General features: G+C 39.9%; 1 protein-coding gene across 2 annotated transcripts; it reads left to right on the top strand.

The window, feature by feature from the left end:
* Positions 1-38,291: 38,291 nt before the first annotated feature.
* LOC113011241 (zinc finger E-box-binding homeobox 1-like) lies at positions 38,292-115,221 on the top strand. 2 transcript variants are annotated; one of them, XM_026150686.1, is made up of 8 exons: positions 38,292-39,712; positions 88,230-88,415; positions 103,546-103,698; positions 104,694-104,896; positions 105,277-105,403; positions 106,699-108,494; positions 110,709-110,886; positions 112,511-115,221. In XM_026150686.1, exons 1-8 carry the CDS (start codon positions 39,655-39,657, stop codon positions 113,215-113,217), a joined length of 3,408 nt encoding a protein of 1,135 aa, XP_026006471.1. In that variant the 5' UTR covers positions 38,292-39,654; the 3' UTR covers positions 113,218-115,221. The 2 variants fall into 2 exon arrangements, with proteins under 2 accessions (XP_026006471.1, XP_026006472.1); XM_026150687.1 differs by lacking the exon at positions 38,292-39,712 and adding an exon at positions 40,421-41,260.
* The last annotated feature ends 28,958 nt before the right edge of the window (positions 115,222-144,179 follow it).

The raw sequence follows: 144,179 nt of genomic DNA, 5'->3' as shown, positions 1-144,179 counted from the left end.
ATATCAATACAATATATTGGTGTAACAAACTAAATACTTGAACATCACACACTAGAATTGGAGCACAAAGTTCTTGGACTAGCTGATGATTTGCATTTTTAAATAATACAAAACTTACCCAGTTACGTGGCTGAGAGGTCAATTTCGGTGAGGCCCACTAAAACAGTACTGACCTAGTTTCCACGCACCTGTCACTAAATGTGGCACACAATTTAAATGGGTAAGTTATATAAAATTCCACCCTGCATGAAGCTGTTACAAGTAGAAAATTAGCCATAGATACAAAAAACGGCTTTGGTCCAAGCTGTAAACAAGTGTATTCCTACTGCTGAGAGTTACTCACTTCTTTGGATATAGCCTCAGGTGCCCGTTAAAAGAATGGCAGTTTTTGGCATACTTTTCAGCCTCAGAGCACAAAAATCAGTTTATGTAAAGTTTACATCTACATCAGTATGAATTCAGCTTAAAGCCTTTTCATTTAGCTTGATATAGTGATTGAACTATAACTAGATTCTAGACCCTCACTTTCACCTTGTCAGTACATTTTTGCTGTTGTTATGATTATTTACATACTCCCACCGTCCATCTGTCACATCACAAGTAAAATAAATTAATGGGACATAAAGGCTTTTAGATGATTGTAAGTAACAGATCAGCAGAGTGAAGCTTTATTTCACATTCAGATGTTAGTGCAGAAATGATCATGGATTACAAATTAGTAAAAGTGTTCAAATGTCTGGAGGTTTAGGTTGACCTTTTATGCAGTTTTGTGCTTTTCTTCCATGTCTTATTGCCATAAACTGTAACATTTGGTGGAATGATGTGATAACTTTATCTGCATAAATTCTGTGCAAGAAAAATTGCAAACTACATTCAAATAAAACTGTTTGTGTGGACAAGATAACAAAAATCTGGTGACAGTTAAGAGAGAAAAGCTCAAGGGGAGAGAGAATACAGGGTTTATGTCATATAATGAAGCTGAATAATCAGCTGTTTTGAATTTGTGTTGTTAAATAAATTTGGAAAGGGATAAAAATCCTCAGGGGCAGTAAGATACCAGAATCCTTGCTTTTCACTTATTTTGGCAGCTTTTGTGTTGCGAGTCAGTCACGAGCGTCTCACCTGTACAGTGAGGAGCTTCTCTGGAGTACATCTCCTATAAAAAATTAAACAGGACTTTTCTGAATAAGCAGACAGTGACTTAAGATGAATTTTTAAATGGATTACGAAGTGCGCCCCAGGGTGGCTGTGGCTACGATGTAGTTTGCCATTACCGGTGTGTGAATGTGAATGGGTGGATGACTGGTTGTGTAAAGCGCTTTGGGGTCCTTAGGGACTAGTAAAGCGCTATACAAATACAGGCCATTTACTATTTTAATGGAAACATACATTTCCAGAAAAATGTTGATATATTTTTTTTCTTTGCTAATTTGAAAAATCTCTTGAGTCCTTGAATCTATATACAGCTGTCATGGTCTCGGTGTCTTAAGAGCTCATTTTGTCAAATGATCTATGTTCTCGCTGTGACCCTGGATTACATAAGCAGAAGAAGATGGATGGATTCATGTTGTGTCACATTTCCTGTTTTATTTTGGTAATGGATATGTAATGTGTTTTGTGTTGAGCTAACTTCCCCCGTCTCATTATACTGTATCTATATTGTCTTCATGTTGTCTCAGTCTCCCCTTGTTTATTGTTGTGTTGTCCCTCTGTGACATATGCATGGTTTGCATATGCAGGACTCTAAAGATATCCCCATGCCTAGATTAGAAGCTGGTGTTTTACACAGACAGTATGATTAATAATGAACAGAAAACAAAACAAATATCAAAAGTACACATACATAAGAAAAGAAGAAATTAATCCCATGAATTCAAATGTGCTTCAGAATAAAAGAATGAAACAACAGTTGAACTCGTTTTTAACCCTGTAAAGCCTGAACCATGAAATAACTACAAAATGGTTCATCTTTTTGACACAGGTATTTTTTTAACTTTAGACCCATAAAAAAAAATTAAATATCAATGTGCATGTATGAGTCTTAATTTAATTTATTTTTTTATTTTTTTTACTTCAGCTGGCATTTTTGTGCAATTTATTGCTTGAAATTTTATTGTGCAATTTCTTCAGATTTCTCAGGGGGAAAATTCACACTAATAATGTGGAAGTCTCAAAAAAGTCATAAAAACTAATGTATTAAATATGATACACTTGGCATTTCAGCATTATGGGAAATATTCATATAAGATACGCTTTAGATCTCTGGAGTAATTTCAGCGATTACTCCAGAGCCAAGAGCCATTAGTGTCATTTGTTTAATCCATACAATTAACCAAAATTCCATAAACTTTAGGGATTTCAGTGTATCATTAACTTTCAGTCCCCAACAACAACTTCCGTTTTCTCTTAAGGGAAAGTAACTTTTCAGCCACTTACACCCACTTTTCAGTGATTTAGTTTCTGAAAAGTGAATAAATGATTTTGCCTGTCTGCCCCCTAGTGGTTGTGAGGAGTCATTTTGCACAGTTGCTTGGAATAAAAGCATTTAAATAATCTAAATACTAAATGTAAGCAAGTAAAGAACCCCTAACTATCCAAAGTACTGCATATATATTAAAATATTATATTATATTTGAAAAGACGGATTACTTCCTGTTTGAAAAACATACACACAACCTGAAAAGACTGCAACTAGAGACAGAGATTAATATGATGTAAAATAAATGGAGACACACATGACACACACATTCATTTTCAAATGCACAAATATCCATATTAAACACAACTAAACACAGACACAGCTTCCTTACTGCAGGGAGGCACCCCACCAATAGACTGGTACCTGCTTATACACACACACACACACACACACACACACACACACACACACACACACACACACACACACACACACACACACACACTTGTTTTTAATGTCCTTTCTCTCAACCTTTCCTTTCTGAATCAGGCCGATCACCCAAACATCAAAGGTTTTCTGCAGTGGGGATTCTTTTTGATTTTTGACTTCCTGTTGCCACATTTATCTTTAAAAATACATTTTTTTTAAACAACCGGAAAGCCCAAACTGATCCAATCACAGATGTGAAACCAGAAGGAATTAACAATATTGATAAACTGGAAATGATAATGAAACTATAAAACAAACAAATAAAATGGTGCTTTTTGCATCATCTGGAAGATTAAACTCATTAAAGAAAAATAAAAGCACTAAATAAAAAAAATCTGTATGCAAACAGTTTATTTGCTGGGGACTATTTTCAGTAGCGGATAAACACACATCTGGGGAGAATTTCCTTGAGCATGATAATGCAGCATGTGGGACTAAATAAAAATAAACAACCTATTTGTTTGTGCTTAGGATAATGTGACTGAGCTGCTCACTGATGTGTTTTAATCAGAGCCTGCGTCTCTGAGTTTAGAGACAACCACACCAGTTTGACGTATGTACCTCAATTATTTCAGTGGCATTTTCACTTTTCAGTGTCAAAATCCGCTCATATGATTATCGCCTCTGACAGAAACAAACCATCCATGCTTGTTCTTAGTGTGTTTGAGATTTAAAGGGTTTTCTGGAGGACGAGCTCATTAGCCAAATGACATTATTAATAACTGATGGACGGATAGCCATGCCATTAGGTAATTTATCTCAGTAAAACATATCTGATGCTTATAATTCCTGCAGCGTTCACAGCTGTTTATTTCATACATATGTACTAAACCTCAATTTTGTCTTTTTTTTTTTGCCATTTTAGTCCTTGCTGTTGCTGCTGCTGCTGCCCAATTTGCCTACTGAGATCAGTAAAGTTTCATCTAATGTTATTTCTCAAACACACACAGCCCTGATGATAGCCATTTAAAATCCTTTTATCATTAAAAAAATCATCAGGCATTCAGATTATATGAGTCAACAATTACCTGAAATATGCACCCCTGCTGCTGGAAGGCACTTGGGTTAATAAAGGCTGATGTTCTTCGTATTGCAGATATGAGGTTTGGATCCATGAGGAGCAATAATGCTGTCTGCGCAGGAACATTATGTGGACTGTTTCCCAACCAGGTTTGATAGGTGGAGCTTTAAAAGACTGGGGTGCACAGGAGACGCCAGAAAATGGGCATAATCTAATAATCTATGCCAACACATGGCTGTCTCCACACACTTGTTACCCTGGAGCTGCAGTCGATAATGCTGAGCCAAAATACCTGAGCTATTTAAAGAATATGCAATAGTCTTCACAGGTTTTAACTATGTGTTATGCACACGTCACATCGCAACTAGCTGCATCTTAAAATTTTGAGGGATTTTTATTTTTTTTCCCTAGAAAACTCTGTTGTATCTATGTCTACAAAACAAACCAAAATGTCAAGTTATGTATCATCCAATACAGTCATTGGTATCAAAGCTACATTAAAGCTAGTAAAGCTAGGTTCATGCTACAGCCGTTAAATCAGTCATTCCTAAAATGTGGGTCACAAAGGTGTTCCAGGTGGTCCGCAGTAATAACAGATGTATAGTACATAGAGAAGTATGTACAGTTGCATATCTATATAAATTTATCTCTTTATATAAAGAGTTAAATAAAAGTGGAAATAGAAGGTTGTTAGTTTGTGATATTATTAATTACTCTGATCGAAATTTGCTGGCTTTTTATTAAAGTTTGTGTCCCAGTGGCCGGTGTGTCACCCTCAGGCCTCAATATTTGGCATATGAGTGGATAGAATTAGCAATTTATAGCCAACAACGAATGTAGGTTAGGTTTTTTGGATAAACCTTTCAAGGAAATACATCACTTTTTCTTGTATTTTAATTAAAGTGAATATTTAGGATTGGCTGGGCCTTGTGGGATTTTCTGGTTTTTAAGGGGCCGCAGCACTCTTGCCGTTGGGAATGACCGCTCTAAATGTTTATAGGAGACTAAACCTACCCCAGCTGATGATGGCAAGGGAGCACATTACACCCAAGATGTTTCTGTTGAGTCTGTTGAAGTCTCAGACATGATAACAACAGCACTTACAGCCAAGTAGCAATTAACTTCTCGCTGGATCACCTGGAGATAAAAGCATGCAGGTCCAGGGAGAACAGGTTAATGCACCAGCCAATCAGATGATTTTAAACCTGAACGTTCTTGCTCCGAGACGACAGTTCTAATCACTGCACCAGTGACACAGGATTGCATGTGTGAAAAGAAAAAAAACCCATTGTGGCATATTTAACCACTGCTGAACTTTCTATGCTAGATTATCTTATGGTAATCATGTGAAATTATTAGATAGTTACTGTAAACTGATTGAATGTTTTTCAGAAGAATCCCAATTAACAATTAAAAGAATTGTATTTCTGTTCCAGCTCCTTATTTGTCTGAAAAGATCAAAGATCATGCACTAAAACAATATATCCTACATAGGCACACAGATGCCCCCCCCCCCACACACACACACACACACACACACACACACACACACACACACACACACACAGGGTCACACCCCAGGCTGGCTTTAACAGGAAAAGCCAATCAATACAACACTTGCATTTTCTTCTCCATCAGCCTTGTGTGCATATGCGTGTGTTTGTGAATGTTTGGGTGTAGACTGAGAGGTCTGGAAATAATTAAGATAAGGGCGGGGGGGGGGGGGGGGGGGGGGGGGGAGGCTGACAGACAAGGATCTCTTTGCTATATTTAGCTGAGTGAGGTATTCAGAGACAAGTCACTTCTTCTGTTGCTGCTGAGGTGATTTTTTTCTCTCTCTACCAACTGTATCAACAACTGTACCTGAAGTGATTCAATAGAGTTTCCATCATCGCACATAAGGAATACAGGTTCCCACAGCCTCCTGCATTAAACAAATGAGCAGATGAGCTCAAACGTTACCCTCTGATACGACCTGAAGAGCTTAAAAAGTATCCCCAAAGTAAAGGTGTGTATTAATAGGGGCATCAGCTCTTTGATAGACAGCCACAGGGCCCTACCAGTCTAACACACATTGTTGTGTGATTAAACGTATTCTCATTTTATTTGTATGTTAAAAACATGGTAACTTGTGGCTTCTTTTGTGTAAGAAAAAGTGCATATATATTCTGAAAACATTTACAACAAAACCAGTGACCAACAGCCTGAAAAAAAGTTCAAGGAGAAAGTTTCAATACTCTCTTGGGTTTTTGCATTTCTGTTTTTGCTTTAATTGTTGCACTTTATGTATTTTTTCTTTATTCATTTGTATTAAAGATCATTTTTGCCTCTCTGCTTTGCATTTGTGTCCTTCCTCCAGCTATTTTTGACAAATCTGTTCTATTTTATTTACTGGAAAGGTTACTTGGCTTAACCACCATGTGTTATGGTAAGCCATAGATAATGTCATAGTGAAAAGCCCAAAAATGTAGCCCTCCTCCTCTGAAACATTTACACTCTACAAAACTGTCAAGTCCTGACTGGACCATTCAGGACTCTTTGTTTAGCATGAATAGAATAGAATAGAATAGAATAGAATTCAACTTTATTGTCATTGCACATGCACAGGTACAGGGCAAAGAAATGCAGTTTGCATCCATCCAGAAGTGCTTTAGTGATATAGATATATTACAATATATATTAGCAATAATATAGATATGTAAGTATATTACAGAAATGGGTCTATTATGGTATGTTATAATGTACACGGTATGAAGTATGTTGTGAATATTCTATAACTATAGGTATGTACAGGCTGTAGTGAGTACAAGCTATGTACAGGATATGAACAGGATATAAATATGAAAAACTATACAGAATATGAACTAAATAACTTTACAGAAATCTGAGATATACAGTTATACAGAAATGGGAACTATGCAAGTTGTAAACAGTTGTAGGATTAAAAATTATCGAATGTACAGAATGATTATTTACACAGAGCTATACAGTAGTGCAGTTAAGATAAGTGAGATATAATTCCTACAGAGGCTATATAAAGTGCTAGTTGTTGTGAGTGGTGGTTCAGTCCATGTTATTATTGTGTGTTTGAGGGTACAGTTGTCCATTGTGGGTGTGTGTATGTTCAGTCCATGTGTTAACGTGGGTCAGATGTCAGGAGGCAGAGTTCAGGAGTGTGACAGCTGTGGGGAAGAAGCTGTTCCGGTACCTGGTGGTCTTAGTCCGGAGGCTCCTGTAGCGCCTCCCAGAGGGCAGGAGGGTGAAGAGTCCATGTGATGGGTGACTGGGGTCTTTGATGATTTTCCCAGCCCTTTTCAGACACCGCTTCCTGTAGATGTCTTTTATGGCAGGAAGTGGTGCTCCGGCGATGCGCTGGGCAATTTTCATGACCCTCTGCAACGCCTTCCGGTCTGAGGCAGAGCAGTTCCCGTACCAAACTGTTATACAGTTGGTCAGGATGCTCTCGATGGTGCAACGATAGAAGTTCACCAGGATGTCTGAGGACAGGTGGTTCTTCCTCAGAGTCCTCAAGAAGAGGAGGCGCTGGTGAGCCTTCTTGACCAGCTTGGAGCAGTTGGTCGTCCAGATGAGATCCTCGGAGATGTGGACTCCCAGGAACTTGAAGCTGCTCACACGCTCCACAGCCGTCCCCTTAATGTGGATGGGTGGATGTGTTCTTATATGATTGTTTTTTGGGGTTTTTTTTAAGAAGACATTTTATAGAGTAGGTAGAGTCTTTCATTATAATAGCCACACTGCTTCAGAAGGTTTAAATTCTCACCTCTAATTAAAAAACATTGATGTTGAACTGCACCGCAGTTGCTGCTGTCAGCCCTGGTGTCTCTTCCTCTCACTCATTTAAACCTTAAAAGAGTAAGCCTGCAGCTGCTACGCTGAACATCAACACAGCTACTGTAAAATGATTTGTGTAGTTCCATCCCAACAGTATTTTACTGAAACTTGGACTAAAATGTTTAGCTCCTACATTCCCAGTCCAGTCTTCCGCCCCCTCCAAGTAGTTTGCTGCAGGCATGCTGAGTTCACTCCTGAGTGTCCCTATAAACTGTAGGGACTCTTTTCTACCTAATTCAGCACAATTCTGGTCTTTTTTAAAAAGAGGTTGCAGGTATTGTAATACATCATTGCTATCAGATATTGTGCACAGCAAAGCATGTCTGAGTCTGTTTTGAGGAGCGGATCAACATGGAAATGGAGCGCCCTAAGGCATCGTAACCGGCACATCGTAAAGACAGACAACTCCGCCTCAGCAGCGTTGAAACTGAATATAAAAGAAACTGAGTGAACAGGGAGAAGATGAAGTAAACAGAAAGAGGTTATGGAAAAGATGGGAAGACAAGAAGACAGGTAGAGCTTGAAGGAAGAAGGGGAAAACAGACAGAGGCAGAAAAAAAAATGCAGACAGGCTGCAGCTCAACACCAAATCCAGGTAGAGTTCATGTGTTTTCCATCTGGGAAGAATTTTAGTGTTTCTACAGTATAAAGAACAATATACAGAAACAATAATAGTTAGATTATGTTTTCAAAATCATTGATTTGCAGACATGAATTTTTACCAGCTAATGAATGAGAAAAAGGTCAGGACCTCTTTCCAAGGCCCATTACAGCCCTATATGGTTTTTTTTAATTGGCTTTGAGAAACTGTTGTCGACACGGCCAGACAGAATTTAATTGCATGATAGGTTGCTGGATACATTTCATTTCATTGTTAGTTCTGATTACTCAACTATATCCCCAAATTAATCTGTAAATTTGCAGCAAATTTGCAAAAAAAAAAAAAAAAAAAAAAAAAAAAAAAAGGCCCACATACCTGTCTTTGCAATAGAGAAAGGTAGTGGAAAAACATTGAAAATAACCGCTGGAAAGAAGGTGAATATAGGAGATTTTCAATTTCCCAGTGAAAACATTAGTTTCCAGCCACACACTCACCTGGGAGCTGCAGGAAATGGGGAACGTTTCACATCAAGGCATGAGCCGAGAGTGGGGAATACAGCACAGGAAACACAAAACTCAACCCCTTCCTGTCCAACTCTGAGTGTGTGTTAGTGTGTGCAAGTAAGGGAGAACAAGATTATATCATAACCATCACATTTCTGGGTCTTTGTGTGAATAAACTGTATGACTACGACATACATTTTAAACACATCTGTGCAAAAACAGAGTTCTTTTCTTTTTTTAATGTTTTCACCAAAAAATAAGAACCAACATGGTTGCACGCTCATATTTCATTCACCATTCACAAGGGCAACAGAGGCAGGTATAACGGGCCATTTAATCTACAGCACACAGCTGCATCTTTCTAATGACCTGGAGAGGGAGCTGTTCTGGTTGCAAAAGCAAACCTGCTTATGTAGAGTTGGATGGAAATACCCCCTTTGGTCCGTTTGAACTATGACCTCAATAAATTCTTTCCTCGGAAGTTCAAGGGTGTTATTTAATAAAATATGTTCATTTTGTAAATGATGGTCCTCATTAGAGTCAAAAAGGTAGATGAATATGGTTGGGCCTACCTTATGATGGAAAAGTTACTGTATGAGGGTGCATCATCCTTCAGTTTCACAGGTGCCTGCTCACACTGAGGCGTAAAAAAGGTACCGTAACACACCCCCAACCCCATACATTCGTTTGCAAACTTTTCTGTCCGCTAATGGGCAAAAATATCCGTTTTTGCAGCTTTATGATTTAATTTTGCGTTATGAAACATTGCAATATTTTATAGGCACTAGTGAAGACTTTTATTGCCAGTTTCTTTAAGTGTATGTTCCCTAATAAATACATGCAATGTAACTGGTGCATTTGGTAATTTTTTCCAACAATTACCATTTACCTCACCTGTTCTTTGGAGTCATCAAAGATTATACATTTCAAACAGGCTTCACGCACCTATAAATGTTCATAAAACCTCTGTGAGTCATCTAATCTTTTACACTGAGTAAGATCATATGGACTCATGAGGTTTCCATCCTAAGACAGCATTGTGCACATGTGCCAGTATGAGAGCTGCAGGTATCACATGCCTGTAGGAAAGAAAAACATAGACATGTGGCTTTAATGTGGAGCAGGCCCGGAGCAGGGACCTCCATGCAGCCTGAGACCTTGAAAACACACCTCAGGATAGAAATCAGCATGGCACACACACATTCCTCCAGCCAGATATTTCAGATATGCATTGTGGTTTGACTTCAGCTCTTACCTGCAAGAGGCTGAGAAATGCAGCCAACAGTGCACAGGTCCTTTAATGATTTCAATATGGTTTCATTCCCACTCTTTGAGTAGATCTGACCAGGGAAAATTGTTTTTGCAGACCTTGTAGGGCAATGAACAGGAATTCAAGCAATAGGAGCAAAATATCTAAAAGTCTACATCAAGATGCGCGATTGTGTGCTAACCCAACACTTTAAAATGAATACAAGGAATTATTTCCATCTGTTCGTCCCGAGGAACACTAGGATGCATGTTTGAAAGAGAAATGTTTGTCTCTGTCCCGAGAGAGATCTGCAGTTTTTCCTTGTCTGATCAAAACAGTAATTTAAGAAGTGACAGGACTCCATGGATGTCTGTGCTGTGAAACATACACAACAGGATTACAAGAGGAAGTTCTCACTTGAATAGAAAAAAAAAAACTTTGATGAGACTGAGATTGTTCTGGATCAAGGATTCAACAAAATGATAACATGACAGCATCACATAGATCTGTTGGCTACACATCAATGATGGGAATCTCCTGTTCTGCTACATTCCGTGGTCGCTCTACTGGACTGAGATCTGGTAACTGTGAAAGCAATTTGAGTACATGGAACTCATCGTCATGTTTAAGGTCATGAAGGACATGATCAGCAGCAGTAATCATGTAGCCTGTGGTCAGCTGGTACTAAGCTCAAAGACTGTGAGAAGATATTTCCCAAGGGAAAAAAAAACAAAAAAACAAAAACAGCCCCAACTCTAATCCCACTGATAGCGAGGAAGGATCCATGCTTTCATGTTGATTACTCCAAATTCTGATCGTACCATCTGAACATTGCAATAGAATTTGAGATATATCAGACAAGGCCATTTCCCCCCCCAACTTTATTTTCTGTTGTCCAATTTTGGTTACCCCATGTGAATCGAGCTCTTAATATCCTGTTCTTACACGATTGACACCCGGTCTTGCGTAGATGTACTCCATCTGTTTCAAGGTTCAACCTATTGTGCATTCAGAGACTCGTGCATAGCTTTTTTGTAATGAGTGGTTACTTAAGTTACTTTTCCTTCCTGATAGCTTAAAGCAGTGTGGCCTTTCTCTTTTGACCTCTAGTATCAACAAAGCATTTTTGCCACTCACTGGATATTTTCTTTTTCTGACATCTTCAAATGCCAGCATATCTGCAGTTTCTGAAATACTCTGACTAGAGCTGAGTTGGTGGATGTGACAGATTGCTTATGGTCAAAGTAAAGTGAGATAATCCAATCCAATCCAATTTTATTTATAAAGCACTTTAAAATACCCAGCACAGGAACAAAGTGCTGTACAGAAAATAAGTTAAAACAATAGAATAACAGAAAACAGCAAAATAAATAAATAAAACACATAAAACAAAATTAAAACAGCCCTATGTTAAAACAAAAACAAGATAAAACGGCATCAAATCACCTAAAAACAACTAAAATAAAAAACCAACATCTCACGTGGTGTCAAAGGCCAGGGTAAAGAGGTGGGTTTTCAAGAGTGACTTAAAAACAGATAAAGAAGTGGCCTGTCTGATCTCTAAAGGAAGCTCGTTCCACAGTTTTGGAGCTGCTACAGCAAAAGCACGATCTCCTCTAAGTTTACGCCCAGTCCTGGGTATCTTCAGGAGCAGCTGATCAGCTGACCTGAGAGAGCGGGTGGGTGTATAAGGCTGTAGCAGCTCAGAGAGATAAGATGGAGCTAGGCCATGGAGAGCTTTAAAAGTAAATAAAAGAATTTTAAAATGAATCCTAAAAGAAATGGGCAGCCAGTGAAGTGAAGCTAAAACAGGGGAAATGTGCTCAAACTTTCGAGTGCCTGTTAAAAGACGAGCTGCAGCATTTTGCACCCTCTGTAGATGACTAATATATAATGCACTGACCCCAATATAAAGTGCATTACAGTAATCCAGCCGAGTGCTAACAAAGGCGTGGATCACTGTCTCAAAGTGCTGCCGTGAAAGAATTGGCTTTATTTTTGCCAGCTGCCTGAGGTGAAAGAAGCTAGATTTTACCACTGCCTTAATTTGATTATCAAACTTCAGATCACAGTCCACTTTGACCCCCAGGTTTGTGACAGTTGGCTTAACATACTGTGCCAGGGAATCTACATACACATTGGGGGTCTCAGTGGAGCTACCAAAAACCATCACCTCTGTCTTTTTATCATTGAATTTTAAAAAGTTAACAGACATCCAAGCCTTAATGTCATCGAGACACTGAAGTAATGGCTGTGTAAGGTATCTGCCTTTTTTCTTTAGAGGGACATAGATCTGACAGTCATCAGCATAAAAGTGGTAAGCAATGCCGTGCTTTCTCAGTACAGAACCAAGAGGAAGCAGATATAAAGAGAAGAGGAGGGGGCCTAGAACTGAGCCCTGTGGGACACCACACAAGAGGGGAGCGGAGGACGACACAGTCACAAGGCTGACACAAAAAGTTCGCCCCGTCAAGTAGGACCTGAACCACTCCAGTGCTGTGCCCCTAATGCCCACCCAGTGCTCCAAACGAGAGAATAAAATGTAATAAAAATTCAGTAAAAGGATGTTAAAAATAAATTGAATCTGCCACACAATAAGTTCATGTTGCACCTCAACATATAACAACTTGTGCATCACTTTGAAGTTAAAATGTTTGTGATGCAGTGCAGCTGATCCATAATCATTAAGTGAGGAGAATATATTATTTATTGGTTTCCTGAACTAATATTTCTAAGTTAGAATTTAATGGAAGACACACTCCTTTATTTCATAGCTAATCAAAATGTAATCAGGTCAGTACGGGCTACAACATCTAAAAGTTTAAGGATAAGCATTAGATTGTTTTGAGTCAGTTAGAGATGGTGCAGCACCTGCATCTGACTGGCAAATGTGGAATATAACAAAAAGACACTGAGAATGGATACAGTTGTTGCTATAAGTACACAACACAAGGTTAGGCATTAATATATTAAGAATTGTGGTCTTCAGCTGAATCTCCATACCATAATTTTAGTTTTGGTGTCCAGGAAACCAAGTGTTGCATACACAGAGAGTTTCTTCTAAAAACCTTAGCTTAAAGGCATGCTACACTTGGAAAATACTAATAAAATGCTCCAGAAGGCTGGAATGACTGAATCATTTTATGACCTGTGTCCCTTCAACAGCAAGGGACAAAGTGCTGCAGCACATTAAAAATCCATATAAATCCATCCAAATATCCAGTGCAGTAGATGCTTTGACCCAGAAATAAGAGACATGGTCTTTTTCTACAGAAAGAAAAGTTTGTCCAATTTACAGCAGGTTTCGTTATATTCAGGGATTAAGTGTGATACAGCAATAAGTGCATGCAGTCAATTACAAAATAATGACCAGAAAAAAGCTTCAAAAAACAAAAAGAACCAAAGTTTGATGAGTGGAAGTTGGCCGTAAGAAGTTTGTTACAAGTTTAGGATGCCATCAAGGAAAGGTCACTGTGACTAAAGGTGAGTGTGCCTCGTATAACGGGAACAACCTACACTTAACTTTTACAGCATGCGCTCTGTCTTACCTCTTAAATTTTTCCTTGAGTCTTCAAAACATCTTCAGTCCAACCTTAATATGCATCTTTGCAGAGCTATAATTAAAAGTTTTCACATTGTAGAGTCTCATTCTTTGTTAGTTATCAAAGAAGCTCCAGTGGTGAAAAGTGCAGCTGCTAATGCCATTTTGCTGGCTGCAAAGACAGTTAATGAGGCACCTGTGCTCCTATAATATCTTAAATATTGACCTGAGAAGGTCACAATCACTCAGATTTGATTCTATGTGGTTAATCTAGCGACACACTGCCCCCTTAGCAGACAGACACTATCAATAGGGCAAATGATTATAATGTGACTGAGATGAACTTTGAACTTATCATTGGTCCAACAGGAATGACTGATTGATATCAGGTGTGGTTAACTGCACAGTGTTTGGGATTGTAGGATTTGATTAAAAGGGCATTTGGGAAGTGTGTGTGTAAGAAGGAGCAGGAAGCTACATGGTGGGACTGTATTCACCTTAGAGGAGGGTGTCGTTCGCAGCTGGTTAGGGCTGCTGTGAATGAAGGCAGATAATGAAGGGGTCAGTGTTCCTGTATTAGGATGGGAGGCTTGTTGCCTTGCTTAGTTGATGTAGGGCTCCGGGTAGTAATGCATATGGGGCGCCGTTTGTAAAGTGAAACATGCTGAAATTAACGGCAACATTTTTCCACAATTAGCTCAAAACCTTACAAAAACATGTTTTTTCAAGTCATTTTTTACATTATTTAGTAAAATATTTGTAACTTTTCATATTTAAAACACAATTTTAAATGTTAAATCTAAATATATTTAAATCTAAATATAATATTGTATTTAAAACTACATGTTAATTGTTAAATCTAAATGTTACAGGAAACTAAATATTTAGCTAACATGCAAATTTACTGTACGGCTCAACGGAAATACCAAAATAAAAGCTTTACAAAAACCTCCAGTGGAAAAGTGTGCCGGTAGTGGTCAGATTGTGTCTGCTCTCCAATGATGGTCACTTCTCACCACCATGAGCTGCTTCACTTCTTGCCTACCAGCACGTCCAGCGATTTAGCTAAAACATCAGAAGATCCGTTTTGTCAGCCATTCAAAGGTTCAGCAGTAGTGCACTCTCAGCAGCTGCAGTCTCCACTTCACTATTGCTGCAGCACATGTCCAGCGGCAAATTGATTGCTAACATGAAATCAATTTGCATGTTAGCTTTAGTTTCCTGTAACATTTAGATTTAAATATAATATTTAGATTTAACATTTAACATTTAGATTTAACATTTAAAATCGTGTTTTAAATATGAAAACGGCGCCCCATAAATGCAAGATACCATCATCAATGCTCCTTACTAGGCCTCGTCTGCTGCTTCCAAAATGCTGTCCTTATGCATTAGCACTCAACACTTTTTTTATGTGGGAATTCATATCTCTGACCATTTTTTAGTAATGCTAGAAAATGCTAAAAACCTGGGGGCGAGGTCTTGCATTTAACCAGGCAGGCAACATGTCCATCCTCCCCAACCGCTATCTAACGTCTCCAGTTTAAAGTGTGACAGTTGTGAAATAAAGTGTGTTGTCATACACAAATTTCTTGTGACAGTGTTTTGTTTTCAGTTCTCTGACAGGTCGCTGATTGTTGCATTATGTTTTTGGTTAAAAAGCCTCCCTACTATTAGTGTCCATCGTCCCTTAGTTTCTCCGCCAGATACTCCCTTTGCTCAGCATGTCCTGTTTAAAAAACAAGCTGGTCGAGACTGGAATTCTTCACCGACTGACGAATGACGCCTTTTTTTTTTCCTGTTAATGTGGTCGATGTTTAAAGCCTATAAGAGATTCAGTTTGATAAAAAAGTTCAACTCTGCTGCTCGAGTCCTCACTAAGACCAAAAAAGTGGACCACATCAGTCCAGTTCTGAGGTCTTTACACTGGCTGCCTGTCCGTCAGAAGATAGTTCTGATGCTGGTCTATAAAGCTCTGAATGGTTTAGGACCAAAATACATCAGTGACCTCCTGACCCAGTATGAACCTTCCAGATCCCTCAGGTCATCTGGATCTGTTTTTTTATCAGTTCCCAGAGTCAGAACCAGACACGGAGAAGCTGCATTCAGCTATTATGCTCCATATATCTGGAACAAACTCCCAGAAAGCCTCAGATCAGCTGAAACACTCAGTTTATTTAAATCCGGGTTGAAGACTCACCTGTTCTCAGCTGCATTTGAATAAAGCACCAAATCCGCACTGTTTTACTTTTAAGCTTGAATTTTGAAACTTACTCTTTTTTTTCCATTTTAAATCATGCTTTTTATTTGTTTCTGTTTTTTAATGTCTCTGTAAAGCACTTTGAATCACCTTGCTGTTGAATTGTGCTACATAAATAAACTTGTCTTGCCTTCAGATACTCTGATTTTTTCACCGTTTTTCCTGTGTTGGTTCAGCTAATGCTAGAATTTTTTTTACATTTGTATTTTTTAATAGCAGCAACCGAGCAGTTAAACTGTTAAATCTACCCTGTAAGACTGTTTCATACAGCTGTGTGAACACATCTTTTCAGGTATCTTGGCCGACTTTTTCACAATATACCCGCCCTATTATTTGCTCATCTCATAGCTGGCTCTATAATAGTAGTAGACAGCTTTGGCAGTCTGTAAAAAATAAGATACGGTTTAGCCAAACCTCCACAGTCTTATCGACCTGACAGCAGGGGAGAAATCCCCAGCATGTGAGAAAGTGTAGTAATCATGAAGTCACCTCCGATTTTATTCTCAAGCTCTTGGAGTTTGACCAATCGTTTCTTCCTCTTTCCAGAAAGTACGGCATCAGGTGAACACATATGTTCAAGTCATCCACTGACCTAACGTAGGTGTAAGGTTTCCTGCTGTTTGAAGCAAACACACACACACACACATTGAAGATTTCTCTCCATCCAGATGGAGATGATTAGTGTTTCTCCAGCCAGCAGGAAGTGAGCCATCATTTCAGGCTGACAGGTACATGGAAGGATCTCGCAGCTCTCTGCTCTGCCGTCCTGTTCGGACATCAGGTCTTTAATTCTTTACAGCATCCTGGCATTGACGCTGATCACATGGGTGATCAGCTGAAGGAGAACGGCTTGCTTTATGGAGTCATTTCTGAGAAGATAGGATGTAGTCCAGCTGAAGTAGCCTTTTTTTAAACACATTTATCTGAGCAGTTCACTCACAATTGCCAAGTTTTACATCCATCCAGATCCCCACATGCCAGTAAAACATAATCTTTTGCTGCTCTGTCAGTGAAGCAGTCAGGGGTTATAGCCTAACTTTTCCACACATTGTTCCATCAGGACAATGGATTTAGTTCACATAACATCATAAATTAAAGCTAGAACATGCCCAAATAGTAAAACTAGAACACTGACACGCATGCAATTGCTGCAGGAAATATAGAGACATACAGAAACTAAATGAACACTGGAAACAGATATCAGACACCTTTTGTACAGATACTTCTTCACACAGATTCACGCTTTGCCTCTCACACTCATGGTACACAGATTCTTACTTTACTCTACATGTTTCCTACAGTATTGCAAACAGATGAATATATTTGGCCTTCAGTGTCATTAAATCCAGCACAGCCAATGAGCACCAGAGGATGAATCTCAATGATTCAGTCATTCATATTTTCTATGTACCTAAACTCCTCCTTTAGATATTTTGTTATATTGATTTTATTAAGCTGTTTTTTACTTTTTGCTTTTGGGTTAATATATATTTTTATGTTATCTTATTATGGAAAATTACTTATTGTAATTACATAAATTATTGTATATGTTAATGTAATCCCTCAGTATCCAAAACCCACACAAACTAAAGTCATTAAAAAGTCTGGGCTTGAGTCTTATTTCGTACTTACTGCTGTGTGGCTCCACTTCTTAGAAAGTCAAAGCATTCATGTCCCGAGAGCAAAATACAAATACAAATTAAGGTAACAAAATCACTCTGTAGAAGTGCTGAGGAGGAGCTTTTGTTAATACTGCTGTGAAAGTTACTTAACTGAATTAACATCACAATGACCAATGCAATTTGAATCGGGTATAGTTACTACGAAAGTAATTTAAGGCAATAATCAAAATACTGGTTACATTTTTGGACATGCAGTTATAATGCAGTAATATTCAGTCTCTCAAATAAATTTCAATTTATTTATCTAAAAGGAACAGACCATATTAATGGACACATATCAATGTAAATATGATGATTGGATGAAAAGCAATTCTTCAAAGGCAGTGCAAGAGTACAACGGCTTGAAGGAGGTTTTCCTTTGGCTACGCAGGATCCATTTAGTTTACCTGTTTTAATTTGCACCTCGGCTCATCTGCCAGTAACATTGCGTTGCTCTAAGCAACCTGAGTCTGTAACGTGAAGTGTTTCTAACTGTTCAAATAAGCCCAGAAGTGTCCTATACAGGCTTTAAGTTTGTCCTCAGGTTTGACATTTTATCAATCAGTCTTGCAGGGATTGCCAGTATTTCCTTGTAATATGATATTCAAACTCTTCTCAGATGTCATGAGGACAATATTGTTCATATTGTTTATAAGACAAACCACATAAATCCTCAAAAGTTATCATATTTCACAAGTTACATTTCTTTGATCAAGGAACTAAAATAGTTACATTAGTATAACTGCATGATTATTTTGACAGTTCGGGACACTCTTGACTGTTTGGGTCAGTAGTTCAGTGTGTTTGTATTCTACAGAGTGAAGCTTAATTTAAAAAAAGGCAAATTAACTCACTGAGTACAATGTTATCATAACTTATATAGCGGAAGATATGAAGTAAAACATCAGTATTAATAACTCAGAGCTCATTTTTTAAACACAGCCAGTTGCTCACTTTGTAATGTAATGTTGAAATATAGGTTTATGAATCTAATCCATTCTCCTAAAAGCTCTTCTTCATGTAAATGAACTGATCTGCAGCAACATGTTGACACATATAATATTACTTCTGCAGTTTAGTTGTTGTTCTGTAATCATTAATTTTGTCACAGACACTCCTGTGGCCATTAGGCAATGTCATTAAGAGAAAAAATATAACAGAGCTGAACAGAAAGGAGAAAGAGGGAGAGGACATAGAAAAAAAATCATGAACAAGCAGAACGAGTCATTTAGCAAAGATGAGCAGTGTGTGTGTGTGTGTGTGTGTGTGTGTGTGTGTGTGTGTGTGTGTGTGTGTGTGTGTGTGTGTGTGTGTGTGTGTGTGTGTGTGTGTGTGTGTGTGTGCAGCGTAAACGCCAAATAATGTTTGTCACACCGGGTTAAGCAACTTCTAGCTTCCTTCCAAACATCTGACACCACAGATGGCTGAAAAAAACAGGTGGTGCACACACACTCACATCCTCTTCAGGAGGTCACAGTTGTCTCTTTGTATTAATTTGCCCGTGAATGCCAGTGTAAGATACAACAAACCTAAGGCAGAAGATAGAAGTAAAAGAATGAAGTGGGCTGCTCCCTTCATTACAGTATGCTAATTAGAAACCAAACCATTTGCGTGAATTACCTCATTAATCTGCAAAATGGGAATCTCCACCTACAGTTTGTTTGGGCACTCGTGAGCTGTCAAGCGTGTGCACTTCTTCCTCACAGACACAGATTACCTTTTTCCACTTCTGTGCTCACAAGACTCAAAGTGGCAAACTGACCAGCAAGAAAGCAGTCAGAAGGAGGAGATATTACAAATGTCTGCTGCAGACAACTGTCGCAGGTGGAGGAGTGCTGCGTTATATGTAGAGGACACAGGCTCTCAGTGTGTTAAAGTGTAGCTAATGATATTTTAAGGCACCATCAGCTTCATAACAATGTCACAGTGTTCACAGATGAAGATGCTGGTGCGAAAATCAAATATATACCCGACCCTTTAGTGGGACTGCTGCAGTGCTGCACAACACGTGATTAACTAAAACCACTGCCAGGAGAAGTGAATGACATTGATCATCTCATCATATGTGCTATATAAATGTTATATACAATATAAATGTAAATGTTATATAAAATACATTTATATATCTGCAGATTTAAGTTTCTACAAAGCACTTGTCTGCAAAATAAGCAGAAATGGGTTAAACATGTTTTAGCTACTCTCATTTCATAAATACATAAGCTATCCCACACTCATGCAAATGCTGCTTTTGACCAAACATGTCTCATACGTGCAAGATTCGCTCCACATTCAGTGAGGTTATTACTTAAAAAATGTGAGAATTACATTTACAGTATGTAGGCCAGAATTGGACAAGCTGGTGTAACAGAGTTGTCTTTGGATGATGACATAAAGGTGTTTTTCTGTTTCTGTGCTAAATCCACAGTGTCCACAGTGCCAGAGGATTCAGCTCATGAATTAAATGCATCCTCTGCCCAGACAGTGCTGACACCACATGCAACTGTGGTGGAAAACATGAGGTGTACTAGAGACTGAATAAAATCTGAAAACAAACATCAGCTTTCTGTTTTGCAGACGGAGAAACAGCCACATCATCAGCTGGAAACTCAGGAAAAAGGCTTTAAAATCATGAACCAAATCTGAACCAAAAAACACTGTACCTTATTTCAGAGTTGTATAGCCTAACAACTACTAGGGCAGGTCACTGCTGACCTTCAGGGTTTCCACATTATGACCACACTTTTCCTCCATTGTCACCACCAGACTGATGTTTTTGGCCTTCAGTCACCTGTCTTGTCAGGCATTTGATTGATTGTCATGAAATTCAGTGCAGATGAATAATCGACAACAAAGGATGAATCTCAATGATTTTGGTGAAATATATAATTAATCCTATAAAATATGTCACCTTTCATAAACTTAAAGGTAATCAGTTTATCCTTCTTCTCCGTCTCTTTCTTCTTTTTCTTCTTCGACCGTTCCCTTTAGGGGTTACCACAGTGGCATCCATCTTGCTCTATCCCTAGCATCCTGCCTCTGTCACACCAATCCTCTGTCCCGCTTCACTACATCCACGAATCTTCCCTGTGGTCTTCCTCTTTTCTTCCTGCCCAGCAGCTCCATCTTCAAAACCTTTCAAAAATTAAAAATTTTGTGTTCACATTGTAAGCTTGTTACCATGACAATGACAGCATTTAGCTGCAATCAGGATTTTAGACTAAGGTTGAGAGCAATTTCCTATTCCAAAATTAATTGTTATATATGATAATATAATCCCTCAAAAAACAAACTAAGTCTTAAAGAGATCTGATTTGAGTCTCAAATTCAGGGCAGGATTTGAAAAGCTGCTAGTGTAACTGAATTGGATGTGTAGAAAAAAAAGTCTTCTGTTTAAAAGCTGATTAAGGTTATGTCTTCTATTTCTCTACAAAATACAACTAAACACAGAAAATAAAGTTCTTCAATTTTTTAATGATATGCCAATTTTAGTTAGAACTAAAAAGAAAATTACACAAGTGCTTGTGGCATGCGCACATTTCTAACCGTGACTCACTGGGCCTCCACTCAGGATCATAGGGCAGCTAAAGCATTAATGTGATTGTTAACTTGTGGTAACAGTCAGCTATGGACTCCAGTGAAGCAAGTGAAAGAGCCAACTATTGCCTGTGAACCAGCACCTGTTATAAAAGTAACACAAGCGTACTTCCAGCTTGCAGTGTCCACTGTGTAAAGAAATGACAGTTAATGGGATCGGTTGAGGTGAAATCTGTGGAGGAGGTGAATTAAAATATTCAGATATGACTACAAAGAGTCACAGGAAGGTTTATCTGATACGGGACTGATGGTTCCACTCTGTGAATGGGTGGGTGGGGGAAATTTTTCTTCTTTGTGGTCACAGGGAACATTGCACCTGTAAAGAGAAAAGTGAATTCCATTAAATATCACATTTTGGATGTAAATGTCAAACAGTCACAAAAGTGAAACTGATAAGATTTTGACTTTAACAACAGGATGCTGATCCAAAGCAGACCTCTCAATCCTCCATGAACTTTTTCAGAAGCACAAGCGTTTGGAGTCGATTTAGAAAGTCTGAAAACCCATAGTTAGATTTAAACAGGCTATGATAACAATTTAATTTAATAAATTGGCTTTACTGATTTTAGTTAACTAAATAAACTAAATCCAAATTTTCAAATAAACACTTTAATTAACCAAAATGAAAATGCACTGAATGACTGAATGAACTAACTGGGGTAAAATACAACATACTGGAAAACACTTTTGTCAAGTCTGTTAATACAAACAGCCTGAAGAAGAGATGACTGTGTTTAATAGCACCGGGATTTCCGATGAAGTGTCGAGTCATTACAGTAAGTTGTTGTGTTGAATGTGTTTTTCTAAACTGCTGAAATGTGACAAATACCACACGTATCATAATAACGAAAGCTAAAATGAATTCTGAAACCAGGTCTAGAAACTAACCAAAACTAAACTGAAATGAAAATGAAATTTAAAAGTAAATTGTAATATTAAAAAGAAGTACTGGAAAATATTACACTATAAAAACCTTGCAGAGATTACATGGAAGAGCAGCAAACTCTGTGTGTTTCACTGCAATCATGACACTGACTTCTTTTCATTAAAAAAATACAATTTTCTCATTTACCCACCGTCACCTAAACATTTACACATCACTGTCCCTTATAATGCTAAAGTCACATGCAACATTTTTGGTTTGCAAAGGCCCGGTTTCCCTTTTCACCACAATCTGAATGATTAAAACGGCTGACCCAATCCTAGCCATGGTTCTTTTATGACTCTGTGTTTTTTTTTCTGTCCTGTAAGCCATCATTTGCCTATTTCATTAAAAATGCCAGTGTGAGACGAGCCTCTTAAAAGCCCCCAAAGTGCAATTATCTGCAAATTAAATATGCTGTCGTGCTATTATCACAGCCATTTCTTCTGCCTCTCTGCATCTCCATTCATAATTTAATCCTTTATGCACTTCCCCTGTTCTAGGTGTTGCCAGCACTCCTGGCAAGGTAGACAGAGAAGGGCAAAACAAAGCCAGGAGACATCCTGCAGGCCCGGAGATGGTGTCTGGCAATATTTTGGGTTAATTATGAGTTAAAGAGGTTGTTGGTCTTCTGGTGCTGTTTACATGTGGGTTGAGACTGAAACTAGAGAAAAAAGCTGGATGAAACAAAACACAAAGAGCAAAGGAGGACTTGCAAGCATTACTGTCTTTCCAGCTGAACTTTATAGAATTATTTCTCTACAACCAGACAGATACAACAGCATCAGCTTACATTTTATTAGCATTTCACTAGCTGGGCCCACATCCTCAATTTAGGTTTGACAGTGTTTTAGTAGGTAAAGGTGAATGTATGGACATGAATTGAGCTGTGGTTTGGGGAAGGCCTCGAAGGGGACTGGCGGCGGCTCCCGCACCTGGCAGATCTCCGTGTACTAAATAGAAGTGAAGAAGTTAAAGAACTGAAAACAGCTTGCAGAACTGGGGGAGCCTATGTAGATGACAACCGGAAGGAGCGTGTTTGGAGGCGTGGTCCCGCTCCTGAAATTCTGATGCATAATCTCCAATTGCCTTTTCAGCTATTATATGAGCCTACAAAGTGTACCTACCTGGCAGCGATAACTGCAGAGGCCAAATACAGTGCTAAACAATTTAGGTCCACGGTGATTTGCCCCTGGGGTAAAACTATTTAGAAGTCAGAGGTGTCTCTGCCACTCCAATGACAGTATTGTTCTTATTCATATCGTCATATAGTCAGTCATATTTTCAACTTTGTTGTATTCTTATTAAACACTTTATTACGACAGATGACTAGAAAGCACTATATTTCCAATTAAATGTTAGCAAATAAATAATGTTAGAGATGCAAACCACACATTTACATCCATTTACAATGTTTCTGTCTTCTGAGTTACATCTTCAGGGAGTGTTCATGTGACTTTATCGGTAAGAAGCTCATTTCCAAACTTATTCTGAAATATGACTGCACTGTGTCCACATGTAGAAGACTGTGTGTTAGAGCATTTATTAAGACTGACTGCAGTTCTGTAGGACAGCGGTCCCCAACCTTTTTTGCGCCACGGACCGGTTTATGTCGGGCAATATTTTCACGGACCGGCCTTCAATGTGTCGCGGATAAATACAACAAGATAAAAACAGTACCGGTACCAAAACAAAGAAGATTTATTCATAGCACACAGTAAAAGACCCAGGGAAACTGAGATTGCGATAAAAACGATAAAAAAAATAATGATTAAAACACTGAAAACCATAAATTTCACACCGGAGGCTCAACTCTCGTGGCCTGGTACCAAACGACTCACGGACCAGTACCGGTCCGTGGCCCGGGGGTTGGGGACCACCGCTAACATCTGATCTTTCTTTTTTTACATTAAGTGAAATTTGTTTTTTGTTTTGTTTTGTTGTTGTTGTTTTTTAATCTAAAAAAGTTCTGTGTGTTTAAGATTCAATTTCCTGTATTTTGCTTCGGTGTGTGTGCACTAATGAACCATTGGAGAGCACTTCACTAGTAGAGCGAAAACACTGCAAACACAGAGGACTTCCTCAAAGCTCCTGGTGAAAGATTCACTAAGAGCTCCTCATGACCACTTTGAATTTGAATTCTAAGTCATAATAAATCTTTTGAATACTTATTTTACTCGGAAGTGCAGAAAATCAACACAACAGAGAAGCTTGTGTGAGGGTCAGCTTTTATATTTAGCTTCCTCTGCATTTTAGATCTGGAGTCATGTTCCAGATTATTTTCTGAAAGTAAATCTTCATCTGCAGTAAGAGTTCATCACACACTGCTGGTGCTTTCACCCACTTTGAACGTGACCTGGAAGATTAAAGTGCTGTTCTAAACTTGAGAGGAGCTGTTGAGTGTAGTGTGTATGTGTGTGTGTGTGGGGGGGGGGGGGGGTTTAAGAGGTTTGAATATTAAAGTCAGCCTGTATCACATCACGCTACATACCTGTCTGATGTGTGAGATATGAAGCCCCTTTCACTGACTATCAAGTGTCAGAATGAATTTTGGGCTGAGTGGAGAAAACACAGTGAGTCAGTTTGATCTCGACAAAGTGCAATTAGTGTCAAAACAGTGAGGAGTGGAGGCTAGATGGCTTCTGCTGATCTGAGGGTGATGGCAGGGCGAAGCTGAGAGCAGGGGGGGTGTTACCTCTGTGCTGATGAATCGTGCTCAGTGGATTCAAATACAGCAATTTAAGTGTGTTTACAGGTACCTATCAAGATCTAATGGGTGGAGGTAATGGAAATGACCCAAGCTGACTCTCTGTTGGTGAAAGCAATGTCAAAACTGTCTTAGCTTAGTTTGTACTGACAGATATAAACACTTCCTTTATAGAGCTGTACTTCTTCTATAACAGTCTTGGACAAGTTGTGTGTTATTTTGTGACATTTTAGCTTTCAGCATATAATTCATCGCCATGTACAGCTCGTCCCACACTTCAGTCCACACTGAATTATCTCAAGAACTATGAGATAGACTTTCACGAGATTTAGTGCAAACATTAATTGCTCCTAAATATTGTTCCTTGTGAGTCATAGCAACACGATCAGCTGACATGTAATGAAAGATTATTTACATTGACAATATGTTTGAATATGCAAATTATGTATTGTCCATTTTGAGTTAGCTTCCATACGTTTTCAGAACAATAGATGGTTAGCAAACTTTGCTGTGTCTGAAGAGTCTCGATTTCTGCTGACATTCGTGCTAATGTCAGAATTTGGCATAAACAACGTGACAGCATGGATTCCTCCTGCCTTGTATCAATGATTGAGACTGGTGCCTGGTGGTGGTGTGATGGTGTGGGGGGGATGTATTCTTGGCACATTTTGGGCCCCTTGGTACCAACTGAGCATTGTTTAAATGCCACAGCCTACCTCGGTATTGTTGGTGACCATGTCCTTCCCTTTTTGACCACAGTGTACCATCTTCTGATGACTGCCTCCAACTCAAATACACTCTCCAGCCACCAGATCTCAATCCAGTAGAGCACCTTTCAAGCTTTCATGTCTATACAGACCAAAATCTCTGAGAAATGCTTCTTTGCCAGAAATAAGTAAATCTATTCTAAAGGCAAAAAGGCCCCAACTGGTGAAGAGCACCTAATGAGTGAGCTAGTGAGTTAAACATGTGTATTGTAAATAGTCATTCAAATTAATAAAAAGGAAAAAAAAGTGCAAAAATTTAACAGATATCACCATAAACAATCCTCAGTTAATAACACAGTTGGATTAGCCTGTAGCTGAATAATTTGTTAACATCTAGGTAGAAAGTGAGACTGAAAAGATGACTGGATTTTTTTTTTCACAATTCAGATTTGTAGAAAAAATCTAATCATTGACATTAGACTAAAACTAAGCCATAAAAGATTACAGGCACTTGATGTTTATTCATCTTGCAACAAGTGAGGTTACACCGCTGAAGTCAGCCAGTAATTCTATTTACTGCATCAATAATAAATCAGGATGTTCTTTCCTTTCTTTGAACCCTTTCCTTTCCTTCCAGTAAATGTGAAAGTGTGACAAGCAGAAAGTCTGACTTTCATCTTCAATAATATCAAGTGGGATGAGTCACAGAGTGTGTCTGAGCAGTGACTTATCTGCTCAGACACTGAGCGCTGCTTTCTGTACCGTCATAGACTGAGGCAGAGGCAGGGTGAGATCATTGCTGGGACCCTAAGGGATGACTTTGGAATAATATATTAACCTCCTGAATTCTGGGAGAAAAAATTAAAAGGAACAAATACACAGAAGCACAAAAAAATGTACAAAAAAATAATAATTTAATGTGTCAGTGAAACGTGAAGAACCGAAGTCAGGGTAAAGATGTCACAGCTGTAATTCATTTCTATGGAAATTTCATAGATATGAGTGCATTTCACCAGAGTAAGTGGTTTAATTTGACATAGTTTTCATGCCTGTGTGCAAAGAGTATTTCATCTTCCCACGCATATGCCCACTGAGCTTATACTCAGTGTTAATGCAAGCTACTGCAGTGCAGCTGCGGCAAAAGGTCTAACATAGGGTGTGATTAAAATGCTGGCACAGGTGTCTTTGTGTACATTCATTGATATGGGACATTGCGCATTTGGACTCGGTAAAGACTTTACAATTAGATTGAAAATCACACAGCCAAGCGTTGACAGTGTGCCTTGTATATCACACTGGGAAACAGCTGGAAAATAGAGCCCCCTCCCAAAAAATCACTGTTATTAACTGTTAAGGTTCCAAAGCGTTTTGTCAGGTGTAAAAGGTCATCAATCTGTTTGAACACATGAGTGGTTTTTCTTGTTTGTTTCACTTTTAACCATCAAATAGTCCTTTTTTGGACATTCTATACTTTATAAATTATTGCACACCAGGTTGGCTGGGGCCTTTTTGTTTCCTCTGGGTGCTTCTGACTCCGAAGACATGCACATTAAGGTTAATTACTGATCCTAAATTAGCTGTAAATCTGCATGTGAATTTGACTGACTGTCTGGCTCTTGTAGTTAGCTCTGCAATGGACTGACAACCTGTCCAGATGTGCCCCATTTCACTCCCAGTATCAACTTGGTTAATTTCTAAACGGCCTGTAACACAACACCTCATTGGACAAGTGGTTAAAAATGGATGACAGATGGAAATTAATATATAATTCGCATGCAATTAAAAGATTAATATCGTTCTAAGCAATGACAACAAAGTTTTTTTTAACTTTTTGGCATTTTATTTTTATGGTGTCTTTTATGATAGCAGCATGCAGATTGGGGGGATGCGAGAATCTTGCTAGCTCTAAAATAAGTGGGAGGAGTTGACCTCTAAGCCGGCAGGATGGTGGGCAATGACTGGCCATTAGTTGAAGGACATTGCGGTTCATGGTCGAAACATCCAATTAAGGTTGGAAACCACCTGCTGATATCTTCACCTGGTTGAAAACTACAGTCACAAGCAAAGTTTTTGTGTTTCTACTTTCTCCTGTTTCCTCTGTTGCCGTGTCTTCATAATCATTTTTAGATTTGGACTACATGCATCATTGTTTATTTCCCACCTGGTCACTTCCTGTTTTATTTTGAAAGATTCTTGTGTGTCTTACCACAGTTTTACTTGTTGCTGCTTTATTCCCTTGCTTCAGTAATTTCAACTGTATTTGATTCATTCATTCACTTGTTGCCCGTTCGCACCTGTGTCTCCGTTTACTCCTGCTTGTGGTCTGTGGTTGTTTCAGATCAGATTCCTTTTCTTACGTTTAATGTTTCTACTTTATTTCTGAATAACAGTCAAATAAAGGGTCGCATTTTATTATATCACCTGGGTTGCTCTCCTGACTCCCTAGCAGGATGTTTTTCCATTGATCAGAACATCAGAATTTATCTGTACAATGACAGCTTGTACCGCTGACTGTGATCTATTGAGTGTTTTTCTATAGAGATGTTTCTAAACACATGGTTTGTGCATGTAGGCTTTTTATTTTATTATTTATTGGTAATGGTAATTGGTAAACCTGATAATTATAGAGAGACAGAGAAAGTGTAGAGGAGCTTAGGTTTCCCTGCACAAAGCTCAAAATGGCCACTTTCATAATAGGGTGGGCAGGACATTCAGCAAGAGCCTTTTGCTCCATATGGAGTCAGAAGGGCTTAATCACATGATTTCCATGTGTCCAGAGATGCGTGCTACAATAAATGAGGTCAGCCTCCAGGTATGGGCTTGAACAGCAGGCAGAGCCTCAGGATGAGCACTGCTTTACACACACACATGCAATGAACGCAAACTAATGCACATGTAAAGGCCCACACAGTGGCACGCTAATACGTGCACAAAAAACACAGACTGTCTGGCCCCAAAGAAAATGAAGTGATGCAAAATGACACGAGTCGCTCCCGCTTCCGCATGTGACTCATTACACTGGCTCTAAAGATTCACCATTATCTCTGCTGAGAGCAAGAAAACAGGCCAGGTTATCACCACACACATCACCTGAAGTGCACATGAGTCTATTGATCACCAGTGTGATGTGAGGAGGACAGGAAATGAATGTTGTGGTGTTGATGTATTGTGTGTGTGTGTGTGTGTGTGTGTGTGTGTGTGTGTGTGTGTGTGTGTGTGTGTGTGTGTGTGTGTGTGTGTGTGTGTGTGTGTGTGTGTTTGAGCAGCTGTGTGTATTTGTAACCACAAAGCTGCACTGATCCATTTTTCGCTGCCAGAGGGCAGAAAAGCACAAGAAGAGCACAACCCCAACACAGCATAAACAAATATGAGCAAGTTTTAAAGGTCTTAGCTAATGTGTTAGCAAACAATCAGCTCTTTTCACTGCAGACATGGAGCTTTAGTCTTAGTTATAATTTTAATTTTTGCTCCCTTACTCCTGAGAAAATTATCTGAATATCACCAACTATAGCTTTGAACTCTGCTGGTCTACTTGTGCAGTGCTGCACAAGTCCATGTACAATGAGCAAATTATAAGACAGCAGGCTCCTCCTCATGGGCTTGTAAAAGATTCCCCACCTTCCTACACAGAAGCTGGACTCTGAAACTAGAGAGAAGGTGAGAATGAGCAACAAGGATGTAGCTGTATATTTGGGTTTGTTTAGTGTCTTTGTCTTAAAGCTTTTAATCTCCCTGTGATCTGCCTGCGTCTTTCATCGTTTGTGGTTATTCTGTATCTCACACTAGTTTTTTTTTCCTGCTGCTCTGTGGTCATTTGGAGTCCTTGGTGCCTTCTTTTCTCTTTCTGATTGTTTTTGCAATATCTTTGGAGTCATTTTGTGTCTATTTCTGTTTGCTTGATTGGTTTTACAATAAGAAATGCTAATTTTAAACAGAGGCTTGTGTCTGGTAGGCCTTACCAGTAAATCTTCAGTGTGGGTGCACAGTGGTTTTATAGCAATGCCACCTAACACGCATTGTTTGCAGAACTGAAAGCACCAAACCCTTGCTAATTCATCCAACCACTAATTTTCTGCTGCTGACCAGATGAGTGTAAATTATGTAAATTATATGAGCTACTAAGGAGATGGTAGAGTCTTTAATAGCAAAAAAAAACAGTGAATCATTCAATTTTAAAAGCATTAATGACTGAATTTAAGCATATGTTAAGATTTTATTTGTATTGTTGTGCAGGTAATGATGGCATTGTTGTTATCTAATATTTGGGGCATTTTAATAAGTAAATGATAATGAATAATAATAATAATAATAATGGATTGCATTTATATAGCGCTTGTTAAGGCACCCAAAGCGCTTTACAATTCCACTATTCATTCACTCTCACATTCACACACTGGTGGAGGCAAGCTACAGTTGTAGCCACGGCTGCCCTGGAGCAGACTGACAGAATTGGCCATTAGACACTCCCAGTTATGCTCCCAATAATAACATTTGTATAATACATCATTATTCGAGCTATCTTGTTGAAATGGAAAACAGGACCTGCTAAGCCTGCTAATATGCAGCCTATAAAACAAAATGGAAAAAGACCTACAAGTGGATTAAAGGTCTAAATTCAATTTTTACTTGGAGAAATTAATGCAAACATCTTCATTTTTATGTATTTGTGTTTGAATAAACTGTGTTTGTGTGTTTCAAGATATTGTGGCATCTGAACCCATTACTTGTTTTCCTGATGATGTTTAAACAGTTGTGACATTGATGGAAAATATACAATAGCACAAACATAAACTCTACACATGCACACACACACACCTGGGAGAGCACTCAGTAAACTGACCCTGGTTTACCTGTCTGTTGCCAAAACGCCCCTCAGACTTTGGCTTGTCAAACAAGCCCTTATCTCAGGTAACATGAGGAAATCTGACATGCGGGGGAGAAAAAATTTGAAACTCTTAACTGTTTCAGTCAATGAATGATCAATAAAATGATGTTTTCTATTTCATGGAAAGCAAGTAATGAAGCTTTAGAAATACCCCAGGTTCCCTTCAACAGATTAATGAATCACTGAAAACGACCATTACAGCCATATCGCTCAGTAAAGACATTTATTACAAGGTTATATCTCCACCGAGGCTTCAAGAGGAAGCCTTTAATTAACCTTGTCATAAAGTTAACGTTTCTCAGCAGCTAGTTCCCTTTATTTCACGTTCATGCCCTACTCTTCATTCATAATGTAATGCAGCTTTGTAGTCTTTACAGCTTATCCTAAATGGAAAGAGTGACCAAGAGAGAGGATGAATAATCTTTGTCTCTCCTCCTGCCATATAAACTCTGTGTGAGGACTTACCATTATCATCTCCCCAGCCACTCATCGAGACGAGTGATTTTTACTCACATCACTCATCATGACAGAAAAATTACATTATTCATCTTTTGGGCATGAAACCCCCTCAACAGTCCTGGACTGGAGGACAGTAGAGTCGAAGTTAATTGATTTCTTCTGAGGAAATGCTACATGTTTGGGTCGATTAACATATCAAAGACAGAGCTATGGCAAACCTTTGTCTTTTCTTACACTAACCTATGTACCACACATTAAAATAAAACATCAAGTAGTGAACAACAGACCTGCTTCAAAGATGAACCCTAAGAGGACCAACACGTGACATTAGAATAAAATAGATCTGGCATCAAAGGCACCAATGTAGGTTTATTGCACAATTTTAGCCCCCGTTGTGTTGGTGTCAGCTTTTAACATTACCATTGCATTAGCATTTCAAAAGTGCTCCACAACTTTTAACCTCACTTCACATGTTTCCATTATTCACCATTAAAACCATTAAGGTTGTGTGGTATATATATAATTACTGTTAAAATGATGGATGCAGGTGATCCAGGCTCTGGATTCAGACCTCTCTAAACACTTCATTCACACTTTCTGGTAGTTTATTTGTACATTTAAGCTCATCACACTGATCAGAGAAGATGCATCTTCAGACTTTCTTTTTGCAAGCAGCAGTCAAACAGAAAAAGTTTGTTTTGATTCAGATGGTGGATACATTGAGGCGCTCCGTGAGGGCCGGCTATAACACTGATAAGGATTTAAAAAAAAAAAAAAAAAAACTTTGCATGATTCAAATGTACTCTAATAAAATCAAAGAATAAAAATATGGAGGTGGAAATGAGCAAAACAGGTCCACTTTAAACCTATACCAACTATTCATGCTTCAAAAAATCCATCTTACAGGTGAGGTAAACATGTCATTTTCTCCTTTATTAGGTTTTTTGCCTGCTACCTCCAAATCTGACTATGAATAAGCAAAACATCAGGACTGAATGAACTTCTAATATTTTTATTTAAAGTATACAATCTTTTCCCCCTGACTATACCAGCTAAAGGGCAAATATTCCTAATCTATATTATTACCTCAGTGCAGAAAATTGTCCATGTGCAAACAGATGGTTAGTACTATAAGTGCTAACAGGTTTAGGCCTTAAATTCCTTGTATATCTCAGTGAGATCCACAGCCTCGTTAACCTTTAGCCTACCTGCAACCTGACAAAGGAAACTGCTGAGGAAGGAATAAAGAGAAGTTTAGCCTGAAGGGTGAAATATTCTTCAAAGAACGATGCTCACTAGTTCACTGGCTGACTTCGCGTTGAGAAGGATTTTCCAGCAATATATACATGAAGATGAGAAGAAGAAAAGCTCAAAATCCCTTTGAGCCCAATATTCATGCCAGTCCCAAATTAACATTGAATAATGGCATCCATATTCTCTTTTATTTTTCAGGCAGCAGGACATCAGTGGCCTGCAGAGACATTATGATGTAGCAGGGCAGGACTTCCTGGATAGCAGACAACTCTATACCAATTCACATCCCGCTAGTGGGACATTCTGTTGCTGATGTGGTAAAGGGTGTTTTAAACTGTTAAAAGGTTGAGTTCAAATTCGTTAGCAGATCAGCGTTCCATCAAAACTTGGTGTCTAGTTCCTCATACAGTAAGTAGTGATATTCTGACTTAAAATTTTCAATATGAGGCACAGATCTTACACATCTGACTTTCTTTCTTTTAAGAATTCATGTCAGGTAAAGAATCACCTCCTTCAATCTCAACAACCCAAGTTTTAAACAAAGGTCTGAAGAAATTTAGGAGGCTTTTTTGGACTTTGCAGTTCTCCCCCCAGAGGGTATTTCATCTTGATAATAAAGTACACTTTATTGATCCCCGTGGGGAAATCACTTGTTTTTCTCTGCATTTGACCCATTCACTCAGTGAAGCAGTGGGCAGCCACTATGCAGGCGCCTGGGAAGCAGTGTGTAGGGACGGTACCTTGCTCAGGGGTATCTCAGGGTAGCCGTTCAGTGGATTCAAACCCCCAACCTTCCGATCATGGGGCGACCACTCTACCTACTGAGCTATCCCCTGCCTGCTAATCTTCCTACGCATACAGTGGGGCAAAAAAGTATTTAGTCAGCCACCGATTGTGCAAGTTCCCCCACCTAAAATGATGACAGAGGTCAGTAATTTGCACCAGAGGTACACTTCAACTGTGAGAGACAGAATGTGAAAAAAAAAAAATCCATGAATCCACATGGTAGGATTTGTAAAGAATTGATTCGTAAATCAGGGTGGAAAATAAGTATTTGGTCAATAACAAAAATACAACTCAATACTTTGTAACATAACCTTTGTTGGCAATAACAGAGGTCAAACGTTTACTATAGGTCTTTACCAGGTTTGCACACACAGTAGCTGGTATTTTGGCCCATTCCTCCATGCAGATCTTCTCGAGAGCAGTGATGTTTTGGGGCTGTCGCCGAGCAACACGGACTTTCAACTCCCGCCACAGATTTTCTATGGGGTTGAGGTCTGGAGACTGGCTAGGCCACTCCAGGACTTTCAAATGCTTCTTACGGAGCCATTCCTTTGTTGCCCGGGCGGTGTGTTTTGGATCATTGTCATGTTGGAAGACCCAGCCTCGTTTCATCTTCAAAGTTCTCACTGATGGAAGGAGGTTTTGGCTCAAAATCTCACGATACATGGCCCCATTCATTCTGTCCTTAACACGGATCAGTCGTCCTGTCCCCTTGGCAGAAAAACAGCCCCATAGCATGATGTTTCCACCCCCATGCTTCACAGTAGGTATGGTGTTCTTGGGATGCAACTCAGTATTCTTCGTCCTCCAAACACGACGAGTTGAGTTTATACCAAAAAGTTCTACTTTGGTTCCATCTGACCACATGACATTCTCCCAATCCTCTGCTGTATCATCCATGTGCTCTCTGGCAAACTTCAGACGGGCCTGGACATGCACTGGCTTCAGCAGCGGAACACGTCTGGCACTGCGGGAATTGATACCCTGCCGTTGTAGTGTGTTACTGATGGTGACCTTTGTTACTTTGGTCCCAGCTCTCTGCAGGTCATTCACCAGGTCCCCCCGTGTGGTTCTGGGATCTTTGCTCACCGTTCTCATGATCATTTTGACCCCACGGGATGAGATCTTGCGTGGAGCCCCAGATCGAGGGAGATTATCAGTGGTCTTGTATGTCTTCCATTTTCTGATGATTGCTCCCACAGTTGATTTCTTCACACCAAGCTGCTTGCCTATTGTAGATTCACTCTTCTCAGTCTGGTGCAGGTCTACAATACTTTTCCTGGTGTCCTTCGAAAGCTCTTTGGTCTTGGCCATGGCGGAGTTTGGAGTCTGACTGTTTGAGGCTGTGGACAGGTGTCTTTTATACAGATGATGAGTTCAAACAGGTGCCATTCATACAGGTAACGAGTGGGGGACAGAAAAGCTTCTTACAGAAGACGTTACAGGTCTGTGAGAGCCAGAGATTTTCCTTGTTTGAGGTGACCAAATACTTATTTTCCACCCTGATTTACGAATAAATTCTTTACAAATCCTACCATGTGGATTCATGGATTTTTTTTTCACATTCTGTCTCTCACAGTTGAAGTGTACCTCTGGTGCAAATTACTGACCTCTGTCATCATTTTAGGTGGGGGAACTTGCACAATCGGTGGCTGACTAAATACTTTTTTGCCCCACTGTATTTATCTTTGGCCATGAATCTAAAATGTTTGAAAGGCACAAGTATACTGTTTTTTAATTATTACAAATCCATTTGGATAATATTAAGGCTTAAATCAGAGACATGGTCACTTTCTTTGACATACAGCGCATGCTGATATTGGTGTCTGCAGCTGATTGTTGTCTGCCGAGCTTCACCTCTGCTAATTAAATACACTGGAATGGATCTTTTTACCCTGTTCTCTTGGTGCATTTTGGAGCATGGAAGTCTAAGACAAATATTATGTCTACCATCAGTTTTGTGGAAAGATATAACATAGCATGCAATTGGTCTGTTACTTCAAAAATTAGCAGGCGTGTGTGTCCATTTATGGCACTTGTATACTTTATGCAGCTTCCATTATCTCATACCTTAGCATTTTACCATCTACTCTAAGTGTAGTGACTTCTGGCTTTACAAAAACCCAATATGACAAGTGCCATTAAATTGAGGCTTCACTCGAGAAAACTGATGTGATGGTGGCTACTTCCATCTTTTATACAGAGTCTATTATGATGTATTGTTCAGGGTTATGACAGCAAAACTGATGTAATGCAGACATTTTGATACACAACAGTAAAACATGTAAAAACTACATTTTCCTTTAGGTGCTTCTGAGTTTTTAGCTCATGGTTATACTAACATGCTTTACTGGAACACTCAGATTGACCCCATCCATTGTTAATGCTGCTAGTGTGGTTTTCCCACTGTGACTAGTCACACTGTCCACTGTCCAAAGGCTCATATTGCCTCCCAATTTCACTGGTAGTTGCTTAATTTCCAGTTTGAGGAGATTAAGGCACTTCAGCAGGAAACTAAAGCTATTGAGACACATTTAGTCTGTAAAATGAACAAAAGGAAATGATACAAAGACTGATCACAAATTTGTAATCGCACACTCAATCCTACACGTTCTGACAAACAATAAAAAAAAGTAAAATGTATTACGCACCCATCTAGTAAAAATATGCAGTGCATGACAGAAAGGGGCACTTTAAAAGGGGATTTGTAGTCACGTGAGATTTCCAACACTAAATACGTTCCACTAATACACAAGTCTTCATTATTGTACTGAATTTTGCTTATGTAATCTGAGGAGGTTTATTTTTACACAAGGACCCCAGGGCACACCTGAACACTTTTCTACAGTCTTTACAATACAGCTTTTCATATTTTACTCAAGTGATGCTTTAAGTAGTGGTTCATCAAATAAATACAGACATAGCAGCAAATTGAGTTATTTAACAGATGAAAAAGTATGACTTTCATACTCCGCAGTCATTCTCGACCACTATAATAGCCCTGCCTCTTTATCTGCTGCAGGGTTGTCAAGTACTGAATTGTATTTTGCATTCAGGGCAAAATCTCGACATTTACAAACATATCAGGCCAAATTAAAATAAAATAAGTTTATGGAAATGGAAATCCTTTCCTTATCTTCAGGCAACTAATTTACAAGAAACCTTCATTAAAACAAACAAACAAGCAAAGATTCTACTTTATTATAGCACATAGAAGATGTTGCTGTGAGCACTGAAGGTTAAGACTTCAGACTATCAAGTAACTGTGGTCTGTTGCAACTGCATATCAACTCTGTATTGTTATGTTTTGATTGTTCTCGTGTTTAAATATTGTTTGTAATCGCTGTTTCCCTGTTATTCTCCTTCAGTCTAACTTGATCCACCGTTCTTCACACGCTGTCGGTACATCCAGAGGAACCTGACTAGTTGAGAAAGTCTCGGTGTTCAGCAGCACCTGGTATGTATGAACTGGAAACCTGATCGTCACCAGGTACAAGAATAGCTCGAGTGGACCTTAAAGGTCATTCCTCTGACCTGCTGCAAACTGTCTATGAACTTCTGTCTCTGCAGAGGAAAACCTTGCTCTACTTGCATTCAGCCATAATATTTCTTTTTCTTAGCTCACGGGTTTTGATTTTAATAACTAGTTGTTTTTAACTATAAGATGTTATAATTAATTAAATAAATAAATAACAAGCACATTAATTTGGGTTATGTTTACATAGTATTTTACTCTACATGTCTTGAAAGAAGATTACTATGACACTGTGCCAGGGTGTGGTTTGTGGCTCAGCTGCAGGGGAGGGCTGGAGCAGTGGGTTCAGGGTGCGGTGTCAGAGGAGGCTGACACACACCTGAGCTCCATCAACTGATCAAGGCTCTTCTATAAAAGATGTGCCGGGACCTGAGGTGGACAAGAGTGTGTGTGCTACAAACAGGGCAGCTGGAAAGTTGCACAGTGAAAAACAGAGCAAAAAAAGCGTGTACAACTGTAAATACTGTTGGTGTCGGGTCTGTCATTTCCACAGACACACAAGACAGTGAGAGGAGAGTCTTCTTTTAGTGTAAATAAATATGGAAGTGTATTTGAGTTTATATAAATAAGATACAAGAAGTGGTCACAAGAGGTGATGCAACGGAGTAAAACCCCATGAGTGTCCTCCCTTCGCCTCTCTTCATGCACTTGTCATAGGCTGACAGGAGCAAGAAAATCAGAAGAGATTAAATCAAAGTGCAAGAGTGCTTCTTCCTATGAGGTATTAACTTGCTGCCTTTAGGTGATAATCATCTGTCTTTCAAGAATAATATTCAAAAAAAATATTATTATTTTTATTTGTTAGGGACATTTTAAATCTACATTAAACATTTGGAGTGAAGCTTGGTGGGTTGCAAAGGGGCTTGCAGGTGCATAGCAACTGCAAGCCTGGTGAAGCAGGTTAATTGGCAGGTCCTTTGTGACTTTGTGTAGAAGGGTATGAGATGATTAATTCATGATATGGGCTGGCACTGAGATCAGATTAACTTTGCTGGCCTATGCTTTCCTTAGTAGTAGTACTAAATAAATACAATAAATAAATAAACCTTTGCCTAATAGTTATGTGTTCATCCCAAAGTCAAATAATCAAAATATCAAAATAAAAATATATTCCCTCATTTTTTATATTTTGTTACCATGCAGCCAGTCTTTTCTATCCTTCTATTTTTAGGTGGTCTTGAACAAAAGCTCACTAGAATAGTTTTTCTTTCCTCATTGGCTGCCATTTTTAGTTCAGTCCTTGCACCTGACTGTTTTCAGAGGAATCTCTGTTTTTGTATGTAAAGCACTTAACCTGTGGGATGAATCAGTGTAGTGTCTACAAATAACAGAAAATATAGCAAATAGCCAATTTTAAATTCTATCTTTAGCAATTTTTTTATTATCAGACTTGTCCCCGTTTCATGTAGTTGAATGTAAAGAAATGTCAACGATAACACAGTTTGGCAGACATAAAATAGTATACCTACAGCAACAAGGTGATTTCCAGAGAGCTATCAATGGAAAAATTGGCATATCCCGACATGGTAAGAAGTTTGTCCTTAAAAAAATCATTAGAAATTGCACAACTGGAAGACATAAGAAAAATTGAAAGTCTAAACAACTACCCATAGCAGATGAACAGTATCTGAAAGTTGTCTTCATTTGAAAATCTGAAAAAAGATGAAAAATACAGCAAAGACCTCACATGGAACCTCAGAGTTAAATCTGGTCCTTCATTTGATCCATCTACTTTTCTCTGAAGCATCATGAGAAATGCTCTGCAATACCATAAAACAGCAATTTCAGCATGAAAACAATCCCAAACACACTGTCAATGCACTAAAAGTATACCTGGATAGAAAAATACACAGTGGAACACTATCCTGAATCTCAATATTACAGAAGCACAGAATGAAACAAAAGCCAGCCGACAGAGAAGAACTCTGGATGTCCTTCAAGAACCCTGAAGAACTGATTTTAAAGACCACTTTAGGAAATTACAAGAAAGCTTAGCTGTGAAAGTTCAGGCACCACTGAAGAATAAAGGTGCTTGTTAGAATTGTAAAAACTCAGTTTTCATCTTATATACTGTATTCCAATGTATGTTTGCAGATATTTCAATGTTTTATTGCACTTATTTCCCATCATCCCACAGCACATTACTGTTTATATATAAATATGCACATGCAAATGACATTACTGAAAAAGTCTCAGTCTACTATATTCTAACATATAACACATGCACTTACAACATGCTTCATTTATTGATTAGACTATAGTTTGCTTTATTATCTAAATCTGCAGTGTAAGTACAGGTATCAAGCACATGCAATGAGCTAAAAAGTACAATATTTACCACTCGGCTACTTTATACATCACACTTCAACCACATCACATCTATTTAAGGACTTTAAGAACACGCTTTAAAAACACACACGCAAACTACACTGTTACAGTTAAAATTAAAAAGGTAAATTAGCTTCACCTCAACAACACTGTAGACTATTTATAATGACACAACAATGTAATATACAGTAAATTATGGCTTCTGTGTGTCTCTGATAACACTGACTACTAAAGCTGAATTTGAAACACTCAGGAACTTTGAGTACTAATTTGAACTTGAGTATTTCCATTATCACCTACTCCAGTGTAACTATCAATTGTAACTAATCAACAACAAATTTGCCACTTTGCTGATAAAGTGTGAAAACTGAAACCCAGCTGACTTCTTAATTAATCAATTAGTTCATGGCTTTGACTTGTATGTTTCCCAGTGTTCCTCCAGCACTTCTTATCAGTGACTTATTGACACCCCCCTTAGCTCTTCTGTGTCGCCACGTTTCTACTTTTCCACCTGCAGAGAAACACCTTACTGCTACACTTTTCAATCTCCCACTCAGCAGTCAGGTGGGTGGCACAGCCAGCGTGCGAGCAGGACCCACTCTGACACAGCAGCAGTGTTAGCAGCAGCAGCAGCTGAGCTCCCAGCTCGCCCATGTGCGGCCAGTAGGAGGGGCCATGTGCTGAGGTGTTTGAGAAGGTGATGCCGTAAAAGCGGGCAGTCTGTCGCAAACCAGGTGTTTCTGCGAGGAAGAAGGTGATGTCGTAAAGTGGATGGGAGGGGTGAGGAAGAGAGGAGGTGGGGGGAGGCGGGAGAGACAGGAGGAGGAGGAGGGAGGGAGGTGACTTGCGAGCCGCTGCGTTTCAGACTCAGCGAGAGGATCATGGCGGATGGCCCCAGGTGTAAGCGCAGAAAACAGGCGAACCCGAGGAGGAGCAGCGGTAAGTCCAAACTCTGCCGTAACCGCTGCTGGTCGAGGCAGGCGGGCTGTCGATGAGCTGTCCACCTCTTCTGGGGACTTTTGGAAGTTAGTTGGAGCACATTTCAGGGAGTTTTGGTCCGTATTAGTGCGTTCATATCCCAGTGTGGTGGTGTACCGTTATACCTGGCTGGCTTCTCTCTCTCCGCCTAGCGGTGCATGGGGCAAACCCGACTGAGTGAACCGTTATCTGCCTGCTAGAATAACCCGAGGAGCGCTTTTAGACTTGTTTGCATTTTCCACTTTGCTCTTTGTTTTTTCCACTTTTCTTTCTTTTTTGGTCAGTTTTGTAACGACGGCAGCACTTGGCGGCAGGTTGCGGGGCTTTCGCATAACAACGTGGCCCGCTGAGCGCAGCTTGTAGTTGAGAGTGTGAGCTTTTAGGGCGAGGTTGTTGCGGTGTTAGTTAGTTTCATGCTAACTTGCTGCTTGCTCGGCCCCCCTGACGGAGCTGGTGGTCGCTCTCTGTTGAAGATAACTTTACTTTATGGGTGTTGTTTTGATGGCCGGATGGTGGATCACGCTGTTGTGGTGGACTTATTTATTTATTTATTTTTGTGCTGCTCCGGTGATGGCAAAGACACGGGATGTTTATTTCAAGTCCACTTTACCCCTCCCTGCTCCAACTGCAAGTACACATGCTGTCTTACTTAAGGTAAGCGTGTATATTGTATTGTTTACTCTGCAGAAGTAGGTAGGTTTCGCGAGTTTATTTTCACGCGTGCATGCATTTAGTCTCCGTTTGAACCAGCGTACCTTTATTCATTTAGCATTTTCTCCTTATTCGGCGTGCTTTTTCTCGATTCCCTCGCAGATTGCTTCAATTACACGTTTTCGACTTTTGCTTCTTTTACTGGTAAATTCGGGTTTGTTTACATGCCACAATACTGGAAATATATATTGTTTTTGCTGCTTTTTATGTATTAAAAGGAAATAATACGTAATTACCGGTTAGCTGCTTAGTGGTGTTTATACAGGATCGCTGGGATTTATCTCACATATCTCATTATGAAAACGATCTCATTCTTTTTACGAAGTAAAGAAAGTGTAAATAGAGTTTGGCTCCAAAGGACTGTCTAAATTTAACGTTATTACACCCACCTACATCCGGACTCCCTCATTGGCCAGTTCCTTACCTGTACTCTCCCCCTCTTTCGTTGCATCCACCAATAAAAAAAGTAAACCCATAAATATATATATTTTTGGGTACCGTTATGAGGCATGGTGTGTCTGTGAGCCGAGGGGCTGGAAAGCACCTTTTTCCCCCTCCTGCTGACGACACGACGGTGACTCTGCGCGTCTACACGGGAGCCATCATCATCATCACCATCATCATCATCATCATGTTTACCTGAACGCGGATAACGGGGCTGACCAATGGCCTATAAATAAACACAAATAACACCTGCGGCTCTCGACCGTTCACGGAACAGGATCTGCTCGCCGTTTCCTAAAAGCTCTGCGTGTCGTGAGGAGCCAGAAAAACCGCTCCAAATGTCAACTTGTGCAGGTAGACGTGATTATTTAAATATTTATTTCTGGTACTTCTCACCGTGTGCACCATGCCAGCTTCGAATGGTTGCTCGTCTCCCCTTTTTTTAAACAACCCCTCTTTATTCTGGCGGTGTTTATGGCATCGACACGTTTTTCTGACCCACTTGAACATGATTTATCCCCCTTTTATGTATTTTTTGTGGGACCGGTTGCCTCGTTTGTTCGAGTGCACCCCCACAGCTCTCCGTGTGTGTGTCTGCTCTGGAAAATGAGCGGGGCATAAGGTGGCTATTCTTCCCCTATTCCTCACCATGTGCGATAACAGTGTTGATTATGTGGCTCACCGTCAAACCTCCCGTGTCCATCCATTGTGCTGATAGTTCGTTATACAATTTCCCGAGCAGTGTGCGGAAGGGAATGGCGGTCAGTACCATTACTGCAGTGAAGGCGGGGTTGCTGCTTTTTTTCTGGACCGGAGACAGCCAGGTACGCAAGGTGATGCAACACCTATAAAGGTGTATTTTCACCGATTTTCTCGTGGCGATCTCGGCGTTTAAGCCACGGTTTCTTGATGGGAATGCTTCTTAGCTCCTCATTTCTGTACATCCTCTAAAATTTGAGGTGAAACGAGCCTGTAACGGGAAAGGAGCGCATCCCGGTCCGTGTAATGGGGCGCACAATCAAGATGGCAAAAGGTGTTGTGATTCAGTGCGCAGCGCTTTCATGTGCTGCAGGTGAAACTCATCCGCCTTCTGCCTTTCGGTTCGTTTCCACCCTTCCTCTTTACACGTGTGTGTTTTCTTTTTCGTTTCCTGTTACCTTTTGATCCAGGTGGCACACACGATGTTTGTCCTCAGCTACCTCTTCGATTTTTAAAAGAGCTGATGTACCAAATATTAGCCTGTGCTAATGTACCATGACCTCCAACCAGTCGTCGTCACCGTGATGTGGCAACCAGCTGCTGATTTAATCAACTAAAGTCCCTGAAAAGCTTCTTTCTTTGTCACGTTAAAATGCTCACCTTACCTGATACTCATATAAATGGACCCTTTATAATTAAATAAAGCTGGATTACTTCCTCATCCTTGGTCTTGCAGGTGAATACTCAGGTTGCTTAGGTAATTTTAGCTAGATTTCACCTTTTAGATTTTACTCATTAAGGAGGATGACATCTTAATTAGGTATATGCTGATTCATTTTGTGATTAAATGCTTGTATATTTTCCCTATAAATTATCACATATTTACCAAAGATGCTTATTATAATTTCACTAATCCCCAGATAACATTTTCAAGTTGCTGACTTTGTAGAATTGCAGTGGTTTATGTTTTTTTTTTAATGTTGGGTACATATCAGAAATATATGTGGCCTTCTACAGTTATTGCATCAGGTAAGAATGAAAACAGAAGCACGTTGTTGATCGGTCAAATATGTATGCACAGGTTTTTGAGGAAGCAAGGAGATGATACACCTGTCAGATTCTGTCTGTTATGAATGTCCATTAGATGTCACTTACATCATCAGCTGTATTTATTTGATCGATTGGGTTCTGATTGCTTTATTAAGTCCCGGTCTACTTTATGTTTGGGAAGACAAGTAGATTTTTAGCATCTGTGCAACTGCTTTGTTATCACTTAGTCTGATTCTAGTGCAGAATCAGAGTAGGACAGAGCATTGTGTGTGACTCAGGTGTACCAAAGCTCCACTGCCACAAGTTTGATGTCTCTGTTTTGCAATAAACTGCCAGAAAAGCTGTAAGCTGTAAGTTTGTGTGTGTTTCTGACACATTAAACAATTTGCTACAGCTTTCCAATCCCATCACTAGCTTGTTAATTTTTTTTTAAACGCTGTAGATCATAGCACATTTTACAGTTACATGTTAGAAGAATGACTGAAATCACTGATAGCTGTATTGTACATTATTAGCCTAATATCTGCTTTGTTTATGTTCTAAGGGCCCATTTATGACTTCATTTGTCTTCCTCTTGCTCAAAATCTCCAGTTTGATTTTTTGCATTTCTTTACTTTGGACAATTAGGTTTTACTGAACCAGAGCACTTAACAAAAACATTAGCAGATCGTTATCAGATGGAGCAGGTAATCTGTCACTGATAGAAGTCAAGTTGGCGATGATAGCGATCTGCTTCCAGACCTTGTAATTTAAGCTAATCATTGACTGTGGTCTTTGCTGCAGTGCCTCCTCTGGAGCTAGTTAGGAACCAAAAGATAAAAAAAACTACATAATTTGATTTGTCTTTGACTCATATTATTTATGTATGAGCAGCACAGAATGTCAGGTTTAACATCTTCACGTCTGGTTTTTGTCATTTTCTGGAGTTGTGCCTTTATCCATTAATAACAAGCCACATGGCAGTTTTCTTGAAAGAGCACTGGGTCTCATTTCCACTTGTCTCTGTGCTGTGATATTGTGCCACCCAACTTCAAATAGCATTGTTCTCGCCTATCTAAACAAACTAAACCCAACCTGTCTGGTTTTAATGATAGCTGGCAGAGAGCTTGCCTTCCTCTGGCTCTCAACATAAATGATTTTCCTGTGAACATGTCGATGCAAAAGCCAAGCAAAGACCTCCAGTAACCCTCATTTTTTTCCAAGATGAAGTTAATCTGTACATTTAGTGCACATAAAACAAATATACTATTTTTGAAGTATATAATACAGATGTCTGGCAGGAAAAAGAGCTCAAGCTAAAGTGTGAAGTTGTTTTTGCCATGCTAACTGTCTGCAGTACAACTGTAAATGGCAGGTGTGTGCCCTCCATGTGCCCTGCCTGTTGCTGCCGCTGCTTTGGTCACGGCTTCATCATCCAGCGCCTTTAAAGTGCTGCACTCTCAGCTGGGCTGTAATCTAACACTGCAATTTAGGGACTACAGGAATGCAGCCTGGTGTTAACATACCTTGACAGGATAAACACAGCGGCCTACTCCCAGGCTTGGATACTCATACTGTACGTAAAAGCGAGCCAGGACTCTGCCGTCACCACCGTCTGTACTCTGGAAGTGAGAGTTGTTCTCGGAGTGATTGCTGATGGGGTTGTTTTTGTTTAGGTTGCCATTTTGATTTCAGCTGTACCTCTATAATTGATGTTGTGCTAATGCAAATATTCTTAGTCATAATCAATATTTAACTGGCAGATGTGCATTTGGAGAAATGACATGCAGCATTGCCAGTAGAATCAATGCTGCTGCAGTGACAGACAGCTTTCAGTGACTCTTCTCAGTGACTGCTCTTTAATATCAGGTCAACAAAACAGACATTTCTTGGTGTGAATCAGTGAATGCTGGGCCTCTTTGATCAGGCTGCTGTTGTTTGATGTGTGGATGAATGGCATTTTCCTTCTCCCTCGTATTTATGAGCACTCCTCTCTAGTTGCCGTATTGCACTGTTAATGTCTTGCATGTTGTACCACCAAGCTTCGCCTGATTGTGAAAGGACCATAGCTGCTATTTAATTGAGCTTATTATCTGAAATCACTGCTTGATATTTCACTGTGCAGGACTGTATTTTTGGTGCAAAGCAACACAGAAAAGCTGCACACATACTTTCGTTACGGGAAGATGGGTTGCATATAAAAGTGGCAGCCTGTTTAATAGGTCTCTTTTATCTTTATGTCTGAACTATATTCTTGAGGTCACCCTCAGGTGCTCCAGTTGCAGCTGTCTTTCACACAGTCCCACAGAGTCATGTGAGGCCTCAGAGGTAATGCTGAACATTTATTTGCAAGCTAACACTGGCTGTTACACTCATTAGATTAGCTGGGTATCAAATGATTGACGTTATAATGGCTTATAATTGCATTTAGCAAATGGAATTACACAAAATCCAAGTTGTTTCTGTAATGCAACCCTGTATTTTTATCTGGACATGCTCTAGCCAATGCAGTTGTTGCATGTAAGGCTATTATTTTTAATATTACTTGAGTGTTATGTGAACACTTACTTGCACAGCCGCCTCTGCTGTTTGTGAGGGAGATGAGCGCTTCAGAGGGAAGTGGTCTGACTGGTATTAGAAGTGGTTGTGGTCAACATTAGCTGTTAATTGATCTATGGCCAGTGATCATTGAAGTTACTTTCTCCTTGTGCTAAAAAGCCTGAAGCTGTGTGTGTGTGTGTGTGTGTGTGTTTCCTTTGCACAAATGGGGCTATGGAATGACAAAGCACTACAGGATGTCTTTAGCCGCTCAGCTTTAGCCCCTCCCTATCGCTTTTTATGGTTCAGAGGGGGAGGTGCATCAGGGCTAACTGATGCTGCTGCTGTGACTAATTGAGCTCTGTGTGTGTGTGCATTGTGTATTGTGGGGATGTTAGCATCAAGGTGGGAAGCTGCTACTTTCCTCCAGGCTTTGCATGACAACACAGACTTGCTTGTTTGGATTTACATGCATTAACAAAGTGCCTGTGAGGGAACATCAGCGGTTCCCGCTGAATGCTGTTGCTTCAATTAGATGACGTGTGCTGATAAAGGCACCTTGACAGATCAGGCACGGAAAGTGAAGGCAGCCGACTCATTGTGGCCTAATCGAGGCGTGTGCATTAGATTTGAATGGCTGTTTAAGCTTTTAAGCTTTCTGAATTGTACAGTGTTTCTGTAGTGCTAGCTTTAAATCAGATAAAAGAGTCAGACAGTTCATTAGGTTGAAGTTTGTATGGTGTATCTGTTGGTAACAAATGTAAACATCAAAGTTAAATGTGAATACGTCGATGAGTTTATCACAGTCAGCAGGAGGAAACACAAATCACATCATGAAGGACGTCGGGACTAAAAGCTGCCAAATCATGTGGGGTTACCATCTTTGGTGAACCTTTCTGAACAAGAGAGCTGCTGAACGTAGCTCTTTCTATGAATTGGTAAATATAAAACAATCAAACAACAACAAAAACGGTAACACAGTCAGGTATTTGATAGCTATACTGTCAGTTTTCTTCATTTCAAGTCACTGTTACATTTATTGCTTTGGTTGTATTCATGTTTTATGCACATTAAAAAGCTGATCAGATACTATATTTGAACGAATGGCCCAAACAGGGAGTATTGGAAAGCTGATAGTTTTTAATGCTGTCTATCCGTGATCAGGTTAATAAAACACGAGTCCTTTTTGATAGATATCCAGCAGTGACTCATGTGCTCCACTTAGATTTGTAAAGTCAACACAGAAATCTGTTGAAGTAGTGCACCACGACCTTATCGAAAAGCAGAGCAGCTTCTCCACCTTTCAGCGGACGTTATTACCTCATCCTCTACATTTGTGTGTGACCAACATAAGAAACATTTTCTTTTGTAGCAGCTTCTTTTGATGCGTCGCATTCATGTTGCCTTACTGTACATGTGTGAAGGCTCTGAGGTAAACCCAATATAGCAGCAACAATCACAATCAACTTATTAGCTGTGCTGGCTTGACAGATGACTAAAAACATGACCCAGCCCAGCCGTGCCTGTTGTCATGCAGGTGTGAGCGCTTTGCCCCTGCAGCTCGTGAACACTCAACGTGAGACTTATTTTTAGTCAAGGTGAAAAGGAAATGGTGCGGCGCCCTCTGATTTAACATGAAACTGAGAGCAACTAATTGTGTCATTCAGGCTGCAAAGAGCAGAGTTGTCTAAATAAAGATTTTTTAAAAAAAAAGATGCAGGCAAATTCTGTGTCCTTCACGGCGAGGTCAGAGGTCAGTGGAGCAGCCCTCAAGCTGTGTTATAGCAGAAGGTACAGTACAAGATGCCGTATGCTGAGAGAAACTGTGCAGCGGTGACCAGAATGAGGATGCTCAGAGTTTCGGTGTTAATTTCTTTCTGTTCTGCATGAAGATTACAAGGAAGTAGTCAAATAAAAGGCTGTGAAAACTAAACTGTGCCTGTTTACTAATGTCATTTTAAAAGAGCTCGCTTTAAAATGTGATGACGTCTTTGTCCATTAAAACATGTTGTTTTGTAGGTGTCCATCATCATCACCACTGCGTTTCTGCATTAGCACTAAATAATACCTTTGTTCTGTTAGTTGCTACTGTAAAAGCTGCATTTACTTTAGCAGATTCTATATTTCTTTCAGTCATCCTGTGCTTCATGCTGCTGAAAAAAAGCAAGACTGTAGTCATTATTCTTCCCAGAAAACAAAATGTTTTGAGAGGCACCAGAAAGCTCATTTTCTGCCGTGTCATATTAAAATAAGATTATCGTTAGGCCAAATCCTTCTGACTTTACAGCGCCGTTAAAAATCGATGTTTTGAATACAAAGTTTGCTCTCTGCCACCTACGCTCTAAACAAAGCCAAATGTGGAACCAGAACTGAAAATTACCTCCAGCGCCACCAGTGCATAAAATCTCGGAGGAACTGCCAAACGTCTTACAGGTGGTCTAACCCGTTTTCACAATTAACACGCTTTGCTGTTGCCTTTTTTTGTTCCCTTTCTGCCACCTGAATATTCATGCATTCGAGAGGTTCCCCTAGCAGCTAAGGGTGGGAGGGAGGCCGATCTGCTGCTGCTGACCACCGCCTTAAAATAATGCATACGTGTTCATTTATAAGAGCGCTTTAATGCACTCAGATATTGAATGCATTAACTCTTTTGTGAGATTTTGTGGGTTATGTTTGTGTGTGTGTGTGTGTGTGTGCGCGTGCAGGCAAGTGTGTTCAAAAAGAAAGAGTCCCATTCAAAGTCCTGGGAGAGGGGGAGCACTCGTTTCGCACTCAGCCGGTGGGAAACTCCTCTCCTTCTTCTTTGGCGGTGGTACAATTTGCATACCCTGCCATCCTCCATTCTCTTTTCTTCTTCTGCCGGCGGAAAAGGAGAACAGAGGAAATCAGTGAACGCCGCCTCCAGGCAAAGTGCCGATCCGAGGGCGAGGGCGCCGTACAGTAGAGATTAAGCTGATTTGTAATTTTTGCGTGTGCTGGTCACTGAAGTGGAGTGCCACCTGCCTGTGATAGGCTATACTCGCTTTGATTTACTGTTTAAAATTGGGACACTTCTCAAAGGTAAACCAAAAAGCGACAGGTGTGGGGAGGCTGGTGCAAAAAATGCACGCAAAGCTGAGAGCAGAGTAAAAGTGGAAATGAATAAACTAAAGTGCAGTAATGTGCACAGCAGTGGAATCATTAAAAGAATAAAACCTTAGTTCACTTCTGATCTCCACATTTGACACAATACAGAACTAAAGAGTTTTTCTTCTCTTACTACCACTGAGTCATAGCAGCAAGCTGAGCTGTAGTGACTGTTTGAGTAATGAGCTGGTCAGCTGACTAAACATTAGACATGCACCAATGAATCAGGTTTTGTAATGCCAGATTTGCATTATGTATCTCTGCTCCAGAAGTGGAAAAAATATATATTCTGCGAAATAAACTACTTTAAATTTTTTAGTGCTGTCTGACAGTAACCTTTCAGACACCATATTCTTTAGTTCTTGCATCTGAAATGTGCTTCCCTTTGTGTTTCTTTGCTTATTTGAGAGCAAATGTGAGTATTTTTTTACTTTCTGTCTGACATCACTGTGATTAATTCCATTTCTGTTTTCATTCTTCATAGTAAGCCACTTCCATCCAAACCAAAAAAAGAAAACAATATCAAAAAAAATAACTGTAGGAGTAGGAGGGCGACGTCCTGGCAGTGCTTCTGGTCTCAGGAGACATAAATCAAGAGCAGTGGACAGGTGGGTTAGGAATGGCCCGACTCATTAAAGACACTCCTGAGACTCAGAGGAGTGTCCCAGCAGTCCTGCTGTGCTGCTGCTGGGACTGGAAGAAAGATTGGAGAAGAGATTGGAGGCAAAGCTGAGTGATTTATTCTCACCTTTCACACTGCTGCTTGAACACTTGCTGTGTTGACTCATAATTTTGAGTCTTCTTGTAGAAATGGGTGTTTTTAGGTTTATTGATATAACACATGTCTGCTCGATCAACAGAAAGTTAATTGGAAACTAAAAGACTCATGTTTGTTTTCTTTTTGTAACAAAAATGCATTTGACAGTTTAGACTTCTCAAATCCAGAATGAAAATGTCTCTTTTTGTGTCTTTTGATCTGTTGTTGGGACAAAAGAAGTTGCTTGCAGGACACATCTTTCATTGGTTCTGTTGCCTGTAGTTTTTGTGGTTAAGCTACTCTTTATTGTGGGGTTCACTCCCTTCCTTCACTTGCCACATAGGAGGCATAGAAGCTGAATAAGTTAGGAGAGAACAGAGGATTTGATTAGAGACGTGGATTGTGAACTCTGTCTCTCATCTGTTCTGTATCCCGTGGGCTTGATTTGCTGTCCGTGGAGCCAGCAGGATGATGTATGAAGCTTGTGAAAGCGAACACCAGAAGGTGGAACGCACCTCGCTTGCACACATGATCTGAAAGTCTATTCAAATCTATTAGACTGTCATTGTAGATTGAGATTAGTTTGTTGATGCAGGAGAACATTAAGCGCCGTTCTTTTTAAATTATGCAAGCAAATTCACAGTCGAGAGAAAGAGAGCGCTGGAGTGGCTGAAAGAAAGGGAGTGTTGTTATTGAATTACAGGTGATGGCTGCTAATTGGGCCCTCCAGAGATTGTGTGTGTGTGTATGTGTGAGGCTCTAGGGATGGAGGGTTGATGAAGCTGTTAGGGTAAAGTGCGGGGCCCCTGTGTGCTCCCTGAATGCTGTGCTTTAGAGTCTGTCCCGTCCCTGCGGAGGAGTGCTAATGGAGGCCACACAGCCCTCATGAATTACTCCCAGACTGGAAGGATGAAGGGCCGATGGAGCCGGAGGTGACGCTGCCGTAATTGAGGTGGCTTGCTGCGTGAGAAGATCGCACGGGTTTTGATGGGCTGTAGGCAAGAAGCAACACGTTTGTACTGAAGCTGTGACAATAACCACATTAGCACTCCACAGTGGTTCTTGGCAGGGTGTCAGCACTATCTGAAAGTCATACTCTGCAAGCATTTTATTTGAATATGTGTTTTTGCTGCTGTTATTGAATCACGCCGTGATAGCGACTCAGCCTATAGCGACTCTGTGACAGTTTTGCACAGATTTGGATTCTATTCCTGGCAGTAGCAGTGTTTGTGTCTTAATCTCCAAGTGCTTTGTGACAAATATAATTGAGGAATTTAATGAACTTCCTCTCGTCACACAGGCACACTGTAATTCCACACTCTTGGACCGCAGCTGCTATTTTTTTGTGCTACTTTGAAGCCTTGGGGAGCTTGGTGTGGTATCACGTGAAGCAGCTTGCCACCTCCAGACGTTTCTGGTAAGAGCGACCCTTCCCTGGCTCGTCAGAGCAAAAGAAGAACTGTCATCACCAGGTGTAGTCCAAAACTGGAATTCATCTGGAGGAGGAGACTAAGTTATATCGAAGATCAAAATAAAAGCAAGGGGATTTTCCACTAGCATACCAATTGTGGTAGTCATCGTTTTAACGGACTGATGAAAAAACAAAAAATTTAAAAAATGCAAAAATGACTCATCGAATGGTTGATAAATGTGCAAAATATTTCCTGGTTCGACCTTGTGGAGTAGAAGTGAGTAAAAATACTTTCAAATATATATATTTAGGGTTTAGGATTGAAGGTTGTCACCAAAGACACTTTTTAACATTAAGGGGCTTTTTTGATCAGCTTAAGCAGTAGTAACTCTCTCCAGATGCAATCAGTTAAATTCAATTTATTTATATAGCGCTAAATCACAACAACATTGGTGTCAAGGCGCATTATATTGTAAGGTAAGGATCCTAATTTTGCAGTGATTGGACCCTTCAGGAGCAGAAATGAGCGCTACAGGAATGAACAGAGAATAAACATGGACAAGAAAAAAAAGCCATGAATATCTTCGTGCAGCATCCATACTTGATGAGGACATTTGGCGATAGTAGTTTTTAATCAAACGGTGCTTAAAGTGTGATTTTGTGTCCCTCATTTGTGTCCCAGGCAGTAGCAGCTGAAATGTTTTGTATTTCATATCCTAGTAGATGTAGAGCTGAAACAATTTGTTCATCAGTTGGTTAACATGGAGCATATTCAGCTGCTCAGCTGTAAGGCTTTTCTTTGTTTCACAGGATATTCATTTTTGACATTTTATTGATCAAATTGATTCAGAAATTCAATTCAAAAGCAGCAGCTGTTGTCTAGTTTCATGGTTGAATATTAATTCATAAAAAACTACAGGTCATTGGAGTAAAAATCGTCTCCTTCCTGTTTTTACTGCTTTTATTCTTTGCTGGATTTATGGTTATTTCCCGTTCGCTTTGTTTTTTTTGGTGAGCATTCAGGATATATAGGACACAGTCTTCTCCGGTGCCGCTGAGAACGCCGCTGTGCTTATGCACTTATATTTCTGTTGATCAAAGCAGTTTTGGTGTCAGTGTTGCTGTTGCAGCGTGATTGCTGAGGTGTCAGCTGTTGAGTTGACAAGAGGTGGAGAGTGGAGCAGCGACAGCGCAGGCTTTCTCATCTTTTTGTTTGCGTGTTTGTGTTGCTGTCTCTCCGTGGGATTTTGGCTTGCTTTGCGTTCACATAAGAAGACACGTTTGAGAAGGCCACCTTCATTGGCTTTAGAGTCTATATGTACACTGCACTCTGTGTGCAAACATTAGAAAATAGCTTTGAAGATGGAAGCTAGCCATAAACATACACGTAGGTGTGATTTTGTGGGGTGTTTGCTTATAAAAATGTGTCACTGTAGCAGGACCTCTGTGTCCTCCCAGTGTTTCCTCTCTAATTTTGCTGCAGTATATATTGGGCTCATTGCATAAAACTGTAGTGAGCCTAGGATTATTTTTGCAGAGGTGTCTCTTCTTAATGCTGGGAAGATGTAACCTTTACACCTGTTGATCATGTGTAATTTTCAGTGTGCGCTGTGAAGTATAAATATCAGATGTCAAACCACAAAAGCATTCAGAATAGGTTGCAGTTTATACGAACACTATTAATGTCTATCGAAAGCAACAGTTTTAGGTGGAAAATGAGGCGATATTTAGTTTTTGGATCAAGTTTGTAGACTATGTAAAACATTTCTTTTTTTTGCATTAAAAGTATACGATTTTAAAATTAATCTTAAAAATAGGCCATATTGCTTCAGATTAGCTGGTTTGGGTCCATGTATATGTACACCGTGTTTACTAATTCAAGCATTGTGACATTAGTCCAGTGAATGAGGTGGGAGGACTTATATTGTCAAGCAGCTGTGTGGGAAAGCAGTGCACCATTATAGGAATACTTGCCCCTGTAAAGCCTGAACTATGAATTAATTACCAGAAAATTCACATTTTTTGAAACTACAGTGTTTATTGAACCTTCTGAATAAAAAAAGAAAAGAAATATAATATCAATTTACATATGTGAGTTTTAACTTGTATCAACTTTTGCTACATCTGGCATCTGGTGATTTTAAAAGTAAGCAGTTTTACATTGCGTTAATCCATTAAATATTCCTATTGAAGTATCAGTAACAATCTTTCTTACTCTGGCAAAGATATTCTTGAAAAGTCACTTGTGGGTCACTGACTGACAGCAGCCATTTTGGATGACTCAATAGACCCTCTGCATGAATTACTGATCCCTGGTGGATTATCTGTGCACTGCATGTGTGTGATTGTAGGAATCAGGTTTTTCAGGAAAAAAGAAAATCATGCAGATAAAAAATGTAGAGGTCTCAATAACTGACATGTCAAGGTTGATGCACTTGTTACAGGATTCAAATGTATGTTCCCGTCTTGCTCTAGTAAAACCAGTATGTTGGGATGGCTCCACATCAGACTTTAGGGAGACTCTCCCGCTGTTAAAAGAAGAGAGGTTATTTCCCATTTCCAGCATGAAGAGCAAGTAACACAGCCTCTACCAGCCAGAGGACATCTGATGGTGGTTAACCTCTTTCATTCCAACCCTAACAAAAGTGACAATAGGTAAATAATATACTTTTGCTAACTTGAGAGTTGTTTTGTTTAAGAAAATCATTTTAAAAATTCTCCCAAAGCCTGGCGAGCTGCTGGGCTTGAACAGAAACTGTGCTTTAAATGATGGGTTTCCTCATACAGACTGTTACGGGAATATCAAACTGACAGCAAAATAAGTCGACACTTCTGATACCAGATTAGCTGCTGGCTTTTGGAAACTCAGCCCCTCTAGTCAATGGGTAAAAAGTTTAATTTCCTGCTTTCATCATGTACGAAACTTAAGCACAAGTCTGTCTGAGCTGCAGTTTCCCTTTTTGGGTTAGAGGTACGAGAGATTTGGCACAGGTGCAGCTCAGAGGCTGCAGCTTTCACGTCTTGACTTGATTTCATCAACACGGTTTGTTTTTCCTCTCTAGTCTCATGCAGCAGCCATCTTAATGTGAGCTCAGAGGTGCTTTGAGTTAATCTCACCAACCTTTAGTTAGTCTGCCTTCTCTAATTTGAAGAGGCAGAAAAGCCTTAGGAGAAACCCAAATAGCACTTTTATAGGAAGCCATTATTAGTTTATTCTATTGAGCGCCATTATCTTTACTATGCTTAAATATATTTATATATGTATTTTACTTTTACTCTGACAAAACAACACTTCAGATGTGTCACCGTGTTCACTGATCAATGTTAAGCCGGTTTTTCAGGCATTAAAGTTTGAGAAAATTATCGGCAGATTAATAAAAATTATTACTTTAAACACTGGTTTCATTTTCGGCTGGATGATGATTTGACTTGAAAAACGCTGCTCTATTGAAAAAGGGAAAACTGTTTATGTCACACTGCTTTCTCTCAGACTGAATCCACGTGAAGACATGTTCTGTTTTTATTTGTGTACATAAAACCCTCAGATTCGTCAAGCAACCGAGCACCGATATGCATCCAAACAACAGCTAAAAACAAGCGGAAACAAGGAAACTGAAGGATTTGCTGCCAGTGAACGTGTATGTGTGCTTTTGTGTGTGCGTGTGTGTGTACCCTTCCCAGCATGGCAGGTGTGCCTAGGCTTCAGCGCCATTACAAGTCTCATAAATACCACCTGACACCGTTACAGCAGGCAGGCTTCGATATAAAACTCTCCTCCTGTGGCGTGCAGCCCTTCAGCACAATTATATTATACCACACTTCAGGGGAAGAAAGCTAGACTCCTGCCCAGTACCTCTTAACAGACCGAGCTGGTCTGAGTAAACATGCTTTCTCTCAAGTAGAGTCTTCGGACTGTTTTTTCCCCTCATTTAAGGCAGAAACCTGTTTCTTTAAAATGGCCTCGTGAATTCATTAGACTTGACTTTTTTTGTTATTTTTAAAACAGGATGCTTCTTGAATTTGCAGTGTCCCCTGCCACACTTTCTTATTTTTAACTCCAACCCTGTCCAAAACACATACTTAACTTTACTGCACACACTTCCAGAAGCACTGTGTGTAAATCCCATTCAGCCGTGCTGAAGATCAACACTGTGCAGGCCTAGGTGTTTGGAATTTTTAAGTCTCTGAATCCATATACTGTTATAGAAATTCAAGTACATTATCAGTCAGAAGGTGTTATAATTATAAATATTTGTCTGGCATTTGCTTTACGCAGCTCCATCTCTGCACTGTTTGTCGCTCTGCTACCTCGCCTGGATGGCATTTCAGTCGAATGGCGTTCTGAATGCGCTTGACATTTTGTTAAACTGCGTTCGGAAGGTCCTGCCTGTCCCTGTGTTTTCCTTCCCCTCCTCCCTGCATTGTGCGACTGGGTAAACAGGCAGGCACTCACGCACACACACACAAACCTCACGTGTGTATCCTCACAGACTACCTATACATCTGGGGAGTTTGCTTTGTACGGCTGCAAGCTGAGGATTATGCCTTTGTCTTTACTGCCTGCCACGCACGGAACAGCTTTGAGTTGTTTATTTTTGATGTTTTCCCTAAACACACCTGTAAAAGAAAAGTAGGGTAGCATCTCATTATGCTCTCCGAACAAAGCAGTATTTTCCACAGGCTATACAGGGAGGATCACTGCTCAGTCCTTCCTGTGTTCAGACATTAGGAGCTGCAAATCGTAGGCGGAACTAAGTTTTAAAGCACCAAATACAACTTATTGATCTGCTTGTGTGTACAATAATAGATCATCTAAGACACTTGAAATGTTCTCAGACAGTGCTGTGAGAATCGAGCCTTTCGAATTTACACTAAACGCACACAATTGGAAACACTTTAATAAAGTACTTCCCATTCCAGCTCCCTCCATCCGAGAGGTTCAGCTGAACTTGAAATCTAACAGTGGAAAGCATATGGGTGTCGTTGCCTTGCTTGATTTTACTAACACTCAAACATGAAGCTGTCCTCAGCAGTGCCAGCTTCTCTGGTGCCTGGGCACAGTCTCATCTCCCAGCTTGACACGCCCCTCGCTGACAGACGTTCAAACAGAGCTAGCTAACCGTCCGGCATCCAGACGGCAGCGGCTGGTCTTCATTTAGTTTGGACAGAACTCCCATGCCAGGCGAGTCTGCTGCCAGATTGCTGCCTGCAGAGCTTGCAATGGCTGCTGCCAACTCCTGACATACAGTAGATGGGCGGTATTGTGCTGGCTGTGCCAAAAATACTCTGGGCTGATTAAGTAATATGATGTAAGATGGTGGGATGGTGTGAAGCAGCCTGCTGGATGTGAAAGATGGAGATATGGTTAGTAGGGAACGGATGATGGAGCTGGAGCTGCGTCCATTCTCCATCTGCGCTTTGATTATGAGATTAGGCTGCCGACTGGATACACCGACCCATTCACCAGGGCTTAATCTGCGAGGAAGGTGGGACTGTGCAATAACACAGATGGACTAGTACAGTAGCTAAAGTGAAAATGCATTGCTAGATGATATTTATATTATATTTTATATTTAAAATGTTCAAATTCAAATCTGTAAGAGTGGTTGCAGTTTGCAAATCAGGGTCTAGCTTTGTTTAATAATCACATTTAAGTAAAGATGAAAACTGCTTTTTTTTGCCAATGTACAGATGTTTAACTACACATTTAATCCCTGAGATATCTCATATAAAAATAATTGGTGCCGTCATCTGTTTGTCTGTCAGAGCAGCTCTGACTGGTGTTTACAGCACCATCTGCAGCATACGTAGAAGAATAGTATCACTGTTGAAGTCGAGTAAACTTTTTCACGGTAGGCTGATAACTAGTTGAACTCAGCTCATTTGCAACAAACCCCTGAATTAGCCAACTGCATGCTGATTAAGACTATCAGTAAATATATCAGGGGAAAAAAAAGATTTGAATTACCCTCCAAATATCCAGTAACAGTTGAACAAAGAACCAGGAACAGTGCACATTAATCAGCAGAACCGTAAAACTGCCCGTGTTAGCCAAATGCCTCATTTTCAACGCTTGTCCCCTGGCCAGATGTTAACCTAGCCATTTTAACAACCTCCTTATGTTACTCTACACTTAAGGAATTGGTACGAAGCTAAACAAACTCATTTCTCATCGAGAAGACTGGTTGCACGCTCATTCCAAAGGAAACATTTTGAGTGATGTTACCTTAACGTTGACCTTCATTTGCCCAGATATCTGAGGGCAGCGGTGTGATCCAAGAATATTTCTGACATGACAGCAATAGCCGTTTGTGCTTCGGCATGCTTACCCTGAAGCTGAGGCCAGTCCCACACAATGACTGTCTCAGTGTTAATCTGGGCGCTTAGTTTAGCGTAGTTTAGCCTAGTGAAGCACAGCACGGATACAGAAATTGCTTGCGGCAATACACCCCTCTACCCTAAAGGCTAGCTCTCACAGAGACACAGCTAAACACACAGATGTCATGTTTGCACATCATAGAGCTCAGATTTTGCTGATGCTAAGCAGCACTTTGTAACCAGCACAGTTCTCCGACCCATTTCCGAAGAAGTTTTGTGCCAGTGAGGGAGAGTGTGTGATTTGAATACTGAGCAGGTGAGAAGGAAAATGTTGGGAGAGCTAGTGGAGAGTACAAGATGACCACAGCAGTGCAGTGGTACCTGCTGGGGCATAAATCAGGCTCACAGATATTATTATGGATAAGATGGAAGTGTTTTTCCTGGTAAAACTCAGTGACCAATGTGAGGCAAGGAAGGACATGAATTATGAAGGCAGGACTTTTCCAAGTGTACAGACTAAAAGCAAGGTGAAGAGAAAAAAGATTTATGACTTAACTGTAAAATAAGATACTGAATATAAATACCTCATGATTCTTTTAGGCACCTGTGGTGAATCACACAGTGGAGGAGAAAATGTTCCTGTGCGTTGCGATATCAGCTGTGCTACAAGCTCGTCAGCCAGTCAAGAATAGGGATGGGTATCGTTTAGGTTTTATCCGATACCGGTGCCAAACCGGTACTTTTGAAACGGTGCCGGAGCTTAAACGGTGCTCGAACCGGTGCTTAAAGAATGGAGAACACAAACTTTGTCCAAAAACCTCTCATGTTTTTATTTTTAGCATTCTCTTTTTTTCTGCAAAATGATAACCAAGTTAGCCTTTTCTGTTGATACAACATACCTCCTTGGGTTGGAACTGGTGCTTAAACAATGGAAAACACAAACTTTGTCCTAAAACCTCTCATGGTTTTTTTTTTCGTTTTTTTTTGTAAAAAGATAACAATGTTAGCCTTTTTTGCAGCTATAGGGCATATATGGTATCACTCTATCAAACAAGAAGACAGCCGCATGTAACTACGGCGGTGTTTGCTAGTTCACCTTACATGCATTAATTTAATAGCGTGGTTAGCCTACTCAACGTAAATTACACACGAGCAAAATTAAGCTACTCACGTTGAAAAGAACGGCTGCTGCTGCCATCATCATCCGTCATCATTTCTGCTACACTGGCAGGGCTAGGGGCCAGGACTCTACTCTTCGGGTTCTTGGAGGATGTTGCTAACTCCGGGTCCGATAACAGGCACCACACCCGCAGTAGATGTGCTCGGTGTGAGGTCTTGCAGCAAGCTATCAAAAACGGTGCATTTCTCGGCTTTTAAAAAAATGCTATGCATCGCTAGGTGTTTCATCAGATTCGAGGTGTTACCTCCTTTGCACAGTATCACCTTAAAGCACTTGTTGCAGGCTGCTGAGTTTGCATCTTTTGCTGTGAAGTACAGCCAGACTTTGACCGCTTCGCCTTGGGCATTTTTAATCTGTAGCTCTGCTCTAAAAGAACGTACGTACCTGGGCCTGCCTACTATCCTTGGAAACGTAAAATGATTGTCTAGAATCCAAAGTGTATGACGTCTCAAGAAAAAAAAGCGCAGAAATAAAGCACCAAAATATGCGCTGCTTTTCGGTCTGGTTACTACCGTTTATGTCAGATCCGGATACCGGTACCCATTCCTAGTCAAGAATAGGTTTGGCAATATAAATATTTGCATTGCAGCATCTCCATGAGAACAGATGCTGGAGTTTTATTGATCAATGGTATGATTAGCTGCATGCTTCAGCAGTAGCTGGTTTGGCTATAGCTATAGGATATCCTTTGTCTTGCACCAGTAATACAATACCAAGGGCCTAAGTTGTCCCTCTATAAATTGGAAATGAACCACAGCATGTCTTACAAAACGGAAGGCATGGATTTAAAAACAGGTCATTTTGCAGGTAACAGAGTCCTCCAGGTGGCACATGTTCAAGAAGCTGTCAACCGCAGTTTTTCCCATTATATTTAATGGTAATTATTACATTATAAATGTTTCTAATGCTGTGGCAGGCAGGGAGAAGAGCGCTATAGGCGATTGAAGACTTAATAGGTGAACCTTAATGACATTTTGAGTGCGATAACCCGCAGCAGTCTTAAAGGAAAGGTCAGTGGAGACAGTATTAACATGTAAAGCAGAAACCAGCAGAAGTCAAGTGTTTTTCCATCCGTTGTGTTTTTACTTTCCAGTAGCCCTTTGTAGCTTTTCCAGACAGCTTCACATGAGGCCATAGATGATGGGCGGCTTGATTGAGAGGATATTAACCTTGCTGCACCTACCAGAGACTGAACAACCCCCCACTCACAGGGTAGAGTGACAGGAAAGATGGAAGCAAAAGAAAGGGGGCTGGGCTTTCTGTTAAAGGGTATAAGGAAGTACTGCACGGACAGTTTGAGGCACAATGAATTGCTCTTCTGGCACATGGAGGTTACAGGTCAGCAGCAGCTGCATAACTGCATCTCAGCTGGAAGAAGAAGAGATTTTCCATCAAGGACACTTAAGCAGGTTGGGTGTTTGAGGGGTTAAACCAGCTGTTTGGGTTTCTCCCAACAACATATCTCCACTCACAGTCCAATTCCTGATGGCTGTGCAAACTGGCAGACATAGTAAAGAGAGAGACGGAGCATGAAGAGAAAGCTGCAGGAGAAAGCTTGTTTCCAAAGAGCTAGTGAAAGTAGGAGCCAGTTGTGTTGTTGTACCAATGCATGTGCATAACAGAGCTTCATGCTTAACAGGCATTATGTACTTTTGTTGCGTTCCACATGCATTATTATCAGCATCAAATTCACATAAATGATTGTACAAAAGTACACTAAAAGAGTCGTTTGTGATCACTGTGGATGCAGACCTGCCTGAAAGTACAAAGATGAATATCTCATGATCAGGGCCAAGGAACAGTAAATGATGCACAAGAATAGAAAAATATTTTAATGTGTGGCTGGCTTTGGATTTTTTTTTCTCTTTTGTTTCGAGCTGGCAGAATTGCTCCACGGGAATTTTTTTTTCCGTTTTCATTCTTCTCCTGAATCCCTGCTGAGTCACACGTAATATTGTTGTTGTGTATTTGAGTTGTTGTAGTTTTCAGTTACAAATCACGTATACTATTATACAAGCTATTGATTGAGTCTTTCTTTAAATTCATTCCAACACACGGACTCATCGAGACCTGCGCAATCAGTATTCTGCTTCTCCCAGCTGCGATGTGATGAACCGCTCTACAAATACTCCTCTTTTTGGAGTCTTTCGTTTCGGTTTTATTGTCATGGAAACGAGGACTGAAATGTGATTAGCTGTCGAAAGTGGCAGAAAAGTTTCACCTGACTTTACTGATATGAGACACGATTCATCACTCTATTGTTCTCAGGGTGAATCCAGAGGTTGAGAGTCAGACACAAAAATTTGAAAAACACCGTGGGGTGAAACTACTGGGTCAAACACTAATGCTGAGCCTCGAATACACAGCGATGACCTAGATTTACTCTCACCAGTATCTGTCACTCCAGCAGAACAACAGAGGCTCCTACGGGATTGCAAAAACAAAGGACAAGTCCAGGGTACCTTCAATTCTTTATGAATGTGTCGTCTGCTACACAGCTGCCGGTTTGTTGTGTGTTTTGCTGATCATAATGCGGCAGCTGTATGGAAGGGAAACTGTTGGATAGGCACATTTCATGAATCTGAGGCTGGAAAATAATAAAGTAGAGGACTTCCTCTTCATATGCACCAGAGGCTGCATTACAGAAAGGTCCTATGACAAGTTAAGGTCATTCAGATACTCAAATCATTTCATTTCAGTGAATAAAGACTTTTATTCACAGTGTTTTGTCTTAACAATAACCTAATGTTAGGAAGAGTATGTTACCTACAATACTGCTGGCCAAAAAACATTAAGAGAAAAGATCTTTATCCTCCGGAACGAAATGAGTGAGTGTGAGACCTCGGGATAGGAATCGTCCAGTGCACTGGAACAGCACGTGTCCAGGCTTATCAATTGCTTTTATCAGTTCTGACATGTTTTTCTGGCACACTGGAAAACATGCAAGCCTCTGTTTTACTGTTTCTGCACTGTGCTCAGACTCAGAGGTAATGAAACAATTAAATCAGTGCCAAAACCTGTGTGGGCCTAATTCTTTACAAACACAAAATTGATCAGGAATCGATTTGGGATTCGATAACGAATCTGGCCCTAGTTCCAAGACAGAATAATTGCTAATGGATTGAAAGAAGCACTACCTACCAGGGGCGTCTGGTTAATGTATATAACCTGTGGCAATGGTGTAGTTCATCAGGTGCTGCGGGAGGTAAATTTCCCCTTTTATGTTTTTAAATCCAGACCTATGTGCTTTATCACGGTAATGAGTGCTACTATGATAAAATCTGTACCACACACCCTTAGTGTCTGTGCAGCTTGCTAAAGGGAGGAATACCTTTGTGACTCTCTTCACAAAGATGAGGGTTTTGTCTCCACTTCTCTACTTCTGTATTTTTTCTGAAACCAATTATCCGACTTCACATCACCAGCGTTCGTCAGGGTTGCGGAGGTGAGAAAGCAGGCTGAGTTTAAATTTTTTAGTGTTTGTGCACTTTTCATGTGCACATCCCTGAGCAATGCTATCAATGTCTCTCTGGGGAAACTAACTGGAAACATGCTATTATCCCCAAAAAATGTAGGCTTCATCATGTCTGTCTACTCTTTATGACAGGCGGTCTTTCACTCTGCTTTTGAGTGCAGCTATTTCGATCAGATATAAACACGTCTGACATCACTGGACAGCATGTCTCAGAAACTACTTCTGGCAGAGCATGAACTGGCTTTTAGTCACTACATCCTACTCTTGCTACATTTGCTTTGTTTGAAAGCACATGTACTCTTTGGATCAGTCGATGGTAGCTGTGTAGAGAAATTTTGGCCAATGTGGTGGGAGCAATAAAACAGGAGCGCTGTAGAAAGCCTGTGTATCATCCTCTGGCCGAGTGCATCCCTGCTGTTCAGTACATGCCAGCTTGATGTTTTCATTAGTACTAAAGTAAATACACATGGTCCCGGCTTAATGTTTGAAATTGTAATTCAATCTATGCTTAGGAATATTATCATTTCAACATTGTGACATTTGTGGGTGTCTTTCCAGCTCGTTTTGGCAGACGAACCCGACTGCTTGGGCTGGAATAAAAAAAAAAACTCATGTAATGCAACAGTGTAAATTACATCTGTGCCGGTGCCACTGGGGAAGATTCCCCGGCGTCTGCTGGAAGATAAACTGATTTATATTCAAATGAATGGATTCAGCTCCAGCTCAACGAATTTCTGAATTTTAACCGCAAGCTAGCTGCCCTGCTTTCTTTTTTTCCTCAGTGAGTGTCATGTGGCTAAAGGCCATGCGCTTAGTTTCTCCACCCTCCCCAACACACTAACCTGTCCTGTCTCCTCCTCCTGCAGCCTCCTCCTCCTTCCATGAGATGGCCTCTGCATGCTTTATCACTGGTCGTTTCCAGTCAGTGGACGGCAACGGCTGGGTAGCGACCTTTCCGACCTCTTTAGAGCGAATGGACACTGTGTGGCTCTGAGCTTGGCTGCGTCGTCTTCTTTCTGGCCTCTGGTCTTACACTAAAACGAGGCTGCTCATTGGGGGGTGGCAGAAGCTGTTGGTAACCATCAGCATGGTGGTCACCATCTGCACTTCATCAATGAGTGCACTCAGTTAATAGTACTTAATATGTTTCAAATGTTTTTTATTGTATTGTAATTTCTCTACTAAGCAATGAAAGCTAAATGAGTGTGCTATTCATTAGTAAGAAAACCTACAAACAGCTACAAACAAGGAGGAAAGGTTTTTCATGCAGATTCAAGTCTTTAATATACAGAAATCACCAACTAAGAAGTAAAACTACTTAATTATCGACACTGAAATGAAGATTATTTAACACAATTAGGCTAATCATAAATTTGTTGAACTTAAAAACAAATAAAAAAATAGAGACAAAACAGTTACATCACTGCAACACAGAAGCATTTTAACATAAATGTTGACATCAAAACTGTAATTTAAAGTCACATTTGATTAGCAATAAGTATTCAGTTCTGCGTGCAAGTGACACTTTTTTGTGCTAAGTGAAGAAATCTGATTTGTAGTCATTAAATTAAATGTACTCATTTGTAATCCACTGCGTCCTGCTGCAGACGGTCAGTGACTGCGAAGTCCTGGGAAAGGACTGACCTCATTACCTCACAAGAAGGTCTTGTCAGTGCATCAAGCAGAATACAAATAATCAAGTCTGGCCTAATTTGTCACCCGTATTGATCTGATGGTGCAGGGATCGGCAGAACACACGAAAAAAAAAGATTTAAATGCTGATTCACTACTGAAAGATTGTCCTCAACATCCCTTATGTCCTTTGCTATTTCATCTAAACAGGGCTTATTGCTGCACCTTTCTACACCGGGTAAGCAAGATATAAATGTTGGACAGCAGTAATATGCTGGGTGGTTTTGCTCAAAGCGAGGCCTCTGTATTCCCTGACCTTCTCCTGCTCTGGGTGCCAAGGCTCATCAGCTCTGACGAATAATTAGCCTCAGCTCTGGAACTGTGTTTTCAGTAAACTCGTGGACTGGTATCTCCAGCTTGGGTTCGCTATGAGGAAACTATTTATCTGTCAGTCTGGTGGTCATACTTGTGTTATATTGTAGAGGGGGTTTTCTGGGTGAGTCAGGTTTTTATAGACAGAGTGTAGTGGAGAGGTGAGAGACTTGCAGCTCTCCAAGGAGCACAAAGCAAAAGAACGAGTATCATGATTCAGTATCATATTGTCATACCGACACATTAGTGTCTGGCACTGTTGACAGATTTTATTATCACATCCGGCTTGTTTTTCCAGAATCATTTCTTTTCCCAAGTAACAGGAGGAATTTTTCCCTAAAATCTAATAATACATTTTTAACGACTCAGCATGAAGAACGGTTGAGAAAAAATGTGCTGGGAGCTAAATGGAGCCAAGCCTGCAAGATAGTTCAGGCAAGTAACTCGAACTGTGCTGTGCCAAACACACTTACATGCTTCACCCCAGGAATACACTGTGATGTCTCAGATGCAGATTCGATTCCTTTGAAGAGAATCAAATCTAACCAGGAGCATTTCTACCTTTGGTCTTTTATTTTGGAAGTTGACTGGTTTCTCTATGCAGTTCCTGTTCCTGTGTGTGACTTCCTGCCAAGGTCTACTGACACAAATAGACCTGCCCCTATTTTTAAAGGTGATGCAGAGTGGAGAGGTGCTTCTAGTACGCTGTAATTGCAGCCATCATCTTGAATAGGAGTGGTTTCAGTTGCTATATTGGACCCTAAAATGATCTGTCACCTAAAGGCGCTGGCGGATATTTAGTCATCATACATCATCACATATACTATATTTGTGTATATAATAATGAGCTCAGAGGATAGAAACCAAACTAATTAGAATCTACTTCTGCATTAGTTATTTTCACGCTTGAGTTGTCTGAACAGAATATAGTTTCTTTTTTAATATAAGACATTTAAGAACATATGTCACCTGATTCAGCATGTGATTGATCAACAATGCTTGTGCCGAGGCCTGTTCATTAATACTTTGTGTTGCCTTCTGGGGTGTTTTCAGGAATCCAGACGCCTCCAAAAACGAGTTAAACCAGGGAGAGCAGAGACTGCAATATGACATTCTATATCAAAGGTTATAATGGCTTTTAACAAGCAAGTTGTTTAAATTTGCCACATTAAACTGCACACTGCACTAAAGTGGAGGATGAGCCTTAACTCGCAGGCTATAAACGGTAATATAAAATGAAGAAGCAGCTTTCTGTAAGGAACCGGTTTACTGCAGGTCATGCAGCTCATGCACCGCGGTATATTTGTGCTCATAATAAAATCAAAGAGTCACAGGCAGGTGATGTATGCATGATGTATAGCCTGCCATGAGCCTGAGCACTGTGAACGAGCATGCGCACACACGAGTCGTTTAACAGACCAAAAAGATTTAATGTCTTAGCCTCAGATCTCACGTCTGCCAAAGTGGAGACCTACATAAAATGGAATTACATAAAGAAAGAGAGAAGAAAGGAAAGTGCTAGTATGGCAGTTTTTCTTGCCATAGGCGCGCGCGCGCACACACACACACACACACACACACACACACACACACACACACACACACACCTCCTCCCTCTCCCTCTCACTCAGTAGCAGCTGGGTTTCTTAGGTAAATTCAATCAGTTGCTCCCCGGTTGCTCTGGCTCTCATGCGGCCCCTATCATGGAAACTCAAGCTATCAGATTGATTTTCGCTCTCACAGTCGGCTTCCCCTCTGTTCTGCCTAGTGTATCAGGGATGGTCTGACTATTTGAGTAGATCCAGCAGAGCTGAAAGTCTTAGAAGCAGGTAACTTGGGGTCTGCCTGCAGAAGTCATTAGAGCCCCTGCTTATCATCACTATTATTTTCGACTTATCTCACTTCCTACCATGTAGTAAGTCTGCATAGTCAGTCAGTCTTTCTGTGGCAGTGACAGCGGATGCTGTATGTGAGGGTTTCTCAGAGTAAAGCTTATGTAACCTCCCTTCTCTTTTATTCCCACGGGTGTGCTTCATAGACTACTAGAAAACAGGGTCAGAGCGCCTCCTCTTAATCGCTTATTCTTGGCCAAGCAGCCTTGAGACACCACACACACACACACACACGTCTTCTTGAGCTATTTTCTGCCTGACTTCAGGTCCTGCCCTCAACCCTGTCCTCCAACTAAACCTCCGGATTCAGAAGACGATTAAAGAAATATTTCACCAAAATTCAATGTCTTGTTTCGCAGGCTGAATGTCAGACTAAAGGGTCAGGCAGCATCACTCTGATCAGTTTTATATCCTCTTACTCATAGGTGGGTGATTGTAGCAGAGACCCTATCAGCTACAATGTTTGTCCTAAATAGTATTTTTAAAGGTGTCCTGAGACTTTAGTATAGGGACCTATAGTGGTGTCCCAGTGTTAGTCAGGCTGAGCTGAGAAGCTGTTCGGCTTATAAGAAGAAAAAAAAAATCCCAGCTTACTTAAAACAGCTTAATTGTTTTGATAATCTCAAATGGACAGATTTTCTTGAATTCCCAGACCTTTTGTGCTCGGTGGTAATTTTTGCTGTTGTTTTTTGTCTCGAGTTAAATGTCAAAAATGTAATGTTTAAAATCATGTGTTTAAAAGGAAAAAATAATGGGTTTCAAGGCAGATCTGGGGCATGTAGGACACATTTAATTAAAAAAAATGTAAACGGCTTTTATTTTAGAATAAAAATAATTGTTAGTCCTGTTATGTGAAGTCAGATATCAGAAAGCTGTCCAATTTGCAAAAAAAGGAGGGCTTTTATCTACACATTTCACTTTTCGCGGATGATTTACAAAAGGCCTGTATTTTTTTACAGAGCACATTTTGACATGTCAGAGTAAGAAAAGTACAGATGTTAACAATGAAATTATTGTAACACTGTCATGGCTTACTGGGACACTTGAATGGAATAAAACCATTGTTAAAGTTTTTTGTAACTCCTGTTATGACAAGTCAGAATGTCTGCTGTGAAAAAAGGCCTTTAAACAGGAAGAAATCCTCCCTGGAGGAGGCAGAAACTGGTTTCTGTACCCCATTAATAATGAATTAAGTAGATTGGCTCATCAAGATGAACAGGAGGCCGAAGCCAGAATTACACATGCTCATGTCTTATCAATATGTATGTTGTGTCTAAATAATTTACCAGAAGTGTTTGTGTCCCCAATTTTAGTCCACTGTTGAAAGTAATTCTGAAAAATGTAAGAAATCAGATTAGCAAAGCAGAAGTTACTTTGATAGACAGACACTGATCAGTTCTAGTTCCCTTAAGAACTTTGTGCTTTTCCTGTTTACTGATGTATATTAGTGAAACCACATGAAAACATAGAAATCTCGGTTGCTAGATAAGGACTTCTGTTGTAAAATATAACGTACATTATTCTCTGGTCTACTTGTCTTTTTCTGGCCCACTCTTTAAAACTGTCAGAAAAAAGTAAGAAGTGACCTTCCTGGAGCCTGAGGGGAAATTTTCATCTTGTAGCTGACTAAATACAAAAACTTAAAAAAATATTTTATTTAAATAATAAAAAAAGAAGCTATAAATCATATAACTTGACAAGCTGTGACGATTATTGGAGCAGTGGCTGATTAATCAGCTTGTTTCAGCTCTGCTGTGGTGCTTCACACAAACACATTTGGAAATGTGCCGTTTTTTCAGTTCGTTCAGTCTTTTGCTTCATATTTAACAACTTTCAACTTCTATATTTTTCATCTCAATTAGCAAACTGAAGTGAACTGTGTCTTTAGATAACATAAAAGATGAAGCCAACTTCCTGGTCTGACCTGCATCTTTTCCACTGGTCAGCAGGGGGCGACTCCTCTGGTTGCAAAAACACTTCCGATTGTATTGATATTAGGGCTGCACGATTTTGCATAAAATGAGAATCACGATTTTTTGGCTTAGAATTGAGATCACGATTCTCTCACGATTTTCTTTTCCAGTATAAATATTTATTGCACTTATTAACTGCACATCAACTTCGTAACAGTTGAGACTGAACATAAAAACAATAAATAAACATAAAAACAACAAATGTCTCACGTTTTGTGGTTGCCGCAAAATGTTGTACTGCTTGAAATTCCGTCTCCACCGTTGCTCGACACTGCGTGCATAGAGCAAGAAGTGCAACAATAGAAAAATAGTTGCGGGACAGCACTGTGTAGCGTTTGTCTAGGGTGTTGATCATTTTCCTAAATCCCTCGTTTTGCACAGTGTTGATGGGAGCCATATCTTTGGTCAGGTGATAAGTGATAGCCTCCGTAATTTCTTTGTGCCTGCGGGAGTTCGACATAGCGCTGTATAAGGTTCCCGTTATTGATGTTTGGGTGGTTGACGGGGACGGTCACTTTCTCGTCATCCCTGACGTGCTCTCCGTTGTTTTTTCCCTGCTAATTTTAGCATCACACGGCACAGCTTCTGTATCACGTGGTATAAGGCTCCGCCCTTGTCATTTGTTGAGCAGGAAGAGTGAGCGCTTGTTTTCATGCAGAGTACGTCCCGGATCAAAATCGTCGTCGTCTTTTTTTTTCTTTTTTTTTCTTTTTTTTTTTAAATCGTTGTCATTTGGAAATGAGATCGCACATAAGTATGAACGATTAATCGTGCAGCCCTAATTGATATGTATGTGAAAATGGCTGTAAACTGTCTTGGTGCTACCTCGGAAAGTAGTTTACTGATAACTTAACGCATTCAGTCATAATGTTGCAGGTCGTATTGACTAAACCTAACCTTTATTAGAATAAGAAGTAAGAATTATCCAGGGTATGTCAACTGACTTGTGAGTGACAAGTCGTTAGTCAATGAGTGTGTGAGATTCAAAGCTTCATAACAGTATCTCACTAACCACATGGCTACAGCCATCTTTTATACTATGTTATGCTATGTTAAATAGACCTTTTGTTGTAACCTCACTACATGTAGTCAGAATTCATCTTGATGAAAGTGATTTCCTCTCCTTCCTCTGGACATTTTGGGATGTTGACATTTTTGTGACATTTTCTGGACTGAACAATTGAATGAAAATGTTGCTGCAGCTGTCTCATTAGTTGTGACCTTGTTAGCCTATGTCTGATCTCATCACTGATTTAATTGCCACACAAGAGGTAAAACCCACTGAGTTCAGTGTACAAACAGTAGCTGTATGCAATAAATCACCTATGATAGATTACTGTATGAAACCATTTAATCCAGGTGTAGAGCTGGTATGGATGGCCTTCTGGCAAGGGAAGATTAGTGAGTGTGTGTGCCTCCTGATGCAGCAGATTAATGCATGTACTGTAGTATTAAATTAGATTTAAGCTCTCCGCTGCAGCCTCTGTAGTGAAGAAGAAGGGAAACGCCCTGCCAGAGAGGTTGTATGAGTGAGCACTCGTGTGTGTTTGTGTGTGTTAAAATAGAGAAAGTGTATGCACATGTGTGTGGGAGGTGGGAAATTTGAGTGAGTATGACAATGCAGGTTATATGTTGGATGACCTGCCTCATCTCTCGCTCACTTTACTTCTCATGCACAAACACACGCCAACAGGCTGCAGGCTGTTAGGTACTCATTGTTTTGAAGTGAGTACTCTTGTTTCTCCTCCCATGCATTTAAAAGAACTGGACCGGCAGCAGGGAGTTTCCAGCATGTGAGAAATCAGTCTGTGAGAGCTGAAAACAATTACACATGCTCATCTGTAGCTCTTGGTTTTTGGTGTCATACGGTGCCTTTGTATGATTAATGAATCGATTTACTAATAAATCGATACCGTTGTTTTACAGCATATCAGACTGTGTTTTTGTGAATGGATCCTGGTCATTGATCGTATTTTGAAAGAACTTAAACCATCTTCAACTTCTTAGCTTCTTATGGAAGCAAAGGCAGAATTGAGGGATGTCATCAGAGTGGATGGATAGTTTCATCAACACAAGGAATTTTACCTAAACCATATCAAGTAATGTGACATTACTGCCAGTGGAATGGACCCTGATCATGGACTGCATATAAAAGATGAGCACAGCCCCCATGACATCTTGGGGGCTGTGACAGCATTTGAATTTTTTAAGATAAAGACAGACGTTACCATATTTGGTTAGCATACTGCAGCTGTAAGCTATGTTGGTGCATCACACAGACATACAAACCCAATTACAAGTGTGACATACTAGATTTTTACTCATCAAAACAGAAGCATAGCCTCTTTGTCATTACAGCCCATTACATTTATATTACATTTATACTGCGATGTTTAAGACTGCACTGAAACAACAAAAATAGAAGAGAGGATCAGCTGGGAAGCTGTTAGCAAGCATGATATTAGATTATGTTTTGTAAAGCCACGGACCAGTCCAATACAGTGGGTAGGCACTGAAGCTTAGCCTGAGCCAGACTGGAAATCTGCAACAAAGGGACAAGAGAAAATACAGTATATTTGTCAGCTTTCATATCAGATTCAGTCACATTAATGAGTTTATGATGGAACAGCAAGTGAGATTTAGGTGCAAAGTTTAATTTAATTTTGAGAAAGGGGGAGCATTGTTGTTGCTTTGCTACCTGCAGATAGATATGCTGAAGTATCATTGTCACTGAAGCAGAAGACTGAAAACAACAGTAGAAATGTCCCAGAGATGTAATCATCAATTATTACTTCTTTCCGAATTTAGGATTGAAAAAGAAAAGGAGCAAAATGTCAGTTTGGTGTTCTTGTGCAGTTAAAAGTACCTGGACAGCATTTCTAAAAGCTCTGGCCTGGATCTAGTTTGCCCAACTCATCTCCATAATACACAGTCCTGCAGATACTTTATTCGCTTCGTTGTTACATCAGTTAAACCAAAATGTTGATGCCTTGTGTGGCTAAAAGAACAGAAAGCAGCCGCTGATTTAAGGAATGAAGGCAGAGCAGAGCTGAGAGTAGAGGACTGGGTATATAGAGGAAGACTCGAGGGGGGAGGTACTAAGGTAAACAGGAAGTGACCACTCACCACGCAAACCCCCCACTTCCCAATATGTCGCTTCCTGAATGTGAAGGGCTGCTTATTGTAAGCGCGTTCAGGTTACATTTGTCACAAATGGTGAATGCGCACCTCTGTAGCAAAAGTGTGAGTTGGTTGGAGTGTGGTGTGTGATGTGTAGGTCAAAGCTGTGTTTATACTGTATTGGAGTCAATTCCCAATCCTGTCATATTAGCGTGTGACCCAGTTGTTGTCATGGTGAGTTAAATCCTGCTGAATGTACACCCGTCAAACAGTCTGGACTCTGAGTTTGTTAGGCAGGCAGTGGTAAGCTAGTATGGCAGGTGAATGTCAGGCACGCATCTAGGCTGTGGATCACTTTTTACCAACTTACAGGCTCAGTGGGACTTGGGGCAAATCTCAAAATCCAGCTTTGCTTTCACTGTGAAGCTGCACTTACAAAAGCACAGTTTCTTTTGTCTTGCATCCCCCCCGTAGGATCAGAGGTCAGAAGGCCGGGTCACATGCAGAGAAACGCCTTCAGTCTGGCGTCAGAAAAGACTTTTTAGTTGAAAACCTTCAGTTATTAAGCGTATTGTTTCACCTCTCTATGTGACACATTCACACGAGAAGAGAGTTTGATTTGACGGTGAGGAACAGGCTCTTTGTGCTTTCCTGCACCATTAATTCAACTGTTGTTTATCTTCAGTGGCTATTTCACTACCCAATCCCAGACTCCCAAAGTTCTCAAAGTATTCTCAAAATATAAAAAAAATACATTAAAATAATGTAAAATAATCATTTTTATTTTAAACAGAAATAATACTTTTGAGCTTCCTTATTTAGAAACATTAAAGAGATGCTAAAGCTTCTGCTTCAGGTCATTTATAGTAATTTATTTAACCTATTTACATAGGTTGGTATACTTTTTAAATAATTATTTTGTTTATTATTTGCATGCATCAGTGGAAGGCTATTGAATGAAGATATTTGCCCAAAACATACACAATAAGAGAAGAGTCAACAAGCACATAGGCCACGTTTTATTGTGTTGATATAAACTGTATTTATGTTTACTTTGATCTTTAAAAGTGTTTCCCGGTCTAGTGTAGATACTCTGTCTCTTCTAGGGTCTTCTGCCTTTTTTGCAGTGCAGTCTTATGGTCATCTAACTGTTGCTTAATATGTTTCGGCTCCTACTCCAAAAGGATCAGCTCGGGGCTGTTGGTATTGTTTGGAGAATGTGACTCAGCAGAACACTGTGGCAGGGTTAATTGCAAATTGCAAAAAATAAATTTTCAATACGTTTGATGACATTGATGGTGCACAGCTGTCAGTTTTGAGGTGGATTTGATTGGACCAAATAGCTCTGTGTCATAACATGGAACACTTTATTAAGTGTTTTTAAATAGACAGTTTTATTCTGAAAATAAATGGAAATTTCTATTAAAGAAACATTCCAAATATGCTTTTTACACTGTATGGACATCATAGTTATTGCCTTTTTGCGGTTTGTGAAATGTCCTTTAAATAGCAACACTAGTTCTCAGGCGGTTTCCATCTGAGTTGCGTCATTAGGTTTGCCGGTTCCACATTTTGAAGCATTCTTGGTAAAACAAGAAGATGACTTGCTGTTGTTGACTCTGGCCTTCTGTAAACAGAGTGCTTGTTTACTGCTTTTTTTTTTTTACTTGTTGATTTCATTTTTTTTAAAGCTAATCTGACCTAACAGTGACACTCAGACACAGGGAGACTGATGAGACTGGAAGACTTTTATCTGAAAATCTTTCTCCAGAGCAGCTTCAGTGCATACCTCATCACCCATTAGTGTTGATATGACTCACCGATGAACTGTACTTGATTAGACAGATTATGATGTAGAGCAGAGGTGCAGTCAAACTGCTGGTTTTTCCAGGCAGCTATAGCAGCACTGAGATCTGAGCTGAGAATGTTACGTAATGCCCCGGTGCACTGCCACCCCCTGTGGAGCATGACTCATTACACACATAAACTGCAGAAATTCAGCATGTACCACTGGGCAGCTCATTAGCCTGATGCATATTAAAATTCATGATTTGATCATTCACATTTGTCATCATTTCATTTTATTTGTATCATTTATTTGTGTTATTTATGTACGGTTGTGTTGGTGTATATATGTAATGCACGTATACCGCCCAGTGATTTATTCCACAGCTACCCTAAATTAAAAATATTGGTAATTACCAAAATCCGACAGTAAGCACAAGCTTTTTAATCATAATTATATTTGTTATGCTAAAATATAATTATTGTTGTTGTCAATGAATTTTCTAATTTAGTGTTTAAAAAAAAAAAAGGCAGAACAGAAAAATTTATTTTAGTGGTTTCATTAATTTCTGACTTCTCAGAGGAGTCCAGCTCAGTGGATTTAGTTTGTTATTTACTTAAATAATAGCACAAGAGCAATGTAACTTTTGGTTTCTACTGGGTTTACATATGTTAGCATGTTTTGTTCTTCTGCTGTGTTTGCTGTGTCTGACAAACAGCTTCTAGGTACATTACCAACACCTCCTGGCAGTAGTAGTGTATTGCACCAGGTGGCAGTAAAAACAAATACAAATCTTTATTTTAAGATAAAGACATATATTAATCACTCTTATAGCTGGCATGCACTGGACAAAAAAAAAGTATAACAACTAATACTACTTGTCCTCGGTAACTGCTTTCTGTGTGCACATCCCAAGTTAGTTAGGTATAGTTAGATATATAGTTGTGCCTGTGATTCCTAAACAGTCAATGTACTTTTGTTAAACCTGTTAAATTAAAGCTAAACATCTGCACTTCATTCACAACTTGATTGTTTGCACGCTACCACAGTGGATTTGAAATCAGCGGCAAACTTACAAAAATAATTTCATTGTCTGAATACTTAAATGTAACTGTAGACACAGATGATGACCCAAAAAGATTTACTTGTGCTCGATGTTCCAGTTGTCCATGTTTTGAATTTTACACTTATAATCACACGGTCTGAATCTGCCTGGGCCAATTTAATCAGCCACATTTGTTTATGTCTACATTTTAATATTTCTTTACATATATATTTGTCAGATAAATGCACATAGTGGACTGAAAGACTATTTTTATTTGTTTATTTATTTTAACCAGTAAGTGAAACTTTTGAGATTTAGAATATCCTTTATCATTATCCTGTTAGCCTCTGTTTTCTTCTGAGGCCAAGATAGCTCTTATTAAATTACCATATTTTTTGATAAAGAGTGATAAAGTAATAAAGGGGAGCTCCCAGAAAAAAATCAAAAAACCCCAGGGCCTTCTTGGTGTGAGGACTAATCAAAAACTGAGTCACCAGTTTAATTTATCTCACTGCTCACCACCCCAAATATGGAATTGTGTTCAAGCACAACAATATTAAACCATTTTAAACAAATGTATTAATACGTTTCTTAACTACTAAAGTCCTCCAATGCTTTATTTAAATTACGATCATGTGTTGCTTCCGTCAGTCACTAGTGAGACCATACTTTACAATAAATGGTAGCTTCAGAGGGAAATGACATCACCCATGGTTTGTACCACATAAGCCACCCAACATCATCTCGGAAGATTACGGGATTAAGGTATAAGAGTCACTCGAGGTCTGTATGTGTCTTCTTTATGAAGAGTGTGCAAGTTTTCTAAATGCCAAATATTAAAAATGCACTCTGAAAAAACGGTAACGTGGTTACGATTAGAGTTATGAATCATTTGTTATGGCTAAACTTGTTATTTGGGAATTTATCTCTCTTGTGAGTTTGTACCTCTTGTATGATTAATGTGAATGTTAGAATTTGATTGTGGTCGAGTACTTGACTTTTTTTTTTTAAAAGGCTTTTTCCGATATGACATTGGATTTTAAACTCCGTCCTCTAGTTTGCTGTTAGAACATGGTGCAGTTGACTGATAACAGCACTGCGAGTTTTCTGTTATTGGATATGATGTATTACACTTTTCATTTCCACATGAATTATGGGAGCTGTAGGAGCTGTATACTCAGGTACATATAATCAGTTTTGTCAGGAGCTTAATGGATCACAGTGATAATGAGAAACTTTGGTTGGACACAAAGTAATGGTTGACCATTGACTGCTATTTTTACCAGTAATAAGGACAGACTATACATCTTATAATATAACACTGCATTATTTTTTTTACTTTTTTTTTTTTTTTTTACGTTTTTTCATTGGTCAGTTTTTTTCATATTGTACTAATTTAACAGTTAAAAGGACTAACATCCCATACCAAAGTTTCTTCATGGATTAAATCTCCTTACGCATCCTAATTTCCTCAAACGTTCTAAAACAGAATCTCATAGCCACACAACCAAAGCATTTCTACGTGCTTTAGACCTCTGCTGTGACACTGAAATGTGAATTTCTCATAGATTTTCCTTTGCCTCCAGAGTGCAATGAAACTTTTAAAATCAATCGCTCACACTTCACACTCATGGAGCTGTGCTAAAAGGTCTACCTTGTAAAGAGGATCCTTGATCTCAGTGGGACTAACCTAGATTCGTGATGATTCTCTCACTCAGAAAGACAAGAAGAGGTAGATCAGGTAGTCAACTCTCACTCCCTCACTCTCTGAACATTTTCAGTAACCTGCTAAGACTGTAATGGTAAATAATAGATAAAAACTGGTACTTTCCTTTTTTATGCATTCATTAAGTTGTCTGGTCTGTGGCGAGATATTGTGTCCATCATTAAATACTGAAATTAATTTTGAGGTTTTGATTATATATGTTACAAACCAGATTTGTACTGTTGCAGACACATTTCTTTCTCTACTGGTCAGATATCTTGAAAACTGTACTAGAGAGAGCTAGTGCTATTTCCAAGGTGAAGGAAGGTCACATCAAATACTGATTTGATTTAGCTGTTTTCCATTTACTGCACTTTGTATGACGTTAACTACAGCTTTTGCCAACAGCACGCACAACCTGAATCATAGGTCTTTTTCTCTGTTATATTGTAAGGACTTAGCATTAGGGTCCTGAGAAGATGCTAGCATTTTCTAGCATATACTTTTTAAGTTGGGGTGTCGCACGTCCCTACACAGGCCAGAAACAACCCTCTAAGTTGTTCACTCAGGTTTACTGGATGGTTTGTGGATTGTGCAGAGAAAGAGGGTATTATTTTGGACATATGTCACCATAAACCATAATTGTGTTGCAAGTTCATAATATATCATCAAGAATGGAGAGTGTTCGTAGAACATGAATCTTAACAAAGACATAACCAATAATCTGCCATACCACACCAAAATAAGAGAGGATAGGCTGATGTGATCTTCAGTAAAAGTTTTTGCAATGACAGAAGACTGATTTAATTTTCAATTAAGTTGAGGCTGGTGATCATCTGTTTTGTTCTCTGAAGATATGTAAATATTTTTTTAATTTACTTGTATTTTATGGAACATGTAGAAGTCTTTTTCTTGTAGGTTACGCAATAGTTTTACTGGTACAACCCACTTGAGATTGAGTCACACTGTGAACTTTTTTGGCTTCTGAAATGGAGAATGCTAGAAAAAGTTTGAGAACCACTGGGTTAGAAGATGCCATGCTATACAGAGCCCAGCCATCATTACTTTAGCTTATCATAAAGACCGAAAGCACATGTAATAGATATGCAATAGTTTATACAATAGTAAGTAGTAAATTGAGAATTCAGAATCATGCAAATGTCATTTTATGGATATGTTAAAGGAAGATAGTGCACATGACTTATTTGGTTCAGTGTGAAATTAGATTTAGGACACAGTGTCAGAAAAGTAGCCGTTTACCAAAACTAGTCAAGCCTTCTAAATATGAGCTCAGCCTATATCCCATTTAAAGTCCCAGGCTGTTCTCTCTGTGTAAGCTGTAGGCCTTGTGCAGAATACAGAGGTCAGGCAGCTTTTCTTTACTTCGTGCTTACTGAGGAACCAACCCTTCAAAGAAAGAGAAAAAGGTCTGCTTGAGCACCTGGGCAGTGCAGGAAGCAGCTGGACAGTCCTGATTACTCTGTGGACACACACATAGACGTTCTCATGCACAGTTCTCAATGCAGGTTAGCCCTCAGTGACTTATAGAGATTCACTGGATGGTTATTAATCACACCCAAGCCCTTAAAGGTTGCCTCCCTCTCTCTGTCACAGTAATAAACACACATATACGAACATACACGTGGCAGATGCTCTATCTCTTTTGGGGGGAGGAGGGTGGGAGAGTCCCTGGCTTGTGACTTACATTGCTGGCTGGAGCCAGAGGGGCTTTCCTGAGTATGTGTGTGGAGCTGCTGCGTTTAGAGTTGTACAGCGCATGCTTGTCCAGAGGTTGTCAGCTGTGTTAAAGCAAGGTGGGCATGGAAACTCGCCGTTGTGTGCCAGGGAAATAAGCGACCGCACCTCACCTCCATCTGTCTGTGTCGATGACGCAGCCACAGTCTTACCTCATGATGCCCGTCTTTAACAGAAACTTCAGGGACATGACTCAGTGCTACAGTTAACTACTTCCAGTCATAAAGTGATGACTGTTTTGTCTTTGCTATAACCACTTTGTAGCCTGGAAAGCCCTTATAGGCATGCAGCATGCTGAAAACCAGACAAATCACTTCATGTTCATTCTTTTCAGTAAACAATGTCAGGAAAATAACAACCTCTTTTCAGCAAGAGTTGATGGGATTTATAGAAATGGTACCTTATAAATGATACAAGTAGCATTTTTTTTCTTCTATTCAGTCTTTCCTTTGCTGCAGATTCCATTGCTGAAATGTTATGGCTATAAATTGTTGCAAAATAAAGTGAAATATTGGCAGTTAGCCCAAAGCTTAGCTTGGTTTATTCTACCAGCAGTCCAAAAATGGCAACTTTTACTGCTTGGTCAAGCAATAAAAGTTGTTCCTTATGCTAGAAGTGTTGCTGGAGCTTCAGTCTGTCTAGATTTTATGTTCCTCTTCGTGCATCTTGGAAGTTAAGTGTAACCATGCCAGAAACCTGTACTCTGAGCAAACTTGCTGCTCAAATACCAGGATTTGTAGAAACAAAGTAGTACTTGGAGTCCTATAGAAGTCTGTGGGAAAACAGCTTTGTGGCTTCACCTCTGTGATAGGGCTGAACGATATATCGCATTTGCGATAATATCGCGACATGATCAAGTGCAATTTTCTAACCGCAAAGGCTGCGATTATACTGCGATTATAAGGCTGTCCAAATTACTACCATATCCCAGAATTCATAGCGCGGCCCAGCCAAACTCCAGTTTCCAGCGATGGCGGCCGCTACTAAGTTTTAAAATTACTCATACTAATCTTTCTGGGTCACAAAATAAACTTTTAACATATTTTCAGGCGAGAAAGTAGTTGTGTAAACATCAAATATCTGCTCGGTTTATCAAGATATCCCATATTTGCAAAAGTGCTTCGACGTTTTCAGAGGCGTCTGCTACCCACCAGCTCGACAGCTAGCCGGGAGCTCGAGGATTACTGATGCGGCCGAGAACGGCACAACTCCCGGCACATCATTTTCAGATCACCGCGGAGTTTCGCTGCTTGGGTTAAACGTAATATATAAGTCACTTAGACAACCTAAAAATGTTATTGTTGGGCTTTTTTCAGTGTTTTGTTTGTTCGTGAGTAAATCGGTTTGGCTGAGATTAAAGTTATTAGATTAGATAAAATAAAACACATACATTTATTTATTTAATATTATTTTTTAATTGAATGACTGTCTAGTAGTTCACAGATGTCGAAAAACTGAGTGTGGTAAAGCCACTGATTTTTTTTATGTATATTTCTGCAATCTGCACATTGTACTGACTTTCATTTTAATGTTTACACCAGGGTTCCTTGTCAGCACTTTATGCTCAGATGTTTGTAAGCTAAAAATAAACTATTGTGTATGTTCAAATATACTGTTGTGATTGAAGAAGTTAAATAAAAATGTCAGTCATCAATTCATGCATCACCTCATGTCATCATAACAGAGGTCTGTCTTCCAGGAAAGAACAGTTTAAAATTAATGTAATATAGTATTGGCCATACTATATGATGTATTGCTTGTCTTTGTTTAATAATACAGAAGACAAAGACCTTAAAAAATAATCGCATATCGCATCGCAATCGCAATATTGGGGCAAAAAATCGCAATTAGATTATTTTCCATAATCGTTCAGCCCTACTCTGTGAACACTTTTCTGCTGAGCTCAGATACTTGTTTTGAATTCTACTGAATAAAAAACAAGTCTTGGCCGTTTGACTCTGTTTCAAACAGGAGGATTATCTGTGGTACTTTCATTGGCTAGCAACTCTTGAATGTCAGACCTGCCCCTTATTGTCATATCCGTTCTTTTGCAACCAAGATGGCGGCGGCAGAATCGCTCATCTCGAGGCTTCAGAACAGGATTTCAGAAAGCAGTGGATGATTTCATGATAGCTACGTGCATCTGTTATGCGGTCTAATCTTTTATAGCAGGGGTCGGATGATTGGACAAAAATAATCAGCTATCAGATTACAGTCTGGTCCATCACGATTTGTGGGCTGTCTTTTTTGGGGGGGTTTTTGCCTGATTTTCGTATTTGCATTTGCTAATTTGTTGCTGCCTCAAGAACTTAATTCAGTAAGTAATTTATCAACAGCAACGCCTGAATAGTGCACCAAGGCGTGTTTCCTTTTTGTTGTGGTGAGCTGGAGGATACTGTTGAGCTTCTCATTATGAATGACTAGCATTGCTGTGGAGATAAAATAACAGAGATGACAAGATAGGTGTGCATGCTAGGATCTTGGCAGGCCAGCTGCATGTTGCAGCTTTCCAACACACGCCACTGAATGTTATAAATTATGAACCCTGAGTATTTATTGGAAAAAAATAATTTTATATAGGTATCTTCTATGTCATCGTCATTTAGAGTTTAAATATAGATTGTCTCTCACATAAACTACCATAGTTGTCGACTACAAAGGAAAGAAAATGTGTGACTACACCTTTAAGTGGGCTGCCTCTCTCTGCAGCTGCTCACCATGTTAAAGTCTGGTCACATCTAGTAGCAGACAGGCAGCTTTAGTGATGTACACTCCTCTTTGGCTGTCTCTCACACACACACACACACACACACACACACACACACACACACACACACACACACAGTGGGGTAATTGTCTGTTAGAGGTTTGGCAAAGATCCCAAGCTGCACAGCTGCACTGGGTCAATACACACACACATGCACACACACCCACCAAGCAAACTAGCTGCGGTTTTGTCACAGTGTGATGTTTTGCTCACACATCTTTCTTTAGTTGGGACTTTTTTAAAAAGTGATTTTTTTTTTTCATTCATCCCCAGTAGTACTTGCTCAGCTGGAGTCTTTAGTCTTTAGTCATGTGTTGACAATAATGAGTAATATATTAGTATTCAACTTAAATATATGCCAAGACACATTGATTCATTTGTTTAGCTACGGGAAGATCTAAAGACGGAGTGGGTCAGTCAGTTTATGACTGTTCCAGACTCAAATGTTTTGGGGTCTGCGATTTTGTGGGCTTCAGTGACCGTTTAAACCAATAAAGATATGGTGTCTGGTAACCTCTGTACAAACGATCCTTTGGATTTTTCTCTAGTATCATCATGAGGTTGATGTGTGTGGTTTTAGTGAAACTGATCAAAGTTTTTTACAGACATTCATGTCCCCTCAGAATGAATTGTAATATGTAACAGTAGCCTTCTCCTAGAAAAATGACCTCACAGGTCAATCGAGCAAGCTTTTATTACAACCTCTAATTTAGTTTTAGCATTAATTGACAGCTAGTGGCTGTGTGAATACGTGCAAGTACAATGAGCTCTGATGTCATCACCTTTAGACTTTAGTAACCTAGAAAATGGGAATTTCTCATAGTTGTTTAACAGCACGAGGAGGGATTTTCACCTGCAGTAGAACTCGAGTAAGTTTTCTCTAATCCTAACTTAGTAATCAAACTTATACCAGCCAAACAGCGAGTGAAAACGAAAATAAATTGAGTGAAACTGAAACTGAAGAATAGCTTCAGACATGAGTCAGGCATGATTGTACATTTACAGTGGAAATGACCCTATTTATCATATCAGAAGTCCTTACAATAGTTATTTCAGGAAGGATCATTTAATTAGAGGACTTGTTAAACAACTTAACTTAGTTAGTACAGCCTCACATACATGCACATACTTATATAGTACTGATAAATAGCATAGTACTGATAAATCACATATGCAGACTGATAGTAATCTATTTCTAGCTTTTGCTCTCCCTCCCCCCTTCTGTCCCTGCACAGCAGCTGACCTTTAACCCAGATACCAGACCATGTGGTCCACTTCGGGTTATGTTGTGGTGTGTCAGGCCAACGTGATTTCCTCTCCATGGTCACGTGTCTTGATGTGGGTTTGGCTGCCTGATGCTAAAACTGAGGAAATCAGTTGCCTTGCTGATCACTCAGTGAACTGTTGATGATTTTTGCTTTGCGTATGGTTTTCCGTAAAGCAAATGTTGGGAGAAATTTTTCATTTACTATTTTTTCAGTTGCTGAACGATAAATAGAAGGCTTTGTGTAGAGGGCAGTAGCTGCAGAGGTGACAGTGAGGGAAATTGTGTATTTATAGTAGTGATTTCTTAGAGCAGCTGTTTGTTCTTAAAGTCTATTATTTATTGATGTTTTTAACCACCAGTTCAATTCTTATTTCAAAGATGTTTTTTTTTTTAATTTCAGTGAGAATACCTCTTTAAATGGATAAATAATTTAAAACTGCAAACATAAATTCCAAGATATTGTAAATTCCAACCTGTGACATGTTGTTTCCGCATCTTTGTGTGTGCCAGCAGAGTGCTATTGAAATTAAACCTGGTCTTTTTATTCAGTGGTGGCACGCAGCCCTTGCTGTTATTGAATATAGGCCATAATATCAATATATGACTCTTAACCTGTTTCATATATATCTTACAACAATGTGTAAGCTTAGAAAATGTGCTTGAATAAGGTGAGAAAGGATGAAAACCTTTCACTTGCTCTCCACAGTTTTATTACCTATTTATTAATTCACTGATGTTAACCTAAGCTGAATCATATGGTACATAAAGTTGATATTTTAAGTAAAATATGTGGCCTTTCATAAAGAAAAATGATTTCAATCATGAACAGAAAAAAAGCAGGAAAAATGCATGTATTTTTGTGCTAGTTTTTAAACTCAAACCGGCAGAAAAAAAATCAGAAAAAAACATTAGTTTGGAGTAGTAATGAAGGAGCCTGTTATGAAACAGATTTAATCAGAGAGATGGATGGCAGGAAGGGAGGAATGCTTTTGTCTAGACTTTTCTCTTCCTCTCTTAGCCGGCCTCTCCTCTTCACAGAGCTCCAGATGGGGGATTAACAGTTCACTTGACGCATTGTCATGATGATGTGGACAGGTCTCTGTGTCTCTCTCTTTCTCCTACACAATAACCCTCTCTGGCTTACCTATTATGTTTTTGTCTGTCCTGCTCTGCTCAGTGCTGCCCCCTGTCTGTTGACTTTGTAACAAAACTATGTAAAATACAGCAGAGGAGGAACAGGGTCTGCAAGAATTATGAGTCTCAGGATCATTTGTATTCAGGGTGTGCTCCGCTCAGCTGCTGTTTGGTTATAGGTTTTCATTAAGGTGTCTTCAGAGCAATAGTTGGACCACAGCGAATTTCAACATTGCATAAGGATGTAAACGTCTCAAATCACAAATCCTTAAACTAATCATATTTAACCACACACATCATGCTCATATCTGCTTAACAGATGAGTTTGTGATTAAATCTCATGGTGAAAGGGGGGGGGGGGGGCAGATTTAGGGTGCTGAGTTCAGCTTTCTAAGTGCAGAGTTGTACCTCCTTTAAAGTTTGTTGTGTTCTTATTTCGTCTTGGTAAATACCCAAAAATTATTTGGGCAACCAGGGAAAAGTGTATTAAAGTGTACCTTAATTACATGAAATGAGACATGTCTGTTACGGCAGCACTTCGAGACGGTACCTGACAGAGAGGGTGTTTTTCTTTTTTTTTTAAATTTTTATCAGTGCAATTAAATGAAGCTCTCAATTTACCGGTCGATCTACGTCCCTACCCTCACCTATGGCCATGAGCTGTGGGTAGTGACCGAAAGAACGAGATCGCGGATACAAGCGGCAGAAATGAGCTTCCTCCGAAGGGTGGCTGGCCTCTCCCTTAGAGATAGGGTGAGAAGTTCGGCCATCCGGGAGGGGCTCAGAGTAGAGCAGCTGCTGCTCCACATCGAAAGGAGCCAGCTGAGGTGGTTCGGGCATCGGACAAGGATGCCCCCTGGGCGCCTCCTGGGTGAGGTGTTCCAGGCATGTCCCACCGGGAGGAGGCCCCGGGGCAGACCCAGGACACGCTGGAGAGATTATATCTCTCGGCTGGCCTGGGAACGCCTTGGTGTTCCCCCGGATAAGCTGGAGGAGGTGGCTGGGGAGAGGGAGGTCTGGGCCTCTTTGCTTAGGCTGCTGCCCCCGTGACCCGGCCCCGGACAAAGCGGATGAAGATGGATGGATGGATGGATGGAATTAAATGAACGTGGAGAAGATCACTCCTCTCCATATCAGGGATGTGCACTGAGAACTACTCGACTTTTCTGTCAGCTGTATTTTATTTGATCCCCTCCCACCTCAAACCGCTCTCACTTGACTGTGAGAGTGTTGCAGACTTGTGACAGTGTAGCTTTATCTGACAGAGTGTGCACTGGATCTCATTTACATTCATTTGCATCCGTTTCCTATTTCTGTTGTTTAATGGTGATTGTGAAACAGTCACCATTAAACAAGCACAAGTGCTCCCCTTCTGGCAGTAATAATGAATTACATTCTCCCAGAGGTGCACACATAGCCACGATGGAGCCACAGAAGGAGCCCTGCGTGGGGTTTAACCTTACTGTGACCTAGCATTGCTCATCACTGAGTTAGCATGCTAACTAGACACCAGAAACAAAGTACAGAGTGAGATTTAGGAATGCAGTTTAAGAAACTACATTTTCATCTGCTAATGCACATGATTTGTCACCTTCACTATCGTGCTCCCAAGATTAATTCTGTTAAATTCAACACGCTGACTAAAATCCAGGAAAAAAGAATTTATGTGTGTGATGCTTAAGCAGTTTTATCAGGGGCTCAGCTGCTCGCGCTTCCCTCCAGCCAGTTCTGTTAAGAATTCCAAACCATTTTGCAACAGGCAGCCTCTGGTGTGTAGGAAAGAAGAAGTGCTTTCTATTATCGGAACTGTCACAAGCCTGCCTGGTTAATAATGTGACTTTTTGTTTAAATGAAGAGAGACACAGTTTGTTGACTTTTTATGTAGGAACTTGCTGCCTACGGTGGTGTGTTTACGCTGAATGCCTGCGGTGTGGTACTTAAACACATTATTAATCTGCATCTAGCCAAACCACAGTGGTTCACCTAAAATACCATTAAGGTTTTTGGTCACACTGTATAAGACTAATCATATTTTGATGCTAAGATTAGTTTAAATGACAACAATGTGTTTAAAGTTGCTGAGTTTGAGGTCAGGAAAGAAAGCATTATTTTTATAAGACTGAGCAGCAAGACAGCAAGTAGCTAAACCGACATTTTTTTTATCAATAATTTTAAATTTGGTAACAGTTTTGTCTGTTTAACTTGGACGACCGATAAAAAAAATCTTTTAGGACCAAAGAGCTAGACCTGCATTGACATGCTAATAACTGCAGTGTCTTGAGTGGCCACTAGAGGCTGGTCCAGTCAGTCCCGATAGACTCCTAATGTCCACCTTAACAGCATTAAAAATGTATTTGTGCTGTTGGTACCTTTTGGAGCATTTTACTTGCATTATCTCACAAATAATATATCCTCATGTCCAGTATGAGGTATATCCATGAAGCTTTTGCTTTGGTCTTTTACTTCATTTTTCACCCCACCGTCTTGTCACAAGTCCTCAACCATTGGTCAACGTCCATGTTTTATATACTGTTGCTGCGTAGAGTCTCCGTCTTTAAAAAAATGTATTTATTATTTAAAGAGTTTAATTTCTATTGTTTGCCCACTCAAGGTTTATAGGGATTTTAAGAAGTATTTAGTTAAATTACTTATTTACCAATTAAGTTACTTTTCTGACACAGTAATTAGATAAGTATTTTAGATACAATATTGACTAAGTAATTAGTAATTAATTACTTTTTTAAAGTAACTTACCCAACACTGCTATAGCCACACAATAGTGACACACAGCTTAACTGACCACCCAAACACTAAAAAAAACTCAGTGATAAGTCGAACACAGGAAATGGGCACTGCAGTTTATTTATAAACAGCTTCAATGAATTTTAACAGTGATCACTTTCACACTTTGATGCTTTCACTATCCAGAAGCCATTTCCCACAGAATAACCGGTCGCGACAGATGGCCGCCCTCCCTGAGCCTAGTTTAAAAGGAGCTTTTTTTCTTCCTGCTGTTGGAGTGTTTGCTCATAGCAGATCACTGGATCATTTGGTTTTTCTCTTTTTTGAACAAAGATACAAATCCGTGTATACATACAAAGCTCCAGCTTGCATGTTGAGTCCAAACATGGGTGTTTGGGTTTTAGACTATTGGTCAGATAGATATGTCTATAAATCTTTTACTAAGTGTTTGGGAGACTAACGCGAAGATTTAAATAATTACAGATATAGTTGAGGTCACCAGCTTCATCACAGTGTACAGATGAGATATTTATTCATTTTTGTTGTTGCTCTGCTCATCACAGATACATGATGCCATATGAAAATTATTCCTGTATTGCTTTTTAACATAAACACATTCAAGGATTTCTAACACCAACCTTTAAAATGTTTCGAGTACTCGTATTTCCATCATTTGGTTGGTGTTACATCATAAACTGAAGCCCCAGCAAATGTTTTTTATGACTCTCCAGCCTCTTACATCGATCCAGACAGGCATCGACCTCACACCATAAACACACAGACAGGGCTTTGCATTCACAGCTCTGCTCGTCTGCCTGGAGCAGTGACTGAATTGTCTCCAGAAAGCACCACCTCACTTCTTGAGGGGTGGTGTTGGAGTCTCTGTGTGTTTAAATAAAGTGTGTGAGCTCAGTAGGTGTCATAGGCTAAATGTAGGTGGGTTTCAGTAGGTGTGTGTGATCTGGTGTGCAGTGTTTGCATGCAAAGAGGTATGAGGTAACGGCACAACCTGAACTATACATGTAGAGCTTGTCTTGTGGTTGAAGACGTGCGTGCATTTTTTATGTGTGTGTGTGTGCACCTGTCACCTGTGAACAAACAGCCCGAGCTCTTCTCCTCATTAGGCGTCTTCAGCACCTCTGCAGAGACGTACATCTTCCCTGTGGAGCGCACACACTTACACGCAGTTTTATTCACTTATATACACACTCTCGTGTGCTCGCTCGCGCTCGTTTGTGTTTTCATGCTGACAGTTAAAAAGCCACTGCAGCATATTTTGCTCATCATCACTTACTTGTATGCATCCGTGTCTCGAGCATCTACAGCTTTGTGCTAAATCCCCCCCGCACACTTCTCGCTCTTAAGTTCATTCAGATCGGTCCAGTTGGTCCATTTTTCACACCGAGCTTCCATTAAGAAGTCGTATCCTACAGACAAACTCAGTGACTGCAGCGCAGTGTGAAATAGATTTGCTTTCAGAGGCTGGTAAACAAGTGATTATTTTTACCCTCGGCTGCCATTTGTCCTTTTTTAATATCGTCTCCTCGTATTTGGAGATGAAAATTGCACGTGCATAAAGTCAATGGTTTATTTTTGTTGATGCAGGTTTTAGGGCAGCAACGATTTTGAGGATCAGATTTCAGGATTTAAAGATTAAGATATGATAATATGGTCTATTAAAAAGGTTTTTGCAGTGTTCACAGAGAGAAGGCACTAAAACCAACATTTGTGGCTCAAATAAAATACATTTGTTTTGTCACATTTAATACAAACATGTTCAAAATAATGGATTTCTTTCTGTATTCAGTGGGCATTGACATTTTATTGTGTTTTATGTTAGCAGTGTGGGGACATCTCATTGACATAATGCTTTCCCTAGCCGCTTACCCTAACCCTAATCATCAAAAATGAATGCCTAACCCTTACCCTAAACCTAACCATAGCCTAATTGTAACTAAAACCGCATTTTGAGCCTCAAAAATGCCTTCAAACTTGTGGGGACTGGGATTTTGGTCCTCATAAGTGGTCGGTTCCCACGAATATAGTAAACTTCCAATTTTTGGTCCCCACAAAGATGTTAATACCCGTCCACATATACACACACACACTCACACACACACACACACACACACACACACACAGTCATTTCACTTATGAATGCGTTTCACAGATTTTACAGGCTTAACTTGAAGGTCAAAATATTACAGTCAGTGCTTTCCTGGAAAAACAAGTCAGGTGCTGCTATAGCTTACCTGGTTGAGCAGGTGACCCACATACACTGAGGCAGAGAGGCTGCAGGGGCCAGGGTTTGATTTTGCCTCAGACAGTTTCCTGCATGCGAGTCCCCCTTGTTCCCTCCCTTGTGTCTAATTCAATAAATGCTAAAAACAAAAGAGTGAACAGACAAGAAAATACAGCATATTCTTCAGAGGCAGAGTCAGGGTTTCATATCAGGGAGTGATGCGTTTCCTGCTGGATAGCAGGGTTAAGCTGGGCATACACTGTGTGATTTTTTTTCAGTCGCGTTAACCAGCTTCTGCTCAAACTGCACGATTGACTCGCGGGGGTTAGAAGTTCGTAGGTCACGATGCAGGGTCTCACACTATACGGCCCGATGCTCTGATGCGACCTGAGTGCTCACACTGTGCGTCCATAAAATGAAGGTTATAACAGAAATTCTGTCGCTCGCTCTCCCTCTCTGTCTTTCACTCACACAGACACGCACACCACCACCATCAACTTTGCTAAATTGCTAATGAAAAACATTGATCAGGCAGCAGTCTAGATCCAGCTATTTTCACGGTTGTTGTGGTCGTGATAATTTTGTGAGGCCACATGGAAAAGGCTCGGATGAGCTTGCCATAGTTCTACAAGTTGTGCCTCCATCGCTTGTGTCCAGATCACACGCTGCACTGCCGTGCTACTCCGTCTTTTTCGCTGACATTTGTGTTTGCGCGTGCGCAGTGTGAGAAGCTGCGCTGACAGCCTCACGACGGTCGCGAGGGTTTGAAATCCCCTGCGACCAAGCGATTGATGATTGGGAGCTGGTCGTGAGGTGTTAATCGATTCTCGTTACCCCACGTATACTACACGATGCACGACGCACGATGAAGGCCAAAATCGGGCCGATCGCCAAAACGGTCGCACGACTCAAAAATCGGCTCAAAATGGGCCAAAAATCGCAGTGTAAGCCCAGCATTATGTATATACAGGATCACAGGTGCTTGCAGTACAAATGAAGTAGATGATTTAATGTCAGCATGGCCTGTTATGTATTTTTGCAACACATACATTTCAACTTTGTTTTGTTACACACAAACTAGAAGCATAAGTTGAATTCAAGAAGTTTCTTTTATGATGTGAAATGTACGAATGGGAGACATTAAGGGGGCACATAGAGGCTTTTTCCCCATGCAGCTCAGATGCTAATCACACTGAAGTTAATTGCCTTTATTCTGTTCACCACATGTGAATCAAACACTGATTACAGCAACAGGGTGCTGGCTTTTCAGTGCTGGGGTTGAGAACGAGTTGTTTATGTGGTTATCAAGTGGTTAGATCATTTCAAAACACTAAATCTTTTTTTTTCCTTCCTTGCAGTAACAAACTTCAACAATGGCTTGGAGGCCAGCTCAGACTCCGATGACGAGGACAAGCTACACATTGTGGAGGAGGACAGCCTGCAGGAGCCTGAGGTTACAGATGCTGATGGAACCACATCGCTGGACAGCCATGACCATGACGCCACCGTAACAGTATTACCCCACAACGGGTCCTGGAATGGAGGTGAGGCACGAGCCATGAGGAATGTGTGTTTAGCACAGCAACAGGTGCTTTTCAGGGTGTTTTCACACCTGCAGTGTTTAGTTTCTTTGAATCAAACTCGGGTGCGGACCAAAACAACTGCATCGAGACCTTTTGGAGGATGTGGCGGAGGATGTAGGTGTAGCGGTTCTTTAATAATGTGAATGTGATCTGAACCAGCTATCACATGTACGTCGCAAGTTTAAGGTAAAAAAACTTCCTGTAGCTTTGTATGCTTTGTTTTTTGCGATGCAAATCAAATCAAATCAGATCAAATCAAATCACTTTTTATTGTCACATCACATGTGCAGGCACACTGGCACAGCACATGCGAGTGAAATTCTTGTGTGCGAGCCCCACAAGCAACAGAGATGTGCAAACACAACAACACAAACGAGCAAATACAAGAATGGCCAACCTGAAACTAATAAATATATGTACAATATATAATAGTGTATGCATTTCTGGATGTGTATACTAAATATTTTCCTACGTGTGTGTGTGTGTGTGTGTGTGTGTGTGTGTGTGTGTGTGTGTGTGTGTGTGTATACACATTTTTACAAATTAAATAGTAAAAAAATAAAATAAAATAATAATAATAATAATAATAATAATAAAATATATAAAATATACAGAGTTGAATATGTGCAAAACAAGTGGCATTTATATACAGTGTGGAGTGCATAATGTTGAAGTTCCAGTAGTGAAGCTGAGGTGTCTATGACGTGTTCAGCAGTCTGATGGCCTGATGGAAGAAGCTGTCTCTCAGTCTGCTGGTACGGGACCGGATGCTGCAGAACCTCCTTCCTGATGGAAGCAGTCTGAACAGTTTATGGCTGGGGTGACTGGAGTCCTTGATGATCCTCCCCGCTTTCCTCAGGCACCGCTTCCTGTAGATGTCTTGGAGGGAGGGAAGCTCACCTCCAATTATCCGTTCAGAGCACCGCACTACTCGCTGGAGCGCTTTGCAGTTGTAGGCGGTGCTGTTGCCATACCAGGTGGTGATGCATCCAGTGAGGATGCTCTCAATGGCACAGTGATAGAAGGTCCTGAGGATGCGGGGGCTCATGCCGAATCTTTTCAGTCTCCTGAGAAAGAAGAGGCGCTGCTGCGCCTTCTTCACTGTTTTGTTTGTGTGTACTGACCACGTAAGATCCTCAGCCAGGTGTACGCCAAGGAACCGGAAGCTGCTCACTCTCTCCACAGCAGCGCCGTTGATGGTGATGGGGGTGTGTACTTCTCTGCACCTCCGGAAGTCCACTATCAACTCCTTTGTCTTTGCGACGTTGAGGGTGAGATGGTTGTCTTGACACCAGTGGGTCAGGGCGCTGACCTCCTCCCTGTAAGCCGTCTCATCACCGTTGGTGATAAGACCCACCACTGTAGTGTCGTCCGCAAACTTCACAATGATGTTGGAGCTGTTAGTGGCTGTGCAGTCGTAGGTGTAGAGTGAGTACAGGAGAGGGCTCAGTACACACCCCTGTGGAGCACCAGTGTTCAGTGTGATGGGGGATGAGGTGATGCTGCCCAGTCTGACCACCTGGCGTCTGTCAGACAGGAAGCTAAGGATCCAGCTGCAGAGGGAGCTGCTCAGTCCTAGATCCTGCAGTTTCCTGTCCAGCTTCGAGGGAACGATGGTATTGAATGCTGAGCTGTAATCTACAAACAGCATCCTCACATACGTGTCTCTCTTCTCCAGGTGTGACAGGGCAGTGTGTAGTGTCAGGGCTATGGCATCATCAGTGGACCTGTTGTGGCGGTATGCAAACTGTAGAGGGTCCAGTGAGTCGGGTAGTGCAGAGCAGATGAAGTCCCTGACCAGCTTCTCGAAGCATTTGCTTACGATGGGGGTCAGGGCTACAGGTCGCCAGTCGTTCAATGAGGAGATGGTGGAGGATTTGGGTACAGGGACGATGGTGGCCATTTTGAAGCAGGCTGGGACTACAGACAGAGAGAGGGAAAGGTTGAAGATGTGCGTGAACACTCCAGCCAGCTGAGCCGTGCAGAAAGGTATTATATATCTGTACGGGCTAAAATAGCTCTAAGATTAATATAAGTTCTCCACCTTATTTCTGTTTACTTTTGTTGCTCTGACCCCAGACACATCTGGCCAGTGAGCGCACTGAACATTCTCACGTGGTTTGTAGTGACGCATTTTTGTTTGCTTAGAGTTTATTTGGGTTTTAGAAGCCAAATGATGGGGAAAAGCTGGAAAAAAGTTATAAACTGATTCGGACTAGAGTAAACAAACTATTAGTATGTAGGTGAGATTAAACACAGGTACCAGGTCCAAAGTGTTTCTAGGAGCCACTTAGCAGCCATCTTCAAAAACCTCTGATTAGATAATTTAGATAATACATTAAAAAACCTTTTATTTCATTGGTCACTGCATTTTTTTCAGTTCACTCTCTGATTGGCATTTCTTTCTCTCATAATTTCTCTGTTTATATTTATATATCTTAAGACTAGGCCTTTAAGACTGATCTTATTATCTTTTAATCTGGGACAGTTTCCTGGGCATGCTTGCGCTTTCTTAGCATCTCATCCAGGAGATGCTCGCTACACCCACGGGCTTATACAAGCTGTTTCCACACAGATGTGTAGCACTTCACGGGAAATACGTTAGACGTTTACTCAGCTGTATCTTGGTAAGAGTAGTTCATGGTGGTTTCAGTATAATTCTCTGTAATTCATGCAGCCTTTCTGCAGAATTGAATCAACAAATCTTGACCCCAAATGCCTTGAAGTCAATTATCACACTGGAGGGTAACAGCCAGTATTTTTCACAAAAATGTCCTTAGGGCTGGCATGTGTAATTTGTCCTTATTGCTGTTGTAAGTGAAGCTTAAAAGGTGCATTAATACAGCAACGGGTCCGCTCAGTACTCATATTTATGTAATCAAGTGTTGGCTTCTGTGTTTCAGGAGATACTGTATATTAGCGCAGGTGGGGAGATTACCCACCCAACTGTTAGCAAGTAAATCCAAATCAGAGCAGCAGTAGCGTTATGTTCACTGACTTTGTTATGGATCATTGTGGAGAAGAACTGTACTAACTTAAGCACATACGTAGTGCTTTTATTGAATTAAGTGATCTGAAGGGGGCACACACATGAACACAGGAACCAAGCAACCTGCATGCGGTGCTGGTGGGTGTAAAATCTGGAGGCATGAGTCAGCTGAACACGATCACAGCTCAGTGTGGTGTGCCTTTTTCAGATCAGAAGAGAAGTAAAGAGTAGTAAAGAGTAACCAGAAACCAAGAATTTATAGCAGCGAGAGAGAGGATGCAAATGAGGAAAGAGATATATAAATAAGGAGGGGAAGTAAGCTCGTCTGAGGAATAGACATGTTTCTGTAACGCCCTCATTAATCCTTAATCTAGCCGGCAGTCTTGCAGTGGTTTCTCTCTATAATCTCCAGTTCTCACATCCAGCAAACTTTAATAAATCCCATCTACTCCCTAACTGGCAAAGATTCCTTTTAATAATACAATGCTCTGCCTAAGGGCGGTTCTTTACATGCAGTTTATGCTGCATCTTCTGTGCTTGAACATTTTTGTCAGTGCCAGTAATACTTAAAGCAACATCTTATTCCTACATTTTTCTGTAACCTTACCTTACCTTCTGTAAGATTGACCCTTTGCGTTTTAACATTTTCACTTATTAACTTGTTACGTATAATACAGATAAGTGGTAACCATTTCCATATGCTGCTTTACACACGGCATGCCGCATAGTGTAAACACAGTAGATGCTCACATGTGATTTCAGCTGAGATTAAAGTGACGGCTGGTGAAGTGAGACTCAGAGGGAAACTCTAACCCAGTCGGAGATTTTCAGAATGTTTTGCTATGCTGATAAATGGTGTTGATTGCAAGTAGATCAATTGTAAATGGTAAATGGTAAATGGCCTGCATTTGTATAGCGCTTTACTCAGTCCATAAGGACCCCAAAGCGCTTTACACTACATTCAGTCATCCACCCATTCACACACACATTCACACACTGGCAATGGCAAGCTACATTGTAGCCACAGCTGCCCTGGGGCGCACTGACAGAGGCGAGGCGCCACCAGGCCCTCTGACCACCACCAGTAGGCAAACATGGGGTAGTCTCTTGCCCAGGGATATTTGGCATGCAGCCAACCAATGTGGTAATAATATTAGGGATGAGTTTTCAGATGTTTAATCAGTCATTTCTTGAAGAAAGTCTGCTGTATTTCAAGCTTTGCACATCAACTTGTTCTTTGCTTTAGCATCTAAAATGTGGAAAATACCTAAAAAAAAAAAAAAAACCCTACGAGGGTTTTTAGGTCTACCGGCCAATCTAGTGAGTTGTGAGAATTTCAGGTTAACTGTCCAAAATAATCTAGGGAGCTTGGAAAGAAAAGCGACTGGACTGGAGTGTGATGTGTGTTTGTATGGATCTTAATGTAATTAACTAACAGAAGTTCAAAGCAACAAGCAACTATATAAAATATAAACTTTACCGCTCTGTGCATTCAATCACAAGATTACAATTTCCTGCAGCATTATTCTCTTGTGTTGTTTGGAACTGTGTTGGGTTTTTCTGTTTCTGTTTTTTATTTTCTTTATAGATCTGATAATGTCTCTGATTGGAGTTGGTGGCGCTCGGGGATATTTTTTTGCAGAAGGATCATATGACCTGTGAAATGCCCCGTTTTATGTGAGCACGCACAGAGCCTGAGGCAGAAAGTCCGGTTTAGAAAAGGACGTTAATAACCACCACCGTCATACCCATTATCTCCAACTGGGGTTTCAAGTTTTTTAATCCAGCAAAGGGAAAGAAAACCTGGTTGTGTTGAGCTTTGTTCATAGAATACCCCTCAGAACAGCAACTGAGCTCTAAAAAAGTGTTTTATGGAGCACAGGCACACCGGGACCAAGTGTTGCTGATTGTTACAAGCCACACATCGTCTCCAATTCCTACAAGAATAGCATCAGCACAAACAAGGAGCTGTACTGGCACATTTTCAACCATTTTCTAGTAGTACTAACAAAGAAGATCCTTACTTACTAACCTTTGTGCCATCTCATTTTGACAGATGCAAAATAAATTCTGTCAGTGTGTATTTAATGCTTTTTTTTTTAGCTTAAGTGATCAAATCTTGAAATCTGAGCAGATTCATGCATTTTTTGCTTGAAAACAGACTGTGTCCTTGGACTGCACCTTGAAATCAGAATAGAATAGAATTCAACTTTATTGTCATTGCACATGCACAGGTACAGGGCAACGAAATGCAGTTTGCATCCATCCAGAAGTGCTTTAGTGATATAGATATATTACAATATATATTAGCAATAGTATAGATATGTAAGTATATTACAGAAATGGTATATTACAAAAATCAAATAGAAATGGTGCAAATATGCACCTGTAACTGCATGCAGAGACCTTAAATGTTACACCTTGCAGTTTTGTAATTAGCCTTGGAGAGATACATTGAATTTTACCTTTACGGACATAGGTGGATTTTTATGGTACCATTGTTTCTGACGGTATACAACCCACATGTACAAGCTAACCAATCAGCATGAGAGCCTGTGTTGCAGATCTGCATGCGTTTTTCCTTCCTTTTTAAATCACAGAGCCTGTGTCCACTAGGTATCCATCACACAATCTGATCTGTTCCAATATTGAGGTTGTACTCCCAAGATTTTATTAGCACCATCTTGCAGTGTGACATGTAGAAAGACAGCCATATTGCTGATAGAGCCCAGTTGTATAAGACTGTTTGTCTGTACATCTCATCTCTCTCTTTGATCGGATTAGTTCATCCTCCTCCAAGCCTCAGGGAACGCCCGTTCGCCCGCCACAGCCAGATGTTCTGCTCTTTCTGTCTCGCACTTGTAGGTCAGCCTGTATGACACCACATCCTAAAGGCTAATCTAACTATGACACACACACACATCCACCAACACATCCACTCTCTCCTCCCTCTGAATCGAATTTCTCCCTCTCTATTCTTCTTTGATAAAACACAGAGACAAGCTTCATCATCATTCCTTGTCATCTTTCTCCTCTGACTGGTGTCTGACTGCTTATCTGTTCTCCAAACAATAAGTGCTCACTGACAGGTGACATGCCAGAAACATCTTGAATTTCTTTCTGGTGACAAAATGTACATTAAAATGTAAAAAAGAGCATTTTTTTTAATATCCTCTCTTGTCATCACTGTGTGTCTATAAATTAGATAAACACTAGACGTAGTGTAAGTGAAAGCCCCACCCACTGGAGGGGAAAAGAGTTGTTAACAGATATGCTGCAGAGTGCTAAAATACTAATAACATGTTTCAAGGTGGCTCAAAATATTAGTGATGTTCACATATTAGGCTACGTTCACACTGCAGGCGAAAGCGCATCAAATCCAACTTTTTTGACCCTATGCGACCCATACCCGATCATGGTATGACAGTTTGAACAGTACAAATCCGATATTTTCAAATATCACTTTGGTATGTGGTACTGAATCTGATACATATCTGATGTTTCAGAAAATGACTGCTGTTTGAATGGTCATGTCGCATTAAATCCGTCTTTTACGTCACTGACAGACTGCAATTATCAGCGCCGGAGAAGACATCGCGAACGCTTCCTGGTCATCCAGTGAAACTGTTGGGAAGACAACGTTGGAGAAACGTGAACATTTTATTTGTACTGTATAATCGGCAGATTCTGACAGAAATTTCCAACTATCCTTTGAAGCACCGCTCTTCTCTAAAACAGCAATAAGGATCATTATTAGGCCATTTGTAAATAACAAAATAACTTTATAACTTAAAGCAAAATTGGGAAACGTAAAGTCCGAAACAAGTCTTTATATTAAGGCCATCAGTCAAACAATACTGTTTGTTCTGGGTCGAAACAGAGCGCGTCATGTGTGACGTCTTCTTTTGCGCATGCGGGCCGCTTTGAGGGGTCACACAAGAGCGCGTTTGCTGTCACATTTTATTTGTAGTGTGAACAAGCAGACAAAAAAATCGGATTTGAGCATTAAGACCTGCAGTGTGAACGTAGCCTTAGATTTGTCAGTGACAACATTTAGCTTAAGCTAAATAGACAGTCAGGATCTCAGTGTTCTTCCTGCTGATGTGTCACACCTTTCAGTCAGGACTGCTGGAGTAAAGGAAGAAGAATTTTATTTCTTAATTATATTTTAAAGTATGAATCTGTTCCTTCCACATGCATACGAGGACAGCATGAGGCAAGGAGAGATCAGCAAGACCCGCACAGTACAGAGGATATGACACTAGTGACAACAGACATTAACCATGTCAGATACAGCATAAAAAGAAGAGTTGCGATGGTGGTGGGTTGCTAAGTGGCTTGCAGATGCATAGCAAATGTGTGCAGGCAACAACGCCACGTTCCTCATGTCAGACTTTAACAGGCTCTGTCTGTAGGCTCTTGCAGTTGACCCTTTGCTGAATTAATATTCATTAGGAAAGACCAAATTATATAATCACGTAATTCTAATTTTAATATTGTGCTCATTTACATAAATGAATAATTGATTGAATATTATAAAATCAGCTTATCGCTTCAGTTCTACAGTGCTATTTCTATAATTCAAACAACATAAAAACAAGAGATTTGGTTTATATATTAGTGAAATAACAGCTTAATGAGTTCCCTCATTAACACTGCTGACATGGTGTGTGACTGTGTGGAGTTGAGTCAGCTGAACTGCTTGTTGTTTCCCTTTGCAGACAGGGTTTTTGTGCGCTGCACGTCCGCTGGGAACCGCGGAACAGGTTTAGTCATATCATGATGATTCACATCTGATGCAGTCAACAGTTTTGGACCTAAAGTTGCTCATCCATCAACTTCCTGCCGTCCTTCTTCCTACTCCGAAGTTCTGAAGTTTTACCAGCTGCAGGAAGCGCAGACAGAAATAGACTTTCTAGAGACTTTGTGTTTATTTTATTTTTTTAATTGGTTTCCACTCCACGTTCAGGCAGCATGGTAAAGCTCTTTAAAACTCTTTAAACCTCCAGATACCCCGAAGTAAGTACGTTTGCAGGATCAGCGCTTACCCGTGCTCGCACACTTTCAAAAACACACCTCAGGATCCAAACAAAACAGCAAAAGTGTCACAAGCTTTAACGAGCAGAAGCAGAACCAACTCTGCATTCAACAGCCGAAGTTGATTGGCTTGTGTTTACGCCGATTCTCAATGCCCTTTTAATCCTTGATTCCTCTCAAACAGCTCAGCCTACGCAAGCATCTGCCTTCATCTCGACAGCAGTTAGTTACAGCCAAGCAGGAAATACTAAAACCATGGAGACGGCGAGAATGTGACACTCAGAGATATTGCTCTCAAGGCTTGTTTCATTGTTCCTGAATAAAGCCTTACATGGTGTGAGCAGTGCTCATGAGTGCTGCTCACACCATGCTTTATTTCTCTCCCTCTTTCTCTCAGCTCTATCCTTTCTCCTCTGTACTCACTACTTTTCTGCAGTCACTGATCCCTTCTCATTTCTTTGTATTTTTCTGCCAGGCTTTCGTCTTGCTTTCTCTTGCTTTTGTTTCCCTTCTTTTTCGGCTGAGTATCCAACTACAGATATTGTAGGAAAGCCTCCCCACAGTGTTTGAAGTGATAGGTGGTGCTCTGACTTTGGATATTATTAATTATCCATGGAGGTTTTCCTACGCTTGTTGTTGTTCAGTAAACCTCAACTTTTTGGGACAAGCTAAAACTTCTAAGCCTTATTCTCACAATAAACTAGCACGTCAGGTGAAATAATACATTCACTTATTAGCCTGACATCAGAATAGTACATATGATTGTACACCCAGACTACATAGCAAAGTTTAGTAGGTTTGGACTGTTCTTATACAGCAGTTTTCCACTCAAATACTACTACAAGTCACGTTTATACAGGGCTGAATATTCACTGTCTATCTAACTGTCACACATATACTCAGACAGCCCACTCTACCTCCTGACCTGCAGCATGTATATTTATTTAAACAGGTCTGCATCAAATATTCACAGTAGTGCAGGGTTTGATTGGTATTTTAGAGGGCTTTACAGAGAATAATGATGGAAATACATGTGATACTGTTAGCACTGGGCCTAACTTTAAAATTTCCAGGCATACACATTTGTGTTTCTTTCTTTTTTTTAATTTTTTTTTTTTCATGATCACCAGCTTTGACTGTGAGCACAGAAGCAGCACGCACCTTTGTATTCAAAGCTTCTGTTTGAAAAGGGCAGCCAATCAGAGTGATTTCATTTATTTATTAATTTCTGCTAATAAAAAGGTGTGTTTTGTTAGCTAAAACGACTTTTTTAAAATACCTAGATTTGTACACTTTTCTTAATAAAATCGAACTTTTTTCATAGCTTTAGATAAACACTTTGATTAAAGATTGCAATGTGAGAAAAATATGCAGTGCTGAGCAGAGAGAGACTTCATTTATTGACTGAATGTTCTGTTTTTTTCACCTTTGACCGGTCCTGTCAGGTGCCTTTTTGTTGTAATAAGGTAGGATGGTGAACTTGTATATGTAGTTATGCACTAATTCTCTTGACTTCACAGTAAGAAGAGTTTTTAAATAGAATAAATGTGCCATTAACAATTACATTTTACATCTTAAAAATGCTCAGTTTGCAAAACCTTGACAGTTTAAACAAGGAAAGCATCAGCAGAGGTGGTGATAGTAGTAGTAGTAGTAGTAGTATGTTCTTTGGGGTCTTGATATAAATGTATAATATAACGAATTGAATTGACTCGTGCTTTCACGGCAGTACTTGTTATTTTTCAACTGCACCTGCGATAGAAAGCAGCCTGTTCACTCCTTTAGAAAAACATTAACAAACCAGGAAGGAGTTACATATTTAGTGTGTGCAGAGGAGCTCTGACGGTGTTGGAGGGAAGTCATGGAAAAGTCATGAAATGTTGCAGCGCTGTAAGGCCACGGTGGGAACCCTTCAAAGGCTTAGCGTGATATTTTTGGATAGTCTGACTTTGAGTCCTTTCTTTCCTCCCCGTCTGAGGCGAAAGGAGAAAGAACGGAGAGCAGCTGGTGTTGAATTGGTCCTCTGGTGAGAGATTAGTGTGCGCTACTCCCCCTGCAGTCTAGGCCGCACTGCAGCTCCAATCCATCCTGCCTTATAAATTCACCACGGACTCACAGTGACAGGTTCTGGCAAGGTATACGAGTGCTGTGTGCAGAGAGTGCATGTGCCTGTGAATAACTCGGCTGGTGTAAGTATGCAACTGTATGTGTGTGTTTGCGTGTGTGCGAACCACATGATTTCCTGTTTTCATTCCATTCTGATATTCCACATGTGTGTGTTGCAGGGTCCTGGTTGTCATTACAGCATGTATGTTTTTTGTGAGGCATTAAGAGTAATTGTAGAGTGTGGTGGGAAAATATGCAGAGAGGTGTATCAAGTGAGGGGGGGATTGGAACGAAGGGGTGATGGAGGGAAATAAAGTAAGTGAAGGAGGGAGGGAGATGAAGTTAGATTAAAGAAATTGTGGGGAGGGGAGAGGTTGAGGAAACAAGCAGTTGGTAACGTGGTTGAAGAGAAGGAAGAGGAAGAGACAAAGACAGAAAGGGAGAGGAGGAAGCTAATTTAAAAAGAAAACATGACAGCAATGCAGCCAAGTGTAGTGAGCTGAAAATAGAACATGTTTGTTTCTTCTTTTTTGAATGGCAAACGAACAAAGAATAATATTGCAGCTTAAACCTTTTTAATCCGTAAACATGTGTCTGTTAATCAAGTAGTCGTTTAACAGAAAGTGACATCCTTTCTCAATTAAATCTTTAAGACCTGCAACTTTCTGCAGCTTAGGGACAGTTGGTAATAATCTTATTGTGGCTGTAAAGTTCTCTAAATAATGACTCAGTAAATAAGTAGTCTCAGCTTGCTAAACCTGCCATTTTCCAAACTGTTGTTCGCTTACTCTTTAGCGGGGTCTTTATTTTTGGTAACCTCTGCAAAACGGTTTCAGCCAGAGCCAAATGAAAATACCCAACACTGCACTGCATTTTGTTAACTACCGCCACGAATAGGGGTTCAGCATAGAGCGATATATTTGTTCATCAAATGATCGGAAATAAGATTCTGCCACATATGTTATCAGACTTGTTGCCTTTGCGGTAGGTGGACACATGCTTACATGCATAAGAACGATGCACAAGTCGTTTATGGAAGCTGTGACACTTTTGACTGTTTAATAGTTGAACAATTAGAAAACTGAATTGCATCTGATGAATACGACACATTAATCCGGCAGGAACTCGTCAGCTGTTGCAGTCAACCTTGACACAGTATTATAGTAAAAGCCCCCAAAATCATCATGGAAATGGCTTAATGGAGCTGCATTGTGTAACTAGAAGTATTTATGTTTAAAATCAGAGTCAGAGTCGACCTGTGTCCTTGATTTTACTGACACAAAGGTCTGCAGTCAGTCAAGGTCAGCATTTTCACATTCATCCCTGCACTTTCCTAAATGGAGACTGTTTTCAAAGAGCTCGGCTTTCAAATGCCAGGGGGCCAAAATGTGTTTTTAGCTTGCTTAGTGAGGGCATATTCTAGAATGGATTTAAGAGACTCCTCTGCTCTGCTCTTCTTGAAGTCTTTTTCATGTTTTCCTTTTAGTTGAGGTTTCTTTTTTTTCGAGGAGTGAAGTTTTTCCCTTTTTTCATTGAAGAGTTTAAAGACAGACGATGCTGAATGCTGTACATGTTAGTGAGCTACATAAATAAACTGAAGGAAGGACTAAGATAAGGAGAAAATGACGATATAAGAGGCTATAAGAGAAAGGAATGAGCAAAGAGAGGTGGGGAAGGAAGCTTGAAGGGTAGATGAGCGAGTCTCAGAGGGGGAAAAGAGATTTGGAAAGCTTTTGGATGAGATCATGGGAAGTAAAGATCTGTGTGTTTAATATGAGGCTTAACAGGGCTCGGCCTGGGCCCGCCTATTCTTTATAAAGGCGTACACACACACACACACAGTTCAGCATAGACCCCTCCTTTCTTTTTCTTTTTATGACTGGTTCTGTGATTGCAGATCCTGCTGACTACACACACACGCAGCTGCACCTGTCCCTGACACGGCTCAGCAGGAAGAGGCGTGGCCTTTCCTGCTGATTCTGCCTGCATTTAAAATACTTGAGCACCATGACAACACTGGTCACAGTTTCACCTCACTGCTTTCTCTTATCAGTGTTTTTATACTCAGAAAGTGAAGTAAGCGCTCTGCCTAAGTTCCTCTTCTACACTTGTTATGATATTTGCACTTAGCACAGCATCCGATCTGATCAAGGGAAGAGCGGCAAGAGTCTTTGTCTCAGAGGGATGAAATCCTGCTTAGAGCAATATGCACACAAAAAATGCTGTAACTGCAAAAAATCAAGAATAAAACCCTGACTGAGCTCTAAAATAAAGAAAATCACTGTATACTGTACAGTATATACTATGCATCCATTTATCAGTGCACTGCTCAAAGGAATATTCAGCCACACACATTCATGCATTTGTATCTTGCCTAAAGTTATTCTACATGCTGACTGTAGAAGTCAGGAATCAAACAACTGGCTATTTAAATGAGTAGATAATCTGCTTATTATGCATGCCTTAACATTAGACTCACTTTCACCACTCTACCAGTTTTACAGAGGAGTTTAGTGTACTTGAACAAGTAAATCAGATGGGGCTGGGGGTTAGTGGAAAAATAAATCATGCCATCAGCATTATCTCAGATTGGTGTTGAGACTTCAATTACTTAACGGGGACCTTGTGTTATAAACAGGCGGTGCAGTGTTACTCTGTTTCTTCTGCAGTCTGAAGTGTTATCTGCATGGCTGTCTAGTTTAACTGTATGCTGTGAATGATCGTGGATGGAAAAAATAAGACGAGTGTTGGAAAATGCGTCACAGTCTTCGCATATTTAAGAAAAAAAGGCAAAAAAAATAGGAATGAGGAAGCCTTTGATCCTAAACTCATTTCTTCAATTAAGTGGCTTGGCCTTCTTTGCCATTTCTTTGATGGTGCTCTGCAAACATTTGAAGTAACAGGTAACAGCAAATTATTACTTGCATTCAGGTCACCATCTTTTCAAAATGCATTTGATATAAAATTGCACGCAGTGCTTTTTTGAAGCACTTGTAGATGCCAAGTTTGCCTGAGCATATTCATTGCTATCTGTTTTGTTCCATGTCGGCTACTTAAGGTTAATTTGAATAGAGGAGTGTGTTTGGTTTAATGAGAGGGAGTGTTTGGGTAGAGGACAGACTGTCAGTGTGGTGCCACTGTTACGTCCCTGACTCATTTCCCTCTGAAGTGCCACGTTTGAATCACGCCCAGGGCTGTAATTATTCTTTGTAAGGCTCATTATGGTTGCAGGGAAACATACTGTCTGTGTCTGTGCAGCAAACCAGCTGTTCCAAGTGAACTCAAACATCGCTAACAGTTCAGCTGGCTGTAGCTATAGATGATTAAAGATGTATGAATATTAGCAGGTATGTAGGAAGCAAGGGTTTCTGTTTTTAATATTGTCCTAAGTAACATGACAGTACAGCATCACAGTACGGTTTGGTCTGTCTAATATTTGGCTCCAAATTAATTTTTAAAAGTTCAGTATAATAAGGTTTGATTTTATTTCATCTTAGCGAACAGTATGTGCTGGGACTTTGTAGTAGAGTGTTAATTCTAATTACTTCAAATGTGTTTAGTTTATTTTTCCAATATTTAAATATGATAACATTTACAGAGGTTCATGCTGTATGTTTGGTCAGCATTACAGTCGCGTGGCTCAGTTTTTCACTGGTCTGCATACTCACGTCAGAGCTTTCTAATTATGTCCTTACTGCTTCTATATTAATTAGGAGGGTAAGAAGCTATCAAGTGCTTCTAATCAAATGCTCTTGATTAACGGATCATCAGCAAGTGTGACCACTTTGGATACAAGCAGATGTTTTAGCAGTTTGCTGGTCTGAAGCAAATTCATGCCAATGTCAAGATGCAAATAAACAGCAAAAAGCCCAAGAGCTATGTGGCAGACATTGACATCAACCATGCTAACTGAGGTCTGCAAAGTTCTTGACTGTACGGTTAGAGAAACATGAATGTGTATGCTTTTTTGGAGGTTTGCCAAGAGAAAGCCATCCCCTTCTCGTTTACGTTTGCAAAGTTGCATGTGAACAGACCACTCCTGGAACAGTGTCCTTTGGATATACAAGCCCAAGATGGAGATATTTGGCCTGAATGTACAGTGCCACATTGATGAAAGTCAAACACAGCATATCAGCACAAACATCTCATACCAACTGTCAAACACAGTGGTGATCATTTAGGGTGGTTTTACAGCCACGGGACTTCAGCCCCAGCAGTCATTGAGTCAACTCTGTGTACCAAAGAATTCTAGAGCCAAATGTGAGCTCTGTCCAGCAGCTAAAGCTTGGATGAAACTGGGTCATGCAACAGGATGGTCTTATGTACACTACATCGTAATGGCTGAAAAAGAAAAGAATCAAGGGACTCAAAACTCAACCTGAATGATGTAGCAGGAACTTATGAGACCTGTGCATAAACAAATGCCCACAAACCTCAATGAACTGAAGGAATGTTGTAAAAAAGAGTGGGCCCAAATTCCTCCACAATGACGAGAGAGACTGATAAAGTCATACAATAAATGATCCCTTCAAGTTACTGCTGCTAAAACAAGCTGCTCCATAGTTTTCCACAGCATTGTAGCTACAACTTCCCAAATTCAGAATCTTCTGATTTTAGGGATCTCTGAACATTGTTAGCAGAACTAGTCCAGGTTTCTTTAAGAATAATGTTCGGCAGCTATGCCATTTTTAAATTGCCCAACAAATGTTTTTTGAGAATACAAAGTGCACAACGATAGCTCAAGTGATGAGCCCGTTATCAAATCATTTACAAGTTATATGGCGCCCTCTAGTGGTGGTACTTCAAGCATTAGCTCATAGAAGGGATTCCTCACAGAGTCGTTTAAAATGATTTAAACACAAAGTCATTCAGTCTGTCTGTATCTGTAGTGCTGTCCGTGGTGGATAATTGGGTTCTTTGTATACAGCAACACTAACCTTTGTGCATTTGTGTTTTTAGTGAAGGAGGAGTGTGCATCAGAGGAAGAAGAGGAGGTGGAGAAGGATGCTCTAGTGGAGGAGATTCTCCAGCAGGGAGACACAGCCATCATCTATCCTGAAGCCCCCGAGGACGAGCAGAGTCCGACAGAGACGGGAGGAGCCGATGAAAACGGTAACACGCCAACATCACATATTATACTGAATGTCATGATGCAGATGTTCAGGTATTACTATTGCTGTGTCAAAATTTCAAATTCTTTGATGTCAAGCACTACAAATTTCCAACTTCTTCCTGCTCAGCATTCTGGAGTTCATAGCATGCTATACTCAGCTTAGTACTCACTTCAGAAGTGAGCAGTAAATAAGTGGGATTGTGAATTGTTTGAAAAGCTGACAGGTAAACTAGTTGTTGGGGTGGATAACAAACGGCTGCATTTTCAGAGCTTTTATTTCAAACACTGAAGATCTCAGAACACATTTTCTTGATAATGGACCTCTGAGGTTATAATAAAAGATACAATCAGAAAAGTGAGATATTATCACACAAATCTGCCATTTACAGTTGAGACACTAAGGTTCAAACTCCAAAGTATAACCACTAAACTCAAGTGTTGAGTGCTCCACTAGCAGCTGGTGAAGTTGAGGATAAAGTTGAGATAGCACAGGTCAAAGAACATTACTTACTTGGAGGAAGCTCTGAATGTTCTGGAGCACGAGAAAGGCATAAATGCTGAAATAATAACAGTAGCTGGCTTGTTATAGCTTTAAGGAAGATTTAAGGGCAAAGACAATAGTAAAACTTATACAGTCTAGAGAGGTTTTATGAAGGGCAGGTTATTCTCAGGCCTCCATACAGAGAGTGGGGAAACTATGTTGTTTATATCCAAAATATTTAGCTTATGTGTTGGACTTAACACAAAAAATGTTTGGGAAAACCAGAGGTAGATGCACAGGAATGTCACTTTTTCCTTCCATCTAGCTGGCTAGTTACTGTATGGAGAGTTGTGGATGCTGGAGAGCAAAGTTAAGGAAATGAGCTAACCAACATCAGAAAGGTGTAGGAGGAGGAGGAGCTGTTAGACTGTCCGACATGCTCTTCATATGAAGTGTAAGAAAAAAAAAAAATCATCATCTATCATCCACGTTTCCCTTTTTCTTCCACCACAGGAACACCTGATTCTTTTTCCCAGTTGCACACTTGCCCCTACTGCTCCCGGGGCTACAAACGCAACGCCTCACTGAAGGAACACATCAAGTATCGCCACGAGACCAGTGAGGATAACTACAGCTGCTCGCACTGCAGCTACACCTTTACCTATCGCTCGCAGCTGGAGAGGCACATGAGCCACCACAGGGGCTCCAGAGAGCAGGTAACACCTCTTAGCATGAGAACCGAAGACGCAATGCGCCAAACTAAGAGCGAAATCAGGTCTGATACGTGAAACTGTTACCCAGACTCAAATCTCTGCCTCAGGATCACTAGGATGAACATTTTGTCATGTTGTTCAACTTTAATTCACTGATATTTCTTTTTCGGTTTTAAAATTTTGTGCACTTTGATTTATTATGCATGAGATTCGGTCTGTTATGTAAGCAAAAACACGTCCCCAGTGCTCCTTTCAAACCTTCGAGCTACAGTTTTCAAAAATGTTAAAGCTTTCACACAGAATTCCTATGAAATATTCATCTGATATTAAAAGAACTGAACGACACAGAAAAATAATAGAGACCTTCTTCTTTTCTGACTCAGCGTCACGTTTCGCAGTCAACAGGAGGATCGGTAGGAACAGGTGGAACTCGCAAGTTCAAGTGTACCGAGTGTTCCAAGGCCTTCAAATACAAACACCACCTGAAGGAGCACCTGCGCATTCACAGCGGTGAGCTGCTGCACACATGCACAGTCTGCTACAACCTGTGTAGCTGTTCCAAACTGCAGGCCTCTAATCATCGAACATTTGTCTGCAATTACTGCATTTACAACTGACTAATAATTTTCATTAAATGTACACATTAACCGACTGAAAATTTTAGGTTGTTTTTTCGTTCGTGTATTTAATTGGCACTGTGTATGTTAATGGACACCAGATTTCAGGTGTTCCATTAAAGCTGGTTAATATAGAGCATTTCCTTAGTGCACTTGGTAAGCTATGTCAATAACATAAGGCCTGGATGCCAGAATTGGCTCAGAATGGGCTGCTGGACGGCTTTGGAAAACATGTAGGAGGACAAACAAGTTTTACAGCTTTCCCTGCTGATAAAGTTCCCCCACAGCCATATATACTACAAAGAAAATATTTAAGTAAGAGTTAAACAGTTAAATTACAGAAAAATTTAGTTTAAAAAAAAAGACCATTTTCATCAATCAACCAAATCTTTATGTTTTATAAATACAGGACAGCCTGGGCAGTGAATTTCATTGTGTAGAAAAACTGAGAAGTGGTGTTAAAATTGCACTTCTTTATCTTATATTAAGATATCTCAGGGGTTACATGTGTAGTTAAACGTCTTTACATTGACAGAAAGTGACGTTTCACTCGTCCGGCCCACTTAAGATCAGAGTGGGCTGTGTGTGGGCCTCGATGAGTTTGGCATCCCTGCTGTAGACACACTAATGCAGTTTGTCCAAATATGACATCATGAGGCCTCTAGTGCAAAATTGGTCAGTACATTTTTTTTAATAAAGTCTCATAAAAGTGCTTGTTTTATCAGTCGGGGGCTTTAAAGCTTTTTTGAATCTGTGCTGCTGTTTAACGCTTTTTACCCCATCCCTGTTTCTTCAAAAGGGAACATAGGAATGTGTTTTGATGAATTGATCTAGTTAAATGAAGGTTGCACTGACCTACTGCATCATCTTTTGCTACAGATTGGTAATGGGTGTCCACTCCAGTTGCCATACCAAAGGAAGTTTAAATGCCCTGCTTTCCTTAAAGAAGGAAGTTAATACCCTTTACATATAACAAGTATTTTTAAATGGTTTTATGGCCGGAGTGACCAAACTCTGTTTTTCTGCTGTAATGAATCAATTTGTCAATTCTGTAAGTTGGGCTCAGTATCAAATCCCAACACTTTTCAAAATAAGTTACTAAAAATTTGAATTGTTTTTGGTTTTTCATGTTTCGAATCTTCTCTTTGAAAGTTTTGTCATTTCTTTCTCGCTCTCTGATACTTTTAGGTGAGAAACCATACGAATGCTCAAACTGCAAGAAGCGGTTCTCCCACTCAGGCTCCTACAGCTCGCACATCAGTAGCAAAAAGTGTGTGGGTGCTACACCCCCCAACGGTGTTGCTCGAACATCGATTAAGTCCCCCCCAGCCCCTGCACAGACGAGACCTGTTGTGATCGCTCCAGCTCGTGTGGTTCTTAAAGACAAGACTGAAAGCAAACCCCTCCAGGAGCAGCTGCCTGTCACCCAGATCAAATCAGAACCTGTGGAAATTGAGTGCAAGCCTGTGACGGCGGCACCGGCAACTTCAGCCGGCAGTAACGGCGTGGTGAACGGAGGAACAGCACAGCCGATTGTGGTCCCAGCTGCAACCCTGCCTCAGGGTGTGGCTATGGTTGTACCAACAGTAGGTCTGATGTCACCCATCAGTATCAATCTTAATGACTTGCAGAATGTGCTCAAGGTGGCGATGGATGGAAATGTGCTCAGGCAGGTGCTGGGTTCAGCCAATGGGGTGGTGACGCAGGGGAAGCAGGGAATTGTGGTCCAGCAGCCGCAGCAACAGATCATCAGCCTTCCTGCCTTCGTGGATCACGACGGTACCACGAAGATCATCATCAACTACAGCATTAGCCCTGCTGCTGCCACAACTGCCACCGCCCAGCCTACACCGCTTGTTGTCAAAAATAACCCTACTCTGCCTCCCACTATCACGACTGTGGATGCTGCAGCTCCCACTCCAACCACAACAACTAAACCCCAAACCCAAGAGGCGGCCGACCTTACGATTATCAAGAAAGAACCGGAAACAGTCCCCATCGCAGATGTGGAGAAGGAGGCATCCACGCAGACAGAAAAGGCAACCGATAAAACTTCAGAAGCAGCTCAGAAGCCAAAGCCCAACAGCACCAGTACATGTTTACTTTGCGATGACTGTCCTGACAATCTGGAGGCGCTGCATCTCCTCCAGCATCGCAAAGCAGCCAACGGAGAGGCCGTCGACTCTGCTGCTTTGGACCCGTCTTTCGCCGCCTTGCTAAATGAGGCAGGGGTGACCCTGGAGGAGCCGCCTGTCGTCGATCTCCTCTCACTTCTTAAGACATACTTTGCCTCCAACGCCAATCCCAGTGATGAGGAGCTGACAAAGATCTCAGAGTCTGTCAGTATCCCAGTGGATGTGGTTAGAAAGTGGTTTATGAAGATGAACTCGGGGAAAAGTGTGAGCAAGCGCCACAATGATGCAACCGCAGTTTCTAAAGACACTGAAGCCACAAATTCCAGCTCAGAGGTCACTGTGAATCAGAATGAAAAGGAAGAAGAAGACAATACAATCAAGGAGGTATCCAACAAAGCCTCGTCAGACTCTCGCAGCGCCTCCCCATCAGACTCTGAATCACTCAACAACGAGGACCTTGTCATCGTTAAAAGTGAACCAGAAGACCCGGAAGCTTCTGACTCCCAGGCGGAACCTCTGGACCTCTCTCTTCCTAAACAGATCGCAACAGAATCGGAAAACAAAATGACTACACCTCCCGCCAAGCAGCAAGAACAGCCTCTGAACCTGACCTGCTTCAGGAAGGAGGAGCTCGAGGGTCGAACCATCTATGTGACCACACCTCAGACCGGAAGACCTGTTAACATCGTCACTGCCGCACAGCTTCCTACCTTAGTTGCCATCGCTGGTCAGGGCTGCCTCAACACCACCACGAAGCGCACCATCCTCATCCCCCAGCTCACATATACCTACGCCACTACAGCTGGCAACGCCACTGGAGCAAAGACTGTTGTTCTCAATGGTCATAAGGTTAGTAATGCAAAACAGTTACCTCTTTTTTATTTATACAATGTGATTATTTTTTCTTATTATAAAAGGTTTTATATCTTTTATTTGATCACTGTGTGACCACCAGTCACCAGGAACTAGCAACTCAAATGAATGGATTTGAATTAATTTGCTTGTGCTGAATAACTGAGAAAGAACTGAAACTTTTCAAGTCACATTATGAAAGTACTTTGAGAGCGAGACATAGCTGCTTGTGTAGTCTGTCATCCAACATCAGAATAAATGGGAAGCTGATCATTGCGGCGAGTGATAACAAAGTTATATGTAAAAAAAGTTAGCAAGAGGTTTCTAATTAGAGCTCTGTTTGATTCCCTAAAGTGAATGGTTGTCATGCACGCCTACTTTGAAGTACTGAAGCAAAGAGTATGTGTCTATTTGTACCGAGACAAATTCAGTACCTGGAGAGTCGACTATACATAAGTCTTAATTACAAAAAAACCCCAAAAACACTGAAGTGGAAGAGGTATAAAAACCTTGTTGTTGCAGCTTGCAGTTTTTATTGGTTAGTTAGTTCTTCAAATTTCTATACGACTTTCCCAGGGCCTAACTTGACACTGCACTATTTGTTTTATGTAACTAAAATTTTCCCCTTTAACTGGAAATTTAAGAAAAGGAGAAAATTCTCACTTTTGACCAGTCCAGAATTGATTATTGCAATGACTATTTCTTTTTTTAATCAAGTTTCTTTGCCGGGAGTGAGGGTTGTTTCCTTTTACACTGAAACAAACTACTTACAAACTAAGCATCTATAGATTACTGGAAAGACTAACATGCTACCTTTAGGTGCATTTTGCTGTGGAAAGTACCAGAGTTAACCCAAAATAAAAAGCATCCTGTTAGTGTCAGTCCTTCAACACAAAAAAACTGAAGAAATGTGCGTCAAGAGAAATAGAAAATTCCAAAAGCCTGAGACATGCTGAGTTCAGCAGTCAAAGTGAGAATCGGTAGTCAAGCCACAAAGCAGTCATAAAAGTCTGCAAGAAGCCATTATATGCTATATAAGAAACGGCAACAAACATTAGTTACTTGAGCTGGAGCCAGTCAGAGTCAGAATGTACCAGACATCGTTAGCATTGCGGTTGCCACTTACGATGACCTGAAGTCATTATTTTACCAGTAATGACTCATTAGTTTTTAGGTAATTCTCTGATTCCATTAACTTGAACTGTTCATATCTACTTCACCAATACCATTAGCTCAGTTTCAATCGATGGCAGTAGCCCCGTGAACTCATTAAACATTTCAATAACATCCTGTCCTCGTTACATGTGATGACTTTGTAGAACACCCAAACTGCCTTTGAGTAATACGATATCCTCAAGCCAAATTTACTTAAACATGAAACCTCGTGTCTGTGGAGCTGCTGATAGAAACCATCTGGACAGTGCACCGCAGCATGAATTTCATCAGTAGATGTGGGTCGAACTATCCAGTTCAGTTCAGTTTTATTTATATATAGCACCAAATCACAACAGCAGTCGCTTCAAGGCACTTTATTTTGTAACGTAAAGACGCTAATATAATAGAGAGAAAATGTCCAAAATCAAACGACCCCCTGTGAGTGAGCACATGGCAACAGTGGAGGGGATAAACTCCCTTTTAAGAGGAAAAATCTCCAACAGAACCACGCTCAGGGCCAAGCAGCCATTGACTTAAATTAGCAAAGGGGAGACAGCTCAGTTAATCCAGCATTAGTTAATCTATATCTTTAAACCTTAATGATTATCCAGATGATTGAGTTAGGGGGGGACGAGTTCTTATGAAGGGAAAAACTATCCAAAGAGCTCAAATACGAGGCTGTTATATGTGCAGGGCTGTAAACATGCATTTTAAATGTGAGTCTTAAGGTATCGACTTGCTTTTGTAGCCAGCCTATAGTGTCACCTAGAGGATTTTTTATGTTTGCACTCGGGTCTTAGCTTCACATTTCCACCCATGATTGTTGCTGCTTAATTCTCAGTAAGTTAGAGTATTCACACTAGGAGAATTATCTACCTCTAAAGTGAAGAGCTTCACTGCAGGCTCTCAGGAAAACATTTTCAAGAACAACTCAGTCAAAGAATGAGCTCTTCACATACCTGTCACACAATATTTATGGTGAAATTGCTTTCCTGAAGGGTAGGATGGGAGAGTAAATAATGTGACTCCGACATACTGTAATTCTGTTTACAACAGGAGAAGCGTTTGGAGAGCAGCTCTGAGGGTGTTTCCACAGTGGAGGAGCAGAACGACTCAGATTCAGCCGTGGCGATGAAGAAGCGGCGGCTAGAAAATGGCGTCTACCCCTGTGATCTTTGTTCCAAGGTCTTCCAGAAGGGCAGCTCCCTGCTCAGGCACAAATATGAACACACAGGTACGTCTTGTTTAAGTGAATTTTTCAGCTTTAGTCTATTAAGCAGGATTTCTGTTACTTCTCAAAAGAGTTCTACTTTTGAAGGCTGTGTTTTTACGTGTGACATCATCCCTCGTTAACTACGCGGTACTCTGAGACTTTTATGGGACACCTGGCCTGTAAATGTCCCAGTTGTCATCAGTGCTTATAGACACGTAACTCGTGCGGTGAATTAAAAAGGATATTTTCCTAGTAGCTCCAGGTAGCATCATATTGGCAGTGGTTTTATTCAAATCTGTTAGCGGTTATCTTTACTCTGCACTACTGTGTTTTGGTTCAGCCTTGACATCCACTTTAAAAAAAGGAAAGAAAAGAGAAAGAAAGAAAACATCCTTATCCTTCAAATTTGCTGTACTCTTATAACATATGAGCTTTGTTAGTGACATTTTCTTTTGGCAGGGGATGTTAAAAACTATTAAATGCTATACTCTAAAGACACTTTAAAGTCTGTTCCATAAAAGCCTCTGATAATGTGTGGCTTTGATCATTTTGTATGGGTATGTCAGCAATTACTTTTCCAGGTGCTGAGAGTTCTGAATACTTAAAACAAACATTGGCTCCCAAGCTTTTTTTGCTTTTTAACAATTTAAACTTCTGATTCCCTGATTTGAGCAAATTAAAAATATATATATATATATTTGTGTAATTCTCCCAATGGATTGTAAAGTATCAGGTTATTTTTTCATAGTTAATTGTTTTGCCTTTAGGCGTTTTGTTGTATTTCCAAAATGTTTTTGCTAGAACAAACTCTGATATTTAGTATAATATGGCTCCCAATGAAGAAATGCTAGAAATATTCACATTTTTGGAACTGGCGCTAGTAAATCTTAAAGTTAAACATTCAGTTGTTTGGGAAATAAAGCAGCAGTTTGTCTGTTTTTAATTTAAAGGTACAATGCATATAATTAACATGAGCCCTTAGGTTCATCATGTAAATGAACTAGATTTAGTCATGCATGTTAATCTTTATCTGTAGTGCATCTGGAGATTGATGGCAGTGACAGCCACTGCCAGCAGCTGTCTGCTTCCCTCACTGCAGAGTACCTTTAATGCATCTGGGTTTGTGTTAAAGAGACCTGTGATTCGGCTGCAGTCTTATTTACCTGTCCAGTGTAAACCTCAGATAGGCCTGCACTGCTGCTGGTACAAGGACAGTGAAGTGGACAAACAAACTTGTGTGAAATCTTTATTGTTATATTCATGCTGACAAAGAGACCGATGTTTAGCTACGGTAACAAATCTCTATTCTGTATCACCTAATTATTATAGTTACAAACGCATTCATTTATTTATGCTATTTTAATTATATTTATGTAATATTTGAATTGTTCAAACCTGCTTATGTTTATTTGAATGAACACGCAAGCTTGATTGATGGCAGGGCATGTTTATTTATATAGTGCATTTCATTACAAGTATAAAAGCGTGCCACAGGCAGTGAAACAACAAAATAATAAATAATAATAAAACAAATCAAACCAAAATAAGGAACACTTGCTTTGAATATTTTTTTCTATACTCTGTTACACTTAATGCAGGCAAAGAAGCACAGTTCCTCTCTAACTCGCTCTGGTTTCATCTGCAGGAAAACGACCCCACGAGTGCAACGTCTGCAAGAAGGCTTTCAAACACAAACACCACCTGATCGAACACTCGAGGCTGCACTCCGGTGAGAAACCTTACCAGTGCGACAAGTGCGGGAAGCGTTTCTCTCACTCAGGCTCGTACTCCCAGCATATGAATCACCGCTACTCCTATTGCAAGAAGGACGGGCCAAACTCGGGCTCCGGCTCGGGGCCACCCAGGGATCAGTCAGAGCTCGGCAGCCCAAGCGGCAGACTGCAGTCAGACAGCCGGACCACGACCCCGCCCTCCCAAATGGACTCAGACGAGAGGGAGAGTGAGGAAGAGGAAGACGAGGCCATCTGCATGGACGACATACGGGTGGTGCAGGTGGACGACGGCGAGTGCGAGATCTACGAGGGTAACTTTGACGACGATGATGAGGAGGAAGAGGGAGAGGAATTAGCAGAGGAAGAGGCGACAGCAGAAGAAGAAGAGACTGAAAAAGAGAAGGAGCAGGAGGAGTTTGCCTGTGACGTAGTAGAAGTGGAGCTGGGAGATGACCACGTGGAGGACGCCGAGATGGAGGAAAGAACCGAAGAAAAGGAGGAATCAGCAAGTGTGGATGCAGAGAAAGCGGCAGACTGTGAAGTCAATACAGACAGCAGCATCAGGGACGGGACAGGAAACACCGAAACAACAGAGGAAGCGGTGACAGACACCAAATGAAGGAAGAATATTCTTCGGGACAGTTTGAGTGTGTCGGTTATTGAAGTCGGGTAATCTTAGACAAAAACCACATCTTGCCATCAGAAGAAAGTCACGGCAGTTGCCTGATCTTAACGGTCCACTACTGTGTACAAAAACCCAGGTGTGCCTGAACTTGAAAAAAGAAAAAAAGAAATAGAAAAAAAGAAAAAACGTGACTTTTTCTTTGTGAAAATGAAATATCAGTGTTTAAAATTGTTTATAGAAGTACAGATTTTAAAGTAGAACTCACCCATCAACTCATTAGACTTGTTACTGAGACATCCCAGGTTGCTTTGTTGTTTCTTTTCATTCAATCAGTGTTAACTAATCGTGTTCTTGTTTGAAAACCTTTTAACCTTTAAAGATGAGAAAGATTTCTATACCTTTTTATTGCCAATGAAGTTTCCTAAAATCAGTATTTTATTGAGTTCTACGAACAAAAACCTCTGCACTACAGTATTCCTGGTTTACCTATGGATACATGCCTCATGCATTGTATGCCCTTCAGTGTTATATATATGTACACTAGCTAGCGAAATGTTGTTTGTGTTAGTGTTACTCTTTGCTAGCTAGCATTACTGTTGATTTCAGTTTGACTGTTAGCCTTAAGGAAACAAAGTATTCTTGGGGAGGGTTGGGGGGTGGGATGGGGAGTCCGGGATGAGAATGCGGCTTCTGTACGCCATAACCAAATTTGTCCTATCAGGGAAGGCAGAGTCACAACCTCAAAGCCAGCATGGCGCGCCTTTGTTTTGCTGCTCAGCACTGCCCGAACGGGTGGAGTCTCCAGGTGAAGACATAAAAGCAGACTCCGACCTCGTGGCTCGGCTGTGGATCCAAAACAGACGCGCCTGTTCTTACCAAGCTTCTCCTTATTTTGGTTGACTTTAGTTCTCAGCGAGTGTTTCAGTATTATCGGCTTATATATGAAGTCAAACTGTACGTGAAGGATCGGGGCTTTTTTTCCTGCTCCACCCCAATGCCTCCAGCCTTATGCAAGACCTGTGTGCTGTTAAAAGTGCCATTGAACAGTGTTATTATTTTTTTTCCTCACACATGTAGCCAGTATTATGTCCCTCTGTTACTTACACAGGAGCCATGTTGACTAATGTTTGTTGACTTGCACAGAACAGCAGATTTGTCACAGCAACAAAGAAGGACACTTGAGAAACAGTATTTGGGCTGTTTTGTCTGTAAAAAGACAGACCCCTTGTCCAAATAGCCCACTTGGGGGTGACGTCTTGTTTTATTTTATCTGCCAAACTAAAAGCTAGAATTATTTAGTTTACAATGATTGTTTTTCAAAAAGACAAGTTAAAGTCAGAGAATGTTTAGCACTTTTCTATCAGTAAATTAAATCTACAGGCATGTCTAAAAGTTCTGCTTTTGTTCCTGGTACTTAAAATTGCATATTTGCTCTTGACTAAAACTTTTTTGTTATGAATTACTAACTCATCAGTATCCAATGGCTGCAGCTTGTAGGTCCAAAGTCTGAGGTTTAGAGCAATGTTTTTAAAATGCCTTCTAATGTAAGATAATCAGTTTCCAACTTTCGAACTGCATAAATCCAAATTTTTAAGAACTCCTCAACACTCAAACTCAGTAATGTGCCTCACCAGGTCGGCTCAGGAAGAGATAAACCAGACCAAACCCACAAAAGTTTAAAGTATAAAACAATGATAGAGAGACTCAGTAAGTTAGTCTCACTTGTGCACTTATTATTTTCAGATGACGATTAAAAGAAACAAATTCATTGTGGCAAGCTGTCCCGCACTTGAGGTAACAAGCGTTAGTGAATGTGGTCTCTGTTGAAGAGTTTTGCTTTGGTTTTACCAGACAGTGTTTATAGTATTAATCTGTTTTACTTTTTTTTGTTTTAAAACTATGTCCTCTGTATGTTTTTGTCAACAATGGCAGTATTAGAACCCTTTCCACAGATTAAAAAAAAATATACCTGTTTAGTTTTTAGAAGACTTTTTTATATTTATGTGTCTTATTTTTATATTTTCTTTTATGGTTATTTATTACACATTGTAGTGTACATTACTGTAGTTTGAATTGATACAATAATATATTTTAGTATGAAAAATAATCTCGAGACAAACAAAAAAAAAAAATCCCAAAATGTGGTTCTGGGAAATGAAGTTTGTTTTAACAAAAAATGAAAAAAAGAAAGACATTAAAGGAAAAAAAACCCCTAAAAATATAAAACATGTATTCTGTAAACTTGACTTCTGTTTTAAGCTAAAAAGAAAAAGAAAAAAAAAACAGGAATGAAGTGACAAATAGAAACTGTTACATGTGCATCCGCTCTTTGCGTCGTTATAAAGCTACTGAATTCTAAAACTTTTTAAAAGCATGAGTCGTCGCCGTTTAAATGAAGGATCTTGTTATGAAGACGTTACTCCTCCCCTTTTTAAATTTCTTTTTATTTTGAAGCCAAATTTCCAACGTCCCGTCAACCTGTTTTCCGTTCTGTGCCAACTTGTTCCATTGTACTGTTGAAGGCTGCATATTGTTTGTCCTCTCCGCACCCTTTGTAAATCCACTGTCTTTTTGTATTGTTTTTATTTTAGGTTTGCTCCATTTCTATGACTCCCCATCACAATAAAATGTAAGACAGCAATTCAAACTGACTGGATTGTTTTGTTAGTCATCTGATGGAAATTTTCTGTAAGGTCGTTTCCTCAGGTTTCAAGTAACACCGGAGGTCTTTCCATCTATAAATATATCAAAAAAAGAAAAAAAAAATGCAAAGTGCAAATATTTCTATGAATATTTATATAAATATATGAATATAAGTCGTGTGTTTATCAAGCAGCTACTGAGATGATCTGAACAGTAAAAGAGACAACAGACTTCCCTCATAATGATGAAAAAGAAAACTTTTTTTTCATGTACATTAAAAGGTGAGAATTTAATATTTCAGTATATCAGTGTTATTCAAACTTTTTTTGTAGAATATGAATCAAAATAAGGGACTGAACACATAAGCTCAGCAGAAAAGTCTGCTGAAGCATTAAGATAAGACAAGAAAGCCCCTTTCCCATAGACTTTGAACGGAAATGTTTTTTGCAGCCACATCTATCGCCATCTGCTGGCCTTCAGATAGGATGCAGGTTCAAGGCTTCTGACCTGGAAGCTTCATCCATATTGTAATACTGTATAGTAGAGGCACAAAATCATGCCTGATATATTTTGAGGAATGATATGAGTGGGAAAAGTCCAAAAATGACACTCCATTACTTTATGTATGCAAGAGGACTTAAAGCTACTTAAATCTTCTTTTACACGCATGTTATCAATCCACATCAGAGTTTATAGTTCAGCTGCAAGAACTCAATCAACTCATTACAGACTCAGGTATCTAACGACTTGATAGACAGTAAAATGCTGAGCATACGAATAATCTTGGAGTAAAGAAGACATTCAGAATTTATTCACATACCGCTGTAATCAATCACATGTAACTGGGATAATAAGTAAGCCACTTATACAAGTGTGGATGCTTTAAACGTCACTGTCATCTAACCTAAAAGTGGTAGTAGAAGACATCCTGTAACTTTTGAATCGAGCTATCTGCAAAGAGATGTTTTAATGTATAACGTATGTAAAACAAAAAAAGTAATGTAATAGTTTTTGGCACCGATTCAAAACAGAGTAAAATACTAAAAATGAGAGAGTTTTTTCCGTTTTGTTTGGATATCCTAACTCTAAATGAAGACGTATCACCAGGTGGCGCTGTGAGACCAGAAAACATTTTTACAATGCCAGAAAGCCCACAGGGCTGCAGACCACAATATCTCCTGAGATCAGCCATTCATAAACTATTGAGTTATGAGCCATTATTATTAAAAATCATCATGTGTCCTTTGAGTGGTAAGAAGAATTGCAATCTATGAGTATGAATCCATGCAATCTAGCAATTATCTTACTCACCCATGAGCAAATGACAGATTATATGCATGGCTGGTTCCAGCTTTAATGTGCAATTAGAGGGGAAATATGCAGTGGGGATTATGAGGACGCAAAGCAACAAAAAGAGTTTTCTAACAGCATTTTGAAAGCTTGAAGAGGATGATTAGACAGCATATAAGCAGCTGTTATTAGACAAACCTCCCCCAGTATCCAGGTTATTATGAAAATAAACACTAATAATAGACTTTTACTCCAAGTGTGCACTTTTAGTTATAAATGGAGTTAATCAAGCTTTTATAAATATTCGTGACACAGCCGATTGTTGCTCTTACTGTTGTTCAGTTGCTGTGTGGATCATGAGGGGAGTCAAAACTAAGCAGCAGTTGTTCTATATTCAGAGTCCGTTTTTTGTAGGAACTAGTGATTTCACATCAGACATGACATAACAACAGAGAGGGGGGGGTGCAAGATGGAAGTTGATGTGGTGAAGCAACCTTGTGATTAAATCTGATGCTTGCTTTTTGCTTTGTGGGGTTTTTTTTGTAAGCTTGTTTGCAAATGGAAACATAATCAGCCTGACATATAGAAGAGTTTCCTGGGTTTGGGTTGTTGTCAGGATTTGGAAACACATACAGTGTTTACATACACATACCTTATTATTACCAAGGATTTCAGCAGTTTAGTGAACCAGAGGTTTGATTTGGTACCCTATGCCAGGGGTGTCTAATCCAGGCCTCAAAGGCCAGTGTCCTGCAGGTTTTAGACGTGTCCTCGATCCAACACAGCTGATTTAAATGGCTAAATTACCTCCTCAAAATGTTTTGCAGTTCTTCAGAGGCCTGGTAATGAACTAATTATTTGATTCAGGTGTGTTGACCCAGGGTGATATCTAACACCTGCAGGACACCGGCCCTTGAGGTAGACACCCCTGTCCTATTTCTCTTTCTTTGTGCTCATTAATGCCACTTTAATGCATGTCTGATTTAGTTTAATTAATTTTTATTAAGACTTTGCCTTTTTTGTTGTTGTTGTTGTTTCTTCTTCAATCATTTTGTATCTCTGGTTTTATTCATTTCCAACAGTTAGCATGAAGCATTTCAGATCTCTCTGAAGCCGTTTTTCATCCTTTTGTCGTTATTTTCCTCAGTTTTTTGTTGATTCACACCTTTTCTTTTTTAGGTTGTTTGTGCATCACTTTTTTAGCGTGTCTGTGTGTGTTTCTCTCTTTGGTTAAGTCCATCACTTTTTGTCTTTGTAGTTTTGCATCTTGTTGTGGTTATTTTATGTCACTTTTGGTTGCTTTCTGCAATTTTATAAACATTTTGAAATGTCTTTACAAGCCCAAATTCAGATAAGCGGCACACATCCATCCACCAATCACAGAAGGCATTTTGTATTTGTCAGAGGTAACAGCTGCCGTTACATTAAATTACAACCAGTAGGTGGCAGTAGAGGACTTGCCTGCCGTGGTTGGTTTATAGTTCTGGTTTGTTAAAAATCAGTGAGGGCAATAGCGGAACAAAAGCTAAAATGTTTTTCATCTTAAGGGAAAATTGCTGCCTTAGAGGTCAATGAGGTAAGCCTGATACTTGTATATGTTTAATCTCATGTCAGACTGAGCCTTTTAGCTCCTATTAGGATAGATGAGTATTAAATCTTGAGGGCTAAAAATTATTTAAATTTTTTGTGCAACAATCTTCTTCTTCCTCACTCTACTTCCACCAGGCTGTTTATTTTAAAACCAAACAAAATGTTTACTGATATCTTTTTTTCATGTGTGCACACCTTTCTTTCTTCAGTGTTGCTTTGTCACATGCAGACAGATATATCTATATATATATATATATCTATATATATATCTATATATATATCTATATATATATCTATATATATATATATATAGATATATAGATATATCTATATATATATATATATAGATATATATATATAGATATATATATAGATATATATATTTTCCAATTTTTATCAACAAGCACTGAAAATAACGAGAATCCTATTTAAAACTCTTGAGTCACTCCTCATTTCTTTGGATTTTGCTCTAAAAACAGACTTTAAGTTATCATGGGCTATAGTTTAATTGAATGATGAATGTTTATTAAGCTGCTTAACAATTTTACTTTTAGCAAACCATAAAAGAGCCACTTAAGAGATGACCCAGTGTTGTGTCCACAGATAATGCAACACTGTTAACATACAGCTTAGCAAAAAAAACCAAAAAACAATTCTAATTATGTCTTTAGGCGCTGCTACTTGCAGCCTGCCACCAAAACATCCAATATATTCCCATTTCTTTGGCTGAATCTGCAACAAATGCCAAAGATAACAGTTTGACAGGCATGAAATAATATATTTGCACAAACAAGGTGATTCCCAGCTATTAGCTGAAAATGTGTCATCTCTCAGAATGATGTGCAGTGTATCCCTCTAAAAAAAAAAAGAAGAAGAAACCAAACAAGTGAAGGAAAAAGGAAGAAATGGTGGCTCTAAAAACTCCCTACAATCGATGAAGATTACCTGAGAGTCATGTCCCAAAGTAACAAGACGAAATAAAAGCAAATTCCTGACAAATCCATCTCCAGTTTATCCATCTGCTGTTCACTGAAGCTTCTTCAGAAATGTCTCAGTGGAAGAGTGGCTGTCAAAAAGCCACTCTTCAGGAAGGGAAACTGGGGAGAAAAGGCTGAGGTATGCCAGATTACACAAGAACTGGACTGATTTTCAGTAATTAATCCAAATTTAAAATGTTTGATCAGATTCTCATCAATGTTTATGTAGGAGATCAGGAGAGAGGTACAACAGTGAGGGTCTACAGTCACTGGTAAAACACAGTGGAGTCTCAAAGTCATGGTTTGGAGCGGTGTTGCCTGTGATGTTGGGGAAAATGTATGTGATTCTGAAAGTAGAAAAGCTTTGTCAGATTTTGATCGACCATGCAATACCATCTGAAAAATGTCTGACTGATAACTGCTTTACTTTTAAGCATGCCAATGATCTCAGACACACTGTGAAAAGGCATAGTTAGATACAAAAACACACAATGGAACACTATCAGTCATGGATTGGCCTCCCCAAAGCCCAGATTTCGACATAATTGAAGCAGTGTGGGATCATTTTGACAGAGAACAGAACAAAAGAAGGCCAACATTCAAAGAAGAGCTTTGAATATCCTTCAACAAGCCTAATGCACTATTCTTGAAGACTACTTGGATAAATTGCAAGAAAGCTTGCCTAAGAGAGCTCAGGCTGAGTTGAAGAATAAAGGCGATCATACCAAATACTCACTTTCATCCTTTTACAAATTGTTTTTGTCTTATATGTATTGTATTTCCATGAATGTTTCCATATGTTTTAAATAAATTGCTGCACATCTGCACATATTTTCCATTTTCTTAGCAAAATATTAGGTAATTAATGACTTTAGCGCAGTATTGTGTGTGTGTGTGTGTGTATATATATATATATATATATATATATATATATATATATATATATATTAGGGGTGCAACAATATTCGTATCGATATTGAACCGTTCGATACAGTGCTTTCGGTTCGGTACGCATATGTATCGAACAATACAACATTTGTAATTTCTTTTATCAATTTTCCTTCTGACGATGCTGTCTGTGTTGAGCGCTCAGTGAATCTGTGTTCGACTACTCCGCCTAGGCTGCACTGTCCAGCGCAGATCCACTGAGCGCTCAACACAGACAGCATAGTCAGAAGGAAGAGCGCAGGGCACCTCCCCCACCCTCATTCAGATCTGGCGTTTGGAATTATTTTGGTTTTCATGTGACGTATGACCCTGAAGGTAAGCGAGTCATGGACTAAAGTAAAACAGTATGTTGGATGTGCCACGCAATGCTCAATTACATTGGTGTGAACTAGTGTGCTAGCGCAGTTAGCTCGTTAACGTGTTGGCCGTCTAGCCCCATGCACGGGGCGATCGGCGGTAGCTCGTTAACGGAGATTTGCCGTGTTGTGGCGTTAAGGTCATTTCAACGAGATTAACCTGAAAGCACTAGTGGGAACACAACGAATATGACTGCACATTTACGCCGACATCATCCTAGTGCAAAGACAAGTGGAAGCAGACAAAAAAAAGCAAGCATGCTACTAACTTTAGCCGAGTCATTTAGACAGCTGTTAGCACATGATTCTCCTTATGCTGCTGAGAATATAGCCCAGAAGAAGCGGATAGTATAGCTTTTATTTTGGAAAGAGCCATTTCTCTGTAATAAACTCTCTTTTCCAAAGATGAGTGATTCCTCAATCAGATACAGGGCTTGCAATATCGCTAGCCCAACGTCCCGGAGCTAGCGATTTTTTCAGTCGGGCTACCAAAATCTATCTCTGCCCTGCCCGTCGGGCTATTGTAGGAAAAATATATGTCAATGCTTTTGCATTCTTTCAGAAATGTAGCTGGGTAATTATGTCATTGGCATCGGTGAGCCACTGTCAATATGTGACATATTGAAGTCGCGTTTGAATTTGCGCTTGTTTTTTTGCTTTCACTTTGCAATCGTGTGAACTGTGTATAGAGAGCGACAGCACTGATCTGTGAGTGATGATAATTTGTGCACCAATTCCTCTGACATAGTCTTATTAATCGTTAGCTTACTATGCAAACATGACAAGTGAAATCTCCCGCAGCTTAAACATGTGAGAGGTTGATCGCGCAGAGAATCGCTGAGCTTATGTGAGTGCGTGTGTAAAAGCATTTCAGTTCTGCTGAGCCAAATAAGACAGGTCAGGGTGAAGAAGTGACAGCCAAAGAAAAGCTTACCACAAAACGGAGAAGTTATGACAAATCAGACTATAAGGCAAAAAGAAAGTGCAGCTTTATGGTTTCATGGACAAAAGAATTTCTGTGGCTGCGATATGATGAGCTAAATAACCAGGGCTGCACATAAGTGGTCCGCAGGTGCGCATTCGCTGTCAAAATAAAAAACACGCACAAGGGTTAGGGTTAAATTTAAAAACTGTACTTTTGAGTTAAAATATATATTTATAATTTTAATAAATGACAAATTAAAAAGGCATGAACATTTTTTTGTATCGAAAAAATATCGAACCGTGACACCAAAGTATCGAACCGAACCGAACCGTGAATTTTGTGTATCGTTGCACCCCTAATAAATAAATATATGTATGTGTGTGTGTGTGTGTGTGTGTGTGTGTGTGTGTGTGTTACCTCTTGAGATGCGTCTTTGCCATCACCTTCTTACTCAGGAGGTCTGACTTTAGGTCCCGAGTGATTAAATGCCAGCAGCTTTTATGCTGGCTTAATGTTAGAGAATACCAAATGAAGCCAGTTCTGGTTAATATCACATAAAGGTAAAACATTTGGGGTCGTTATTGTGGTATGTGTTGTTAGTAGCTTGTATGGTTACCATCAGCATAATGTTTACTTGTATGAAAACACACAACCACTGAACAAAGTATAAACACAGTTTTAGCATTTGTAACAAGCTGCTTGAAAGTCAAATGAAAATTCATAAAGTTTTGATGGTTTTGTGCACAGACCTCTGCTGCCAGAGACATGTTGCCCCTGAGCAATATGGTAGTGATATCATTGCAGTGACGAGCATCGACCAGTGTGCTATCTACGTGTTTATCACTGAGGGAAGAAGATCAAAATGCACTCACGGCCCAAAAACTAATGTTCCCTGCTGCACGTCTACACTGCAAATGAAATTTCTGAATGTCTTGACCCTGTAAGGTATTCTGTGAAATTTCAATTTTTATTCATAGAAAATGTGGTTGGCAGGCAAAAAGTAAAAGTTAAGTTTAGGAAAAAAAAAAAAAAAAGGGTGAGCCGAGAGTGCAGTGCTTCAGTACGCATGCGCGATCGCTAATAGTTTTTAATTAGCTCTCCTTCAACTTTGTGCTCTTAGAACTGAATTATGCTTGTGTATTGGACGCTGCTGTGCAGGTCCACCACATACTGTAATAAATAATCAGATATTTTAATGGGATAATGGTGACATACAACTGTAGGTTACTCAGCGCTTTAAGCGTCGTTGAATATCGATAATCTATGAAGTAAAAGAGATTAATTTGTCTTCGGGCATTTGTTGTGCAGTAAGTAACACATCTCTTCTCACACAGATGTTCAGCAGCAACAACATATTCAGCTCATCTACAAACCAAACGAGTCGGTGGCTGCCGGAGCGCAACAAAGCCCAAACAACGTCAGAGCTGTAATAACCGGTAGTAATTAAAGCTCATTTCACGCTGCTGCAGTTTGTGATGCTGCGCACACCGGGCTATTTGTCAAAATTAGCTCAAAAGCAGAGAAGCACATCACACCTGTCAATCAATGAGCAACCTTTCTGGCTGCCCTGATGCTGACGAAGGCTGTGGTGCTGAAATAAGTTGATGACTGATGGAGCTGTTTTTTAATGACAAACCTGACGCACTCCACTTTAAAAACACTCCACCTTGAGAATTAAATCCACGAAGAATACAGGAACTATTAAAAGATTAAAGGAAAAATACAAGTGCAGGCGCGTTTCCAGCATTTCCAACCTCTTCTTCAGTTACTTTCTCAAAAAAAGATCAGTAGCATGTGCTGAATACAGGAACTTCATTTAGCGGACTGCATGCTCAGTGCTTTCATGATTGAACAGCTGGGAACTTTAAGCTTAATGTTTTAGTCTTTGAGTTGGTCATGATCGGTACTCTAAACAACTGTTAAATGTGTAAAAATGAATGGGATCAGGCAATTTCCTGCACTGATGCGAATAAAACCAGAGCTTATAGCTGTTCTATAGAAATTAAAACTCTTATTTTGTCCTTGTGTTTTCATTTCAATACAAAACCATAATTGCTCCAACCAATCCATAAAAATGGAAAATTGGAATTTTAACAGAACGACAGTGAAGAGATCGTGCATTCCAGAGCAGCTGCTTTTCGTTTCAGTCATTCTTTTCATTTAACAAAAAAATGAAAAGGAAGATACTATATTTTTGTCACCATCAGAAATCCTGTTATTCAGCTTTTAACTCTTGTTATAATACAAACTGCAATAAAGACTTGATGGATGATTGATGAAGTGAAATATGACTAATTGCTGCATGGCTTTCAAATGAAAGTCTTTAAATTGGTGAAATTATTCACGGTGATGAATGCAGATGCGGTTTCAGTCTCGGGAGGTGACGGCAGACAGATGGAGGAGAATCCATCAGAAGTAAATGAAAGCTATTCATGTGGCAAGCTCATATGAGTGGGAGATCTGCAACCTTTATGTTTCTTACAATATAATACATAACGGGGGGAGGCTTAAAAAAAGGCGAAAGCTTGAAATTCGCGGAGTACATACTCTACATCTCATCATTTTGCGTTCATTTATGTTCAGAGCAGTCTCTCGCCCACAGCTCAGTGTTGGAAATGTGTCATTTTCTTTTCAGCTTTTGAGGGCGTCATTGGAACTGTGAAGATTTGCAGCCATTTGAATTGGATTAGATTATATGCAGCACAGAATAACAAAAATGTCCTTTTTTGCAGTGTATTGGCGCATCAATGGTGGTAACAGTGGTCATTTGTAGTTTGTTTTAAATTCACAAATAAATAAGTCTACATTTAACAACAATTTTTGAATATTAAGGTCAACCGGTCCATATTCACCCTGTGCTTGCTTGGGTTCTTTAGGTACAGTAGAAAAACCTCCTTGTTAGGTTAACTGGTGAGTCTAACTTGGTAGTAGGCGTGTTAGCCCTGTGACAGACTGGTAACAAATCAAGAACCCGCCTCTTGTCCTATTACAGCTTGGATGGGCGCCAGGATGAGTTTAGAATTTTTAAAGAAGCGGTTCTTGTGCCTTCTATCGTACATTTATCAGCGTTAACATCTAAAAAGGCAAGTTCAAAATGCAGTTTTGATCCAAATTTCCAATAAAACCAGAGGTTCATTGCCTTTTAAACCTGCAATCTTGCAGCTTAACCCCACATGCTTCTTTTAACCAGCTGACATACCGGGGGTTTTGAAGCAATATCATCTCTCACCTAGCATAAATCATTGAATCAAGCTCTGGTGGGTTTTTTCAGGCGCATAATTTATTTATTTGAGACTTCTTGACACCACAATAAAAAAAAAGGGACAGAGTCTGTATGTGAGGACCCCATGTTATCAGTAGAGCTGACTATCATTCCTGATATGGAACTTTATTTTGATTTGCTGGTCAAAACCATATGCCGTTCAATAAACCATAAAAGCTGAATTTCATCACTGAGTGGGAAAACTGTAACAGCCACACAAAGTGGATGGACATTTGGCTTATCTTTATATTCTCTTGTGGCTTTGTCTTATAGTTTTTCTTTATGGGTTTTTATTAAAAACGTTTTCTGCACAAATGAACCACCCTGTGCAGTTTCATTTCTAATAAAGACCCCAGAAGAGTAACAGGTTTTCGAGCAGGGAACAGTGTTGGTAGTTGTTCGTGTGCGATGGCAGATGCCTGCAGAGCTCTGTCTTGCTGAATGACTTTGTTCCCGGCCATAAAAGCAACCAAGCAAGGAGAATCTGTGTCTGCCACGAGCCCCTTTGCAGCTGCACTGTGTCTAGCTTTTTCCCAGCTTGCTTTCTCTCCAATTGAATCTCTCTGTGCTGCAGACACCACCTCTACTTTTAACTGTAGGTGTCTAATCGATGCCCACGCACTAAGCAACACACTCAGGTGGGACGGTACAATAGAAGATCTTAAATCTTGAAAGCAACAAGCAGACAACGGTGCATGGAGAGCAAACAACAAATAGAAAAATATTATTCTCCATTCTGCAAGAACACAGGGTCAGAGGAAGACTTTGTGGTTTCTGTCTACAGTACAAACAAAATGTACTTCTCAGCAAGATTATAAGCATAAAAAATGTAGAGACTTACAATAAATGTTCCATAAGATTCATGAAAGTTTGTGACCACAGGTACTTCAGGTTGATTAAAAATAGCTGAGGAAGACTGGATTCATTCAAAACTGTACCACAAATCTGAAGTACAAGTACTCACAGAGCTGATATGGGAGACTAGGATCAGTAATCTTCACGGGCGAATGGTTCTAGAAATTGTTGTTGTTGTTGTTTTTTAACAATATCAATGTTTACAATTTGTGGGGAAAAACATGAGAAATATCAAAACTTATTTTGGTTTTTATAAAGTTTAATAATTAAAATGATTGAATTTCCATTCCATATCAATTGAAGACCTTATCACAAGGAATGACTCTGCATGGTGTTGTCAAGGGCTGTAGCTGATAATATCACAGGGTAAAATTGTCCCCAAATTAATGCTATGAGTGCCAGAGATGAAGAAATGCAACACAGGCAGGTCATTTCAGGTATTATTCCATATGAGACTCCAAAACATTGCACAGAGCTTTGGAAAATATGAAATTCTAATGTTCTTCTGTTCAAATATGTCGCTCATGAAAATAATCTGACAGGGTGTACCCTACCTCTCGCCCTATGACAGCTGGGATAGGCTCCAGCTGCAACCCTAAGGATAAGCAGAAGCAAATGGATGGAGAGATGTATGTATGTATGTATGTATGTATGTATGTATGTATGTATGTATGTATGTATGTATGTATGTATGTATGTATGTATGTATGTATGTATATAGAAATATATCCTTTCTCTGAGCATCACAGCTCTTCAGGCATTTCTTTTACACTCTATTTGGATCATAGACAGATTCGTCTACTTTAAATGTGTTTATTCCAGCCAGCTCTCTGAATAATCTCAGCTTCAGACGTGGATATCGGCTTTTCTTTGGTACATTTTTAAATGAATAAGATTAGATATTAAAGTCAGTCTACTGAGGTATAAGGAAACCATAAATTTGCAACTAGATTGCATTTTGCCTCTTTTAGTTCACCATGTTGGTTTCGCATCATATTCTTTAATGGTCTGCTCTGTATTTAGTGTCTCCTCTGTCCCCATGTCTTTCCCCATGTTTCTTTTTAGTATCTTTGTTCTAGCTAATGTCTTGTGTTTGTTGTAGTCACACTTGTTTTAATTGGTAATCATTTTTCCTTATATGCAGTTTGTGTCATTGTATTTTGTCTTTGGGCATTTTTGAATTATCCCTTTTTCCAGGGACTCATTAATCCACTGTATAGTGTTTGTTACTGTGCCAAGACATAATTTGTGAACAGTCCCTTCATAATTTGTCTGTGTGTAGAACACAATAAATATTACATTATGGTTAAAACATGAAAGCCTTTCTTGAAATGTGAGGGTCTGGCAACAGATGTTAATTGATTAAGGATTAAAACAACCATGAGCTAATACTACAAATGAATGCTAATTGAAAGATGCACTGTCAAGAATTTAATGTTCTGCATGAAATTCTAGGTCACAAAAAAAAGTTAAGTCAGGAATCTGTCCATATGTAGTTGAAACAGGAAAGAACGATGAGGGGACGAACAGACTTGGCAGATATTTACTGTGACTTTCTCAGTGTCATCCTGTGTGTGATCCTTTGAAAGCAAATCGCTGCTTTTAGCACCAAGAGGAAAGTGAGCCACCAAAAGTCCAGTATCTGATAACGGCACACTTGTCAGCGATCAGAATAGGATTATTGATCCCGTAACATTTGACAACTTTACTTCTGTCAGAGAGAGACAGAAATACATGCTGATAAAGACTCAGCGGCTTCAACTAAGATACATTTAGCCAAATAAAAGGCAGGAGAATGAGACAGATATCCACATACACCTGAAAGTCAGCTGGATGACCTCCTCAACCTTTTATTTAATGTGCATTATGCACACAGAGTACAACCAAGAACAGAAAAATATAACCACTAAGAGAGACAAGTGTAGAAATCCAATTAAAGACTGTATTTTTCACATAGGCTTTTGTCCAGCTGAAACAGGACTGGGGCAGTTTAACATCTCAGGTCATTACACACAGTTACAGCATGTCCTCGGGGAAGAAGGTGCACACCGCCCTATTTCAGCTTCCTCTCATTCCACGATGGACATAGAACTCAGAGTTTACATTAAATTAAGACAAGCCGAGAACAGGTAATAAACATTGCTTTACGTCTAAAGTATACACAAATTTAAGTGTATAAAGACTATTAAAAAACATCCTGCACATAGGGATTCTACTCAGGTACAAAAACCAATTGCAATAAAGCATCTTGTCCTGTCCCTGTTGCTAATTAGCATAGGCTAATCATGGTTCATTTCCAAAAATAGTTTTTTAAAATAGTTGTCTTACTGCATTGTGTTTTATTAGCGCTCTCAACACTTAATCAGACACTTCTGAAATTTTATTTTTAATATGCAGTATATGCATGTTCATGTTCAAAGCAAAGTAATACCTCTATCATCAGTTATGACACTGTGCAGCCCCATGCAGCTCCACAGCCAATAACAATATGCAGAGTGTGAGGGCAGGGCTCCATGAAAACCTATCTGCCAGACTGCTTTATTGTCTTCATCTCTTTTCTCTGCTCTGTGTCATGAATGTATGAACAGCTGCAGATTTCTCTACCTCAAACAAACACACACAGTAAACAATATCTCCATTTGCACAAAATCCAGTGATGTGGCAACAATCTTTAAGATTCTGGAGGTAAGAGTCTGGGCATGTTTGTAATTTCTGCAAGTAACTGCGTTGAAACAGTCAGAAACAGTGTTTTGCATCTTTATTTTTTTGAATTTGTTCATGCTGAAGCTGATCCTTGTGAACATTAACTGCCTGGTTCATTCAAACATTACTGCTCTGGGGAAAAGGGGGAAAAAAAAAAAAGGAGGTCCAGTTTTGTGTTTAGTAACCCCAGTAATTAAAGAGATTTTAATTTTAATTGCTAATGAAAACAGTGTTTTTGAAAAAAAAAAAAAATCTATTCACCAACCACTTCCCTAGGTTTATATTTTCAGTTGCTCAGATATCTAATGAGCCGACCACATGGCAGCAAATGCTGAAGTTCAAACGGAGCGTCAGAATGAGGAATAAAGGTGATTTGAGTGATTTTGAACATTGCATGGTTGCTGGTGCCAGGCTGGTCTTAGTATTTCAGAAATTGCTGATCAACTTGGGCCCACACAACCATTTCCGGTTTACAGAGAATGGTCCAAAAAAGAGAAAATATCCAGTGAAAATGCTTTGTTGATGCCAGAGGCCATAGGAGAATGACCAAAATGCTTCAAGCTGATATGAGGCAACGGTAACTGAGGCTAAAATTCATATAATTGGGCAATAAAATGTTGGAAAAGCCTTGCCTGCTCTGATGAGTCTGCTGTGACATTTAGATGGTCGGGTCAGAATTTGGTGTAAACAACACGAAAACGTGTATCCATCTCACCTTTTGTCATAGTCCTGGACGGGTCAGGTTTTTACTGTTTAGTTCTTTTCTACTGACCTGTTGATTCCTGAAGTGATGGGTAGGTCCTGTTGGGCCCCACACATTAGTCCATTCATCTGTTACTCAATTGCATGTCAGCCTGACAGCGTTTCAGGAGCAGCTCGAGCCATTTCTCTACACTAGATTGTCATCACTGGTTGCAGAGCCAGTCTAGGTTATCTGAAGCTGTTGGTCCCTCCCTGTGGCAAATTTCCTTGTTGTCTCCAAGCTGGTCTGCATTTCTTCTGTTAAATTTACTTTCTTGTCAACTGTGATGGAATCAGCCACACATGAGTAAAATCAGTCTATTCATTCACTTCATTAGTTTGGTTTGCAGTTATTTCAGTAATGTAATTCATTAACGACTTTACTTAAACCTAACAGTGATGTTATGAATCTCACACACATAGTAGCATTGTGTGGTTTTCAAAAAAATGTTTTCTGTTATACTATTTATGTTTCTCTTTCTTTGAGTTACCTGGTTTTGGGAGGTGGATGTTTCCTGTCTGGGCAAAAGACGTGCCCAAGAGCTGAGGACTTTGCAAACACAGCAGGACCAACCAAGTGTGTTTTATGTTTACTTATGTTATGTTGTGCTTAGTTAGTATTGGTGTTTGTTTTTGTTCCCCCCTTTTGTGTGTAAATGGTTTGGCCAAACCACTATAAAGGTTACCCTCCTATGTCTTTGTTTTTAGGTCAGTTTGTGAGTTAATTTGTGTCTGCTTTGTTTGGTTAAGTTTCTGGAAGTTACTGTTTGAGTAGAGTTATATTTAGTTGACCTCTTTTATGGGCCCGCTATCTAGAACAATTAAAATATATTTTTAACTTTGTCCTTTTGAACTTTTTAGGGGATTAAAATAAAAAATAAAAAAGCTAATTTTTGAAGACATTTTTCCTGTGTCCTCTATGCCTTTGCTGCTTGGTCCCTCACATTCACCCCCCAGTTCAGTTTTATGTATATAGTGCCAGATCACACCAACAGTTCCCTCAAGGCACTTTATATTGTAAGGTACAACCTGATTGGTCTCCCTCCCATTCTACTTTTAAATATGGGAAGCACAAGTATGCCTGCAGTGTGACAGTAAAATGCTTTGTTGGATATGATACAATGAGGTCTTCAAGATAACATAGGTCCTTATTATGCAACACCTTTTGAGGAGAAGAATTTTTAATGTGATTCTGAATTTAAAAGGGTGCCACTAAAGAGAAGCCAGTACAGGAGAAATATGCTCTCTTTTTAGTCCCTGTCAGTATTCTTGTGGCAGGATTTTGGATCAATTGAAGGCTTTTCACTGAGTTTTTAGGACATCCTGATAATAATGAATTACAAAAGTCCAACCTAGCAGTATTAAATACATGAACTAATTTTTGCAGCATCACTCTGACACATGATGTTTCTCATTTTAAATATATTGCACGAATACAAGAAAGAAATATTTTATTATTATGTGCACTCAAGGCCTTAAATGACTCCAAGATTCCTCACAGTGTTATTGCAGTCCAAGGTGGTGCCATGCAGACTAAGCATCTGGTTAAATACCATATTTCTAAGATTTTGGGGGCCAAGCACAATAACCTCAGTTTTATCTAAATTTAGAGCTCTCTGCCCAAGGAGCCTTATTGGATCTCAACTGTCTGTCTCAAAGTGGTTTCTTGAACATGACAGTGAGTTCACTGTTCTCAAATGGCCTGCACAGTCATCAGATCTCAGTCCAGTAGAGCACCTTTGGAACGTGGTGGAATGTGGGATTGCCATCATGGATGTGCAGATGACAAATCTGCAGAAGCTGTGTGAGACTATCATACGAATAAGGAACAAAATCTCTGAGGAATCTTTGAATCTATGCCACAAATAAAGTTCAACCTTGTACTAGCAAGTTTTATCTAAAAGTGTCCAGTGAGTGTATATATCAGAGCTAAACAGCACTTTGCAGTTCTTTCAAACAATCATTAATATGTGTGTGAGTCATTAATGGAAACCTTTTTGGAAGTTGTAGTCTTTAAAACATTTTAGTCTTTAAGTCATTAGAGTAGAATGTACAGGTCTTTTCCTGCTGACGCACCACCTCATTAGTCCTCACTTTTCTCCTTCAGTTCTTTCCTTTAATATTTTCATTTGACCACCAACTCTTTGCTTTAACCTGCATCCTCTGATCTCTTGTTTACTTCTTGTTGACTTAATGTCCAGTGTTATCTCCAAATTTTCTTCCACATCTGTAGTCGTCAGGTAGTCATAGTGGAAAGCAACTGGGCATCACAGTATAATCTCTGCTGACAGTGCTCGCTGTCACAGTTCATCTGATACTCAGAGGGAAAGTCCAGTCCTTGGAGGAAGGTGGAGTTAAGTGTTTTGTGTCTCAATCTGTCCTGTAAATGGAGTTAAGGTCAGGACAGGAAGTAATAAATTTCAGCTGTGAAAGTTGACAGAAATGCTGTCACTCGGGAAAAGTTTGAAATTAAACTGAAATCAATCCATAAACTAGTAATGAAGTGAAATGCATTTAAGTGAATAAATGCTTATGTCTGAAAGTCATTAAATAAATTTAACCTTGTGTGATAATTGTTTTTGAGCAGTTTTATCCATTTTTTAAGCACAGATTTGGTTTAGATTTTTCTCCTAAACAGAATTACAAACTGTATTAATAAGTATACTTAATGTTTCCAGCACCCTTTGCACAGTGAGCAACTTATGGATTGGATAAAAAAAAAAAAAAAAAAAAAAAACAGATAAGAGAAGCAGAAAAGTATGACTGAAATTTACAAAATAGATTCATCTTTTACTTTTTTTTTTTCCTGTAGGACCCAGAACGAGTGAATGACAACATAAAATCACGAAAGCCTTCTTCCTGTAGACTTTTACAAAACCTTTTTGCAGCCACAGCGATTGTCATCATACAACCTTCTGATAGAATGCAGGTTTAACCTTTTAAAACCTGAACCATGAAATAACTGGCAGAAATCTTTAATATTTTGATAATTCAGGGTTTGTTGAACCTTTAGACAAAATATTTAAAAATATATCAAATTTTAATCTGCATATATGAGTTTGAGTCATTAAAAATGTGTCATGCAATTTATATCATTTTTGAAGGGTAAAACAGTCCCACTGATGATGTAGAAGTCTCAAAAACTCACCAAATACATGTACGAAATACGATACGCTTATTTTTAAAGGGTTAAAGCACCTTCGCATTATTTCATTTTTCCAACCAAGAGAAGCTACGTCCATCTTTTATACCGATTTATTAATCTCACTGAAACACTACAGTCTTCAGAGGAGTGGACCACAGCACTAATTTCCCATTCAGTCTACTACCAATACCTTGACTGTGGGTTTGTGCTGATAATGCTGATACCAGCTTTAAATTAATAAGCTTTAATCCTCACTAAGAAGAAGAAAATTTTCATTATTTTCTGTGCAAGAAAACATCAGGCTCACTTTAAACAGCTTTTAGATCCACGATAAATCCAATAAAAATCTGAGTCATTTATGTAATTTATTTGCACTAGTCTCATTTTGGTTAAAAGTTACTTTAGTTTTATTGCTTTACAATTTTTCTTCCTCACACACTTAAATGTTTGGAGGTGTTTGTAATTATGTTACTAAAAGTATAATAAAATCTTCCCAACATTCCTCTAACGTCTGCCTTATGTAACACCTCTGAGTGAGGGAGAAGGCGTCTTTTCACTTCTGTCAGTTCACTCTGTCCTTAGTTAAGTTAAAAAAAATGTGAAAAAAAAACTTTTGCAAAACTCTGCACAGAAGCTGATGTTGTAACAGACATGAAATATCTCTAAACTATCGCTGCTTTGCTTAGGCTAGCTTCCTTCGTGCTATCTAGGTCTGCTGTTGGCTGCTGCTGTCGCATGGCAAAGTAAACACAGCACAACAGAACTGAATGTATCGGACCGAGGTTCGATTCATATTCCTCGAGGTCCAGCGAACCTCTTTGGGTTCATATCAGGGCGTTATCGAATCCAAACATCGATCTCTAATCCACAGACATCTGCATTTACACACACACACACACACACACACACACACACACACACACACGATGAAAATAAAGCTTCTTTGTCGCAGCTGCTAATAAGCCACTTCTGATGTAAAGTAATGGGGCTTGTGTGTCTGACTCCCTCTGTACATGTTATCAGCATGTCTGAATCCACCATGCTGCCTTTCTGAGATGCATAAACCCTTAAACCAGTGAGAAGAAATGAGCGAAGCCGCTGAAGCATGAAGTGCCCGCAGAGCTGACAGCACTGCAGACTCCTCTACATTTTAAACAGGAAGATGACAAAGTCCTTACGCAGGCTAAACATGCTGGAAAAGGTAAAGTTCTCATACCAGCTGAAAGTCATTCTAATATCTTATTGAGAGTCCCATCAAGTGGAGAGTGTTTCTTAAGGCTCTATCAAACAGCTCTCAACCTTGGGCTATATTTGTCTTCTGACCTTTCTGCCCAGCTCCAGGCTAGATTCTGTGTCCAGTCCCTCTTCACTGAATGTCATCATCCCAACTTCAGAGAGCAGCTCTCAGTGGGACAGAAAAATCTAGTGGAAAATGACCTTGAAGTTTTAGGATATTCAAAATATCTCAAATTATGAACATGACGTGGCCGTCTCTTTTCAGAGACTTCTCTTCTTTCTCTAAGAGCTCTTGTGTGTGATTTATGAGAGCCTGTGACAGAGACAATATTTTCTTTGCAATATAGGCATGAAAAATGGGAGACTGAGGTTTGTTGCTGCTTTAGGCTGCACATATATCTGTTTTCACCAGACCATTTACTGTGATTTAAAAAAAAACAAAAACAAAGAAATAACCAAAAAGAGAAAAATGAAAATAACTTTGGTAGGGAAAATTGTGCTGTTGGGCCCACAAAAATTTTTCTATGTTGCCAATTAGTTACATTTAAAATACAACTTTACAACAGCCCATGTTAAAAATTAGTCATCTAGGTCCACCAATACTCCTTTTATGAGCTCATACTCACAGCTAATAAAGAGATCACAACCACCGTTTTCTGATGGGAATGCAGTGATCCTGGTCATCAAACCAACCTTACAGTCATTCCAGGTTTCTGCTTCAGTCTCATCACCATCTCTTACCCTGTAAAACTGTCAGTCAGCTTCATCTGCAAGCGTGGATAAAGCTCGTCAGTAGTTACGTTTTCCATCTCAGGGAACAAAACCAATTAGTGTGACAGTTGGGCGCAGAGCTATGCCTCAAGTTTCAAAACTCTTTGTTTTGCAGTCATGTTAAGAAAAATATAATCTCACCCACTGACCCATGTCAGCTCAGGTCAGACGGAGAGGAATCTTTACAGGATGCTACACAGTTGTTGAGATTAATTTCTCCCCAGGCTCTACAAATCAGAACGTGCACCGCCTTGATTGTGTTTCCAGAAGTGTTGTTTGCTTGTTTATCTCAGTGCATGAAGCATGAATTTTTTAGGTTTTACTGGCAATTTTCAAACAGAAAGAGTCCCAGAGAGAGAATGTAAAAATCACAGCAGAATGACCGGCAGAGAGACCAGACACAAATGACTCTTGTGAAACTGTTAATTTCCTTTAGCAGCATGTGTCTGCTATTTGAATATGAAATCAGTTGTATTGTTCTCTGATGAGGTATTTAGCTCTGTAGCATTTAGAAAGCACACGTTTCCACTTTTGATTCCATTTGGCAAATATGTGTACCTAGTGTGATTTGTTTTTTTAAACTGGCAAAGCAGTGCAAACATGCAGATCAGAAAACTGAAGTATGGCAGCCACTGTCTTTGAATCATTTCATCAGTGCTTATTGTCAAACAAAAACAATAAAATCTTTCAAATTACAAAATTCCAAGAGCCCTCAAAGGATATCCAGCATTCGAAACAGCGGATGGTTAATGGAGCATGAAGCCTTTATGCGTTTACCGTTTAACACACAGCAACGTTTGAGATCAGCAACTTACCTAAGTTTAAACTACCTGAGAGATTTTTGCATTTCTGCTGTAGGTGCTATCGTTACATTGTAACATCACTGAATGAAAGGACAAGTGTCATGATTAGACTGTGTGCAGGCAGGATGAGGACCCAAACGCAAACTCATGGGAAAACAGGACTGAACTCAAAATACAGCTTTATTGCTGACAGAAGATAAAGGCGATACAAAATAATATGAAACCAAACTGGGACGTTCTAAAGGAACTTACTCGCGAGGAAACACATGCAGGGGCATACGGTCATGAGGGAGACGCGGACATAAATACACAGAGGGTCAACGAGGGAAGTGGGAGCACACGGGGAACACAGCTGACACAGATAATCGTAACGAGACAGGGCAGGCGTGACGCATACTGACGACACACACACACACACACACACACACACACACACACACACACACACACACACACACACACACGGGTAATTGTCTGTTAGAGGTTTGGCAAAGATCCCAAGCTGCACAGCTGCACTGGGTCAATACATGCACACATGCACACACACCCACCAAGCAAACTAGCTGCGGTTTTGTCACAGTGTGATGTTTTGCTCACACATCTTTCTTTAGTCGGGACTTTTTTAAAAAGTGATTTTTTTTTTTTTTTCCATTCATCCCCAGTAGTACTTGCTCAGCTGGAGTCTTTAGTCATGTGTTGACAATAATGAGTAATATATTAGTATTCAACTTAAATATATGCCAAGACACATTGATTCATTTGTTTAGCTACGGGAAGATCTAAAGACTGAGTGGGTCAGTCAGTTTATGACTGACCCACGGAGGGGAGACGAGGGGGTAAAAGTCACAAGGCCTAAATAAAGATGCTGGGCCAACATGGCCCAGGATCATGACAACAAGAGAACGAACAAAAAAAAGAAAAAGTGGCCAGATGAAAAAGATAGCAGAACAAAAAGATAAATGCAGACACAAACTTCTGAAGAAATCCTTGGGTATAAAACAAAAGTTCACCAATTGAAGAAAAATTAAAGAAGAGACATAGCTGGAGAGAAGAGGGGGAAAAAAAAATCAAGATTATTTCACCTTGAGTGCCTTTCAAAGGCTTTCTCAGCACATAATGCTTTCTTCTCCTCATCCAGAAATTTTTCACCCATGTTTTCACTTTACTTTTGTCACTGTAGAAGGGCCATTAAATGGATGAGATTGCTTCTTGATTTATTGTCTCCATTGCTTACAAAATGACAGCGTTTCAAATTCTTCACTGTAACACTGCCATTTGGAGCACACTTTTGACAAAGCATATTTATTAAACAACAGTAAATTAATATATTGCCTATGCTTTTCAGGGTTAAAATAAATACTCATTGATCTCATGCATTTATTCACACCATCTTTGTCAGGCTAATTACTTTTATTGTAAAAACATAATGGCTTTATAAATGTCAAGGTTTGGCACAAGCAGGACACAAATGCAGTACTTTATGGACAAGACCGTGCATTTATTTACAGCAAGAATAACAACAAAGATGACAATAACCCATAGTTCCCTCTTTGGTGTCTATGTACATTTCTGCCCAGCTCTCTCCACATGTTTCCACAATACTCCTGGAAACAAGAGACACTACAGTAAGTACATTCCTAAGACAATCGGCCGACAGAAACCCTTTCACTTCAGGAGCAGGGGAACCGAGTGTGTTCATCATACAATGTTCTCACACCAACAACCGCTCAGCTACTCTCTTAAGTAGTGCTTGTTTGATGAGGCTCACTTGATGAGGCTGATCAGCATCAGGTGACTGTGATTACTCCAGGTGTGGCTGGCTCCAAGGTGGGAAAATCTCCAGGCCTGGTGTAGCAGCCTCCCCGCCCACACACACACACACACCAACATGTACAACCTGTACACAGGGAAACGAGGGACCAGGAGCAGACAACACCAAACAATCAACGCCAGAAAATCCCAAGAATCTAATTGAACTGAGAATATCCTCTAAACCGAAAACACATTCTAAAACCTAAACACCCAGGGCCCTGACAATAAATTAATCTAAGGACGGTTTCCTCATTGTTCAGATATGAGGTTTCTGAGTTTGTCTGTTAATAATAAATAAATAAATATATCACATGCCTGCTTCGGAGCTCCTTTGACAACATAACATTTGCAGACTGAAATGAAGACTGAACACACGTGTGTGTAGAGAACAGAAAAGCAGACTAACACTTAAATGCAGCCAGATGAGTGATTAGAGATCTTGGTTACTGAACTTACACATAAGCTTTGTTTTAATAATAAAAAAAAGATGTAGGCTTGTTTTCCCATAAAAAACACAACTGTGTTTTAATCTGAACCATTTCTTCTTGGAGGGACTGCCTGCACTTGCCTGTTTGTAACAATCACTGCACAGCCCTGCTGAAAAATTAGTCTGCAGTAGATTAAATAAGGAGGATAAAGTATGGTATGTTTTCAGGGCAGGCCTACCTCCATCCACGGGAGCATAAGCATTTTTCATGTTTGAATATCAATTTTTAATATCTGTAATAGCTGTTATCTTTATTGTGTACGCTGCAGTCTGGACAGTGTGAAACTTTATATTGACATGTGTTTTAAATGAGTTGATATTGGGAAACCAAAACAGGGTGTAGACCCCCTCCCCTCCAGTAGGAAAGACACTTTGTCTAACGATCGTGAACCAGCCTCTTCACATACCAGTGACATAGTAGGGATTGTTTTTTTTTTTTAAGCACATAATGCAAAGTCATGTGGCGCGTTGTTTGATGGGAGGATATCCCAGCTTAGGGACACTGCTGCACTGTTAATTATGTTGTCTTATTTGTATGTTAACAGTAGCTGCTCTTACTTTGGCTTCATCAGGGGAGTGGGCTACAGAGCTTTATTTTCTGATGTTACCATAAAGAACCAAAGCAGGAATATTAGCGTTTACTCTTTATAGAGCATGCTTCATCTTAATTTCCAGGAAGGGAAGGAAATTTGATTTGGCTCAAGAAAAAGGGCTCAAGATGGCTGAGGTCATGTGGTTCTTTGACTGAATGACATCATATTTGTTTGTTTTTGTTTGTTTTTAAAATGTGCTATATAAATTAATTGAATTAGGATTTGCTTTATACATGCGCAAATTCTTGAAAGACAACCAACAGGCCTCAGGCTACCCGTTACATATCAGAGACTACAAGATTAGCAAGTGATTTGATTAGACCCTCAAAAGATTAAATTACAAAGTTGCCAAGCTTTGTTTAAATAGTTTTTTGGGGAAGTTTGATCAGAGAAATAAACACAAAGCAAACTAGTCTGTGAGCCTGATGAAATTTGCAAGTTAATGTTTTCTGAGAAATATGAAGTCAAATATTTATCCTTATCAGATTTGGATGTGGTATGCAGAGCACCTCTGAATGAGAGCAGCTTGATCACTGACAGAGTGCGTTCATAGCTGCATTTACTGCATATGGCCATCTCAAATTATTAAGCAATCTAGATTAGGGTCAGGGTAGTGTTCTATATCTAGGGGACGTTACAAATGAGTTCACCATGACAGTATAATCGTGGATCCCACTCCAGAATCAGGCCTTCCCGGACCACAAGCCCCTGTTTATCCCAGACCCATAATGCCCAGTCAGCACAACTCTGATTGTTCTGAAGATAACAGCTGGCTCATGAGGGTGCCACAGGAACACTGATGGTATGGGGAGATGCTTGGGATCCAGCAGTTCAATATTTCATGCACTTCTCTGCGGACATAAGGCTGAGATAACAACGCTACCACATGGTTGGGCCCGTATGCTGAGAAAGAGGAGAAAATTATAAAACCCAATGCCAACGTGCCCGCAGGAGCCATGCAAATGAGCAGCGTGCCAACCACATCTTGAGGCAGAGTACCGCGTGGGAGCATGGCAAGAGAGTTGGGCAAAATGAAAGCCCTGAATCCCCGTCACTCAGAAATGCTGCTCTACTTTGTGAATTGGCTCAATTGCAAGACCAGGTGAAGGAGATTGACAGCAACAGAGATTTTGTTAGCCGCAAGGTTGCTGAAAACATGTCAACTAAGGGGACAAAAAGCTCAACTAAACGAGGTTCAGAGGCTCACTGCAGAGAATGTCAGGCTTAAAGTCAACGATGAGAATACAGGATTGGTTGAGAAAGTGGAAGCTGCTGCTGAGTGGCACCTGGACAAGCTGTAGTAACATGGTCTGCCTTACACCATTTTTAATTCACTTATATACTGTGTGGTTTTTACACACACGCACGCGCACACACACACTCTCATTTTTGATAACTATGAATAATGGAGGTCATGCTAGTGTGTGATTAAAAGGGCTAGTTTTGATGCTCATGAAATTTATGGTTGGTCTAAAATTGCATCTTGCACAGCAACTCCTTGTGAGCTTTATAGGCCATTAAGTGGTGTACAGAGCTTGTTGAGCATATGTTTGTGAAAAAAAACAGCCTACAGATCAACTGAGGTTTTCACCATTTTTATCTATGGTAATTCTATTAATTAGATTTTCTATAACTAGTAAAAAAAATTGCTAAGAATATTCAAAACTACAACACAAAACTCAAAAACCTGTGATCAAGACTGACGATATTAGAAATGACATGTAATCTGTATTTAGTTTGTGGCTAAAAGCATCAAATCTCAATAAATCACTTTAAGGGGAGAGAGGAGAGCTGTTCAAACTGAAGTGATAGTGAGACCATTAATATAGAGCCTGGCAACTGATGTCACCGTGGCCTCACCATGCAATTTGGAGTGGAGGCCTCAAGCTAAAATGTCATTCTTTGCCACTTCATTTGATCGTGTGTGCTACTTGTGTCAGAATTATACTTGTAACTTTGATAATGGCCTGCACAATGATGGACTGCAGGCTGCAGCATCTATCGATATGCATTTCACACAGAAAAACACATTTACTTTAGGAGTGAAAACATTCATTTACCAGTTATCACTGCCTCCAATTTAAAGTTCATTAAGTCTCAGTGGAAGTAATTTGGGAACAAGGTTGTATCCAACGATAGATTAAGGAACATGTTTTAGACTGGTTCAGGGTTTATACCTGGGATGGACTCCTGTCCCCCTTGACCATGAAGTGAAGTGATGTTTATTTGAATACTGAGTGACAAATTATTTATGAGCTCCTGGGGCCAGGCCAAGGCACGCAGACAGCTGTGGGTGGTCACTGAGTGGACACGGTAACAAGCTGTAAGTCAATGGTTTTCTGGGAAGAGGCAGCGATGACCTAACAGCTGAATGCGAAACCAATTGCTTGAACATTTAAAGTCATGATTAATAGCTGCACTAAAAACACCAGTAATCAGGAAATGGTTCTCTATTTCTTATGCTGCCTTCTTGATTCTGATGAATCAAAGACTGTTATACAATAGAAAAACAGAACTATATAAATAAGAGGTACAAAACCATGTGTTGATCCATGTTTTGATATTGGGGCTGCAGACTAATGAGAAGGTCTGGGATTTGGAACAGAAATATACCAACAAACAGCAAACTTGATGTAAGGTTCCCGGGAAATGAGCAAATTATCACCTGAAAACAAACTACTGGCAAAGGTGGAGCAGATGGGAAAAAAGAAGTGGAAAAACAGAAGTGCCAGTGGTGTTGCAGTCTAAACTACTTCATTGCTTGACAGAGCAAACACATTTGGCCATATGTTGGGTGACGCAAAAAGCACAGTGAAGAGAGCAAACTTACAAGTAACATTCAGTGGAGCATGTAAGGGTCTGGCCATACACCATCAGCAGCACACCGGCTGATCGAGCAACAAATTGTGCATGCAGTAATATTTAAGGATAAAAAAGTGTTTTAATAGTTGTTTTAAACACAAAAATCAGCTTCCAAAGAAAATAAAGTATTGATACTCAAACATTAGCCATTAACCAAAAGCAAAAGACTGAGTCACATGTTTACTTATTCCCAGGATCCTTTAATGATAACTGTATCTGCATTTGATGTGCGTTTTTGTAATGCTGGAGACTGAGATATTTTGGTTTTTTAAATTCAGTTACTCTAACATGGCAGTTAGTGGTCACATGAAGCTAGTTAAATGTGGTTACTTGGTAAATCAGGGTTTTACCAAACCCACAGCCAAATGAAAGAGGGGGCAATGGTAGAATCTGACCAGTCAGACATGGGTAAAGGTCAGCACTGTGTTAAATCACTGCAAACTGCAAAAAATGCTTTAAAAAGCATTGTAGCTACAATCTGTATCTGTATTAGCCATATATGGAAGGAACAAGCGGTGCCTCATTTATTGATTGCTAATTGGAACCCACACCTGTAGTTGGTGTTCTGGTCTACAAAGTGTGTCATTTATGTGCCTTTCCAAAGTTAGTTGAAGCTTTAGTGCGGGTTGGCAAACTCATGTAATGAGTAGGTTGTGACAAATCACCGTGTTCAGACTGTTTAGCTGCCTGTACACAAAAAGGCTTGTGCAACAAGTTGTTTCTGTGAACGTATCAAACATTTGCTATTAAAGCACAACAGATACAGGCAGTGAACATTTTATTTTAAGTAAATAATGCAAAGAGGGGCATACAAAGTGTGTGCACTGTTTTACAACTGCTGACCTCATCTAATTGTATCACATGTCTGCAGGGGTGTGCAAATCCAAATATCAGTGATAATGATGCAAAGTAATTATCAAAACCATTATGGCTAACAAAGCTTTTATTTTCCGGTAACCTAGTACTCCAATAGTCTGTCAGTCCATTGCATTGTAAATACTCTTCAAAAGCCTCCACCCTGCTGCTTATTGCTTCTGCACTTGTTTACCATGGAAACATTGCACAAAGAATCTATGCTAAAATCTTTTTCTTTTTTGGGGGGGGGGAATGCAAGACACCTGATCTGACATGTCATTCACTTAGCTCAACATTTTAATGCATGCAATACTATCCTGCAGATATGGGTGTGTTTTCTAAAAACTAATTTCAACAGTTCCCAGTGGGGAAATTAAACTGTAGCCGTCAGCTCATTCTTACCTATGCGGCTTCCTATGTGAGCACACAAATGAGCAGGGAGGGGAGCCCTCAGTTTAAATGGTTCGGTTTGCAAATACATTATTCATGTTCATCCAGCAAACACTAATATATTTTACCTGTCGCTATTTTTTTTTTTTTTTTTTTTTTTTTTTTTTTTTTTTAATTCATTATATTGAGACTTTTTCCCCCACTTGCCTTAAACTTGGTGAACGAATTCTGGGATATGTTGTGATATTTCTTAGAGGCAGTTGTCTCCTCACACTACAAGCCCTGAATGTCACTAATGATTCCTCAAGAAATAAAATCACCCTCACTTTAGCAGAGAATATTCCCCGAGGGGTTACCAAACAGGGGAAAATTGCAAATGTCAGTTTGTGGCAAAACTGTTTGACAGGTGAAAAGGCATTCACAGTAATGAGCAGCTTACATCACCCACAGCGCACTCCGCCCCCCCCCATTCAATTTCTGATGGCCAGTATGGTTGCTCTTATAAAATTTTAAGATGACTGAATTTTATAATTCAAAATGTTACTTGTTCTGAAAGGATTACTGAAGTCTCCAAACTTGAAGAGCTTCTTAACGATGTCTTGGCTGCCAACAAATTGGTGCTGTAACACTCATGAACTGGCATGTGAATTCTATCACTTCAACCAAATAGGTGAGGTGTCAAGATCAGTATCCAGCTTATTGGAAGTGATTAAGAACAACTAAAAATTTGTAAATGGGATGCTGCCAGAAAGCGTAAATTGCTGATGGAAAAGCAGAGGGAATGGGAGGGAGCCTGCTAAGCTGTGAATGGCCTTCTCATAGTGAGGTAACAACAAATTAGGATGTCAGGATGTAGGTGTAAACATCCAACACCTTCTGACATTGGTCCCAACACTTTGTGTCTAAAAAAAAAAGTGTTTTTAAACACTCTTAAAACAGTCTTCATTGTGTATTCTAAGTTGTTGGAGCATCAGATGTTGTTGTGTTTTCGTTTGGTTTTTTTTTTGGGGGGGGGGTCGTCTTGTCTCCAGGTAAGAGAAAGTGATTCACAGTGGATCATTTAAAGGGAGACAAATGTCACTAATGCAAATGATGTGACTCAGCGGGCAAAAAAAAAAAAAAAAAAGAATAGTAAAAGCAACAAGCCCTCATTTTAATGTTTGAAACGTAGATTACGAACAAGGTATTTTACAGGTGTGATGGGGTTAAAAATTATGGCCCATGGGAACTGGGAGAGCTGGCTCCATGGCTGATCATTAAGTGGGAAGCTAGGGTGAACGCTAATAATGTTAATTCTCTACAGCCTGTCAGCACACATATTTACTTTAAACTATAAATAGCCTCTTTGATACTATTGAAAGTTTGAGACTGGGGGATCCATGACAGGGATGGACAAATATCTCTCACACGTTGAAAGGGATTGTTCAATGAAAATTTGTCCAGAGCTTAAATACATGAGCAACATGTTTTTAAAAAAAGAAAAAGGAAAAAAAATCAAATCAGTAATAACACTAGCTATTTGGCCAGATGGTCACATGCTAGCTTTGTTTTGCTCTTGCGATGAAATTTTTAACAGACAAGTGCAAATACATTCAGAGCACTGAGTTAGTATAGATGATTAACTAGCTAGCTAATTGACAAACAGGAAGAAAAAAAGCTTTGCTTTCAAAACATCCCTCAAAGTTCAAAGTGAGCTTTCTGCCAATTAGGAA

Source organism: Astatotilapia calliptera, chromosome 18 (genome assembly GCF_900246225.1).
Source record: "Astatotilapia calliptera chromosome 18, fAstCal1.2, whole genome shotgun sequence".
NCBI lineage: Eukaryota > Metazoa > Chordata > Actinopteri > Cichliformes > Cichlidae > Astatotilapia > Astatotilapia calliptera.
This window is presented reverse-complemented; position numbering and strand designations above follow the sequence as displayed.

What these genes read in the sequence shown, in the direction of transcription:
- LOC113011241 (XM_026150686.1), top strand. Translation starts at nt 39,655, where the DNA reads ATGGCGGATGGCCCCAGGTGTAAGCGCAGAAAACAGGCGAACCCGAGG. An exon ending in GGGAGGAGCCGATGAAAACG is followed by an intron (nt 103,699 to 104,693) that starts GTAACACGCCAA and finishes CTTCCACCACAG; the next exon opens with GAACACCTGATTCTTTTTCC. An exon ending in GCACCTGCGCATTCACAGCG is followed by an intron (nt 105,404 to 106,698) that starts GTGAGCTGCTGC and finishes TGATACTTTTAG; the next exon opens with GTGAGAAACCATACGAATGC.